The sequence below is a fragment of the Phyllostomus discolor genome, chromosome 1 (genome assembly GCF_004126475.2).
Source record: "Phyllostomus discolor isolate MPI-MPIP mPhyDis1 chromosome 1, mPhyDis1.pri.v3, whole genome shotgun sequence".
NCBI classification, from domain to species: Eukaryota; Metazoa; Chordata; class Mammalia; order Chiroptera; family Phyllostomidae; genus Phyllostomus; species Phyllostomus discolor.
In genome coordinates this window covers 152,050,174-152,172,069 of record NC_040903.2, presented here as the reverse complement: position 1 = coordinate 152,172,069, position 121,896 = coordinate 152,050,174, and the positions used below count along the sequence as shown (strand labels likewise).

General features: G+C 38.7%; 1 pseudogene; it reads right to left on the bottom strand.

Annotated features, from left to right (window-relative positions):
- Positions 1–5,860: 5,860 nt before the first annotated feature.
- Positions 5,861–84,126, bottom strand: LOC114492236 (annotated as a pseudogene).
- Positions 84,127–121,896: the final 37,770 nt, after the last annotated feature.

Sequence of the window (121,896 nt, the reverse complement as noted above, 5' to 3'; positions counted from 1 at the left end):
CCTGGGGAGGAGAAAGAAAGTTGTTTCATGGGCAGCTCAGTAAGTATCCCAGGGCTGGGCAGAGTACAAGGACTTATAAAATAAAAGAGGAAGGGCTTTTTGATTCGTGTCTGGCTCCCCTAAACCCTGAGCAATCTGTTCCTGTTTAAAACAAAAAGCAAAACATGTTTCCTCAAACTGGTTTAAGAGAATAGTGATGACTAAGGCAGTGTATTTATTTTAGCTGTCGCAGGAGTCACGGCTTCCTAGATTAAAGAAAATTCTTCTGTATTTTTGAAAATACTGTGGTTCCCTTCCTAAGAACGCTTGAAAATAATTTTTTTTTTGTTATTTTGGACATTAAACTATCAAGGGGGAAGTTCTCAATTCTGAAACTTTTCCTTGTTCATAAAGATTGGAAGTTTGTTGAGAAGAGAATAGGTCTACATAAATGGTTGAGTAAGGCTAAAAAAGTTAATAAGGGACAAAAAGAAATTATATTTATTCAATCAGTGAATAATTATTAAGTACCTATTACATACCACACAAACGGTGAATATAATTCTGGGTTAAAAAAGCTGAACAAGATGTTCCTGACTCTTCATGTTTCTTAACATAGGGGGCTGCAGATACGTACACGCATTGTCACAGTACATAATGATAAAGACTGTGACAGAAGAACAAGCTGGTATAAGAGAGGACTCAGAGACCCAAAGATGAGCAGAATTTAACCCAATGAACAGAGCTGAAGATGGAAAGAATGTTCTAGGCAGAGGGAACAGCATATTAAGGCTTAGAAATAAAGAATGGAATGGGTTTGAGGAATGAAACTCATTTTGGTGTATCTGGATCACAAATGTGGCAGGAAGAACAGCTGGAGATGAGGCTGGCAGGATACCCATTCTTTCTTTCAGCAGCTTGACGCTGGCAAGGTGTGGATTTAGGACTGAGAGGAAGGTAGAACACCCTGGAAATGTTGGGCCTAAGCCATGTGATCCAACCAAATCTTGCCAAAAGAAATGTGTAACATGTTTCCTTTTTTCCCATTTTGCTGTTGTTTCATGTGTGAATCATTTCCACAGGCAACTCAGGGGATGCTTGATGGAATTAGAGTTAGGTATTCCTCAATTCATTTGCTAAATATCAGATCCTAATCTCCAGTCTCAGTTGCTGGGATGTTGGCATCCTTGGCTGGTGGAACCCACTGTTTAATGCATCAACTAATAGATGGAAGATGAGGGGATCATGACAGGAATGGGTCCTAGACACAAGGGCTTCCCAAGCACTTAGCTGGTGATGAGTAACCATCAATCCTCTTTGACTTGGTTGTATGAATTGAGGTATGAGGAGGCAAATACAAGAAGAATAGATCTATGAATGATGACCTAACTCAAATGCTGACTAGAACCACTGGACAAATGGCCATCGTAATATGTACTACCTTAAAAATGTAGCCATGGGCTTGTTTCCATTAAAAATACAGTTCTGTATTCTTCCTAGAACACTTATGAATAGTCATCTTAAAAATAGTCATGCCATCAGAGAATTAAAAAAACTTCAGAGATGATTTGGTTCAACATCTTTACTCTGGAGATGAAGACTCTGTACCAGACAGGTGAGGTGGTGCACCCAGCCCAGCTCCTGCCTCAGGGCTCGCTGCTCCCTCTGTCTTCTTGTTATTCAGGACTCTGCTGAATTCCCTAATTAGAACAGCTTCTAACCAATTTTTCTTAATATCCTTCCTTGTTTTATTGCACATACATTTTCTCTAGTATTTTATTTTCTTGTTTATTGACTGTTTCTTTCACTAGCATTTAAGTAAGTATTTGTCTTAATCATTGCTGCATCCTCAGCATTTGAAACAGTGCCAGGAACATGAAAGGACTCAATACATAAATTTTTAAAATTTATGAATAAATGAAAAGTAGAACTAGGGTCTGCTAGGTCATTGCCCCTTTCATTACTCTAGTGCTTCTCAGATTTTAATGTGCATAAGAATCACCTGCAGATTTATTAAAATGCAAATTTGATTGAGAATGTTTTGAATTCTGAGATTCTGCATTTGGATGCTTATGACTGAGGTCCATGGACCGAATTTCAAGTACTGTACCGCAGCTGTGCTCCTGAAGCAAAAGTCCAGCTCACTGTTGCCAGGAATATTTTATAGTCTACTTCAATACATATGGTTTAGTTTTATTTTTTCTAAACAAGAAGTAGGGGGTTAAGCTGCATTTTGTCAAGATCTTATTATAAAAATTTTCAAACAAAGAAGTGCTGAATTAACATTTTGAGTTCCTTCAAATATATTCCGATAAGTGGAATCTCTGGGTAAAAGGCAGATCCATTTTTAATTTTTTGAGATATCTCCCTACTGCTTCCCATACTGGCTGCACCAATCCTCATTCCCACCAAGAGTGCAAAAAGGTTTCCCTTTCTCTACAACCTTGCCAGCACATGTTCATTGCAGCATTATGTATCATTGCCAAGATAATGAGTCAGCCCAAGTGTCCATCAGTCGATGAGTGGATAAAACAACTATGGGACATTTACACAATGGAATACTATACAGACATAAAAAGAAGAAAGTTTTACCTGTTGTGACACTATGGATGGATCTACAGAACATTGTGCTAAGTGAAAATAGCCCGTCAGAGAAAGACAAATACCATAGGATTTCACTCATACGTGGAATCTAATGAACAAACTGAAGTAACAAGGAAAATGGGGACAGTCTTATAGATAGAGAACAGGAGGCAGTTAGGGGTTGGAGGGGCCAGGTTATGTGGTGGAGGGATTGAGCAAAAAGGAAAAGGGATTCATGGACATGGAAAACAGTGTGGTGATTGCTGCGGGGAGGGGGATATAAGGGAACTAATGGTAATGGAAAAAATATAGTAAAGACTAAATTAAAAAAACTAACCAATAAAATTAGCTTTTATCATTAAAAAAAGTTGAAAGATTTTTACTGTGAACCTACCGCCTTGACTACACCATTAACATTGTACTACCCTTGCTTTTCACATTTTGATTCAATTATCATCATTACAGCCAACCTCAATCTATATTGTATTTTGATACATCCCAAAGTGAGTTGCAAGCAGCAATGCATTTCTTCCAAAATACTTTTCAGTTGCGTTTAAAAATGTGACTGCCTTTCTGGTTGTTGACCAAACTGCGAAGGCTACTCAGGAGGCCTATTCAGCTGGCCCCATCTGTCACTTTTCCTACCCACATTCTCGTACCCACATTCTGGCCTTTTCTTGACAGAGAACCTGAAGTTAGTGCTCCTGGAAATGTTAGATACATCCCATGTCTTTTGATGGCATCCTGTTATGATTTTAAGCCCAAATCAAGTTTGCCTACGGGGGATAATTTAAATATTCTGCAAAGGACAGAAAAGAAGGAAACAATAATTTATTTTGGCTCCTGGCATTTTTGATAAAACTGTATAAAAGCTGTGAAGTTGAGATATTCCTTTTAGACTAACAGTTTCTTGAGGGCGAGAAGCATTTCTTAATAATCATTATATCCCCAGTGCCCGGTACAGTCTCTAGTACACAATAAATGCTGTGTTTGCTGAAAGGGTGATTGAATAAAGGTATGAACATTCACAATGGAATAGCAACTTCCCTACTTGATCTTTGATTGTCGGTGTCAGCCCCTTCCAGCCCCATCCCTGTCTAGAGCACATTTGCTAACCCTCCATACTATTGATATTTTGGGCCAGACCATTCTTTGTTGTGGGGAGCTGTCCCTTGTATTGTCAGATGCTTAGCAGCATCCCAGGGCTTTATTAGCTACATGCCAATGGCAATCTTTCCAGTCATGCTCATCAGAAATGTCTCCAGACATTGTCAAATGTCACTTGGGGCACAAAACTGCCTGTGTTTGAGAATCACTGAGTTAATAGAAACTGAAACCTCACGACTTGAGGATAGCTCTGCTCAACTTCTGAGCTGATGGGAATCAAGCCTGAATACATATTAAGAGTCAGAAAAACATTTTTATTCCCTAGGATACACGTTGGAATTGAGAAATGGTCCATGGCCTATATGCTTAAAATGCCCTGGCCGAACCCTGAGTGTCCTCCCTAGTTCAGGATTTTCTCCTAGGCCCCATTGTGTGTACTCAGCCTTTATGTCTGGCTTTTGCCTTGGGTTCTGATCTGTACTCTAGTCTACTTGTATTCTGGGATTCAAGCACAGTCTTAACCCCTGATTCTTTGACTGAGGAGCTAGTTCCTTGTCAGCTTTCCCTGTGGGTTGATCTTGCTCACAGCACAAGTGTCATTGTTGCCTGAGTTGCTATTTAAATCTGGAGGTTCTCCATTGCTTCTTGGCCTTTTGGCTGAGATCAAATATAAATCTTCATCATCTTGGGGCTCTCACTGTGCAGCTGCTTTGACTGTGCATTACTGCTGCCTAATGATTCCTGTTGGGATTCTCTGTTCTCAGACAGGTCCATGGATATTGGCACTACCTTGGATCTGGACTTGAGTTTTCTGGATTCCTTGGGATAAGGTAATTGGCACCACTGGCCACCTTCCTTTGGGGCTAGCCCTACTTTTAGCTTAGTTTCCCTTGCCTGAGGACAATCATTTCTGGCCTCTTATCCTTTGTTTACCAGTTCACTCAAAGTTCTGATGGTTGGCCTTGACAGTTAATTTCCTCCGTCCACGTTAATCTCTCCCCTTCATGGACTAAATGTTCAACAACTTGAGGATGAGCTTTCAGCCTGTTTGACTTTTCTGGTCCTGTTAATCAGATTCTCTCGCCCTCAGAGACACTTCTTTTGTCTACTGCTCCTGACTGCAGAGAGCTGCTAAAGAAAGACTCATAATTAAACCCGAAGGGCCTACAAAAATACTTATATTTCCTCCTTGGTCATTGTACGTCAGCTCTGTTTTTGTTCTTCCTCTATTGCTTACCTAACTCCATTCCCTGATGGTTTTTTCAAAATTTCAATATATTTTTCAATATATTTCTTTCTCTATAACCTCCCCCCACCCCCAAGCTTTTGTTCTTTACCATAGCAGAAATGCTGGCAAACTCACCTTTCTTTAGCAAGATTAAGGCTATTTTTCATCTTCACCTTAACATATCCATTTGTTTTTAATCTACATTTGTTTCTTTCTTCCAGGCTCAGCTAAAAAATGCTCTTTCTTTTCTCTAACTTATAAATTGTTCTTTCTGGACTTCCTAACCAGGTTGAGAATCTGTATTTGTTTGACTTAGAATTGTTCCTTTATATACTTGTGGGCAAAGTCCAATTACATCTTGCTTTGCCTCACCCCGAGTTGATAAAATGGAATCCCTTTCCCTTCTACAAACTCTCCTTTTCATTTTGCTGTGAAGGAGGAAAGAAACACAATGTATTATATTTTTTAATCCAGATGCCAGTAATATTTTGGCCTTCTCCCCCCACCCCCCATGATACCCTGGGCATATAGCACACATTTAAATACTAAAATTACTCATCAATGAATAGATTAAAGTAGTGCATGACTCTTGTTCAGCTCTAGTTATCTCCCCCTCTCAGAGAACAACCATATTCCTGGCATAGTTCATTTGTCTGGCTAATTATCTCCATGCCTGATTTACCTTAAAGCTTTTTTTCCCCCTTTAATCAGTCATCAGTTTTTTTTTTTTTTTTGGTACTTATGATTAGAAACTGTTTAGCCCACAAAAGGGCCCTTCTTGTGAAATCAGTTTTCACCAATTAGCTCTTATAAAACAGTTCTTAAGAAATTGGTAGAAACTTTATTTTTGCAGCCACCCCCAGAACATCAGTGTGGGTTTGCTTACAGTGAGCAAATATTCAGCTTCTCAACTGAAGAGGCCTTTTAATTCACAATATTTCCAGTAATTTTTCTTTGAGTGAATCATTCCTGTTTAGCTGCTTGGGCAGGACTCAGTGGTGGAGGGCTGATTTTTCCACATTTCTGGGTGAGCCAGTTAACCCCTCGTGATCCCAATGGTGTTGCACTGGTCCCTGCTGCTCCCCTGATACTCACGACCCTCCATTGCTGCAGTAGAAAATGGACTGAACATGGATTTTGATGTGATATGTGAGATATTTCTAATGTTTTAGGATAGTAATGTGGAATAGCATTAAGTATACTTTACTGAAATTCATGAAATTTTGTGTTTAGTCTTGAATATGACAATAGCTTGAACTGGAATTATCCTTAATCTCCATATCTCAAGTTTATCTTCTCAAAAATGAAGTTTCTTTTAAATTAAACACTTTGTGGTTCCTGTAATGAAGTTCATTTTATGGACTTTTTTTAGTCCCCATTGTTTCATAATTTCACTATGATGGACCTTGCCAAGTTGTTTTCAGGGTGGGCTACAGACCCTACCAATTTGGAGACAGCGGTCTTAGAGTTTTTCATATCATCTGAGCATCAGAATTTTAGATGTGCACACCCAAAATCTTATACCATGAAAGCACATAGAGGTTAGGTCTAGAGAATCTAGTTTGTACAGAAGATAAGATTAAAGGCAGCTTTGGAGAGGCAATATTTGAGAGAAAATTGGCTGCAAATTTTCCTGAATTGAAGAGATGTGAATCCTTAGATGGAAAGTGCATTTCAAGATTCAAGTGGCTTGAATAAAGCTGCCTCAGAGCAGAACTACAGAATATCAAGAATAAAGAGAAAATCTCAAAGACTACCTAATCCTTAAAAAGATTACCAAGAGAATTAGATTGCCACTAGGCTTCTCATCTGCAATCACAGATTTGAGGACATTGAAGGAGTCATCTTCAAAGTTCTGAGGGAAAATAACCCACAACCCACAATCTTATTCCCATAAGTGGGTCTACAAGGGTAAGGGGAGACTAAAGACATTTTCAGACACATGTTCCACCCACACAGCCTTTCTAAAGAGCATAAAGGCAAGAATACTCAGAGGGGGCAGGAGAAGTGTAACAAGTAACAGTGAGCACAGAAGTTGAAAGATGTAGGTAAATTTAAAAAGAGCAGTTGGACCAGTAAAAACAATAATACCATCTTATGTGAAATTATAAGGAACAAAAGCTAGATAACTTTATGGGAGTGGCAAATGTTCATATACTCTAGGGTCATTGTCTTGCTTGTTTGGAGGAGAGAGGCACTAAAAATTTAGACTTTGCTAGGAAAACATATAGCAAAGTACATGTACTTAAGAAAACCACCAGAAGGATAGGAATATCACTTATAGCTTCCACGCCAACATAGAAACACCTATATTCTAACTGAAGACAGAAAAGGAAAGAGAAAACAAGACCACTAGAAACAAACAAAATGAATAAAATAAGTCTAAATATATAAAGAATAATTATTGCTGAACATATATTAAATTATAATCATGGGTTCTATGGAGTTTTGGATTATTCTAGACTTCCTGGAGGGTTGGCAGCGTGAGAGGAGGTGGCAAGGATGTGGAAACAATCTGAAATACCAGGATTATCAGAGCTGGTTTACTCTCATAACCAGTTGTCAGGTCAAAGTTGAAAACTTCCTTTCTTTAATATTATTTACAACATAACTCACACAGATTTCCAGGGTTTGTGTGTGTGTGTGTGTGTGTGTGTGTGTGTGTGTGTGTAGAAACTAGAAAATAGCTTATATAACAACCATTTTCATTTACTACTGAAAAGAAGAAAAAAATACCCCTGCATTGCCTCTACAACACCTAGAACCTGGTGTCTGATTCCACTCCCCAGATGGCATCTTCTAATGGAGCTCATTAAGGACAGCCCATAGGTTAAGACAGCAAATAGTATGCTGCAATTTTAGAGATTGTTTTCTGTGTTTACTGTAATTATAGAGGTATTTAAAACATTTGCATTTTGCCACTGGGAGAAGAAAAAGGATTTGGGGCAATCAGTTGTTATGGACACATCTCGAAGTTAAATTGAACCTCTGTTTAGTTTGCCTGTGGCAAAGTCTGACTTCAAAAAGAGCCTGGGTTTTTGGAAGTTGGATACTTATAAATATTCTACATTCAGTTGCTTAAGTTCCTCAACCAGCCACTGGCCTTCAAAACCCAGGAAATCAATAAATTTTGCTTTGTATTTATGATGAGGCTTAAATTCTCAGTTTAATTATCTAAGTTGTTTGCTTAATTAGCAGCTATCCCCTTCTTTAGGAATTATAGTACATCAAAAACATTTTTTTTAAGCCTGAAATGCTTGAACTTAAATTTACATTTTTGTTCTCAAGTCAAATTCTGGGTCACTCGAGTTATGAGTGTTACTACTGTTAGGAATCCCCCAGTCTAGCTTTCCTTGTGTGGAGGGTGGTGACACTGAGGGTCAAAGAGGAAATGTGACTTTCCCAAGTCCACAGGACTTCATCAGTGACCAAGATTTGGCCTAAAACCTAAATAATGTGTGAGTTGTCTCTTCACAACATGTCCGAAGGAGAGTGACCATTTCACCATTTAGGCACAACAGTTGTTTTATTATTTTAGCTTTTAATAAACACTATTTTAATGGGAACCACATCCTAATACTAAACAAAAAGTATCGGTAAAATTCAGTGAACTAGCTCATTGATTAGTTTTTGTGAAATGTTGGTGCTGCTGTCTACACTGGCCAAATTGTAAGAGAAAAATCATTTAGAATATCTCTGGATTCAGTCAATTCTAAGTAATAATGTATAAAATAGTATTTTGTTATTATTTAAAAATTATAGAATATTTCATACATATACAAAGTTTTGATAAGAATTTAATAGATGCTCTTATTTCTATCACAACATTTAATATATCTTTAATTCAAACTTATGGCTTTTAGTTTTATCTATGTTAATATGTTAATATACATATAAATTATGATGTAAAATAATAGTAGCATTATTTATATAATAGTTGTAGTATTCAATTATATAATTTATTTTTGTATTCCCCAAAGATAATATGTAGTTTTCCCCAATTTATTTTTGCTTTCAGAAGAAGTTAACATCCTTACTCACCCTTCTTAGTATATATAGGAAAATTTTGTCTAGTACATATAACTAGAAGCAGAAGAGCTGGCTCAAAATTTTTTCTCCAGTTTTATCAGATATTGCTCAACGTACCAATTTTTCCTCCCACCAGCACAGGCAAGAGCTCCTGCCTCTACCATCCTCACATATTCTTGGAATTATCAACTTTAAAATATTTATCAGTTTTATGAGAGGGAATTGGTATCTCAGTTTTAATTTACACTTCTTTTGTTACTGCGCTAAGGGATATTTTTATATGTTTTATTACATTTGGCTTTCCTCCTGTATAAATTGTCTGGCCATAGGCTTATTCAATTTTCTACTGAGTTTTTAAAAAAATTAATTTGTCAACATTATTTATATATCCTGGGCACCTGTTTTTTTAATTTGTTATATACATTGCAAGTGCATTTTCCCAGTACATTGTTCAACTTTTTTGGTTTGTTTATGATTTGTTCTTAAATATAGAAGTTTAAAATTTTTATGAAGTCATATATATCAATCTTTTTTCTAATTTTTTAAATTTTATTTTACCATTACAGTTGATAATGTTATTTTATATTAGTTTCAGATATAGAGCATAGTGGTTAGACAATCATATAATTTACAAAGATGTCCCCCTGATATTTCAAGTACCCACCTGGTATCATAGACAGTTATTACAATATTATTGATTCTATTCCTTATAGCTGTACTTTACACCCTATGGCTATTTTGTGACTTCTAATCCATACTTCTTAATCCCTTCATCTTTTTTTTTAATTTTAATTATTGTTCAAGTACAGTTTTCTGCCTTTTACTCCCATCCCAGCCCACCCCCTCAGCCCTCCCCACCTCCCTTCCATTTTTACTCCCCCACTAGTTTATGTCCATGTGTCCTTTATACTTGTTCCTGTAAACCCTTCCTCCTTTCCCTTGAAATTCCCTCCCCTCTCCCCTCTGGTCACTGTCAGCCTGTTCTCTATTTCAGTGTCTTTAGTTATATTTTGCTTGTTTGTTTGTTTTGTTGTTTAGGTTCCTGCTAAAGGTGAGACCATATGGTATTTGTCTTTCACCACCTGGCTTATTTTACTTAGCATAATGCTTTCCAGTTCCATTCATGCTGTTGTAAAAGGTAGGAGCTCCTTCTTTCTTTCTGCTGCATAGAACTCCATTGTGTAAAAGTACCATAGTTTTTTTTTTAATTGTTTTAATCATTGTTCAAGTACAGTTTTCTCCCTTTTACTTCCATTCCAGCCTACCCACCCATCCCTCCCCACTTCCCTCCTATTACCACCCTCCCCCTAGTTTTTGTCCATGTGTCCTTTAAATTTGCTCCTGTAAACCCTACCCATTCTCCCCTGAAATTCCCTCTTCTCTCCCCTTTGGTCACTTTCAGCCTGTCCTGTATTTCAGTGTCTTTGGTTTTATTTGCTTGTTTCTTTGTTTTGTTGTTTAGGTTCCTGTTAAAGGTGAGATCATATGGTATTTGTCTTTCACTGCCTGGCTTGTTTCGCTTAGCATAAAGCTTTCCAGCTCCATCCATGATGTTGCAAAGGGTAGGGACTCCTTTCTTTCTGCTGCATAGAATTCCATTGTGTAAATGTACCATAGTTTTTTGATCCATTCATTTACTGATGGGCACTTAGGTTGCTTCCAGCAATTGGCCGCGATGTAAATTGTGCTGCTATGAACATTGGGGTGCATAGGTTCTTTTGGACTGGTGTTTCAGGGCTCTTAAGATATAATCCTAGAAGTAGAATTGCTGGGTCAAAAGGCAGATCCATTTTTAGTTTTCTGAGAAAATTACATACTGTTTTCCATAGTGGTTGTACCAGTCTGCAATCCCACCAGCAGTGCACTAGGGTTCCCTTTTCTCCACAACCTCTCCAACATTTGTTGTTTGTTGCTCTGTTTATGATGGCCATTCTGACTGGTGTGAAGTGGTATCTCACTGTGGTTTTAATTTGCATCTCTTTGATAGCTAGTGACACTTAGCATCTTTTTATGTGTCTCTAGATCCTATCAATCTTTTTAAAAGGCTTATCCTTTTCTTATCTTATTTGCAAAAACTTTTTTATTTTCTCCAATACTTTCTTCTGAAAGTTAAAACTCTGTTTTGTTTTTCTTATTTAGGTCTTTAATTCATCTGGAAAATAATTTTACACATGATGGAGATAATTCTAATATTACAGTTTTCCATATGGATAAAACATTTTTTCTTGTACTGTTTATTTAATGGTCTATCATTTCACTTTGTCAAATACAGAGTTTCCCTATATATGTGGGTATTTTCCTGGGCTCTCTATTCTGTTCCATTAATCTGTTTATTCATCCCTGCAAATACCACAGTTTAATTATTATAGATTTATAATAAGTCTTGACAGTTAGTGGGACATTATGACTCCTTTGTCTTTTCTTCTTCTATTCAAAATTGTCTTACTCATTTTAGCTTTTTATCATTCCATATAAAATTAAGAATCAGCTTCATAACAATGCTTTTGGAATTTTTTAAAAAAAGATTTTACTTATTTTTAGAGAGAGGGGAGGGAAAGGAGAAAGAGAGGGAGATAAACATTGATGTGTGAAGGAAACATCGGTTGCTTCTCTCATGCCTCCAACCTGGGACTTGGCCTGCAACTCAGGCATGTGCCTTGCCAGGGAATCGAACTGCGATCTTCTGGTTTGCAGGATGATGATCAACCCACTGAACCACAACAGCCAGGGTGCTCTTGCGATTTTGATTACATTGAATTTACAGGTTAACTTGGAGAAAATTACCACTTTTATGATAGTGAATTTTCTTCACAAAATGGTACCTTTTTCATTTATTTAAATCTTTTCTTATGCCCTTGAGATACTAAAATATTCCATATAAGCATCTTAAACATATTTGGTTAGATGTACACTTAGGACTTTTTGTCCCTGCACTGACTGAATAAATTTTTTTAGAATAAAAAGAGCTTATATTTTCTAATTGATTGCTGCTAGCACATGGAAATGTTGCTAATTTTTTTGTATAGTGTATTGTCTATCTAGAGACATGTTTATTAATTCTAAGGATTTTGTTTGCACCTTTCCTATCGCTATATCTACTTTATTTTCTTGTTTTGTTGAACTGTATAGGTAATCCAATAAAATGCTTTTAAAAAGCCAGGAATAATAGGCATTCATATCTTATTTCTTTTTTTATTTGTTTCTTGAAATTTCTTTTTTATTGAATTTATTAGGGTGGCATAGGCTAATAAAATTAATTTCCGACTAGATAGGGATACTTCTGTTGCTTTGTCATTAAGTATTGCTTAATGTCTTTTCAGTAGATGTTATTTATTAGTTTAAGAAACTTCCCTTCAATTCCTAGTTTGTTATATATTTTTTTCATGCAGTGGACTTATTGGAAGCCTCCTAAATTGTTGCAACTATAGATTTAAATTTACCTTTTTTTTTTAAACTAATGGTATGTAGGGAGCATGTTGTAGACTAAAAACATGATAGCTGCTGACTTAGACTTTAGAATCAGGAGAACCTAATTGCTAAAAAGTTTCTGTTTAATAAATGCTCAGAATGTCAGGTCAGTGCGTGTAGGCTTCGGACACAGTAGTTTTGAAGAAACAGGTATATCAGTCTAGTGAAGTCAAAACACCTGGTGGATCATATAGGCTGTGGGCTGATGAAAAGTAGTTGATGCTACTCACAAATATGTGTGTGCAAGACACACATACTTAATACACTGGGATTATAAAAGTCTTCAAAGTTCTTGTACAAATAGCTTGGATTAACTAGTTTGTTTAAATCCCAAAGCTGTGTGGTATTATTACTTCTAAATAGAGGCTAGGCTGCAGCTAGTGAGGAAACCCTCTGCGTGTGCACATGGGCCTTGCTCCAGACTGCTAGGGAAATCATCAGCGTTTCCCACAGCTGCTCTCCTTCATTATGTAGTGGAAACACACATTAAAGCGTCTTTCCAACTCACTGTTCCAGGTGTGTTCCCCACTTCAGAATGCCCACCAAGACGGTCCTTGACATCAAATAAATTCAATTCTACAAACGTTATAGACAGCTTGGTTTGTGAAATGCATTGTGGGTGTCCTCATGTGACATATAAGGATGAAGAATTCTGAAAGACTTTACAACCTGATTGTAGCAGGGAGCCCGTGGAGACTACATTTGAATTTTTTGAGGGTAGAGCACTGCTATTTTGAGGTTGAATTGAGTTTTGGTTTATAAAGCAAGTAGCAGGAATTAGCCTTTAGGGGAACCTTTTTCTTTGTCTTGGGAGTGATTATTTTGCTTTTAGTCATGTAGATTTAAATCATGGACCTCCCTACCTACTCTCTGGGGAGCTCTGAATTCCATGAATTAATGTAAATGTACTTGCTTTCGACTAGATGGTAAGATAATTTTTAAGAATGTAAATTGAATGTACTAGCACAATTGTATACCAGTAGAATTAATAATTTTTTTTCCCTTTGAAATCCAAATGGAGGTTGCCTAATGGACAGAAATGGATTTTTCTTTGAGTATTTGATTGTGCTTGCAAAAAACTGCTAGCTGTTTATGAGTGGTTTCCTTTTTTTTTTTCTGTGCACACAGCTAGACTATATTTCCTAGCTTTCCTTACAATTAGTTGTGATGATGTGATTGGTTCTTGTTAAAAATATGTCACTGGAAGTGATGTGTGGCACTCACAGGGCAAGACTGTAAAGAAGTGGATAGGCTTCCATTGTCTCTTTCTCTGTCTCCTTGGCGGATGCAGTTGATGAAGAGTCTTAAGCATGATAGACCCAGGATGAAAGAAGTCTGGGTACCTGAATTGCCTCTAAATGGAACACTCCCGCAGACATGGAACATTATCTTTAAACATTAAATAAAAAGAAGATAAACTATTTTGTTGAAATTTTTTATCTTTAAAAAAATTATTTTTATTGTTGTTCAACTATAGTTGCCTCCTTCCCTCCCCTGCATTGCTCTCCCCTGCCTTGCCCACCTGCCCCCTACATTCAATCCTCTCCACCCTCCACTCTTGTCCTTGTCCGTGGGTCCTTTATACATATGTTCCTTGAAATTGTTCATCTTACTTGTTATAGCAGGTCATATTATCCAAATAAAATAATGTTCTGGTCTAAGCACTGCTTCACAGCAAACTGGGGACTGGACTTCTGTCACATAAACAGATATGCTCCTCTCTCCACTTGATATGTGAGGACATGTGTGAAAAGGATCTGAAGTTGATATGGCAGAACAACACATGTGCTGAACTATTGATATTTCACACATGGCATTTTTTTGAGACAGAATAATTCAGACATTAGAAGATTTTAGAATATAATCATTGATTAATTTCTTTGGTCTCTGAGGTTGAGACACACGCAGCAGGTGAGGAGTAGAATCTTTCTCAAGGGAATCCATGACTCTACTATCAATCATTCAGGGATAAGAAAGTGAATCATAGATTAGGAAAGCTGGGATTTAGTTAGAACTGGGTTTGTGGGGTGGAAAGATCTGAAGATTTTTATTGGGGGCTGCTGGGCTTGACCACCCAATGGAGCCCTGAGGTTTTAGGTTGAGTTTAGCTTTTTGGGTTCTATGACTGGGTTATTTTTTAAAATTTTATTTTATTATGGGAAGAACACTTAACATGAGATCTACTCTGTCAACAGATTTTTAAGTGTACAATAGAGTATTGCTGCCTGTAGGCATAATGTTGTGCAACTGATCTCCAGAACTCACTCATCTCACATACCTGAAATTTTATACCGTTGATGATCAATTCTCCCTTTTCCCCTCTTCCCAGCCCCTGACAACCACCACTTTACTCTTTATTTATATGAGTCCAACTATTTCAGATACCTTATATAAATGGAACTGTCTGTACCTATCCTCTGTAATTGGCTCATTATACCTAGAATAATGTCCTCAAGTTTTACCCATGTTTCACAGATTGCAGGATTTCCTTCTTCTTTTAAGGCTAAATAACATTCCATTGTATGTCTATACCACATTTTTTAATCCATTCATTCATCAGTGGACATTTAGGTTGGTTTCACTTCTTGACTATTGTGAATAGTGCCATATAAACATGGGAGTGTTAATATCTTTTTGAGATTTTGATTTCAATTCTTGGGATAAACACCCAGAAGTAGGATTGCTGGATTGTACGGCAGTTCTATTTTTATTTTTATTTTTATTTTTATTTTTGAGGAAACTACTGTTTTTAATAGTAGGTGATACCATTTTGCTTTCCCACCAATATTGTAAAAGGGTTATAATTTCTTCACATCCTTGCCAACACTTACTGCCTTTTTAAAAAAATCCTTACTTGAAGATATGCTTTTCTAAAATTAATTTTTCAGAGAGAAAGGAAGGGAGAGAAAGAGAAAGAGAAACACTTATGTGAAAAACATTTATTGGTTGCCTCCTGGAGGTGTCCCAACTAGGGATTGAAATCGCAGCCTAGATATCTGTTCCAGTTGGGAATCAAACCCACAGTCTTTCCGTGTAGGGGACAAGGCTCCAACCAGCTGAGCCACTCATGGGTTGTCTTCCACTTTTTGATAGTAGTCATCCTAACAGGTATGAGGTAGTAACTCATTGTAGTTTTAATTTGCATTTCCCTGATGATTAATGACATTGAGCATTTCTCCCATACCTGTTGGCTATTTGCATAACTTCTTTGCATATGGCTAGATGTTCTAATAGCCACATTGTGTAATAGTTACACCATTCTGTAAACTTTCACTGAAATATTTTTGAAAGTCACAAACTGGCTTCAGGTATAAATATGGAGAATTAAGGAGAGGAATGTCTACTTCCCAAGGTGCCACTGGGGGGCTGGGGATTGGTGGCAGTTCAGCTGCAGTGGATGGGGGTGCTCACTAAAGTGGTGTGTGCACAGGGTCATCCAGAGCAGGGGCAAAGTGTAATGTTAAGAAGGCTGGAGTGGAAGGAAATTGGGGCTCTTTCTTCAGAGGATATGTGAGGCAGTACTCTGAGAACTCTTAGAAATAACTGGGGGAGGCTCTAAGAAGGTTCTTTTCCTAAAATAGGCCAATGGGACCTGTATAATTATCATTTGGATATGAACAGTGTATTTTTATTTTGTAGTCATAGACTGGTGAAAATGTTGAAATATGGATGACATATTTAAGTTTGATATGGTTCATTTTTGCTGTGCGTATCAGGACTTTCTCCTAGTCACACCTATTAATGGGAGTTTAAATAGACAATAATGGACAGTGAGTTTGCCACCATCTCTATCATACAATATATTTTATGGTAAGGTGGCTGTGCAGGCTCAAGTATCAGATTTGACCAGAGACAATTGGCTAACACTGAAGAAAGAGATAAACACAATAGCAAAGCCATTCACTGGAGGAAGTTAAGATACCTACTTGTCCAATATTTACATAATTATTGATTTTAAAAAATTTATTGGTGCCATTTTTGTTTGTCTTCTCTATTTGTCTGCATCTACAGTTTATTTTTTTCCCTTGACTTTGTTGAAATTGGTTGGGATTTTTGTTCTATGTTTAATTGTGTTTCATTTCTATGTTATATATATATATATATGCTCTATTATCTGTTATTTTAGTCATTACTCTTAGAATTTAAAGATGTACATTTAACAAAGTCTAAGGTGAGTGGTTATTTTACCTAACTCCCAAATGATATGAGGATCTTCATATATGTGAACTAAAATTACCCTCCTCTTATCTTACATGTAACTGTGTCTAGTGCCTTAGCTATGTCTATTTTTTTATATTTCATGAAATAGATATTACTTTTTTATACTTTCAATACTAGTTTAGATTTATCATAGGTTTGTTCATTTCTTCAGTTACAATTTTTGGATTTGAGACCATTTATGATCATTTATTTCCTATTAGAATACATCCTTTAGATGTTCATTTAGTAGGATCTTTGGATGGTAAATTTCTTCAGTTTTTGTTTATCTAAATGTTTTTATTTAATTTTCATTCTCAAGAATAGTTTTTCCAGGTATAAAATTCTAAGTTTGAAATTATTTCCTCTCACAATTTTGAAGATATTAATACACTATCTTCTGGCTAAGAAGTTAGTTTTTAGTCTAACTCATGTTACTTTATAAGTAATTAATTAGTTTTTTTCCCCTTTGACTGCTTTTAAGATTTTGTCTTTGCCTACAATTTGTCTTATGTATGGATTTTTTTTCATTTGCTATTCATTGGACTCAAAGAAATTGTATCTTTAATTAATTCTGGAAATTACTCAGACTTCCTGTCTTTCACTTTCATCACCCTTCCATTCCCTTGTATTCTCTTTTTGGAACTTTAATTAGGTATATGTTGGAGCTCCTTGTTATAGCTTTTGAGTTTATTAACGTCTCTTGGTATCTCTGAACTGAATTCTGAGTACTATCTTTGGATATATTTTCCAGAAATAAATCTCTCTTCAGTTATGTCCAAACCACTGTTTAATTTATCTAGGAGACTTTTAAAATTAAAAAAACTGACTTTATTTTCTTAGATTTGCATAAAAATAAAAAATACACTACAGAGAATTCTCATTCATTCTGAATGTAGTTTCTCCTATTAATGACTTACATTGGTATAGTATATTTATTATAATTAATGAACTAATAATGATATACTATTATCAATTAGATATATTATTTGTAGTTCTCTAATTTTTACCTAATGCCCTCTTTCTGTTCTAGGGTGCTATCCAGGGTACCATATCAAATTTAGTTGTCACATTTGCTTAGGTTCCTGTTGACTGTGACGATTGCTTAGACTTTCCTTGTTTGATGGTGACCATAACAGTTTTGAGATGTACTAGTCATGTGTTTTGTAAAATGTCCCTCTATTAAGATTTTTCTGAAGCTTTTCTCCTGACTAGACTGGAGTTATGGGTTTTTGGGAGGATGACACACTACTTCCTCCCAAAGAGCCATTTCTTATCATATAATATCAAGGGTACATACTATCAGTATGACTCATCATTGATGTTGACCTTGATCACCTGGCTGAGGTAATCTTTGACAGATTTACAGTCTTCTCCATTGTAAAGTTACTTGCCATCCAACTCCTTTTTATACTGTCCTCTTTGGAAGAAAGTTGCTATGTGCAGCCCACAACTAAGGAGTTGGTTGTGTCTACCTCCTTGACAATGGAATATGCAATACATTACTTGGAATTTTTCTTTATGGGAGATTTGTTTCTTTTCCCCCATTGACTTATTGATTTAATTACTTATTTATATCAGTATAGACTTGTGGATATTTATTTTATACTTTGAGTTATAGTCCAATGTTACTTAATTTTAGTGCTCCAACTATTTCAACTTCAGCCATTGGAAGTTCTTTCAGTTGACTCCTATGTCCCTGTGTCACTGGGATTTTATTTTTTTGCACCTTTTTACTGTCTGTCAGTACAAGATTCTCTAAGCCCATTTTGTATATTTCCTTAATTCCTAGACTCAAACATTTCTCCAAGGAGGACTTCTAGTTTCTTTTATTGGAGAATGGTATTAAAAAACAAGACATAACTGATCATTAGTGATCACTGAGTTTGAATGACATTTTTTATACTTTAAGTATATCTGTGATTTTTAAAATTGACTTTTACTTTTTTTGGTTTTTGTTTTTTTTCTTTTTTTGGTCATATAAACACAGGTGTTAGTTTTTTTTAGACTCTGGAACATGGCAGCCAGCACACTCTACTGCTCCAGCTGCACCTCACTGGGCTGGAGATTCATCTTGTTCTCATCCTCATCCTCACTCAGTTCCATCTCCTCTAGGTTATCCTGCTGTGTCAGCTTGGCCAGCTCCTCCCAGGATGCAACCCTTCTCAAGAACAAGATCTTTGGGCCTGTGGGGTCTGGCAGCCCTTGCCCTTGCCCCATGCTGCTCAGCCTGCTGCTCCAGAGGCTTCCTGCCATTTATGCCTCTCTGCCCCTGGGCAAGGCGGGCCATGGCGTCCATGGTGCTGCCCACACCTTGAGCATCTACAGGGCCGTGAAGTTGACCTGCATGTTGTACGTGGCCTGAATGCTACAGAAGATCTGCAGCATCTCCTGGATGTTGTCCTTGTATCCATGCTGGACCTCGAAACTTCCACATCTGCTAGAAGGCCCCAGCTGTCCAAGTTTCTAGATCTGAGAGCAGAAGCTGTAGATTGCTTGGGCACAGTTCATCTTTCCCAGTTTACACTCCATGTCCGCAAATCACAAGCACATCCTCTGGGTGTGCTTGTCTGACAATACCTCTAGGGCAATCTGGTAAATGTCAGAGGTATAGGAGACTCCATGGATATCGGCCTCCCTCCCACTTGATGTAATTATCGCATAGGTCCTACTGCTGGGTGGACTCTACCGCTGGAGTGACCACCAGAGACACCACAGTGGAGTTCCTGCTGGGCCAACTCCTCCTCCAACAGTGCATGCAGCAGGTGCAGAGTCTTTGCATGTTTTCCATCAGCACCTGCTCAAAGAGGTCCTGTGTGCGCATGTAGACACGCGCGTTCCAGCTTGCCGCCCTCTAGCGGGCAATGAATTTGGTGAGGTAGGTGTGCATATGTTGGACACATTGGGCCACTTGAGCAGCGAGATGGCGCACTTGTGTGCCTTAAAAGTTTTGAAGTGCTTGTGCTCTTCCAGGAACTTGGCGTAGTTGATGGCAGTTGGGGGGACGGGGTGGGAATCCATAGAAGCAGGAGCAGGATATGGTCATACAAGCGCTGGTGGACTGAAAGGTGCCAAGACTTCTCTTTAGGTTAGCGAGCATGAACCACACCTTCAATGACTTGTACACATGATTCTGCACGGACTCTGAGCCACTGAAGTACTTGGCTGGGCCAGTGGGCAGCGTTGTTGCCTTCGGCAGCAGCCACAGCCCTGGTCATGATTCTTGTGTTGGGGATCCAGCTCATCCTGCTCGCACAACACGCTTGCTAGTCTATCCATCTGCTTAAAGCTCCCCTTGGTGGCCTTCTCCAAGATGATGCAGGCATCATCTAATGGCCCGTCGTCCTCATAAAACTTGGCAAACATGACCTACAGTGCCTGGGGTTTCTTACGTAGTCTCAGAGGGATCCACCGTCTTCACAGACTCAGTGTACACTGTCAGTGATCTCTGGGGGGTGGTTTGGTGCAAGGCCAAAAGCTTGTACCACTTAGCAAGTGGTGCCGGTTTGGCACAGCAAGATACTGTTGAGGAGGAGGGGCTGCTGGCTGATGAGCTGGTCCGAGTGGGCCAGGTCCACGTCATCCTCCTCCTCTGGCTTCAGCTCTGAGGTGATCTCCATCTAATCAGTGATCGTGTTTTCCTCTGACTGTGCATAGCTATTGAATACCTGGGTGAACTTCCACACTGTCATCACCACCGATGGACTCCTCTACACCTCCCCCACCAACCCCCCCTCCCCACACCTGCCCAGCCTTCTCAGATGTAGTAGAGGGTCAGCAAACAGCAAAGCTGCCCCACTGTTGAGCTACAGCTCCTTTTCCATGTTCTGGGAGGTGAGGTAGCAGAGCTCGTGCTACTGGTAGTTGGACTTGTGGGCCTTGGCCAATGAGTGCTCGTTTTTCACTACAGCGCCAGGCACCATGCAGCCTGGTCCAGCCGGTCACTCATTATAAGATACTTTGTGCATTCAAGGCTCAGCTTGAGGAAGTGCCAGTAGCCCCACACAGCTCAGGTGTGAACACAGGAACAGGGGCCAAGTACAAAAGTGCTGTGTGATGGGCAGTATCTGGAGCGCACAGTAGAAAGTGCGGCCAAATGTGTGTACGTGTGTGTGAGACGTGGCCCTGGTCCATTGGGAATTGATGATAATCTAGCCACAGATGTGGTATTTTGTGCATGAACACAAAGGCCCTCTCATGGCAGTAGTTGACATCTTCGCACGGAGAGTCAGTCAAATGGTGTTGCTACACCGGTGTGTTGCGTGGGTCACCGGCCAGCAGTGACCACGGAACGCTGTGGATGGTTCGCCGAAAAACACGCGAGAAACAAACATACACAGAGACAACCAGGTCCTGTGGGGAAGTGGGGACAGAATGGCCACCCCCCCTAGTGGGGAGGGCCCTGATTTACCGTCCATACATGCTTTTATTGGGCTCATTTTGCATAATAATTCAGGTAAAGTACAGTACTTATCAGGGGGAAGTAAGGAACTATAGAAAACAAGGAACTCTGCTGGTCTATTGAGTCAGGGTCAAAGAGCTGTAAGACTTTGAGGAACAAACTTCCTCCTTGGACCCCTCTCATTTAACCGAGAGCATTCTAAACAAAGAAGGTTTCACAGTAATTTACATGTTCTTTCTTAGGCCTGATCACCCAGGGAATCCGCCCCTTTTCAGCACAGAGCTGCACCACCCTGTCAGTGTTCCAGGCTTAGCACGGGAACTAAGGCAATAAGATTTTCTCCCAGACGATGAGAACTCAGGCTATGTCAAAGCCGAGGAGTGAGGGTCCATCACCCCCTTTTGCTGCAGCCCCTAAGTCCTTCTTTTGGGGGCCTCCCAAAGTGATCGTGCCTGCCTTAGGTCGTTCCCCCCCGTGGGGAATCTTACCCGTCTTTGGCTAACCGACCAAGCTTTTTGGGGTTCAGCAGCAGAAGCAGCATTCCTGCCAGGGAGATAAGCTTTTGTCTCCTTGCTGGCTTACGGTTCCAAGGGCGTTCCCTTAGCCTTAGCCTAGGCAGGGGTTTCAGCTTCTGATACCAGTCAGGGCGGTTCCCAACACCGGTGCCTGGTGCACCTTCAGAGAATGGAACTGGAGTTTGTAGCTACTCAACAGCAGCTTCAGCACCTGCTCATACAGGTAATTGAGTCTGGGCTTCCGGCTCCCTGGTTTGAACTGTATGTAGTGGAGCCAGCATTTGACAGAGAACTGGTTCCCCAAGACTTCTTCCTCATCTGCGAGGTTCTGTTCTTCCAAGATGAGGTCTGGTTGCTCTGGCCGAGAGTTGCATCACCACCATCATTTTCCTGGCTTGCGAACTACAGGTTCAGTCGCATTGTGACTTTTAGTTTTTTATAGTCTTTTCTCTTTTTTATATTCCAATTCCTTTCAATTTTTTAAAAACAAATATATCTTTTATGATCCATATCTAATTCCAATGCCTGAAATGGTTGGAGGTCTAGTTTGTGTGTGTGTGTGTGTGTGTGTGTGTGTGTGTGTTTGTTTCTGTGAATTTTGCTCATGGTGGCTTGTTTCCTTATCAGTACATTACATTTAAAAAATTATGTATTAATATCTGTTATTCCTCTTATGCACAGAAACTCTGAGGCTGAGGCTGAGGCTGAGGGTGTATTCTCTCAAAGAAGACTATTAATTGCTTCTACCAAAGAGATGCCTGAGGGGCTCTATGGACCTTATAGCACTTTAAATTATAGTGCTAAGCTTTTAGATTTTAAGTTTCATTATCAAGTGAAAGCTTAATTTCTCCAGGTTGTACATTCTCCAGAGAGATCTTTCTCTTGCAATATCCATATAAATCTATGGTTTTTGAGTCCAGGTTTTATATCAAGGTGTCTTCAGTCTATAATTCTGCTCTCATAGTATTGAAGAGTGTTCCTAGTCCTACTATGTACTGAAGTGATTAGTCATGGAGCTCCCAGCGTAGTGTTAAAGCACAGGCCTTATAGCCAGACTACCTGGATTCCAATTTTGGCTTTCTATTTGCTCAGCTTTATGACCTTAACCACCTTGCACCTTCATTCCCTCATCCACAGAATTGGAGTAATTATAACCTGCTTCATTGGATTAATAAGGGATTGGATACTTAGCACATAGCAAGTCCATTTTGTTGGCATCTGCATATGATATTAGGGCAGCTGGAAAACTTCAGTTCTCCCTTAACTTCCTGGACTTGTGTTTTATGTCTGGCCTCAGCAAATTTCTCTTTGTTGTAGGCTCATATATTCATTTAAAATAGTTGTAACAGTCAGGATTTAGGGTTCAGAGAAGCATAATATAGGTAAGTAGAAAGCAATAGCAAGAGAGACGTTTTTTGTGGTTGTTTTGTAGGGATTTGACCTTAAGCAACTGTACAATAGAAGCTGGTTGAGAAGTTTCTATAATCTTAGATCTTGTCTTTGCTAGGGCTTGAAGTGCACAGGGCAGGCAAGGGAAGAGGGATGTAAAGAGAGAGAGGCTGCAAGAACAACTTGAAACTTGCAAGCACAAGTAAGAGCCTATGAGAATGGACTGAAGACCCTCTTCTTTTGGTAGTATGGGTGTTCTGCAGGTACCAGGGTGCTTTGTCACAGAGCTAAACACACACAGCTGGCCCAGGAGTCAGAGAAGGTGAAGGAAAATATAGGAAGCATCAAGGTAGAGTAGTCAGTATAGTTGTTTCCTCAAGCCTAGGGTAAGCCAGCAGATAAGCAACATGTATGAGTTATAAAATGGTTGATACCTCACTCCCCTCTCCAAATATCTCTTGTGACTTACTCTTAACTGGAATTACACAAGATAGGGAATTATGGGAAATATAGGTCAGCTTAGCCAAGTTGACATTTTACAAAGTCACCACAATAGTATTTTAAATATTTTGTGAGTCACTGCCAGATGTTATGTAGGGGGAGAATTTCAGGATCCCTATATTCACCTTGTTGGTTGATATGGAATTCTTGACTACAAGCTTTGTGAGGACAAGAAAATATCTTTAATTGCTTTCTTTTGCACTCCGATGCCTAGCACATTAACTTTTAAATAGTAGCATCTTAATATATATTGCTGAATAAATGAATGAGTATGATATTCTAGATATCATGGTAAGAGCCAGGGATACAAAACTAAGACATATTCTTTTCTTTCCTCATGGAATGTGGAGTCTACTTAGATAAGACATATAAAGATACATACATTAGAAATATTTATACATATACACAACCTTTGCCAACGTATGGTGAACAATTAAAATTTAGTGTAAAAACAATTTGTTATATTATTAAAATGTGGCTAAAATAATTTTTAATATAAAAATATAGTTTTTTTAAATTTAGGATAGGAAAGACAGATTTAGTAAGAAGTATTATACATTCAAATTAGAAAAAAGGTTTTGGAATGAAAATTTTTGATTCTTCAAATTTCTCATAGAGGAGAATAATAATTGTGGCAGAGTGGCTGGATGGTCACCAAACCTGTTTTCTCTCTCTCTTGTTTTTTTCTGGGCCCACTTGAAGACTACAGTTCCCAACTTTTCTTACAATTAAGCATTGTCATATGTCTAGCAATAGCATGGAAGCATACATGATGTACATCACTTCCAGATCTGGCCGATATGAACCTCCTATATGTGATCTTCCATATACCCTTCTGTAGCTCCGTGTAGATGAGTATGACAACTTCACAAGTTATATGTAGAAGATATCTGGGAAATCATGTACTGCTGACTATGAGACTGAAAGATCCTGAGTGTCTGAGCTATCATTTAGAGGAAAGTTAGCATATAATCAGGAAGACTTGCCACCCATACTAGGTCATTCATTGAGAAAAAGATATAAATTTTTATTGTTGAAGCCACTGACATTTTGGGGTTTTTGAAACAGCAATGCATGTCATTCTACCTAATACAAAGATTTATGATGAGATATAAGAAATGTGGCTGCAGCATATACATAAATGATATATAATATACATATTTTACATATATAATAAGTGGCTATGCTGAGAAATACATTAAAATAAAAAGCAAAGTATATTGCTTGTCATCATATATGATGTTCAAATTAATAGCAAACTTGATTTTCCAATATTTCTCTTCAATAGCCTACCTATTGCATTTAATCTATTTCATGAAACCTTGTATGAATGTGTTACAACAGATTGGAAAACCTCTACAAATGCATTGTTTCCTAAGCCTGTGAAGTTCATTGGATCCAGATTCAGAAAACCAAGAATCTGAAGATGAATGTGTTAATTTGAAATCATGTGTTCTCAGATAATCACTTTTCATTTATTAACCAGAAACCTTCAAAATAATACACACATTAATTCTATTTATAGTGAACTTGGGATAGAGCGAAGAGTTTGCAGTTTCCAACTTTCAGTCTTTCCCACTGTCTGAATTTTTCCAAGGATTTTCATACTTCAAAAATAATACATCATTTATGAATCCTGATATCGAAACCAGGGAAGGACATTATGGTAAATGAAGACTGTAGGCCAATAACTCTTATGACTATAAATGCAAATATCCTAAAAAAATTGTGAGCAAAGCAAGTACAGTAATGTATAAAAAGAATTTACACTATAACCAAGTAGAAGTCATTCCATAAATGCAAGTTGGTATAACATCTGAAAATCAGTTGATGTGATGGTAAACTATTTGAATGGAATAAAGGAGAAAAACCACACTATATGCCCATAGATGAATGGAAAGCATTTGTACCCTGGCTGCTGTGGCTCAGTAGGTTGGAACAATGATACCAACAGGATGCAAATTTGTTACCTGGTCAGACACACACCTAGGTTGCAGGTTTGATCTCTGGTTGGCAAGCATATGGGAGGCAACTAACCCATGTTTCTCTCTCACATCAATGTTTCTCTTTCTCGCTTCCTTCTTCTCTCTCTAAAATCAATAAACATGTTCAAAAAAGAAAAAGAAAAAGCATTTGATAATGTTCATTATCACTTCATGATAAAAACATCTAGCAAATTAAGGAATAGAAGGCATCTGTCTCAACCTGATAAAGGGCATCTAGGAAAAACCCACAGCCAGTATCCTACTTAATGGTGAAAGACTGAATATTTCCCTGTAAGACAAGAATGTCTGCTCTGTCAAGTGTATCTAACATTCCACCAAGTTTTTAGACAGGACATTAGAAAAGAAAAGGGAATAAAAAGGCATCTAAATTAGAAAAGAGAAAGTAGAACTTTCTCTATTTGCAGACAATATAATCTTACATATAGAAAAATTTGAACACTCTTACAACTAATAAATGAACTCAGCAAGATGTCAGGACATAAGATCAATATACAAAAAACAACTGTGTTTCTATACAGTAGCACCGAACAATCAAAAAATGAAATCAAAGAAACAATTTCATTTGTAATAGAATTTAAAATAATAAAATATTCAGGAATATATTTAACAAAGTAGTGTAAAACTTATGCACGGAAAACTGCAAAACATTATTGAAAGAAATTGAAGACCTGGATGAGAAAAAAAGACCTAAACAAATATCAAGATATCCCATGTTTATGGACTGAAAGACTTAATATTGCTAAAATGACAATACTACTCAAAGCAATCTATAGATTCAGTGAAATCCCTATAAAAATCCTAGCTGCTTTCTTTACAGAAATTGACAAGCTGATTCTAACACTCACTTAGAAACATAAATGATCTAGAATAGCCAAAACAATCTTGAAAAAGAACACAGTTGGTGGCCTCACACTTCCTAAATTCAAAAGTTAGTGGATAGCTAGAGTAATTAAGACAGTGTAATACTGGCATAAGGGTAGACATATAGATAAGCAGAATCAAATCTATAAATAACTGTCATATACATAATCAACTGACATTTGGTAGTGTTGTTAAGACAATTCTTTGGGGGGAAAGAATAGTCTTTTCAAACAAATGGTCCTGGGCCAACTGGGTAGAATAAAACTGGCTCCCTATCTCACACCATACACAAAATTAAGTCAACATGGATCAAAAAATTAAATGTAAGAAATAAAACAAACACAAGTAAAAAAATAAAACTTTCATAAAAATATCAAAGAAAAGAAAAACAAATTTTACAAAAAGTCTTAGAAGAAAACATAGGCATAAGTCAGTGTGACTTCGGATTAGGCAACAGTTTCTAGACACAACACCAAAAGCACAAGACACACACACAGACACATGGGGCTTCAGTGAAGTTAAACATTTTGTATTTCAAAGGACACCATCAGGAATTTGAAAATGCAACCAATGGAATGGGAGAAAATACATATAAATTATATATACAATAAGGAACTCGTATCTAGAACATATAAAGGACTCTCACAACTCAATAGTAAAAAGGCAAATCAATTTAAAAATATGTGCAAGATCTGAATAGATACTTCTTCATAGAAAATATACAGATAACTAATAAACATGTGTGAAGATTCTCAGCATCGTCAGCCATCAGTGAAATGCCAATAAAAACTACAATAAGATACAACTTCACACCCACTAAGATGACTATAATAAAAACCAAACAAATACATACTGATGAATTGTGTTGAAGATACGGAATAATTGGGACCCTCTTACATTGCTGGTGGGAATGTAAAATGGTGTAGCTGGCTGGGAAAACAGCCTGGTGGTTTCTTACAAGGTAACAGAGTCACCACATGATACAGCAATTCCATCCCTAGGTACAAACCCAAGAGAAATAAAAACTTATGCTCACATAAAAATGAATGCAGTTGATCTTTGAACAATGCACAGCTGAAAATCTGTGTATAACTTTTGATTCCCAAAAACTATGAATAGCCTCTTATTGACTGAAAGCCTTGTTAATAATGTAAACAGTAGATTAACACATTTTGTATGTTATATATACAGTATTCTTACAATAAGGTAGGCCAGAGAAAAGAAAATGTTAAGAAGATGATAAGGAATGTACATTGATGATATTAATTGAAAAAATTCACATATAAGTGGACCCTCACAGTTAAAACCCATGTTGTTTAAGGGTCATCTATACATGATCTTTTTATCACCATTGTCCACAATAGTCTAAAGGTAGAAGCAGCCCAAATGTCCTTCAAAGAATGAATAGGCAAACAAGATGTGGTAGAGCAATATAATGGAATATTATTCAGCAATTAGAAAGAAATGAGAGGATCCAAGATAGCAGAAGAGTAAGTGGAAGCTACACCAACCTCCTCCTAGGACCAATCTGGAATTACAACTAAATTGTAGAGAAATCATCCAGAATAACCAACTGAAGACTAACTAGAGAGAAGCCTTATAACCATGGACTGACAGAAGAAACCACTTCAGCACAAAAAGACTTCTAGGCAGTGCAGAAGAGGCATGAGAGGTCTGGCTGGGCAACCATGGGCAGCAGTTTTGAAAGGATATTTCAGTAGCCTGGGGGTTCCCTCTGAAAAGTGTGGGGTCTAAGCCCCAAGCTGGGCTTCCCAGCCTACAGCCCTGGAGCTGGAAAGAACATTCAGCTGTGAAAAGCAGCAGTGTTTCTGTCTCCCTGGCACAGAAGAGTCTCTCAAACATGCAAAATTGCATTTGTAGCCACTTACCCTTGGCTCTAGCAGAGGGAGGGCAGAGTGCAGTAGAAATGCTTGAGGAGAGTCTGGGGTTGGTAGCTGTGGGGAGAGAATCCCTGTGCTGAGTCATTCCCCATACTACAGAAGCCATCTTTCTCAGGCTGAGCACTCTGCTTCAAGTGGCAACAACCTGAGGGGAAGCAATAGTCACACCTGCAGTAATTACTCTGCCCCACCCTTTGGTGCTTAAATCCAGCTGCTGATTACAGATCAATAAGATTAATAGCTAATTCGTTTAGCAGCTGATTAGTTTAACAGATAAGGCTGAAAATACAAAGAAGCAGCCAAATGGGAAGACAAAGGGACAGACCCCGAATGAAAGAACAAAAGAATTCTCCAGAAGAATTAATAAAATGGAGGCAGTCAATTTATCAGATAGAGAGTTTAAAGTAATGATTAAAAGGATACTCAACAATCATAGAGTAATGATTACAATGAAAAAAGACATAGAAACCATGACACAGGATGAGTCAGAAATAAAGAATGCAATATCTGAAATAAATAATACAGTGGAAGCAATAAATAGTAGCTAAGATGAAGTAGAAGATCAAATCAGTGTTTTGGAAGACAAGGTAGAAAAATACACCCAGACAGAGCAGCAAAAAGAAAAAAAAAATAAATAAGGAGAGCTTACAGAACATTTTGGGCAACATGAAGTGTAACAACATCTGCATCATGGGAATACCAGAAGGAGAAGAGAGTGAGCAAGGGGTCAAGAATGTATTTGAAGAAATAATGACTAAAAACTTCCCTAATCTGGTCAAGGAAAAAGGCACACATGTCCAGGAAGTTCAGAGAGTCTCAAATAAGTTGGACCCGAAGACAAGATTTAAAGACAAGGAAAGAATCCTAACACCTATGAGAGAACAACAGTTAGTTACCTACAAAAGAGCACCAATTAGACTGGTATCAGCAGAAACATATCAGGCCAGAAGGGAGGAGCATGAAATATTCAAGGTGATGACAAGCAAGGACCTACAACAAAGGATACTGTACCCAGCAAGGTTATCATTTATAATCAAAGGAGAAATAAGGAGCTGCCCAGACCAAAAAAAAAAAAAGCTAAAGGAGTTTGTTAACACCAAACCAGTACTGTACCAAATGTTAAAGGGCTTGCTTTAAGAATAAGAAAAACAGAAAGAAAAAGAAAAACTGAAGAAAATAGTCTAACAATAAAACAGTGCTACATATATATTTATCGATAATCACCTTAAACGTAAACGGTTTAAGTGCTTCCACTGAAAGGCATAGGGTAGCAGAATGGATAAGAAAACAAGACCCATATATGCTGCCTCTAAGAGATGCATCTCAGATCAAAAGATACAGACTAAAAATAAAGGGATGGAAAAAAATATTTCATGCAAATGGTAAAAAAAGAAAGCTGGGATAGCAGTTCTTATATCCAACAAGATAGACTTTAAAACCAAGGCTATAGTAAGAGATAAAGAAGAATACTACATAATTTTAAATGGTATAATTCAACAAGAGGATATAACCCTAGTAAACATTTATACACCCAACATAGGAGCACTTAAATATGTAAAGCAAATCTTGATCGACATAAAGGGAGAGATCCACAGAAATACAGTCATAGTTGGAGATTTTAATATCGCATTGACTTCAATGGATAGATCTTCCAGGCAGAAAATCAACAAAGAGACAGTGGCCTTAAGTGACACACTAGATCAAAAAAATTAACTGATATCTTATGAGCATTTCACCCCAAAGCAGTAGAATATACATACTTTTCAAGTGCACATGGAATGTTTTCTAGGGTAGACCACATGTTAGGACACAAAACAAGTCTCAAAAATTAAAGAGGATTGAAATCATATCAAGCATCTTTTCTGACCACATTGCTATGAAACAAGAAATCAATCAAAAGAAGAACACTGAAAAACATTCAAAGACATGGGAGCTAAATAACATGTTATTAAACAATGAATGGATCAATGAGATCAGGGAAGAAACCAAAAGATACCTTAAAACTAAAGAAAATGAAGACATAATAATCCAAAATCTGTGGGACATTGGGAAAGCAATCCTAAGAGGGAAATTCATAGCATTACAGGTCTATATCAAAAAACAAGATAAAGCTCAAATAAATGATCTAACTTCACACTTAAAGGAACTTGAAAAAGAAAGGACTGAAAAAATAAAATCAGAAATGAAAGAAGAGAAATAACAACTGACACCAAAGAAATACAAAGGATTTTAAGAAAATATTATGAGCAATTATATACCAACAAACTGGACAACCTGGACAAAATGGAAGTTTCCAGAAACACACAGTCTTCCAAAAATAAATCTGATGATCTGAATAGACTGATTATACCTAATAAAATTGAGGCAGTAACCAAAAAATTACCCAAAAACAAAAGTCCTGGAGTAGATGGCTTCACAGAAGATTTTACCAAACATTCCAAGAAGAACTAACACCTCTCCTTCTTAAACTATTTCATAAAATTAAAGAAAGGGGAAGGATCCCAAACTCATTTTATGAGGCCAGTATTATCCTAATTTCAAACACCAGATAAAGACATTACAAAAAAATTATAGGACAATATCCCTGATGAACATAGATGCTAAAATCCTCAACAAAATATTAGCAAACTGTACACAGCAATGCATCAAAAAAGATCATATACCACAATCAAGTGGGATTTATTCTGGGAATATAAGGTTGGTACAACATCCACAAGTCAATAAATGTGATTCACCACATAAACAAAATGAAGGCTAAAACCCATATGATTATGTTAATAAATGCAGAAAAAGCATTTGAGAAAGTTCAGCACCCATTTATGATAAAAACTCTCAGCAAAGTGGGCATAGAGGGAACATACCTAAACATAATAAAGGCCATATGTGACAAACCCACTGCTAGCATCATACTCAATAGGTGAAAACTATGTGTTCCCTTTAGATCAGGAACAAGACAGGTAGGTCTGCTTTTACCTCTCTCAGTCAACATAGTACTGGAATTCCTAACCACAGAAATCACACAAGAAGAAGAAATAAAAGGCATCCAAATTGGAAAGAAGAAGTAAAACTGTCATTATTTACAGATGACATGATATTGTACATAGACAACCCCAAAGGTTCCACCAAGAAACAATTAGAAATGCTTAATGAATTCAGCAAAGTAGTAGGATAAAAAATTAATTTCCAGAAATCAGATACTGGTGTTTTTATGTGCCAGTAATGAACTGACAGAAAGGAAAATTAAGAAAACAATCCCATTCATGATTGCTTCAAAAAGAAGAAAATACCTAGGAATAAACTTAACCAAGGATGTAAAAGACCTGTACTTGGAAAATTATAAGGCACTGAAGAAAGAAACTGAAGAAGATACAAATAAGTGGAAGCACATACCATGTTCATGGATAGGAAGAATTCACATCATTGAAATGTCCATACCACTCAAAGCTATCTACCCACTCAATGCAATTCCTATCAAGATTTCAATGATGTATTTCACAGAACTAGAACAAATATTTCAAAAATTTATATGGGACCACCAAAGGCCCACATCACAACAGTGTTCCTGAGATAGAAGAACAAAGTTGTAGGACTCATGCTACCTTATATCAAACTATGCTACAAGGTCATAATAATCAAAACAACATGGTACTGGCATAAAAACAGACATGTAGACCAATGGAACAGAACAGAAAGGCCAGAAAAGGCCAGAAATAAACCTATACCTTTATAGTTAATTAATATTTGACAGAGGAAGCAGGCATATACAATGGGCTAAAGATAGCTTATTTAATAAATGGTGTTAGGAAAATTGGACAGATACATGCAGAAAAGTGAAACTAGACCACCTTCTTATACCACACACAAGAATAAATTCAAAATGGATCAAAGACTTAAATGTTAGACATAAAACCATAAAAATCTTAGAAGCACAGGCAGCAAAATCTCAGACATTGCTAGTGGTAATATTTTATCAGATATATCTCCCCAGGCAAGGGAAACAAAAGAAAAAATAAACAAATAGGACAACATAAAACTAAAAATCTCTTGCCCAGCAAAGGAAATTATCAACAAAATAAAAAGACAACCCACAGAATGGCAGAACATATTTGCTGATACATCTGATAATGAGTTAATACACAAAATTTATAAAGTAATTACAAAACTCAACACCAAAAAAACCCAACAACCCCTCCAACCCCTTCCCCAACAACTGAATTAAAAAATGGGCAAAGGACCTGAACAGGTTCTTCTCCAAAGAGAACATACTGATGGCCAATAGACATATGAGAAGATGCTCAATGTCACTAATCATCAGAGAAATGCAAATGAAAACCACAATGAGATACCATCTCACACCTTTCAGAATGGCTATCACCAATAAATCAACAAACAAGTGCTGGAGAGGATGTGGAGAAAAGGGAACCCTTTTGCACTATTGGTGGGAGTACAGATTGGTATAGATACTGTAGAAAGCAGTATGGAGATACCTCAAAAATAAAAATGGACCTGCTTTTTGACCCAACAATCCCCCTTCTGGGATTATATGTGAAGGAATCCAAAACACTAATTCAAAAGAACATAAAGACCCCTATGTTCATTGAAGCAATATTTACCATTACCAATATGGTAATATTCCAGTACCATATGGAAGCAGCACAAGCGTCCATCAGTAGATGAGTGGATGAAACAATTATGGGACATTTACACAAGAGACTACCTCTTGGCCATGAAAAAAAGAAAGTTGTACCCTTTGCAACAGCATGGATGGGTCTGGAGAACATTATTCTAAGTGAAATAATCCAGTCAGAGAAAGACAAATACCATATGATTTCATTCATATGTGGAATCTAATAAACAAACTGAACTAACAAGCAAAACAGAGACAGTCTCATAGATGGAGAGCAGATGACAGTAGATGGGATGGCAGGGTAGGGGGATGGAGGGATAGAGCAAAAAGGAAAAAGCTCCCCTGGACATGGACAATAGAGGGGTAGTTGCTGTGGGGAGCGGAGTATAAGGGGACTAAATAGTAATGGAAAAAAATACAATAAAGATTAATTAATTAATTAAAAAACAAAAGAAATGAAGTAGTGATATATGGTATAACATGAATGAACCTCAAAAACATTTGTTAAGTGAAAGAATACATCACAAAAGATCACATATTTCATGATTCCATTTACGTATAGTATCCAGAATAGGCAAATCATTGGAGGTAGCAAGTAGATAAGTGTTTGCCTAGGGTGAGGGCAGTTGAGGGAAAGTGAGCAGTGATTGCAAATGGGTACATGGTTTCCTTTTAAGTGATGTTAGTGTTGGCAAATTGATTGTTAACAATGCTCACATAACTTTTGAATACACTAAAAGCTATTGAATCATACAATTAAAACCGGTAAAATTTGATAGTGTGTGTTGTATCTCGATGTTGTTAGAAAAAATAAAATAACATGTCACCTGTTGTGTTCCAGTTTTTTGTCTCTATCTGGTAAGTAGGAGTTGGCTCCCATAGTTGGTTATTTGCTTCCATTTCCACTCTTCTGTGACTCCACGGCTTTGTAATTACCAGCAGACACCAATATTGTTACACGTGCTGTATTTTTAATGTCTAATGACTTTCAATAGTTCTAAGATAATCTTAAATTAGTTTTGGAAGTTTCTGAGTTATAAATAACAAACCAATGATCATTTCATTTATACACTTACAGAGTAAAAGCCACATCTTTCCTGGCCCGTTTGAAGGGTCACCACTGATACCTATACCTTAAGAGAACTCGGTTTCTATATTATCTTGAGTAAGAAAAACATTATATGTAATAAAAAAATTTCTATCAACTTACATTGTTAAAAACCATCTCTTAGCTGCACTGTCTGGAACAGCACACTTGATACACTGATTAATCAAGCACCAGAGAAGCAAACTGAATCAAAATTTAATGTCCTTTGGAGAAGAGGCAGACAAAAACTTGGCAGACCATATAAATTGAAAGTGTATAGAGCACTGGCAGTGATTAGAACTAAGAGGCTATGATTTGACCCAGGCTTTAAATCATGCTTCTTGAAAAATACTTTAAAAAAAGCAATAAATATTTATGACCATTAAATGACAGAACCAGACAACACAAGCCAAATAAAGTCCCAAGATATAATCAGCTTCCAAGGGTTAAAATGATGATTTTCATCACGTAGCTTGGCTGTTCTGGTATGTAGTGAAGGTAAAAGAAAGCAGGCTCCTCCAGCTGTTTGGGGCTTGATAAGGGTTTATACTAAGAACAGAAATGATAGATGAGTTTCCTAGCACAACTTCTAACAATAGATCTTGCCGGTGGACTTTGGGAACCAATAGCTCTAAGCTGGCTAGTATGACACAAAACAGTAGAAGTGGTTTTAACAAGCCAAAGACACAGGCTCATAACTACTGGAAGTGGCAATGTCAATAGCGAACAAGACTCTGCAGAAAATGTCATCTCTATGCATAAGTAGTGTGAAAGAGCTGACGGTCACCAAAAGCCATTCAGAAAGGCACCACGAACAGGCAACGACACTGACTGTCATGTCCTCTTTGGGTGTGAGGAGGCTTCTATGTAGTTATCTAGACCTACAGCCATCATTAAAAACAAAAGCCACTTCTAAAAACAGAGATAGCTGGAAGGGCAAAACATGAGCAAATTAGTTTAGAAGAAACTTTCTTGAAGTTAGAGGCCAGAAAAAAGTATAGGTTAAAACTGAAGAAGAGAATGCAGAATTTTGGAGTTAGATGGATGGTGATTATCTTAAGATGCTTTGCATTAGTCAGGATAAAATAATGTGTACTGAGACAACAAACCCAGAAGTCTCAGTGGCATAACACAACACAAATTTATTTCTTACTCAGGTAGGCAGACATTTCCTTTACCTGATCATTCAAGGTCTTAAGCTCTTTCTAGATCATGATCATGCCACAGCTTCTAAAGCTGCTGTGACAAGAGACTAAAAAGGTGAAGGGAGCACACCAGCTTCTCTCAGAAGAGACACATGAGTTGTGTTAACATTTCATTGGCCAGACCTAAGGCACCTGATTCCAACTTGACATCAAGGAAACTTGAAAATGTAGTTTTCCTATGAAACATTGAGACAAAACTTAACACTGCTTCCAGGTCACTGCTATGGACCATTTTCCCAATTTTTGCCATATCCAGTTACCCCTTGAGTCTGCTTAAACTGTATTTTAAATCAATTCACTGAAAAATATCTCATTTCCATTAGATAAACTACCAATTAGATTAAGATTTAATTTAAGATGGTTGAAGTACCAATTTATAGATATATACATATTTTAATCTTTATTAAATTTTTTTCCATTACTACTTATTCCCCTTTTTCTCCCCTCCCTCAGCAATCACCACACTGTTGTCCATGTCCCTGAGTCCCTTTTCCTTTTTGCTTAATCCCTCCACCCCCAACCTCTGCTCCCCCAGCTGTCATCCTGCTCTCCATCTATGAGTCTGTCTCTGTTTTGTTTGTTAGTTCAATCTGTTCATTAGATTCCACATAGGAGTGAAATAATATAGTATTTGTCTTTCTCTGACCAGCTTATTTCACTTAGCACAATGTTCTCCAGGTCCATCCATACTGCCACACAGGGTCTTTTTTACATCTAAGTAGTTTCATTGTATAAATGTCCCATAGTTGTTTTATCCACTCATCTGCTGATGGACAGTTGGGCTGCTTCCATATCTTCTTGATTGTAAACAATGCTGCAATGAACATAGGGGTGATTATATTTTCCTAATGTGCATTAAAATAAGTACATACTTATTAGGTATGTTATGGACAATCTAAAGTTGTGTCCCATATCAGCAATGGCAGGTCAAACACTTTAGAAAAAACTCGTCCAAACTTCCCATTTTAAGTTGAGAAAACTGAGGCTCAGAAGGATGACATGTGTTCCCCCAAATCACATGGGAAGTTGAATGGCAAAGCCAAAATTAGAGTCTAGGTTTCTTTTCCACGATACCATGTTTTTGATCCTCTACATTTTGGGGAAAGGATGTGGGCACTAGGAAAACAAACTGAGTCACTGCAGTTGGGAAAATGAAAAAGAACAAAGGCACAATGTACAAATATCTAAAGTAGAAAAAAGAAACCAGGAAGATGAGTTGTGAGCTGCAAGGCAGATGGGGTCTCTTGGAAAACATGACTCCCACACAAATCAGCACATTTGAGTGCATGGCTATCTAAAGGTTCTGAGAGAGTGATTTTCTGAATTACTTAGACTCACTGATAAATAATTCTAAAGGCCTTGAGAACCACCATGAGAATACCACGAAAGTGCGGAGGAACACAGGTGACTGGAGAAGCCACTGGGACAGCAGCTGCATCCTGTGCTTGGAGGCACAGGAAGCATCTGTCCTATAGCTCACTGTCCTCTGGGTGTGGCCACAAACCACAAGGAGCACAATGCAGACAAACACAGGGAAGAGCATCACTTCCAACTGGATCAAAATAAAATACCGAAAAGAGTTGGGTAAAAAATCTTCTTTCTAGAAGATTCCTGCAAGTTCCTTAATACTTTATAAAGCAGCTTTACAAATAAATGTCTGCTTATAAAGAATTACTGTAGAGGAGTTCTGGCCAAGATGGAGGTGTAGGTAGAAACCCTTTGCTACCTTGCACAATCAAAAGGAGAATAACAACCAATCTAAAATCAACAAACAACCAGAAGTGCCAGAAAATCAAACTGCATGGAAATCCAACCACCAAAGAATTAAAGAAACAGTCAACCAGACAAACCAGACCAGTAAGATGGGCCAACAGAGAGAACCCAGGGCAAGGTGGCAGACCGTGCAGGCAGAGCTGGCTGAATGGGAAACTGAGACTCAGAGCTGGACTATGGCAGAGGTTGCCAGCATGGGAGAAACTCGCAGCCTCACACAAGAGTCTGTTGGAAAGTGGGCTAAAGCCAAGCAGGCGAGAGCTGCACTGTTCCCTCTCTGGCCTCTCTCCGACAGGCAGTGCCATAGCACAGCAAGGAGGGTTGCCCTTCCCCAGTGAATACCTAAGGCCCTGCCCCCTTAGAACTTAACAGATATGTGACAAAGAAATACGGCCCAAATGAAAGACCAGAGGAAAACTCCAGAAAGAGAGCCAAGCAATGAGGAGATAGCCAATCTACCTGATGGAGAATTTAAAGCCCTGGTAGTCAAAATGCTCACAGAACTGATTGAGCTTGGTCATAAAATGAAAGAACAAATGAAGGATACCCAAGTGAAATAAAGCAAAATATTCAGGGAACCAACAGTGACAGGAAGGAAACCAGGACTCAAATCAACGATTTGGAACAAAAGGAAGAAATAAACATCCAACTGGATCAGAACAAAGAAACAAGAATCCAAAAAAATGAAGAGAGGCTTAGGAACCTCTGGGACAACTTGAAATGTTCCAATATCCGAATTATAGGGGTGCCAGAAGGAGAAGGACAAGAGCAGGAGATTAAAAACTTATTTGAACTAATAATGAAAGAAAATTTCCCCAATCTGGTGAAAGAAATAGACTCCAGGAAGCCCAGAGACTCCCAAAGAAGTTGGACCCAAAGAGGAACACACCAAGGCATATCATCATGAAGTTATCCAAGATTAAAGATAAACAGAGAATCTTAAAAGCAGCAAGAGGAAAGGAGAGAGTTACCCACAAAGGAGTTTCCATTAGGCTATCAGCTGATTTTTAAAAAGAAACTTTACAGGCAAGAAGGGACTGGAAAGAAGTATTTGAAGTCATGAAAGGCAAGGACCTACATCCAAGATTACTCTATCCTGCAAAGCTATCATTTAGAACAGAAAGGCAGATAAAGTGCTTCCCAGATAAGGTAAAATTAAAGGAGTTCATCATCACCAAGCTCTTATTATATGAAATGTTAAAGGGACTTACCTAAGAAATAGAAAAAGATAAAAACATATGAACAGTAAAGTGACAACAAACTCACAACTATCAACAAATGAACCTAAAAAAAAGAAAAACAACAAAAACAAAAATTAAGCAAACAACCAGAACAGGACCAGAATCAGAGAAATTGACATCACATGGAAGGTTTTCAGTGGGGAGGGGGAGGGAAGGAATGGGGGAAAGTTACAGGGAATAAGAAGCATAATTGGTAGGCATAAAATAGATGGAGAGAGGTCAAAAATGGTACAGGAAACAGAGAATACGAAGAACTTATATGTACAACCCATGGACATGAACTAAGGCGGGGGGAATGCTGAAGGGTTGGGGGTATGTGGAGGGGGGTAAAGGGGGCAAACTTGTAATAGCATAATCAGTAAAAAATACTTTAAAAAAAGAATTACAGTGGACGTCTGGCTGATTTAATTTTACCCATTAGAATCACTGGATTTGGCACCTGAGGAGATTTTAGGGGCCATGTATTATAGTAGTTGCAAATTCTCTTTTGAAATCTGTGAAAATTGGTTCTTCAAAATAAGTCATATGAATAAACTACATAGAACTGACAGAAGCAAAGCACTCTGGTTGGAGGAATGTCTTGGTCAGCTTGGGCTACTGTAACAAAGCACATATACTGCATAGCTTAAACAACAGACATTTAGTTTGCACAGTTCTAGAGGATGGAAATTCTAAGATTAGGGTCTGGCATGGTCAGATTCTGCTGAGGAGTCTCTTGCTGGGCTGCACATGGCTTCTTTTTTGTTCTGTCCTTACCTGGTGGAGAGCAAGCTCTGGTCTCTTCCTCAGCACTAATTTCAACATGAGGCCTGCTTCCTCATGACCTAAACTAAACTTAATTATCTTCCAAAGGCTCCACTTTCAATATCATCACAATGAGGGTTAAGGCTTCAACATGTGAATTTGGGGGACACAAATATTTAGTCTTTAGCAAGAGAAGGGGTTCTAGAGCTTAGCTAGCTTGGCTCTTTAACCATTCTTCTTCTCTGCACCTTCTGGGGACAGTGTAATATGATACCTCTTTATCCAGTTCAAGATCTTCAGTTTTGAAATGCACCAACTATGCCTAGAGGTATTGTGGAGATTTCTGAGGCCACCCAGTGATGCAATGAAAGATCAGTACTGGAATCACAGCCCTTTGGCTCATGTTGGGCCTTTCTGTGACATTATTACTACAGATAGTAAGAGACCATTGTGTTGTGATTTATGGACTTGTGTCTCTAAAGTAAAAAATTTCTTCTTTATAAATAATATCTAGAAATTGTGTACTACCTGAATTGCATTATAAAATGGTTATATCCTAGCCGCTGAAAGCACACAACACAGATAAGTTCTTTTTTTAAAAAGACTTACTGTGGTATAACTGACATAAAATAAACTGGCATAAAATAAAGTTGATGTAAGATGAACATTAAAATTTACATTTGACAAGTTTTGAATTAAGTATGCATTGCAAAATCACGATGACACTCAAGACATGGAACATATTTCTTACACCCAAAAGTGTTCTTGTGCCTTTTACAACCCCCTCTCAACCTCCCCCACACCCTTTCCCCTCCAAGGCAACAACTGTTCTAATTTTTGTCACTATTTTAGTTTATAATACATAAACTTATACAAATGGCATCATGGAGTAGGTACTGTTTTTCTTTTGTAGCTGCTTTCTCTTTGCATAGTAATTTTGAGATTAATCTGCACTGTTGTATGTATGAATGGATCAGTCTCTGTATCGCTGAGAACTCTTTCACCACATTGCTACACCACACTTCGCTTAGCCATTCATCTGTCAGTAGACATTTGAGTTATTTTCAGTTTTTGACTATTACAAATAAACTAGTTCAAACATTTCTGTGCAAGTCTCTCTATGGGCAATTTTCTTGGTTAGAAACCTGGTTTGGCATGGCTGAATTTCAAATTTGATCCAACGCTCCAATACATGTTGGTTTTTCTAAACATTCAAGGCGATATGCTAGGGGGAACCAAAGATGGATCAAACACAGCTTCTTCCCAGAAACAGTGCAGTGCCCACTGAGATAGGTACATATTCACTTAATAGCAGAACATTTTTATGGCTTTTTATACTTAACACACTGCTTTCACACAAATTATTCTAATGGCCTTCATAGTAGCCTAATGAAGACAATAGAGTATGTGTTACTGGTCCATTCTTTAGAGACAACTAGAGCAAAAATAGTGCCCATCATTTGTCTGGAGACTTCCACTACACGGACTCTCTCCTCCATCTTACTGCCTTTATGCAATCAGTCACCAAGTTGTATTGATTCTATCACCTAAATGTTGCTGTAATTTTTGCTTCCCTCACTATTTCCACCATCATTGCTTTTGTTGAAATAAGCTCAATTCTTTTTCGCCCGGGCTATTTCAATAACCTCTTAATTAGTCTCCCTGCCTACAAGTTCTGCCCACTCCAATCTGCCAACAGAATTATCTTTCAAAAACAGAAATGATTATGCTACTCAGCTAAAAAAACATTGCTGGCTTCCCTATCTGTCAAGAAGATTTTCAAAACTTCAGCTTGGCTTAAAGGCATTTTACAAGGCTATCCCAGTCAACCTTCCAAACCTCACCTCTTGAAGCTTATGAACTCTGACCTCTGGTCCTATTCACGCACAGCATATGCCTTAGCCATACTGAATTTATTATACTCTTTCAAGCCTTCATACCTCATCTGATAAACTTCTTATCTTTTAAGATCAAACTGAATATTATGAACACTGAGAAACCTTCATGACCATAATTATTTAAAAAAATTTATTTATTAACTTGAGAGACAGAGAGAAACATTGAGTTGTTTCCACTTATATATGAATTCATTGGTCACTTTTTATATGTCCCCTGACTGGGGATCAAACCCACAACCCTGGTGTACTGGGATGACACTGTAAACAGCTGAGCTACCCTGCCAGGGCAGACCATAGTTGTTTTGTTTGGTTGCTCCTTGCCTAGTGATTCTGGACCTCTTTGCATTTCTATTATATAATTTATCACAATGTAGTATGACAGTTGTGTGGACAGACTGCTTTCTCCTCAGCTGCTATGCTAGAAACCTTCTGGAGCGAAGGGTTTGCATTTCAATCATCTTTGAAAGAATTCTGGAAACTCTAATAGGAATGGAGAGGACCCTTGCTAGAGCTGCAAGATTGGGCAACAGATTGCACAGTTAAATTTAGATTTCAGAAAAATAATGAATGATTTTTTAGTATTAGTGTGTCCCAAATATTGCGTGAGACATATTTATACTAACATTTAAAAAATCTGAGATTCAAGTTTCATTGGCTGTCCTGTGTTTTTCTTTGTTAAATCTGGGAAACTTAACCCCTGTGGACCTAAAACCCAGTTCCCATGCCTGTGGGCAGTACGCACTACCACAGTTGCAGTGTCTAGTGAAAACCAAAGCTGAAATTCTGCCCCACCCTCGTGAAGCTTCCGGTTTAGTAAAGAAGTCACAGAGACTATTTCTAGAATCAACAGTTAATGCTCAAAACTATGCATTTTTGATAAATATGGACATGGTAAACTATATATCTAAGGGTACATTTAAGTACTCATCTTATGGAAGAAAATAAACCCAGTTTTTTTTAGTTGCCTGATGATAAGAATACATTAAAGGGAATCTGGAAATTTTTGTTGAAATGGCTTAGTTGTGCTTTTAATCAAACAACCACAATATTGAGAATAGTGTAACCTTGGTCAAATTGCTTAACTCTTCTGTACTTCCTTTTAAAAAGTGTGCATGGGGAGGGAGGGTGCGGGGCAAGACTGAATTCTCTTGCCTAATGAAATGACTGTCAGGCTAAATGTGTAACTTCATAGTATGCATTCAGATGAGGGCAGAGGCAAAAGTCAGGTCAGGAGCATTACCGAGTTTTCAGTTCTGGTTGCAGAATGAACAGACCTGGAATTGGAGCCAGGCAATAGCAAAAATGATTCCAGATCTGCATGGTAACAATTTAGACTGACTTCCACTCCTGCCTGAAATTTAGCAGCAGAGGAAGTTCTTTATTGGCTGTGGGCCTTCTCCCTGCCTCCCCTACCCCCCTGGTACCTCAGGCTGCTCACTCCCCACATCTGTTTCCAAGCCATAGACCCTAGGGTCACAGCATGGCGCAATAAGCAGCATTAGCAGGCAGCATGAATCAGTGGTAAACCTTTGGTTTTAATTCCTTGCCTCTCCTAGGGAGGAAGTGTGGTCTAGTGGTTAACCCACAAAAAAGGCAACTTGGAGGCAAAAGTCCTGGTCCTATCTGTCCCCCTCTTCTATTCATGTTGGGATGCCTTGCCCTTCAAACATACATTTTTTTAAACTTTTGCTCAACATTGTTTTTTTCCCTGAACAGACTGGATCATGAGACTCACTTGAGAAACTTGTTAAATGATTCCTGAGACCCACCTGAGAAACTCCTGGAAAGTTCTAGGTACCTCTGTTTTTAACAAATACTACAAATAAACATTCATCGTCAGATTCAGCTTACTGTGTGCTGGTTTCACATCACACAGATGACAAGAGAGCATTAAAAGCAACCATAGGAAGAGAACAGAGGTGAAGGGAGCATACCTACCATATGATTTGCTTTTACAAGCTCATGTGAAAAAGGCAAAGGATACGGAATAAAAAGATGCAGATTCTGGTTCCAGCTCTATGTGTCGAGAGCTGTGTGAGCTTGGGCAGGTCACATACCACTCCCGATCACACTTTCAAAATTTTAAAAATAAAAGCGATTAGATCATCTTTTTCAGTTCTGTGATTCAATGAATTATTTCTATGATTTCACAGAAATGCCAAGAAAGATTCAGAACATCTCTTTTCCTGAAAATGACAGTGAGTGCAGTCACAGAGGTGTGGGCTGGCTTGTTTGGGGTTGTGGCCAGACAATGGAAACAAGTGGCAGTGGGAGGTTTGGGGCCACAGCCACAAGGAGGGTTCTCCCCCCAGCTCTGCCCCTCGAGGCTCTGCAGCTGGCCTACTTATGCAAACGCTTTGGCTCCTCTTTCCATTTTAAAAGCATTTCTGACTCGCACAGTCCCCTGAGGAGCAGATTCATCGTTCTGCGGAGAACTTGCACATGCTTTCCTGAAAGGAAGAAAGGAGGGAGGAACAAGAGAGCTTGGATGGATTACTGAGTGGGCTGGGGTTGCCAAAAAAAATGAGTCTCCCCATGTATGATTAACATGTACCCATCACATCGTTAGCTCTGACTATGCCCGGCTGCATCCTTTGTCCCATTTCCTCAATGCCTAGAAGTGTGTTCTCCTTAGTGGACTGGACACCCGCCTACTCACCGTCTCTGGAGGGTTTGGGCATTCTTCCACCCCAGAACAAGTGGGGGGTGAGTTAGGAGGAGGAGGAGTGAGGCTTGGAAGTCACAGATGAGTCATGATTGTAGGAAAAGGATGTCTTACGAAGACGACGCAGAACTAGCTTCCTAGAAACATCATGACAGGTCCCAGAAAGCCCACGTTTGGTTCTAATTATAACATGCCCACGTTTGAGCATTTTCACAGTTTTCCCATGGTAACAACAGGGTTTCTGAGGAAGAGGACTTTGACTCAAATGTGCTCTATACTTCTAATAGTGAGGGCTGGTTGGGCTTATTGAAAAACAGTTCTTTTTGCTGTTTTACAAAGGAGATATTATTGGCTTGCCAATGCCTATTAACCCATCTGTAAACTGGAGTTAAACACACCATGTTACATAAAATGGCCAACATGAGGGATATTTTTAAAATCTGAAAAACCAGAAGCCTCAAATAAGAGAAATTTGTCTCTCTCCCAACTTGAGACAAATGGCAAACTAAAAATAAATAAATAAACAAACAAATAAATAAATAAGGCTTTAAAAAAGCAACTTTGTAAGGATGCTGCAGTGACTTATTTATAGTCCATTGTCTTCCTGATCCTATTAAACAATGACTGCTCTTCCTGGAAACCATCATAAAACACAGCCTGGGTCTTGGAACTATCAAGTTGTGTCCAAGTGTGATTTTAGTATCATATTATTTTCCTTTATTAAAAAAACTTTGCAAATTGCTAATTCTGGACAATTTATTAATGATAACTTTTAATAACATCCAGAGGCTCTTGACCATTTTAGGTAAATGAAAATTTTATTATTGATCCATTCTTTTCCACTTTTCACTAGTTAGTTACCAGAGATGCCAGCCAGATCTTTGGAAGCTGAAAATACAACTTTTTCCTCCTCTAGTAAAACAGGTTCCAGATTGGAGATCAGCTAGATCCAGGAGCAATTGTGAGGAAAGGGGTTTTTCAGGCGATCCTGGGGATGCAGCTAAGACAGTGTGTGTACCTGCTTGGAGCCAGCTTGGGGCTGGTTGGAATTTTTTTTTAACATTCTATAAAAGCTGGCATATGTGGAATTTAGAAAAGGAAGAGAGTACTGTCTATCCGTATTTGCAAGATTATCAAATGAGGATTCACTTTGTAAATCTCAGCAGTTATGAAAGTTGGCGTGGTTTTCAAACCCCACCACAGGAAGTAGGGAAGATCAGAATAGATGTTGGCAAAGTTTTGAAATTTTCCAGAAGTATATGAGATTCTCTTTCTGTTTAATAATGACCTCAGGTTTAGTAACTTCTAAGAAAATGATTAATGCAAAAGATATTCACTTTGCTCAATACCACATCCTAGTTTCTTCAGATAAATTTTTGGAGCTTTATATGATAAATTCAGAAAGCTATTTTAACTTATTTTATGATAAATGAAGTAGTATTGACATACTTTTTCTTTTCCATTTTTAGCACTTTTGCTTGTATTTATAATAAAATATCTTTTACTGAAAACTAGGGCAAAATGTGAAACTAAGAGCAGTAAGGGTTTGAGGAAAGACCCAAACATATTGAGGATAATATAATCATTAATCAAAGTAATCAGTGATATCTGGCAAAGTAAAATATAACAGTAGCTAATTTTTATATTATGTATACAGCTTACTATACGCCAGGCACTAAGTATTTAAAAAAATTACCTGCAATGTAGTTAATTCTCACCACAACCCTTATCCCCATTTTAGATATGACAAAAATGAGGCACAGAGAAGTTACGTAACTTGCCTTAGGTCATCACAGAGTAAGTGGAAAAGCGGGAATACAATTCCAGCAGTCTGTCTGAGTCTGTGTTCTTAATTGCTTTGTGATATTGCCTCTTTGAAAAATGACCAAGGGCCCTTATAGGAAACAAAGTGGAATGGAATGTTTTGAAAAGATTTAAGACTTGAAATGTAGCCACTAAGTCAGTCTTGCACTTTTTACAAAGTAGTCAGTATGAGGAATACGTGGCTCGTGTCAGTAAGAGGGGTCTTTGGTGGGACTGCAGAGGACCTGTCCCTGAAATGCTCCTTGAGTGAGCTGTAAGGGAACACAGGCCACTAGATGAAATGTTCGTCTTCTTTATCAGCTAAATTATGGTGCCTTTGAAGTGTCATAAAATTGTATTTCCTCTCTTCAAGGAACTTATAGTTGATAAAACAAAGGTAATTATTGACATTTGATAAGGCTATATTATAAAATCACTATCTACAGGGTATATTAAGATAAATCAGCTGTAATGTATTTACCTTCCACGTGGTTGCTGCCTGGATGGGGAGTTGGACAACCCCATAGGGGAGATGCCATAGAACTGAAAGATCAGGATGCTGTGAGTAGCAGGAGGGGCTCCTTACCCAGGTACAGAATTCCAGGATGGCTTCTCCAAGGACATGATGCCCAACTTAAACCCTTTATAATTGGTGCTTTCCATTTCCACATCACATCTCACCCTCTCATCTACATTTGAAATGATAAGTACAACTTTAAGGATATGATCTGTCTTACTTCCCAATCATGTCTTCCTTTCCACTAATTTCACTGGCTAAATTCTGGGATCAAACTCAACAGAAAATGGTTAAGAAGCCTTGGACCTGGAGAGATGATTTTCCAGAATGGATTTTTTCCCCATCTGATGCTTCCCATCTGTTTTGAGACTGGGCTGCCTTAGCCTTCTGTGCAGGCGGATCTGTCTGCTACCTGGCCACTTAACCTGAGCTCTCCCCTGGTGTTGAGCTGCCCTCTGTTTTTGCCTTTGTTAGCCTTTTGTTTTCCCACATATTTACGGATCTAATTTCAGCTTCCTTGCTTAGTGCCTGTCTCTCTGCTAACTCTGAGCCTTGATTTATGTTTTGTTTTGGACTTGCTGAACCATATTTAATAACCTCTCTAACCTTAGTATACTTCTGCCTTGGTTCACACATGGCCTTAATGCTTCTTGCTTTGTGCACTCAAATATCCCACTATTTCAAGTAAGACTTAGAGCTTCGTGCTGGATACTCAAGCATAGAGCCCAAAGTAAGATACAGAAATAAGGTAAATGCTACCCCTTAACCAGAGGACATGTTTGGGACAGAAGTATAGTCAAAAATCTTTGACCATTAATGTTGTTACAAATGGACATATAGACTTTTGATGAAAAGGGAATGCCTTAGACTCAGGCAGGGAATTTTACTTGACAATTATGTGCATTCTTTCAGTTTTCAACAAAATTGATGGTGACATGTGAATATGAAAGATGATGTCAGGTTGCTCTCACCAGATGCCCTCAACTCATTGCCAAAACCCGCTGTGAGTTCCATCGTGGGTATGTTGTTCAAAATTTCTCAATGTGCTACCTAAAAGATTTGATTTGGAGACCTGAAGAAGGACCCCAGAGCCAAAGATCAATGAGTGGCAGAGTTAGGAAATTAAATATTGAGGTAGAATCTTTCAGACACACACAATTTCATACTCTGAGCATGTGTTCTGAAAATGCTTTCTGCAAAAGTTTTAAAGGAAATAGACATTGTTGTACAAACAGTCCCCACTTGAAAAGCATGTCCTTGCTGCAAATAACATTTATTTCCTCAAAATAGAAATACCAGAGAGCACTTCCTCAGTGCACCAATTTTCTCAAAGTACGAGCATGCTAAATTGCCTTTTCTTCTTTTCCTGCCTGAACTAGCTTTTTGTAGAGTCTTCTCCATAGTCACTATCTTCCCATCAAACAGCAAGAATATAACCATTATTTTACACTGTATATGGAAAAAGACATGGATAAAAATTGGCATCAGAAGGGCATACTAAGTGGCCTCGACCAGAGTAGCTCAGCTAGTTGGGTGTTGTCCCACAAAATGAAAGATTGCTGGTTTGATTCACGATCAGGGCACATGCGTGGGTTGCAGGTTTGGTTCCCAGCCAGGGTACTTAGGAGAGGCATTCTATGGATGTTGTTTCTGCCTTGCATCAATGTTTCTCTTCTTCTCTTTCTCTCTCCCTTCCCTTCTCTCTATAAATAAATAAATAAATAAAGTTTTTTTTTTTAAAGAAGGGCATACTAAGTGATATGCAATAACAAAAAAAAATAAAATTTGTGTCCTCTTCTGAAACTTTATTGCTTTATGGAATATATAAACATTCGAGAGGGACATTTTTGAAATAGTAGTGTCTTAGGGAGTATATAAACTGAAGCCAGTGGGGCAGTATTTCTCAAACCCTTTTAAAGGATCGTCTATCTTAACATAGGTCAATGGTGCTTACTTAAAATGAAAATTTCTGGTTCTAGCTCAGATTTACCAAATCAAAATCACACCAAGGAAATCTGCATTTTATTTTTTTTATTTTCTTTTTAGATTTTATGTATTTATTTTCAGAGAGGGAAGGGAGGGAGAAAGAGAGAGAGAGAGAAACATCAATGTGCGGTTGCTGGGGGCCATGGCCTTCAACCCAGGCATGTGCCCTGACTGGGAATTGAACCTGCGATGCCTTGGTTCGATGCCCGTGCTCAATCTACTGAGTCATGCCAGCCAGGGCAGATATCTGCATTTTAAACAAATTTTCTGTGTGATTATACGCTGTATATGGAAACCATTACTCTATAATTGTGCTTAAAATAGGCAAGAAACCTGTAATTGTAGTCAAATAAAATCACATCTGACTCCAAGTAAATCAGTTAAAAATCTTATGACTAGTGGACATGTTACAAGGAAGAGAAGGGGATGGCATGGTGCTTACAAAGACTTAAGTGGAAGGGGCTCTCTTTGTGATAGGGAGAAAGGAGGGCGGCCCTCTCATGGTTTCAGTCCCATTGTAGCACTGTGTAGGTGGCCCTTCCTCAGCCTATCTCTTGGAAAAAGAAAGCAAAAGCCATGATAAACAGACCACCTGGGGTCATGGCCCACCAAAGCATGACTTCCTGCTAAAAGATAGGCAAATTTCATATTGAGTCAAATCTACAGCATTTTGTTTTTATCCCCCAAAAGGTTTGTTATATGTTGATGGCAATTGCCATTTAGCCAACCAGAGAAAAACAAGGCAAACAAAACTGTGGTTCCCAACTTTGTGTCCTCTGCACACATTTGAGCTCTAGAATGTTTGGCAAGCCCACTGGGAGGAATTAAAACACTCAGAAGGACCAAGAGCCATGTCCCCAAGCCCTAAAAAGCCTCACAGTTACTTCTATCTTCTCACCTGACTGGCATTAGCACTCAGCCACTCTGTGAGGAGACTCGATGGCTCAGTGCCCTTCCTGAGCTCTCCTCAGGCCGGTCTGGCACCACGCCATCCATGCTTCTTATCTCCACATCCTGCTGTTCACTGTGTCACAAGATGTGTTCAACAAAACAATACCTGACAGATAGCTCTAGAATATCACGTATACTTAGCAAAAGCCAAAAAATAAAATTTCATTTAAAAATGAAAAAATTCCAGCCTCTTAGAATGAAGTACTGATAGATGCCACAACATTGGATGAACCTCAAAAACATGATGTTCAAAGAAGCCAAACATGAAAGATCACATGTTGTATGATTTCACTTTTATGAAATGTTCGTAATAGGCAAATCAATAGAAACAGAGAGTAGGTTAGTGGTTTCCAGAGGCTGGAGGAGGGGGGAATAGGGAGCAACTGCTAATGAGTATGAGGTTTCTTTCTGGGGTAACAAAATTGGTCTAGAATTAGGGAGCTGTGATGCTTGTACCACCTCATGAATATGCTAAAAAACACTGAGTTGTACACTTGAAAGTGGTAAGGGAACTATATCTCAGTGAAGTTGGTCTTGAAAAATAATTTAAAAGTTTTGAGAAGCTGCTGCAAAAATTTTGGTATGTCAATATGCTGAGACAGAGAAGTTAAAATTGAATTAAGCAATGATCAAATGATAAAGTTGATAAAATGCTGAAGTTTTACTTAAACTTAGTTTTCTTTAAAACTTTCCATATACTGGATCTCTTTGATTCTATCTAGCAGACACAATGGATAAGTGACACATTTTTAATATCTGTTTTCACATGGAATACAAATGTGAGAGTGCTTTGATACTAAACAAGATTAAGCTTTTTATGGGATTATAATTCAGAGTGATGATTAATGTTAAATTAGAACTAGTGAGAGGAGTACCAAACTATATCATTAAACATTCATTTTATTTCAAAGTCATTTCACCAGATATATTTTGTTTTCATTAGTGGTTAATTTAATCATATTATTAAAGAGATTTTTAAAAAAGATTCACTGGAAGAGGAAAGTCTGTTCACCAATGTGTTAAACACAGCTCTGGTTTAAACCAGTTTACTTGACCTGCATGCGGCATATGGTTGCTAGCCTACGGCAGAGTCAGGCTTTGAGAAGAGGGTAATGCATTCGTTTCAAAGACTGAATTGCTACAGCCAAGTCATGGAGGTAAGGTATGTTACTTTCACACAGTGTGTATAATCTAGACTGATACTGCTGGTTCTCAACAATTTTTGTCAGGTGCCCTTTAGAGAATATGAAGAGGATATGGGCCCTCCCTCTGAATGGCACAGATCCAGATGCCCACTTGTTTTCCACCAAATTTTCAGGAGGATCACTCTGAAGTCTGTCCATGGACTCTTTGCCCCATGCTGTGAGCTCTATGCCTATGTAAAGAATAGTTTAGTGCACACTAACATTTATTTTGATCAATTCAAACCACTGTCAATTATTCTATATTTTCAGAGAAGCTGATTTTTTTAAATGTACATACACAGTGTGTTGTGTGATGGACACTCACCCTAGTGCTAACTGTGTCAGTTCCTAGACTGGACTCTAACTAGCAATTCTGTTTGGCATATTACAATTACTTAGAGGAAGCTGGATTGTGTGGGATTATCAAGTATTTGATCCCCTCTTTCTGATGAAACAGGAAGTTCCCCTTAATAAGTGACCTCCAGTGTTCTTTCTGCTTATCCTTTAATGAGCAGCTCTACAAATTAACCTTCAAGTAGAATCTGAGACATTTTAAAAATATGGGTGCTTCACTACTCTAGGGTTCACCCAGCCCCAACATATTGCACAGAACCAGAGATTCAGGCAAGCACCGAGCTTTGGTCTGACTTCTCCACAAAGAGGCCTCAATGTTTTCACTTTGTTGACCATAAGTGATATATTTAGTTATCCAGAGGGTAGTCAATCTGCCAGAGAAAATATCCTGGAGAAAATGAACCACGCAATTATGTTGGGCTGACCCAGGATTCAGTGTGGATGGACCTTGTTTTAAAACAGATTCCTAACTCAGTCAAAAAGTCTCATGTCTAATGTGTTTTCCTGGGGAGAAACTTTCAAGGAGGCAATGTAAAAACTAACAGACTTGATGAAGGGGTGTGCAGCCATCTGGCTTGCTCACAAAGCAGAGATGCTCTTTTTATCAGAATTATTTTCAGATTTTTATATGGGGGAGGAGTTGGCCATCTTGAACACCATGTCAGTATTAACCCTCTCCTTAAACAATTCTATTCAGAATTCTCCTAATAAGGATACTGGCAAAATGTTTTCCTTCTGAAAGAGGGAGCAGGGGTCTGATGAAATCCAGTAGCCAGTGTCTAGGGTGGGGGCAGGCACTTATCAGTGGGATTTCCCTTGTGGCTACCAAGCGTTAGGAACAATGAATCCCCATGACTGGCTGCCTGGGGATGCCCTAGCCTCAGAATGTGCTATCCATTCTGATGGAAATTAGAGTTAGGATCTATTAAGGTGACTCTGGGTCTCTTTCTAGAATTGACTTATTTTGTCTTTGAAGCTAAAAGCCTCTTTGTTCTTCCCATCCCCCCAGCTGAGGCAGGTGAAGGAGACATTCAAGGGGTCACATAACTTGCCTGTTGCAGAACTGAAGAGAGAACACAACAGTGATGTTCTTACTTTTTTTTGTTGTAATCATGCATACTGCTCGCTTCCTCTGATTTTGAATATTTAACATCTACTGAGAACAGCTTGCCTGTAGGTTTCTTTTAGGGACAAAAAAAAGTGGAGGTGGTGGTGGTGGAAAGCTGAGTTTATTTTTCTTGCCTTTATTTTTTTTTCTGGGACTCTTCTACATGCACTCATTCTTATTTTGAGCCAAATGGAAGGACAGGTTTCTTTTTATTTCCTGCCTGATTGGAAAAAGTTTCCAGAGTTGACTCCTGGCAGGAATGCCCTAGTATCTTGGGAAGGGCCTCTCTAAACTGGCAACATTCTCTCCAGTGACCAAGAGAGCAAATTAAAGGCAGCAGCTACCAGCCACTATTATAAGCACCAGCAGTTTCCCCTTCCACGTAAAGGACAAAAATCAGAAGAAAAAGGCTAGGTCCAAATTGTGTTGGAAAACTGACTTCAGAGGAGAAATGAAAAGAGTATAAAACACTGAGGGTGGACTTTTCTTTTTCTACCTTCTTAGTCTATGTTGGGCTGTACGTGATAAATCAGTGGGGTGCTTACTTAAAATTTTTTTTTTTATTTTGGAGAGAGAGACATTGATTTGTTGTTTTACTTATTTATGACAGAGACACATCAATTTGTTGTTCCACTTATTGATGCATTTATTGGTTGGTTCTTGTATGTGCCCTGACCAAAGATCAGACCCAAAACCTTGGCATATGGGTTTGATGCTCTAACCAACTCAGCTACCCAGCCAGGGCCGGTGGCTACATTTTAAAGGGCTTCCTTTGAGTCCTCCTGTGGTTCAGACAGCCTTGTTGGTACAGTAGATATATTAAATTCTAATTCTTCTTTTTAAAAGGAGAATAACACTAATATAATTTTAAAGTATTGTGGTCTTCAGTTCCAAGGCCAAATGAAGAGAGAAAAACAAAGCATAAGTTATTTCTGAATTTCTGGAATTAATTCAAACTGATAGCTTTGCATAAATGTTCGTTTACTCAAATATAAGCTGAAATTTTTATCTTCAAAATTATTCCCAGAAAAAGGAAGTCACTTTCAATACATAACCTATGCAGTTTTTTTGTTGTTTTTTTTTGGTGCTCTTTCAGTATCTGAATTTAGAACAACAAACTATTGTTAGGGGAAGGTGCATTGGTGTGAAATGATCTATGTTAATGTCTCTTCTGGATGCTTGAGGAGGTCATTTACCAGAACTGGTTAAAAAAAAGGAAAAGAAATTTATCACTGAATCTGTGATTAGTTTTTGAAGTGATTAGCCTTGAGATGCAAGTGTTAGATATTTTTTTCAGCAGGCCTTTTAGAGAACACATCAAGTGCAACTCAGCAAGTGACATACCAGGGAGATCACAGAGATACACCTACAGGAACTGAAAGTGCTATGCAAATGGGCATTGGGGACATTTGTAGTGACAGTATTGTACATGGATCTAAACAGTGTTAGCTCTTGTCGTGGGAATGTAGAATCAGCATAGAGAATAGAGTCAACAATATTGTCATAACGACCATGTATGGCGTCAGATGGGTAGCAGGCTTACTCAGGTGATCACTTCCTAAGGTATATAAATGTATAATCATAATGTTGTACACCTGAAACTAATATAATATTGTATGCCAACTGTAACTGAAACATCAAAATATACAAAAAACAAAAAGCCCCTATGATTTATGGTATCCATTTAGTAATCCCTACTAAATTGTCTGTGTATTAAAAAAAAGTGTTAGTTCTCAAACAATGGCAAAGGTAGTGAGGATGATGTGTTGAAAAAGCTTGGACTGGTCACAAAATGACATGGTTGAGGAATAACATTGTTTTCTGAAGTGTTAGTAGAGAAATATATTTAAAAATTAACGTATTACTTTATACATGATTTTAAATATGTGTATACAACTAAGTAGTAAATTAAACATTTTCAATAAAGATGTGACTAATTTCCACATCCCAAAAGTATGTGTCTTCATGGCCAAAAGGGTTGTCATATACTTAGGCATATATGGCAGGTAAATAGATCACAGAGCTACACATCCTTAGGAGACCATGTGGTCTAGGGAAAGGGCTTTCTCATTTTACAGATGAAGTGACTGAATTAAGTTATTAGCTTAAGGTCACACAGTTAGTTGGTGACCGGTGATTAGAAATGAGACCCTTTCTATCACAACATTATGATTGGTCTTTTCTTCAGAAACCTACCAAATCCTGGCAAACAGAGAAGAAAGATTAAGAAGAATGGTTCCAAAGTCTCACTGTGAGGGAGAGACTTTTACCCACGAGAAGCTGCTGCCTTCCCCCTAGACACACATACACACCCTGGAGTCCCTTCATCCCAGGCAGATGCTACCAATTACTGATCTCCCTTTGTGAGTCTGAATCCCAGCAACTAGAATTGGCTATCGTGGAAAATTTATAAAAGTTGCTTGCTCCAGTGGACTATAAGTTTACTCCCTTGGGAAATCCCAGGTATTATTACTGTTGTTGTTGTTGCTATTATTATTATTATTAATATAAAAAAATGCGCTGGTCTTCCCCCACTCTGCAGGCCAAAGATTAATATTTCCTAAAGCCACTTGTGGGACAGTTCTACAGTGAATAATAAGACAATGTCAAAACCACAGCACTGGGCCCTTGGGTTATAAAGTCTATGACCTGCATTCACAGCAGGTGGGAAATGCATTATAAGCTACCTGGGGAGGGTGGGCTCAAATGAATATGAGAGTCATCCCAAAAGGAAACTAGTCATTCCCTGGGGATCTGGTGTGGTTAGATTCTGATCAGACTAACAATCAATGTGAAAGTTCTGGAGCCCTGCTCACGTGGAGTACTCTGACTTTTTGCCAGAGTGACTAAAGAGGTCAAAGGACTCCTCATTGCAAGTTTTCTCCTGCTAATGCCAATCTTTTGCTACTACTCAAAGGGCTGAGAGTGGGAAATAGTTTAGGGATTCAGGGTAGGAGTCCAGTGCTGAATGAAGGGGAACAAGCCTGGTCTCCTGGTATTATGAGAACATGTACACAGAGGGCGATAGGGCATGAGCTGAGTCCTTGAGGGAGAGTAAGTGTTGGGTTTAGGTGGGAGTTTTGAGAGGTAGTGGCCATTATTACTGACTTGAGATAGAAGAAAGCACTTCAAGGATCAGGGAGGTGGTCAAATGGAAATTGTTTTCAGTCAAAAGTGCTCATTCTACAGTTGCCTTGACTTTAAAAAGACAATTTTTTTCTTCTCCAGTTCTCCTTTTAGTATGTTCCCCTTACATAAAGGGAGCACTTTTATCAGTTTGTACATATGTCTTTCTATTCTCAGGTAAATCATACACCTTATAATGCCATTTTAAAAAGATTTTATTTATTTATTTTTAGAGAGAGGGGAAGGGAGAAAGAAAGAGAAACATCCATTGGTTGCCTCCTGCACAGCCTGAGCTAGGAACCTGGCCTGCAATCCGGGCCTGTGCTCTGATCTGGAATTGAACCCGGAACCTTTTGGTTTGCAGTCAGGCCTCATAGCTCCAGTTTGTATAAACAAGGTCTCTTTCTTTAATTATGTTTAGTTCAAAGCACTAGCTTCTGTGATCAATGCCAGTCTTGAAGTTATCATTTCCAAAACCAGTATACTCGTGTATTTGAAATTTTATAATCTTATCAATAAAGAGAAGAGTTTTGAGGCAATGTAAGTTTGGAATGAGTCATCTCATTACAGTCACTCAAGTCAGTATCTCTTCCTCCCCTTTTCTATTTTGTCTCATATCATGGCTTTTGATATTGAAAAAAACAAATCACATTCAATCAAACAAGCAACTAGATTCCTAAAAGTTTTACAGCTCTCCACCAAAACATGAAAGTTAAGCTTAAGCAAAAACTATGCAAGTATTCATCGTGGTTGAATATATTTCTAGTATCTCTGGTTGTAGTTCTATTTCAAGTGAAAAGAACTATTTGCTGACGTGAAGTGCACCTGCTGGGAATTCTAGACACCTGAATTCTTACTCTATTTCTGATTCACTGAATTCGTAGGTAAGTTGCCAAACTTATTCTCTTCCACTCTTTATATTTTAAAAAGGTTGTCAAATTATTATTCTCTTCTATCACTGAGTGAGAAATATGGTGTTAGTGACTATGAAATACTTTTCTAATGTTTCTTTAGAGGTGGACAAATGCAATGAAAACTTGTGGAAAGTCTCAATAGCATTGCTAAAAGCATTGGATTTATATTGGTTTGTCCTAGAATTAGCATCCATGGTGAAGATCATGGTGGAGAGGTCACATGGTTTCTGTTCTGTTTATTTGCTTCCTTTTCATCTGCTAGCTATTTTAAATGTAACTACGGTGGTCTCTGGATATCTTTAGGCTTTTTATACCTATCAGATTGCCAAAAATGTTCAAAGCAGGCATTATGGAGCATGGCCTGGAATTGGTGGGGAGGTAGGCTGAGGGACACAGCCAGGGCCATTGATGGCTGCTTCATGAGACCCAGGGCACTTGATTTTCATGGGTCAGAACTCGAATGTAGGGCGACTGAACAAGAGATGTAGAACTGAAGTATCCTGAGTTAATGGTTCCTTATGTTTCTTGTGCTGAACTTAAAAGTAGCACCTGATGTTTACTTCCCCAAGAAGACCTGTACACAAATGTTCATAATAACATTTACTCAGAATAGCCCCCAACTGGAGACAGCTCAAATATCCTTCAAAAGCTGGATAAATAAATAAATGGTGGTATGTCCATGCAATAGAATACTGTAGCAGCAACAGAAAGGAATGAACGGCTTTCTTTAATAAAAACAGGTTGATGATCTTTACAAATAGAACTTTTGCATTAGTTTCCTATTGTTGCATAACAAATTAATATGAACACAGCAGCTTAAAACAATACTCACTTATTAACTTACAGTTCTGGAGGTCACAAGGCCAAGCCTGGGCATGACTGGCTTCTCTGCTCAGATTCTTAGAAGGCTGAAATCAAGGTTCTGGCCAGGCCGTGTTCTTCTCCGGGGGCCCTGGGGAAGAATTTGCTTCTCAGCTCATTCAGATTGTTGGCTAAATCCTGTTCCTTATAGTTGTAGGAGTGAGATCCCTATTTACTTGCTGACTGCGCCCCAGGGGCCAGTCTCAGTTTCTAGAGGCTTTCCTTTCATGCTTCCAATCTCTTTCTGTCAGAAGAATTGAGTCCCTTTACTGGGCTCACCTGATTAGCTCAGGCGTGCTAAGGATAATCTCCTTAAATGAAGAGCGACTGATTTGTGACTTTAATTACATGTGCAATATTTTTTCACTTCAGCACCTGAATTAGTGTTTGATCAGATACCTGCGAGAAGATGCGTGCAACTCCAGGGCCTGGGAATCTTGAGGGACAGCTTAGAATTCTGTTTATCAAGACTCAACTTCACCCTTTTGTTTGCTCTGACCAAACATAGAGCATGTGAAGAAAACTCCCGTAAAGGAGTAGATCTGGACCACTGAGGGCCCTCACTTAAACTAGGGCACTAGCGGTACTGGGAGGGTTTGGTTGTCCATTTGGTCTCACCTTTGGCGAAGGAGAGGAAATTCTGTAAGAAGTAGTACCTATGTACATCTATCTGACTAGGGGATAAAAGGGACCATAATACCAAAAAAGTTAATTTTAAAAATAATTTCCAAATGTCCTCTAATGAGCACACACTATTCTTGTAATCAGATACAAAATGTTACTTTTTAAAAGTAAAGCATATGTTATATAACAATTTTCATAGTTGTCCCTCATGGATTCATCACCCTTGATTTTATCTAAGCCATTGATAAGACCCCCTTTTTTCCCTTAAAGGTGATTAATAAAAAAAGTTTGTAAACTACATTTTTAAATTTTAACATAAACTATGTTATCATGTAAAATGGAATATTGTATTGACTTATACCTATCATCACCTATTTTATTAAACATAAGAACGTCAGTGAGAAAATTTGCACTCCTTTTCTCTGCTGAGCTATTAATTGGAGGCTTTTGTGAAATGGAAATGGGCGCTGTTTTTCATTATCCCACTATCATTTGTAAAGCACTGTAGAATGTATATGTATTATCTTGTTGCACTGAACAATTTCACTTTACATTTGAGACTCAGAAATGATGCCACCTGCTCCAAACTACAAAGTGCGGTGGAGGCAGAAACGAGGTTAGAGTTTATCCCGGTGTTGTGACATGGTCTTCTCACTTTACCTCTGTCTTAGGATAGAGGACAAAACTAAGCAGAACTAGCATATATTTATCTTGAGTTAAGAAATCCAGGCCAAACAACTTGAGAGCCCATACTCTCTTATCATGGAAAATGAGCGTTGATCAAGCTATACATGAAATAGATGAGAAAATTTCCTTCCTTTTGTATTTTGTCATATTGAAGAGCCTCTATTTAAAGGATGATAGAAAAGAGCTACTTATAATGTTCAGTAAATGTGTTCATTTTCAAATATGTACAGGTCAGTACTGGTAAAGATTCATAAACCTCTTTTACTTGTCTTCAAAAGCACCTCAGTTCCTTGAGGTGCGGGGGATAGTGCATTCTTCTGCCATTTTACCCCAATAACCCATGCCCTGCCAAGCCAACCACATCTGCTTTGTCTATTTTGGCCATGATGTCAAGATCCTTAAAACTGAATGTCTTGGTTTGGGACTGTGCCTAGTGGTGAAATCCTATACAGTTTTGTTTCTTTTGTTTGCAGTTTGTTTGTGGTCTTTTCCAGCAGAGGTGCTGGAGCTGACTAGGGGAAGTTACATCAGATCCAGGGTTTTCTTGATTAGATCATTATAGGCTCCAAAATAAACTGCCCCTTCTGAAGTACAGCTAAATGTTGGCACAGTCAGTAGTCATTCTTCCTCAACCCCTTGAAGGAAAAGGACTGAAATCTTCAGCAACTTTTATTGCCAGAGGGCACACGTGGTAGGAATTAAGTTAAGCCATCCTTTAATTTATATAAATAATCAAGAAATGGCAATTGACTTTGTTCATAGACCAATTTAAATCTATTAACATATGTAAACTTTGTAAAACAAAAGTACATCTGCTTCATGGATGTCCTGTCAGCATCCTTCCAGTTTCAAACCCATGTCGGATTTTGTTCCCTGGACTGGAGACAAGCATGATCAAAAGTAGTTGGTCTGGAAGTTTAGAATAATCGAACAGGTAATGACGTTTTCCTGAAAAACTCCATTCACCACAGTTAAGTTCAAGGAAGTGGAAATTACTTTAACTTGGAATAGCTCATTAAATTAACTCTCCAATTATAGAGGCCTCTGTAATGTGATTCTTAATTAAAGCTGGTGATTAATTCATGGCACTGATAGGGGAATGCTTTCGAGTGAAGTCCCACACATGTGCAATGGTACTCGTGTAAGACCATGCTGATGAAGATTTCTGGACAAAGTGGTTACTATATTTGACAACAAATAAAGTGACCTCTGATCTTGATTCTCTGCCAAAATCTCAAGGAAAGTTTTTTTTTTAGAAGTCTGCAACTAGAACACTGACGGAAAAATCAAAAGTAACAAATCTTACATTCTGTGTGAAGAAAATTGTCCTGGGTAAATTCTATCTAATATTATGAACATAATTTTCAGGTACCTAGTCTTTAAGATCTAAAGTCCATCCTCTGGATTAAGTTCCTTGCAAAAGAAGAATTAGTTATTAACTAGTAAATATTTATATTTTTATTATGATTATTAACTAATAGAAATTGAGAACTTGCCTTATTTGGACTTACTTAGTCTTATTTAAAAGTTATCTTATTTAATCTTCATACCAATTCTTTTATGTAGGTACTAATACTATCTCATTTAATAATTAAACAACTAAGTTTCTGAAAGTTTGAATATCTTGTCCAAGGACACAGTTTACAAAAGGATGGTGTACAATTTGAACCAACCTTTCTTTCACTTCAAAGCTGTGATGTTTTCACTTGCGGTATTAGCTTCACCTCTTTTCAACTGTAGACTTTTGTTTAAAATTTTTTTATTGATTTTAAAGAGAGAGAGGAAGGAAGAGAGAAAGAGTAGGGTAGAGAGAAAGAGTAGAGGGGAGAGAGGCAGAGAGAGAGAGAGAGGGAGAGAGAGAGAGAGAGATTGATTTGTTGTCCCACTTATTTATGCATTCATTCATTGATTCTTGTATGTGGTGTGACCAGGGATTGAACCCATAACCTTGGTGTATCAGAATGATTCTCTGACCATTTGAGTTACTCAGCCAGGACTTAGCTATAGACTTTTCAGATAAAATCTTTTATTAAAAGTGACATTCTTGAATGATTACCTCTGTCAGCTCCTAGCAAGAAACAGATGACATACCCAAATTAGGATGATTCCAGGAGAGTTTATTCACAAAGGGACTGTTTATAAAGGTATGTATGGCAGGCGGAGGGAGGGTAGAGTTAGGGGAACCACAAGATGTAGCGCAGCATCTGAGCCTAGTAGCAATGGATGAAGTGTTAGTGCACCCAGATCTGAAAGGGTAAGTGTAAGTTACTGAGCCAGAGAAAACAATAAAGTTGTGCAGAGACGGTCATCTGGAGACACACATTGATCCTGAGTAGGGGGACATATCCAACCTAAGGCCACCTCACAGAAGGGGAGCAGGGGAATTACCCACACTGATCTTGCTTTTCCCCCACCTTTGATCTTCTGCCAAGGCTCTTGGCCAAACCCAACAGGAAGCCAGAGGGCCCAGGAATCTTGTTGATGTGGTCCTTATAGATCGGCCTAGCAAGGCACAGAGGAGAGCGGGAAGAATGGAGAGGGGAATCTGGAAGGACAAATAGAAGGTATCCAGTAAGACACATACAAAACTGCACTGACATTAATTACAGATGGCTGGCTTTTGCTGTGAATAAACATACAAGTTAGATACACAGTTTTTGTTAGGATGTGAGGAAAGTTACTGTTGATTGGCTTTCTTGGACCTATATCTGGCTATGGTATGGTATCTGGACTGATTTTGGGCCACTGTATCCGTTACTGCCAATGAGAGACATGCGCTCCTAGAGCATGTCTTCGGCAAGGGCCGTAACACTCGGTCACCTCCAGGATTAGGGTTTCTTCTTACAACCCTTTGAAAAATGCAGCTTTCTTGACTAGTCACTATGGAAACACCTGCTTGCTCTCAGCATTCCCAGAAAAAAGACAGGTATCCACCCATTTAGAGAGTTGCTAAGAGAGTTTGATACAAAGGATTTCTTAGTATTTTTCAAAACAAACAACAATCGCCCCCCCACCCAAGAAAACTAAAAGAAGAAAATGGAAGAATGAATATTGAGCTGTGAACATGGAATGGGCTTGGAAAGTTCCTGGGTGGGAAACAGCTATCCAGGGTTGCCGGGGAGAACAAGGGAAAAATAAAAGACACAAAACTTGTTAGCACTCAGCAGGATGGTGTATCCAGATTATGGGCATGCCATCTATTTACAATATTCATATAATACAATGTTTTTGCCACCAAATAGCCAAAATAATTTCTGCAAACTTAAATCGACTGTGTTTTAGTTTATTTAAATGTACAATGTTCCAGTTTGAATTGTTTCCTCTCGTATCCCTCTCCTCTTTTGAATAATGGGCATTGTCCCTGTGCTAAGTAATACTCCGAACTCTTATGCAGGTACCATCTTTAGAGTATTTGCTGTCCCAGAGGACCTTTTACCCCACACTTACCTTTCCTCTTTCTAAAAGTTCACTACCACTTCCATTAGAGCTATAAATGTATCTGTATGCTCCTTTATTTTTTTTAACATTCGGCCATGTAGATCTAAAAGTCTTTTGTATAGTACTGGCCAGGTAGCTCCATTGGTTAGAGCATCATCCTGACATACCAAAGTTGGGAGTTTGATCCCTGGTCAGGGCACATACAAGACTCAACCAATGAAAACATAAATAAGTGGAACAACACGTTGATGTCTCTCTTTCTCTCTCTCATTCCCCCTCTCTCCAAAATCAATTAAAAATTTTGAAAATCTTTTGTATAAAGTGTTCAGAAAACTGATGTTACAGAATCTGCTCCTTCATCTGCTAATTTCTTCAGGAGAAGTTAATTGTTGTGCTCAGAAGTTCCACTGTAAAGGAGAAAGAATAGTTTTGTTAGGTATAATTCCCAGTCTATGGATGGAACTTAGGAGGCAGTGTAATGACTCACACTACCTATAAATCAAGTCCAAGATGCAGCTAGGACCATGACCTGGATGGAGTCTCAGTACAGTGTTTCTTATTATTATCCATGTATTTATTTGCATAGTTTTTACCTAAAATGTGGAATTGATGACAACTTTATTATAGTTTACTTGTATGAACCTTTCATTTTTTCAAATTTCATTCTCCATTCCCATGCCTTGTGTTTCTGTTGATCTCACTTGGATTTCCTTCATTCTCAATGGCTTTCCAAATTCTATGAAATTTAAGTACTACTTTCTTAGTGAGGCCTGCTCTCACTCTAGACAAAGGGCATTATTCTTAATTTTGAATGCCTGCAGTGGTTAGCTATATCACTCCCTTCCACTTATTCAGATATAACACTAAATTAGGGCTTTATCACATTTCTAAAAGTTTGTATTAATTTTTTAAAAAATTTGTCAATGTATCAGTTTTTGTCTTTCAACTTGTGTATAAGCTCCCTTTGAGCTAAGAATATATGTTATACTTTTTGTATCTCTTACTATCCACAAGTATATACTCATGCTGAGAGAATACTGGACAAATAAATTAATCAAGTATGGCGGAAAGAAAAGAGAGGCACATGTAGTCAACATGGGGATGGAACACATGAATCATTTCCCCAAACACCACTAAAATGACAGTAAAGAAATGACAGAGGTTTAAATTTTCCATCCAACAGAGAAAAGAGGTGTGAAGTGTGAAATAGATGTCATCCAGGTTTGGAAGACATTATGACTTAGTAAGGGGGAGGCAAAAAGTAAATGCCTGCAGGAAGTAGGATAAAAGAAAAGAAAGGGATTTCTGCTGAGGAATTTGAGAAAAACAGTATTTGCAGGCAAGCTCCTCTGGAAGTGGATGTGGGTAGAAATCTATAAAAGAAGCATTAGATTAAGAAATTTCAGGAAAAAAATCCCTAGGAAGATGGAAGAAATTTCACTGTGAAATATGCAAAGAAGAAGGAAATTGTTTGCAAATTAAAAATATGAGGGTAGAACTAAAAACGTTCAAAATAAGGACTGAGAGGTAAAGTTGAAGAAATCTCCCAGAGAAGGAAGTGAAAGAAATGAGTGGGAAAACATAAAACTATTAGAGGTTCTGTCCAGGAGATCCAGCCTCAACCAAAATAAATTTCACAAAGAGAGAATGAAGAAAATGAAGAGAAAGGAATTATCAAAGAAATAATACAAAAGAACTTTCCAGAACTGAAGGATATAAAGCTGTAGATTGAAAGGGTCCACCAGCTGCCTAGAACAGAAAATGTAAAACACCCTAAACCAAGCCACGTCACTGTAACGTTTCAAAGTTAAAGTGAAAAATCGAGACTTTCCAGTGAAAGCAAATGAACCTTCCCTGCCACATGCACACACATACCCAACCAAACAAAACTACAACCTACAAATGACTGGGAATTAGAATAACAAACTTCTCAAAAACATTGAAAGCTAGAAAGCAATGTTACAATCTTTCAAATTTCTGCATAAAAGTTATTTCCAGACTAGGTTACTTTACCAAACAATCAGCCAAGTGTGCAGGTAGAAAGAAGACTTCTTAGACATGAATATGTCATTTACTTCTCATGTAACCCTTCTGAGCAACTTACTGAAAGATGTGTTCTATCAAAAAGAGGGAATAAAACCTAGAAGACAAAGACATAGGTTTCAGATACACAGAACTCAACACAGAACAAAAAATAAAGAACATTTTCACAATGATGGTGATGGAGAGTCCCAGGATGACCATTGTACAGTAGGCCTAGAGAGAAAATGGCCCAGATTGGAGCAAAAGAGGAGAGAGCTTTAGAAGGGGGTGGACTCTTGGGGAAGAGGGAGAAAAAAAATTATGGATTATCTTATGTGCTTTGATTATATTGAGAGGAGTTTTATAACTGTCAGAGAGTTGGGCATCGATTACTGAAAAGTGCACAGAGAACAAAAATAGCGATGATTATTCACTCTAAGAAAAACAAAAATTTTACAAGGAAGAAAATGTGATCAAAGTACATTCCATGTCTTATGTGTGAATGGTATTTATATAATTATAATAATGTAGGCACTACAGATTGATTTAATAAAAAATTCAATATTGGTAGGATAGAAAATTCATGTGCTTGGTAAGGGGTTTATAAAAGAGAGTTAAATTTTATCTTCTTCAGTAGGAAGCCAATAGATCATATATAAAAGAAGAAAATTAAGAATTAACCACGGAAGAGAATTATTCAGAAATATGAAGAAGCAGAAGAAATAGTTCAATGGGTAGAAAGTGGTTGCCTCTGAGGAGAGGAAGATGACTAATATTTTTCACTATAATATTTTAAAGACTTTTACTACAATTTGGCTTTTTCTATGACCTGATGCACATACATGTATTCTTGATAACATTTTAATTTTTAATAAAAAATTTAAGAAGAAAAACACAGAGGAATAGCAGTGCGGGGAATATACGCAGGTAGAGGTGTGTAATGAAGTAGGAAAGAAGCCAGAGGCTGTCTGGCAGATGACTGAAAGCAGAGGATGAATTTCCTCTCCTCCCAGTGTATTTTGGCAAATTCAAGTTCATAGCTTTGTGCCAGTTCATCTGGATCAGTCTCTGGTAGAAAATGCAGCATAGGGAAGAATAGAACAGGGAGTGTCAATGGAAGGGGGAAGTTCTTACTGGCTGGGGGGATTTTCATAAAGGCTATGGTAAGTAGGTAGGGTTGTGGGTAAAAGGCATCTCTGGGAACATGATAACTGTTGAATGCTGCTATGAATCAGATTACATGATGGGTGTTTGGCAAAAATATATATGATAATGATGATAACAGTCTGTTACTTACAAACCATGTAGTAAAAATCAGCCTCCTGCTCATTACTGAGAGTTGTTAAATTCTCACAAAGGCCCCTGAATACAATTAGAAGCTATGACAGTTTTTCATCTTACTGATTTTGCTTTACTACCCTTCAAAGTACTAAAATTCTGTGTTATTTTTTCTCAATCTGAAAAACTTCATCAGAACATCTCAGTTGCAGTTGAGATGGGATTGCAATTTGAATGGCATATCTCTGGCAAATCGTGTTCAGTTTTCATATTTAAATTAATCTCATTTTTTAGAACTTGAGTTCTTCTCTTAAGCAATTCTGGGATATAATCAGTTTATACACACACACACACACACAATTGTACACACACACACACACACATACACACACAAAACTAGGCCCATCCAGAAAAAATCCAGCCATTGTTAGTATGAGAATGGTTTGTATGATGTTGATGTAACCTGGCAGCCAGGGAGAGTGGACTGGAATGCACATGCATGAACAATGATGACTTCACTGTACTAGTCAGTGGGGGCAGTAGACAGCGATGAGTGAGCATGTGCATTGTGTGTTCCTTGCATTCAAAATGACTGGGTGAGTGGAGCAACAAATCTGCATCAAATTTTGCACTAAGCTTGAACATTCCTCCATTGAAACTATTTGGATGGTTCAGAAGGCTTTCAGGGATGATGCAATGAATGATTGGCAGCTTCATCATAACATGTCTGCTCATGCATCATGTCTTGTGCAGAGTTTTTTGGCGAAACATCAAATCACCCAGGTGACTCAGCCCCCCTACAGCCCAGATTTGATGCCCTGTGACTTCTGGCTTTTCCAAAAACTAAAATCACCTTTGAAAGGGAAGAGATTTCAGACCATCAGTGAGATTCAGGAAAATACAATGGGCTGTATTGCAATTGAGCTGATGGCAATTGAGAGAACTGTGTGAGTTTCCAAGGTGCCTACTTTGGAGGGGCATCATTGTCCTACATAAAACGTTATTTGTATCTTGTATCTTCTTCAATAAATGTCTCTATTTTTCATAGTACATGGCTGGATACCTTCTGGACAGACCTCATATATTATATTTATATAAATATATACACAAAGGGACAAAGAAACAAAGAGAGTCAAAATTGGCTATTATTTATTGGTGTGATATTGATGACCTGCCTTCTAAAGAAAATAGTTCTTTGAGGAAAATATCTGCAGCCAGTTATACAGGGCTTGTTGGTATAAGATTCTTAATCAGGCATTGTAACTTGGATAACAAAGCAGAATCAGAAACTCTGAGTTCTACCCTACTATTAAGTTGTTAAAAATTTGGAGAAGTCTCTTGTCCTTTCTTGCTTAAAATTTTTCATTAAGGATGAAGTTGTTGATGTTGAATCTTGTTTATATCATATGCTGATTGTAAAAGAACAATGATAAATATAAAAATACTTGAGAGATCATGGGGAAAATTACAATTCAATTGAAGGAAATTTTATAGCCTTGTGTAAAAATTCCTGAAAAATTTCAGACTTCTTTCTCCCTCTTTTTTTTTGCACTTTTGACTGAACTCAGGAAGAGAAGGTAAACATGTATTTTTTGCTCATCTTCTTTGTTCTAGGAATTTGTACTCAATCCATTATATTCATTACAGTTGAACATATAAACAAAATACCTTTTTGTTGGTAATAACAGCATTTCTTTGAGTAAGGGGCCATTTGTAAAATAATGTTTCTAATAGTAAAATCTCTGATCAACTATTCTAAATATCTTTAATTGCAAAGTAGGATATATGCAAGAAAAAAAGTATAGTTGGCACAGTGGATATAACACTTCCTAATTTATTACTAAACTTTAAAAATAGGAACCCATTTTCCTTTTAGAGCGGAAATTTGTGCTGGTGGAGACAAGAAATATCTGCTGTTGTATCTGATTGATCTGGCCTGGTTCAAAAGCCACACTCAGCAGTTCTAATGGGAAAGGGCACGAATCTACAGTATGACTGGTGTGCTGAGCATCTGCTTTTTGATAGCGTTGATGGTGGTCACAGCTCATTGATTTCCAGCAGAGGAAATGAGTTAGCAGGCTTCAGGATGCTCTCTTTCTATGTTTAAAGCTCTTATACTATCACTTCTGCATGAATTCTCAGAGCAGAGCTTAATAAGGCCATGTGCATTGTTATTGGGATTATTTTGAACGCACACTGGAATCTAAGTGACACTAAAAATGCCCAATTTATCAGGACATGTTTGAATGCCCTGGAAACTAATCTTGTTAGTGAACATAAGATAAATTCACTCACTTTTGATATCCCAAATTCTTTTAGAGATTCCCGTAATTGGCACCCAAATAGCTTGAAAGAGTGAATGGCGCTACCAATATGCAAGCCACTTACCCAGGAATCCTAATCTCTAGAGTCCCCAAAATACCAATGACAAAATCAAGTAAGATGCAGACTTGCTAGATCTCTGGCCTGAATGAATATTCCCCCCAAAAGCACCTCACAGACCAGACCGCCCTTCTCTTCAAGTAGTTATTGTAAGAATAGATGTTAACATCCCGGAAGAATTAGCATGGTACAGCTGGAAGGGGCCTTAGAGATTGGCAGATTGGCAGAGGGGAAGGAGACTTAGGCAGCTGTAGTGAATCATGCAAGGCTACACATTACTTCTTAGGGGTGTCACCTGAATTTCCTGAACCCTCCAAGTCCACTGACTTTTTGAGTACAGGAAAAATTAATTTTGTTAGTATGTATGTATTTTCCCCTAAGAAAGAACATCAAATAATATTTTATTTTATAAGTTCTCATAGTAGTGAAAACAAACTAAGGAGAGAAAGAATTCCCAAAGGTTTGGCCTAATGTTTTTTCCATTTGTCAATTTGTTGACCTTTAGATTTAAAAATATTTTTCAGTGAGAGGGATAACTAGTATCTTCCCAGCCCCCTCAGGGAGTGGAGCCCCAGAAACCATGTTCATACGATAAGACTCTGTCCTTATACATCTGCATTGATTCAATCAGAAAGAGAGAGTTCACCTATGTTGGACCAATCTGGTTGTTCCCTGGGAGTTTGCAATGGAGCTTTTGGTCTGTTTCTGCTGATTGAGAAGTTGTCTTGTAACTTGTGCATAGAGGAGCAGATGAAGTGCTTCCGCTGAGAGATAAGATGAAGGAAAATCCTTAGAGAAAGGCAGAGAGGAGAAACCATAAGGGGAGGGAGAGGGGAAAAGAGAAAAAATGAGGGAGGAATAGAGGAACGGGGTGGGGGGTGGAGAGAAATAGGTAGCTATTACTGCCTTAGTTTCTTAGAATTTTCTGGTGTCCTACTCTAGTCCTTATAGGGCTTTTTCTTCCCACCCTTGGGATCCATGAGATGACCTAATAATAACCCCTCTTTTAATTGAGGTGGTTCGACAGACTTCTGTTATTTGCAACCAATGTGACTTGTGTAAAACCAAAACTGCTTTAAGATATTTGTTAAATTCCTATTAGATAGCTCAAGGTTATAGTTTTTGAGTGCCAGAATTTTAATTGAATTCCACTCTGAGGCTTTGGTCAACATTTGAGCTTCTAATAAATGACTGCAGCTTTTCTTGGTGAAATGGCAGCAGATCCATCCTCTCGATCTCAGGCTGGAATTTTAATGGCTGGAATCATTAGCATTCAACTTCTCTGTAGTGACTCTTAGAAAAAATGTGATTGGACTTTTAGACTGTTATCTTTTCACCCTAAGGAAGAGTATTTAGTCTGGGTTTAAATGATCCCAGTCAAACTGTGCTAAACCAAAACATTTGTTTAGTACTATCTTTGTAGTTCACTTGCAGGAGTAGTGCCTACATTTGTAATAATGATATCATTTCCAGTTTTTGTGATAGTAAAGGTATTTGGAGATTGATTTAGGTGATGATGGGTAGACCAAGATTGAGAGTGAAGTTTAATATTGATAGTGAAGTTACAGGAGTTTCAGAAATGGATTTTTTTTTCTCTGACTGGTGTGGCTCATTTGGTTGGACATTGTCCCACAAAGCAAAAGGTCACCAGTTCAATTCCCAATTAGGACACATGCCTGGGTTGCAGGTTCGCTCCCTGGTTGGAGTTGGTACAAGAGGCAACCGATTGATGTTTCTCTCTCACATCGATGTTTCTTTTCTTCTCTTTCTCCCTCCATTCCCCTCTCTCTAAAAAAATAAATAAATGAAATTTTAAAGAAAAAAGGAAATGGGCATTTTTGAAGTGTTGTAGGGAAAGAAAAGTGACCATTCAAAATGGAAGCCAAGCATTTGTGATGGTTTGGACTGTAAAAAATATTTGTGGGTGAATATTTCCTTGTTTTGTGACTACTGTCATTATATTTTCCATGTTGGTTTCCAAGATTTCCATCAGAAAAACAGAGCTGCCTATTCTAGGTCAGGTAAACTATGTCCTGTCCGCAGGGGCAAAATAAAGGTTGTTGGTTCTTAGCATTCCAGACTTAAAATATCAGTCTGTGGAGAGAAGCTTATGGAAGCTAGCATTCCTCTGGGTTTCAAGAGTCAATACCATTAAAAAATGAGGAGGTGATAGAACGCATAGTTTCCTTCCTTTGCCTTATTAGGCAGGACTGGCCTAATAAGTGGAATTTCAAGTGATTCTCTGGGAAGGTTATGCAAGATTTTAGCAAATCTTTAGCAAAGTTTTGAGCAGGGGAGAAAGCCCAATGTTTAGGTGAGCTATGCACTCATGGCTATGACGTATTTGGGAGAAACACCGGAAGGCTCCCTTATTCCAAATACCTTCTCCACCAGCAACACATCTGTAGTTCCATAATTAGAGATTTAGTTTTGGCTTAAGGAATTGCCCCATTAATTAAAAAAAAAGAAAAAGAAATGTCCCATGAATGCATAAATAGCCCTGAGAAGTTAACTATGAAATTAGTGACTTCCAAAAGAAGTCACTCATGTACCGTAAATAGGAATTGGGGGCTCTTTCAAACCACATGCTTCATTCTCATTAAAATTCTGAGATAGTCCCTCTCCCCTCCCTTTTCTTCACATTATTCCATGTGCCATAATTCCCAGGTGTTGTGTGGGTTGGGGGCAATAAGATTGAGAAGTGCTGATGTAACCCATGGTGTGACTTTCTGGAATTGCCTTCCTCAGTTATAACTAAATGAGAGTAGAATATTAAAGCTAAACATTTGAATGGGAAAGGGAAGAAGAAGGTAAAATTTTTATGCTGGAAGGAGCAATTTGGAAGGAATAATTTTGAAGATATTTTATGGTGGGCAGGCATGGGTGTGTGCTGCAGTATAGTTCCTGAGCTATCAGTTTTGAGGACACAGATGAGCAGGTTCAAGTTTCTCCCAGAAGTGGGAGGATGGGAGACGCTTAGAAAGAGGAGAGTAGAAACATCAGAAGATAAGTTAAGGGTCCTTAACAATTTTGCCTGGGGCTCTTCCTGCTTCTGGGCGAATGGAAAGGACAGCATAGTACAGTGCTGCCACAGATTGGTTCAGTGTTTCAACAGTCACTTCATGGCTTCTAAGCTAATGGAGACTAACAACCAGTTCTCCACAGGGATTCTTAATTCCAAATGATCATCAGAATCCACTGCGAAACCTTAAAAATACAAAGGTACAATAAAAAGGAATTCTGATGGTGAACAAAAGTATAAAGAACCATAAATATAAAAAGAAATGCCTCCCTCATCTCTCCCATCTCCAAATATCTTGATCTCTAGATGTAAATATTGTTTATAGTTCTTCCAGCACAGAGAAGATAGATAGATGATACTTTTTACTACATAAATGATATTATGTTCTCCATACTATTCTGCATCTTAGCAATCAGTAAATAGAGATCTACTTTTCCTTTGAATATCTCATAGCCTAAACTGGAAAAAACCCCTATGGCTTTATCATTTTATGCTGAAAATGTATGGGAGAGATACAGGCATATGACATTGATTCTCTCACTTTATCTGAAGGGCTTGTTAAAAGAAAGATTGCTGGTCACATCCCCTCTACCCCACCAATGTTTTTTATTCAGAAATTTATCAATGGAGAAATTTTTGATAAGGAATATACCTTTTTATTTTATGTGGGCTTTTAGAAAGGTACCACTGTGATGATTTATAAACAAAATGAAACTGCTCTGGGCAATTACAAGTATTCATTTTCCCATGATGGAACACAGGAACAAATGTGGTCCTTCCAGTATCTTTCTTTTTTCTTTTCTTTCTTTTTTTTTTTTACAGTTGGTTCTAAGCAAGGGCAAATTTAATTTACTGAATGGTAAGGAAATGGATGAGGAGTCTTTACACTTCCTCCTTGTATGCGCTCCCAACCGTGTTCTGAGTCCTTTTGCAGTCTCTGGAGTAGTTTCTCCACGTACTAGCATTTTTCTGCTTGCCTTCTTTTACCTATCCTCCCCCTCACTACCAACATCTTCCTTGTTCTTACTTGAATAGTTGAGCCCTTGAGTCCACCAAGAAATGGAGTGAGATAAGCTGTTAGAGAGAGTGCTTTATAGGCTGTTTCAGCCCAGAGGGATTAAACAGGATGACCTCACTGGAAAAGAAACCACACTTAATAGCTTTAAATGGGATGGCTCTTCACTGGGTCACCCTGAACCACTGCACACACCTCTTGTTTCAAGTGAGTGTGGTGGTTTGGGCCAGAATGGGTTGTCAGTGAGATAGTTTAAATGCCTTTGTCTTTCAAAGATGAACCAACACCTTATAATGTAAGCAGAAGGAGGAAGTATGTAATAGGTCGTCTGATGTTCGGTCCCAGTCACTGGATCCCATGGCCTGGACATCTGGGAAACTGACATTCTTTCTGGGCTTCTCTCAGCTAGAGAAATGAGAAATTTGTGGAACACAGTTCTTCTGAAAAGAGATTTCATCCACGTTTTAACTACGTTCATCCTGAATTAGGGATGTCAGCTGGATACAGTATAAAGAACTACAAAGATCATGTTCTTTAACTCAGACCAGATCTTCACTTCCAACTTTACTCTCAGGGCTGTTGGGCTTGAATAGTTACACAAGAACTTATCATAGTACTTGGAACATAGAAATACTAAATACATCTTAATTTTTTGTTAGCTTTTACCCTGAAATGCAAGTGCCTCTGTTAATAGCCAACCTAAAGAACTCTGGGACATGTCCCAAAATCTGTGGTCCAAATTTTCACTAAACCAAGGCTTCAGGCAGTTTTCCCTAAATCTTTGATTCTATGAGTGAGACTGACTTTCAATAGCTCTCTCTTTGTCTCCTAAAGGGGAAATGGGTTTTGCCAACATTAGGAAGTCTTCAGTATTAATAGTCATTGCTTAGAGTTCTTTCCCCCTGGCCAAATCGCTGACTCAATACTTCTTGTTTTAGAAAAAGGAAGTAGCTGACAAGCACCTGTTAATGAGACTAAAGTAACATAGCATGTGCGTATGTGTGTGTGACAGAGAGCAAAATTCCACCCTTGAAGTGGGTATGAGAAACATCATATAGAAAAATGAGGCTCACTGTGTATCTACCTTGCTAACATGTTTAACTTTTATTTTGCTTTAAATATGTTTTTTTTTCTTCTGCCTTTAAGAAGCACTTGTTAAAGTTACTGTAACAAAAGATTTATTTTCCATAGGTTTCTTGATAATTAAACTATTAAACTTGATTAGGCGTCAATTTAGCTGTGATGTACAGCAGCATGACGTCGAGTTCTATATTGAAGAGACGGGGAAAGAATGCTGGGAGATGAGTGAGTGGTGTGTTTCACTTCAGCTCTGAACCTGTTTCTGCACACAGCCTTTTCTAACCCAGCAGGGCAAGCCCTGCGGCTGTGAAGGAAGGCTCCAAACAAGGTAGGTTTCTTCACTCATTTATTCACTTAATCAAGCACATAATTAAAACACCTCTGTTGGATGCCTGCTGTGTGCCAGACTTGGTGCTGGAAGTTGGGGAGATAATCTAGAGAAAACCAGACAGAAAGAGGTAGAACAGCATAAATTCTACATTCGAGGTAAGAACAGAGAACTGTAGAAATGGAGGAAGCAGTGACTAATTGCTTGTGGTCAAGAAAGGCTTCAACCAGAGGAACTGACTCCAGACCATGTTAAAACAGCACATCTTGTGGTATGACATCAACCAGTTCCTATATTCTGATCTTGACTGAGACACAACTTTTGCATCTGATCATTTCCTTTGCTTGGTCAGTCCACCTGCAGACTACATTCTATTCATCTGTATATTCCTAAAATCTGGACCAGGATTATGTGTTTGGCACATAACAGGACCCTAGCCAATGTCAAGCTGAAATGACTATGGTTCATGTCTTTGGTAAGCTTCCAGTCTTATTCCTTGATGTATAGAATAGACCTTGCTTTTTGCATTTAATCTGACATTAATCCTCAGTGTTAACATTAATAGTAAATTATTTGTTGGAGTTTTTTGTTTCCCACTTCTAGTCAGAGTCCTGTCCATAACCAGTCAGCCCCGGGCTCCTGCTTCTCTGTTGTCTCCTCCTGAGGCCTGGCACATGGCTGCAGCCCCCTTGTGGCCCTGGGTCTGTGGCTTTATGCTTTAAGATGCCCACTTGATCTTTGTGCACCCTTTTAATTTCCAGGGATTCTCAGACTACTTCTAATCAGATAATCTAATGATTTACTCCAAGGCGATGGTCCAAAAACATCCTGAATTCTAGGGCCCTGGGCTTCTAATCCTTTATGGTGGGAAATTGCCTAGGGAAGTTTCAAGGAGCATGGAAGCCGATCACATTGCTTTATGAGCTAATCCCTCAAATAGCTCTAGGCAAAAACATGGATGCTCTTTCTGAATCCATCTAGCCTAAGAATAGGACTCTATTTAAATAATACCAAAGTTAAAGGCATATGCCAGGGTAAAGAGGATTAAGTTCCCAGAAAGAGAAAAAAGAAATTATTATATTGAGGGATTACTGACTACACACAGTTTATTATGCACTGTGCTGCTTTCTGATCTTCTGCCTCCTTTAATCCTGGCTGAATAAGACTAACAGTTTCCACAGGATATATATTTGATAGGAGACATTTCTCAGTAGGTTCAAAAGTTCAATATAAAAGCCCAGTCCAGTCCATTCTTCCTGAACATTCCACATGTTTACCATTCTTTCTGAAGTCTTCTTTTCTGTCCACTACAACATAAGTTCCTTGAGGCAAAGCCTGGTTCATTGCTATATTCTCAGCATCTAGGAAAAAATTAGGTGTACATAGGTGCTCAGTAATTCTTGTGGACTGTGTTTGCCTGCCTGGTTGCTGACCTTGGAAATCTGAAACTCCTAATTTATTTCTTCAAAGATAACTCATTTTAGATTAAGAGGATGATGATGTGATAGTAGTGGCGATGATGAGGATAGCTAGCATTTACTAAGTTAAAGTAGTTTACTAATTTCTTGCAGCAGTGTAAAAAGGAACGGCCTCCGATGAGCTGTGAATCTTGGTTTCTACAGCTTGTCTGGTGTGCTCCTACAGTGACTGTGGACTCGACTGTGTGATTTACCTTGCCTAGAAGGATGTCGGCAAACATGATGCAAGCTGGAGCTTGAGAAAGCAAGTATGCACTGAGCCTTGACCTCTTGGAACACTGCTGCTGGTAAACAAGCCCACGCTAATGTCATTTAAGATGAAATAGTGTATGGAGAGAGAGAGAGTGGTGTTTGGAAAGGGGCCACCCCAGCCAATCTGGTTCATCCGGTTATCTCACCTGAGTCCCCAGACTGTGAGCAAGGCCATTCAGGATCAGCCAATCCCAGCCAAAGTTTCTGCTGACTGCAGACTCAGCTGCCATGTGGAGAGGAAAAACTCCCTGGATGACCCCGGCCCGAATTGTCAATCTGTAGAATCACGATCAAATAAACAAACTTTAAACCCCTAAGTCTTAAGAGTGGCTGGCTATATAACAATAAGTAACTGACACAGTTACTATGAAACACTGAGATAATGTAGTGTCTCATTTCATTCAAGGGAAAACATTACAGCGTATGCTGTTATTATCTCCACCTTACAGATAAAGAATCTGACAGTTAGGTTCAATAACTAGCCCAAGCTGACATAGCTAGTCATGATGAAGCAAAGATGAAAACCTAAGTCTGCTTGATACTTGAGTCTAGTTCTTAACCACTCCTCTATATTGCTTTAGTAATGACCTTTGTCACTCTGGTCACATCTAAGGTCTGTCTCCTCCTGCTTCTTTGAAAACACCTATCCTATACTTCAATGGTCCCCAGCCTTTTTGGCACCAAGGACCAGTTGTGTGGAAGACAATTTTTCCATGGACCAGGTAGTGGTGGGGATGATTTTGGGATGATTCAAGTGCAGTACAGTCAAGCTCACCTCCTGCTGTGCAGTCCTGTTCCTAAAAGGCCTGGAAGGTACCAGTCGGCAGCCCCTGCTGTACTTGGCTCCTTATGGGACTTTTGTCTGCTACAACAAAAGATTATCAATCTTTGATACTTGACTTTTTTTTATATATATAACAAAGATAAAGTGTTTGGAAAGTTTATCTTAGGAATGATCCCAGGATATTGTCAGGCAGTACAGAGTTTAGTCTTCTATTACTTTTGCTATATTTCTTCTTTTGTTGTTTTTAGTAGTTATACAATATCACTAATTACCAGAGGCAAATGGAATATTGAGAAACAAATGAAATTATGCCAATATAAGTGACAGATTCTATAACTTAGCACAGTATTTAATATTTCTGTCTTAATGTTTTCAATGTGCTGAGCATTACTGACAAATTGTAGTCTAAAAAATCCCTGCAGTCTTGCAGCATGGTCTTTTTAATTTTTGGCGTTTGTTGGTTTTTGCTATCAGCTTCTTGGAGGAAGTAAAGATGCTGGGATTATTCATCTTTCTAAAATGCACGAGGGGTAGGCTAACATTCTAGAAGTACAAGAATTTTCATTTTGAAAACTAGGAAGTTGTTTCAAGGTCTGTGTAGCTTCTTTATCAGGGAGGCACACAAGCTTTTTCCAAGATGATTACTAATTTTTGAAATTAGAAACTTCATTACCTAAGAGATTTTAGCAAATAAGTTTAGTACTTAATTTCGAATTCAGAGATCTGTCTGGGATGGAACCGAAGCCATCATTCCCAAAACTGTGGAGGCGATAGACATCTTTGCAAAACTATCTCTCAGTAGAGAGCTATAGATCCATAGAAGCAGACTAGTGCTTGAAAGTTATTACTTGGGAACTTTAATGTGGGACAGGCAAGGTTTCTGGAAGCCATTGGGAGAGCTGTTGGGTTTTGGCAATGACTATTAAGAAGAAATAATCATATATGTACTTGTTTCCATCTAATATATTATATTACAAGGCTGTAGGGAGTGAGTTTTTATAGCTTTGGAAATGTTAACATGTGACATGGGTGTTGTTAGATCTGTTTCAGTCTTATAATCTCAGAAATTGTGGGGACATTAGAAGTTATCTCACTCAGCCTGGTTCCTAAGCTTTAGTTTTTCCCATAGACTTCTGGCCATTGAGCTACTCTTTAAACATTTCTGTTTGGGAAGAATCACCACTTGATAGGCTAGTCCATTCCATTTTGGGAGCTCCTTTGTTGTTACATATCTACTCCATCTAATAAACATATATTGCTTATATCTGCTCTTTTCTTCCATATGGGGAGTCTTTTATCCTTACCATTTTAGACATCAGCCTCTGGACTTAAAACACAGAAACACAGAAACACAGTATTTCAGAAGTAATCTCAACTGTGCTAATAGAAAATAGGCTAGATTATGACTCTATAATCAACAACCCTGAAATCTCAGTAGCACATTCCATGTGGTCATTTCGGGTTGCAAGCCTGGGACCCCCTTTTGTCATTGTTGTCCTGGCTTTGGCACCCATGCAGACAGGGCAGCCACCACACACTGGTTGTTGGTCACAGTGGCAGGAAGAACAGGACACGTGGCAGAGCTTATACTAGCTCTTCTGCCTGAGGCTTGCCCTCTCTGAACAAGGAAGAAACACATCTTAGTCCTGTTCACATTTCTTTGGCCAAAGCGAATCACATGACCAGGGCTGAATTTAACAGGACAGGAAAAACATTTTCTGTGTGTATGTGGTGGGGGGTGGGGGAAGGGGCTGAGAGAGAGAAAGAGAGGGAGAATAGAGATATTTATGAATGGCTCTATCACAGAATACAACTAATCTTGATAAACACAGTCAAAGATTCATTCTTTTATTTTTGTAAGCCATTGAAAATGTTGGTTTATATATTCACACTGTTGTGACACATTTGTTGGCATGAGTTACTGTACCAGTATAAATTCCTAGTAGGATACTAAACAATGGATTCTGTGAAACTACTTGAGGTAGAATTTTACATTTATCATTGCTAATTTCAGCATGGTGCTTACCTCCCTGGTAGGTATCCTTTCTAACTTGCCATCAGTACAACCAGCAAGTCTCTGATGTTTCCAGTTAAATTAGAATAAAAATGTTAAAAAGGGAAGCTTTGATTGTGGAACCTTGTGATTGATCACTAGTCATGTTACCCTTTGAACAGGTCAATATCAAATAATTAATTAATATTCTTTTGGAATGATTGCTTAGCTGTTTGTACCCAAACAGCTGCTTGTGTTCCCCTAAATGCATTTTAAAGGGCCCTAATCCAGCTCATATTTTCTGTCTTAAAGAAAAGATGGCAGTTTCATTTTGATGTTGCAGAGAAAGACACACGATGACACTTAACATGGATGATTTGATATAAAGTGGGTTTGCTGTTTTTTTTTTTTTAATCCCTTGGAATTGTTAGTGGTGTAGCAACATATACCCATAAATGCTTCCAGAAATATATAAGAAAAGCAACTTAGATGTTAAGTAAAACCTGTAGTTTGAATCCTGTTAGAAAGGACCTCTAATAAGAAGGCAAATTTTTCAGGTAAAATATCTTAAAAGAATCAGAGATTCATGTGACCTTTAGACAACCCCTGTGAGAAGTAGGACTGACATACTGTACCTTGCAGTTTGGGTGTCAGGGAATCAGTAGCACCTTAAAAATAACTGCAACAGGATAAAGAATGATAAAAAATAAATAGACACTGTTAACAAAATAGTTTATTAAGGAAGGAAGTAAAATGAAGTACACTGAACCAGTCATGTGCAGAATAAATATAGAAAAGCACATTTCCAGAAACACACTAGGAAAAGCCCAACCCAAAATATATTGAAAAGAATCCAAGGATAGAAATAACAGCTAAGTGGCCTGAGATATTATCTATTGTTCAGAGGAAGAACCTCACAGAGAAGAATAAATGTTGAAAAATAGAACTAAATACTAAGTGGGGGAAGAAACTACTTTGACCAAAATATGTATATATAGTAGGAGATCAGGCTCTTCAAATGCTAAAGTGGTATGAGAAGGCCAATTCTGCTTTTTAAGGATTTATTTGGAGGAATTTTTGGAGTGTGTTACAGAAAGAATTATCAGTTTTTGCTACAGTTGACATAAACAGACAATTTAAGTTTAAAAAACAACTGTTTGAGTAAGCCCTGAATTCTTCTGTTTTGGGGTAAAGGTACAGATACTCTTTGAGATCCACATTGAAAAAATTGAGTAACTGTTTATGTAATATTTCAGATAGACATAGGCAGCAAATCTTTTCTGGAAAGGACCAGATAGTAAATATTTAGGCTTTGTGAGCCATGTGGTCTCTGTTGCAGCGACTCAGCTCTGTCATGAGAGCCTCAAGGCAGCCACAGACAATACACAAATGCATGAGTATGGCTGGGTTCCAATAAAACGTTATTTACAAAAACAGGTAGGAAGTGGCACTTGGCCCATGGACTATAATGCCCAATCCCTGCTTTGGACCATAGTTTCTTGCAGAAGGCAAAATAACTGTTCGTCCAAGGTAAATAGTCCTTACTGTCAATCCTACTAACCTAATAGTATTGATTGGTCCTCACTGAAACAAGTGAGCTGGTTACTTACATAAAGTAAAATATCTATTGTGAGTTATGCTGGCTTTTCTCAGAGAAGGCTTCCACGTCCTAGATATGTGAATTAACAATTTAATTATTGGAGGTTTAAAAAGTCTACCTTAAGATGACTGTAAGGCAATAATGCAATTAAAAGGAAAAAATGCTAATTTTCTATTGTGCACCTTTCAGAAACACAATTACATTATGAATAAAGATGCACGGGTATTTTCATCTTTTCTGTGTCCATACCAGGCTCCATGGTCCCGTGTTTGCCAATGCTAATTTGGGTGCTGGTTTTGAGTGAAAGTGAACCAATACATATCTTACACATTGGTACTAAAGGGTAGCCAACTGATCTTAGCGACAGGAAGTGTTTGTTTTTAGACTGTAACATTATCTCCAAAAGATGGAGAACAGATAAATTAGATTTGCTATTTAAGTTGACTAGACACTGTATCCTGTAATTTCCTTTGACCACTAGAATTCTGTAGAAAGTTTGATATTTTAAAACACTTCAAAAAATTCCCTGCAAAGGATTATTTCATTTCACTATTGTCTTTTCTACACAAATATCTTTTTAAAGAATTAGCAATAGTTTTATTAATTGAAGGAGAAAAACATGTAATTAATTAACAGCAAAAACATTATTCCTATTGAGAAATAGTTTCATCGTTTTTATTTTACACATATTTCATCACCAGATGCATATGTGTGATAAACCAATGAGTTTTGAAAGGACAAATAATTAAAAATGGATTAAAAGGCCATGTAACTAAAAACTAAAACACTTGAAAAATAAGAGAATATATAATATTCCCTAAGACAACTGCTTCCCTCTTTTGTTCCTGCTTATGGATTCCCTGGTTTTTCTGAATGCAGTGATGTGAGGTGCATCTTTGTCTCCTGGCACCTGCCACTTTGAGGTCATGTTTAGGTGCACCTTCAGGAGGCAAGGAAAGGCAAAAGGAAGTACCCAGTAGCTACTGATTTGATGTCTTTTAGAGTAGACACAATGTATACATTCTATAAGATCATTATTACTTAAGAAGAGCCAGTTTTCCATAAGATAGAATCTTAGGTCTCATACACTGCTAAAACCATGCCAGGAGAAAAGCTGGAAAATATGAGCTCTTTCTACAGGGAGGAATGTTTGGCAAATTGTGTTTGATAGGGTAAAAATTCCAAGAGCAGGAGATAGTACGAGTTACAAATGGGCCTGATGCCATCCCCTCCCCCCTCCCCTGTCTATCTTGTGTCTTCAACTTCTTCCTCTGAGCTGAATTTCTCCTCTTAATCTACAAACATATTCAGGCCTCTCCTACCTGGGAAATTACCCTCCCTTGATACTGAAATCCAACTTAAGCTATTATCTATCCTCCTGTCTTTTCTGTTTTCCTCCCTGGTAAGCTTCTAAGTAGGGAAGTCTTTACTCAGCCTCTACCATTTTACCTCTCACCTCATTGCATCTGTCTCTCATCCTGTACCCTGGGGATTTTTTCTGCAGTTGCCAAGTCAGGTGGGCCCTTTCGGTGGCCTCTTCTGTTAACATACAGACAGGTACTGCCTCCTTTATCAGATTTATCCCATGGGCAGACCCGGTTAGTTACTTGCATGTCTATCTCTTTCACAATGTAGAATGTATATCCTGGTAGGGCTGAGATGATATTTAATCCTAAACCTTAAAATAATCCCTGTTCTTGGGTCACACAGGTACTTAAGGAGTGTTTGTTGAACAAATAGATTTTCCCCATTGTATTGCAAATGATTTTCCAGGACTGTGGGAGTAACATGGCTTTTATATCGACTTGTATTACTGTTGGTTTGTTTAAATAATGTGGCCTGTCTTTCCACATGGTTTAGGTTTGAGGGACTCATTTCCTGTTTCTTTTAAATGGTTCCTTGCTCTGAAACCATTTTGTTCTGAACCACCCCTCCACCCCATCCAAGTCCAGTCCCCCTCTCAGAGGAGGTCTCAAGCCTTCGGGAGAACTCCCAGTCAGGTCTGGTGGTGCCCAACGCTGCCGCGGCGTTTGCTTTGCCACGCGGGTGGCTCCCTGCTTGAAGGGAGGCAGCAGCTACAAGAAAACCCAGGGGAACCCAAATGTGTCCTCCACATTCAGGCAACCGGGGCTGGCTTGAGGGCGACGATGGCCGGGAACTGCTGCAAGAGCAGCTGCCACACAGCTTTCCCAGCCAGCGTTCTCATCAGATGGGTCCTCTGCTCTTCTGAAGGTTTTTTAGATTATTATAAAGCAATATAACCATGTTCTAAAATTCTGGAAGATTAAAAGGGAAAAATTGTGCCTATTAACTTCACACATGAATTCTTTTTAATGCAGTCTTCCACTGTCCTTTTCGTAATCACTTTAAAAAATATGGTTGCCATTGTAGTGCCTGCTTTCTTCACTTACTAAATCAAAACCACTCTTTTCTGTTGCTATATAGTCCTGTAGTCACTATTTTAAACCAAGCCATTATGTTTTTTCAAATGGGGGAATTTTGAAAAAGGTTCTCAGAGAATTTGGTTCTACTGTTGCCCATGATGCCAATGGACCAGGGGATTCCTGTGATGGCAGGTCATCAGGCAAGTAGAGGTAAAGGCTGCCACATGGGTCCAATTGCTTTTCTGGAGTAAAACTCACATAATTTTACCGAGAGATTTCAGCATCAGGAGTTCATTATACATGCAGACAGAGATTTTAGGTACCAGAATATTGACTTTAGTGTTATTTTTTATATTTATGATATTGACAAATTCATAACACTCTAAAATGCCCAATAGCCCTGGCCAGGTACTGGGTAACTCAGTTGGTTAGAGTGTTGTCCCAATACACCAAAATTGTGGGTCTGACCTCTGGTCAGGGCACATAGTGAAGCAACAAATGAATGCATAAATAAGTGGGACAACAAATCTCTCTCTCTCTCAAATCAATCAATAAAAATTAAAATACCAGCAATAGGGGAATGACCAGATAAAAATAGAATAGAATAATTCGAAACTGAATATAAGCAGAAGTCAAAGAGAGGAGTTAGATATGCATTTCTGTGTAGGTCAGTCGATCAACAAGGTATGTGTCTAATTAACTCCAGATGAGGTTTGAATTGTTCGGAGAACAAAGGCAAGTTCATTTGCAATGACTTGAGGAATGTCGAGGAGAGGTTAGGAATCATGTTCATAAGACACAGCTGAGTAAATCTGTTGTGGGAGCGAATGAGAATGTCTGATGCGCTCTGTCACTACCGTGTCTTTCCTATCAGTTCAGTGGTCCACAAAACCTGTGTTGGCTCTTAATTGCATATTTTCTGCTCCTCCCACAATGACCTCCAAAGAGGAGCATTTTGATTATGTTTTTTGTCTTCCTCTTATGGGAAGGTGGAATCCCTGAGAAGCAGGAGGACACCTTTGCAGGCTGGTGCAGACAGAAGCTATTGCTGAACCTTGTCAAAACATGACTCCTGCGATTACAGCTGCATTAAAACTGCTCTAAAGCCTCATGGACTAGCTATAAATTTAGAAGTCACAACAACTGGTATTTGCTATCCTAAGGAATAGGAGGAGCAGTTGTCTACTGAATGGGGTGGTAGTCAGTAGAGCTGGTCACCATGCATTTTCAGTCCCCTGCATTCCCCGAGAGTGGGCACATGGTAGACTGGGCACATGTCCTTCCTGGCTGTATTACAGTCGGGGTGTGAGATAGGAGGGAGTGTATTAGTGCTGGCTGATGAGTTATAAGGAAAAGTGATGTGTGTTACTTCTAGGCTGAGCATTTCATTATCAGTCAAATTACCCCCCAATTCTTTCTGGGACAACCTTGCCATGACAACTGGCAAGGTTTGAAATAGCAGATCCTTCCCCAGTGAGAAGACGTGGAACAGAACTTCCAGCTAACTTGCGATGGATATGTAGAGTGAGTGAGAAATAAATCTATGTTTTTACAAGTAAGATTTTTAAAAACCATAGTGTAGCGTAGCCTACATGAATTGATACAAATGCTTACTGTAGGACAACTACTTTAGTGAACATTTACTTGGATAATCTCATTTAATCTTCACAACAAGCCAATGAGGTAGATACTCTTCTTTTCACCAGTTTAGAGATGAGGTTTATAGGGCTGAAATATTTCCCAAAGTCTCCTATCTTGGAAATGGCAGATTCAAATCTGCACCCAAGTTTTGTTTGACAGAGCAACTGAGACACTGTTGTAGTTCATCAGGCGTCGCACGCCCCCCCCCCCCCCCCCCCCCCCCCGCCCAAAAAAGAATCTCTCAAGGCAGCTAGAAATAGGTGGTGACTCTTAACTCACACTATTTTGGATTCTGAAAGGGGAGTTTCAGTGTTCAATTAGTCCTCAGAAGGGCCCTCTTTCTTTCCAGGCCAGACAGGATGAAGCAGATTCTCCCTCTATTCAGCCATGCCATTGTGGCCTCTTTCAGAAGCACAAAGAGCTATGTCTGGCTGAAGCAACCCTGGCTCCCAACTCCTCTGTGCCCAGGGCGTGTTCCCATGTGTTCATACATGAAGTTTCAGTAAAGCCTAGTGTGAAAGACACCAGGCCTAGGTGGCAGACTGCCTGGCTTGGTCACTTCACATTCATGTGATCTTGATAAACTTAAAGGTACCTTCTGTGCCTTGATTTCCATTCTATAAAATGGGAGATTAATATAGTAAACCCCGTAAGTTATTGTGAGGATTCAATAAGGTAATGCATGTCAAGCGCTGAGAACAGTGCCTGGTATGTGGCAAGCACTCTCTCTCCTTTATCTCTTTATACACTGATTCATTTGTACCTTTACAAATAACCACTGCAAAGTAAGCCTATCTCTATTTTAAGGTTCTGGAGTTTTCTTCCAGCAAGAGGAAAAGAGTCTTAAAGTGGTGAGTGGCCAGTTTTTTTTTTTTAATTTTTTTCACCACATCAAGGATGCAATACTTGACTTTGAGAAGAGAGGTCAGCAATGTTCCAAATGCAGGACGTAAAAGAAACAAGGAGGATTCTTTGTGAAAATATTTTAAGATACTCTTCTAATCCTCATGTCAAATCTGGGTTCTCAATCTTTTCTCCACTAATTGAAAGGGAGGCCCTTTCTGATACACACACACACACACACACACACACACGACATAAAATATATTTTTGAACAATATTTTTTCTTCGAATTTTTATGTGTATGTGTCAAACATTATTTTTAAGTTCATTTTGAAAGTTTGCTTGAGGACAACTGTTAAGATGCCCTAAAATGAACTAGCTTCCTTCTGAGGGTGGGCGAGTCATTTCCCCTCTCGGATCTTATCTGTTTCTTATCTGTAAAATGAATGGATTAGGGTTGATAAGTTTTCCTATATTTGGTGTTCTTTGATTCTGCCATTCCCTGTTTAATCCGCCCCCCAGGAATGTGGGTCTGGAGCTTGTTTCTGCTTTAGATTGTGAAGTAGGAATCAAGCCCCAGCTCCTGGCAGCTGTCTGCGAGTTAAGGAAGAGTGAAGCTGCAACCCTTCTTTTGACGTGAGAGCTCTCTGCAGCATTAACCAGTTGTTGGTCTAGTGTGAGCGGCAAAGGAACTATATGCTTGAAGGCTGAGAACAGGGATGGAGAACAAGACCATTTTCTTTTCTGTGCTTCTTTTTCCCAGGAGTGAGATGGGGGAGGAAAAACAGTGGTCTTTGTTGTGAAGTCCCAAGCTTCAACCTAGAGGAATGCTGAAGTCCTGAAAAAAAAGTTACGGAGAAGGCTTGCAATTATGTACTTAGTCACAAGAGGGTAAGAACTTTCAAGGCACTGGGTTGAAGAGACACAAAAGTCAGGAAGTGACCCTTTCGACGGGATTTCGGAGGCCGAGGAGAAACAAAGTCCTCTCACAACTTGGGAGCTTGGGCCGTACCATCCCGAGGGGCAGGGGTGGGGAGCCGGGGACAGGGCCGTGGAAACTGACATCTTCGTTCTTAAGCAGCCGTGAATAAACTGAGGATTTCCCGCTGAAAAGACTCAGTGTCCGCAGATCCCCCGCTCAGAAATGAAGGAGGGTTTCAGGCGGTCCTCTAGGTCGGTCCTGTTGAGAAAAGAGCCCGGGTCGCCCCGGCCAGAGCCGGCCTCCTGAATCGGGCCCTGTGCGCGCCTGCCCGGGCCGCGCGCCCGGGTCTGCAGGATGGCGTGCCGGGGCCAGCCCATCTGCGGCTGCGAGCGGCCGGGAGGAAGCCGGCCCTGGGGATGAATGGCGCTTTGTTCGCCGGCAGCCGCGGCTGTCCTCGGCAGGCCCGGCCCGCACAAGGGAGGCTGTATGCGAGAGGAATGGAAATGAGCCTCCGGCCCTCCCCAAGGAGCCCCATCCCCTTGCCTTCGCAGTGCGCAGGAATGCTGGCAAGCCGGAAAGGAGCCCTCGCTGGGAACGCCGCTCTCGCAGCTCTGAAACCCCATTGAGAAGAGCCCTTTGATGCAATTAAAGCGCATTTCTTCGCAGGCCTGGGAGGAGGGAAGCCCCGTCAAGCTTTTCTCTGTCTCAGAGCGTGTGTGTGCACCTTTGTGGGGAGGGTTACTTAGAGAGCAGGCAGGAACTTGAGCTCCCTCTCTCGCAGACGTTCTGTAACATCATAAAAGCCTACCCCTAAACAGATTGGTTTTCACCGTGGGTGGAACCCAATTTGGACAAAATCCAGGCTGACCTGCAGGCCTTGCTGCTTTGAAAGGCTCTTTGGTACGGCTTACACCACCTGCCCTGCTGTAAAGGTTTAGGCGGACAAGAAACTGCATTTGGAGGAGGAAGTTGTTTCTGAGGTCACTGCTCCTCATTTTCCATGTTCTCAGAGGTGGTGTGGGCCATGTCTCAGGTCCAGAAATGGTCACAGCCAGAGCTGTAAAAATGATGTAACCAGCAAATGTTGAAGGACTAGGATGGGACAGCTATTTTAATTTCAGACGATTCTCTAAGATTTCCCTACTTCCTCCACCGGTGCAACTGTGTGTCCTCCCCCTACCAAACCCCACATATTCTCTCTGACCTTAATATTTTCATCTCTTAAAATGAATATTAAAAGGCCAGAGAATTCATATCATAAAGGTCTGGGTGCCTGTGGAATTCTTTCTAAATTGGAAGTGAGCAACTTACCTACTGGCACATATGGAAGATGTATGGGAATGGAACTCCAGTCAATGTTTATATAAGATTGTATGAGTGCCTGTTTTGTTGACTTTGTAACACATTTCCAGCATTGGTAGTCTGTCTCGATGCACTGGAATATGCCTTCTTGTGAACACAAACTTGTCTTTCTTATTCAGGTATCCCCTGTGCCCTGAGCAGTCTCTCACCATCATAAAATGGACAACAAATATGTACAACAAATGAATAAAACCAGGAATGTAGGGAATTAAGACTGACTTAACAGCTGTTTTTTTTTGTCATTTATAAATCTAAATAAGAAATAGGGGGAGCTAGGTGGATATTGGGGAACTTTGGCTAGGCAGAAGTTCAAGAGAAGTTTGAATAGTAGGAAACCATTTTTGAGAGCACACATGTGCTACAGCGTTTCCTGAAATGACCCAAGGCATAGTGGGGCACTCAGGTGGAGGAGTCATTCTTTCCGAGCAAGTGGACCAGTAACAGTGGCAGGTGTGAATCATGTTTTATATTTCCAAGGAGTGTGAGTCCATCCTTCCATCATCCTTCAAATGTCCCATGGAAGCAGGCAGTAACAGTAATGGCCATGCTTAATGGACATCGTTGTTTCTTATATGTTGATCTAAATATGTCTCCATGGTTCTTGTTATTTTGGGCCTTGTTTAGACGTCCAACTTGAGTGTTTTCCTCTGAGGCATTGAATACATGAATATTTTCCAATTCAATAAAAACCAGTACACTTTTGCATTCCAATGAGGAAGCTCATAAATATGAGATAATAGAGGACATCCTACTTCAAATACATCTCCAGGTATCTACAAGAAAAATCACTTAAGTGACATTGTCACAAAAAAATAGAGCTCTTCTCATATACCTCCAGTCCCATTACTGCCCCCTAACCCCAACATGCACACAATGATTAGGTGGTGAGCTAAAGAAAGTCCATTTAAAAGATGAGATCCCATAACCTGGCTGGTGTGGCTCACTTGGTTGGAGCATCATCCCATAAACCAAAAGGCTGCAGGTTCAATTCCCAGTCAGGGCACCTGCCTGGGTTGTAGGTTCAGTCCTCAAAGATTCTGTGTTTCTGTGTTTAATACTAGGGAACTCTGCAGTTTAGATAGTGACCAGACCCTGGATCCCACAGGACATATTAAAACTAGCTCATCTAATTTGATAAAATCAGATTACCTATGTTATATACTGCTCCATTTTTGGAAGATTTAAATTATTAGCTCAAGTTCTCTCTCTCTCTCTCTCTCTCTCTCTCTCTGTCCAGTCACTAGAAAAATGAGAAGATCTCTTCTTTATTTACCAGTTGGCCCATGGCCTTTCTAGCCAGGGCTCTCAACAAGTTAGGGTGGAGACTTCTATTTGTCCTGTCGTTTGGGCAATAAAAATGGAGGGGATGCCTCATTCAGCCAGTCTTTGGCTCCTAAAACACCACAAAGAAAAGCTATTTACTTACTCTCTGGACTACTAAGTGCCAGGGTGGCCCATGTTGACTCAAATCTGAGTCCTTACAGCTAGGTGGGGCAGCATGGAGCTGTTAGTCATGTGAGGTTGCCAGGGCAACTTAGTCTTCTGAGCTGGGAGGCTTCAAGTATAAAGAAAAGACTGCAGGGCACGTTACAACTTATAGGCATGTGTTCAATAACATGTCATCTTTTGGTAATGGGACTTTTATTTTTATTTTATTTTGTGGGATTGAAAGATCAGAAGACGGAAATTAGCTAGGGAGGATAAAGAAAAGGAAAAATGAAGGGGGGTGCTCTTCTGTTCCTTGTGTGGGCAATGGTTAAACAAGGAGAACATCTGGTCCTGGAGTGGGTCTCTGCAGCGCTGCTTTTAATTACCCCATCATTTGGTCTCCTACTAAATTAGTGACTGTGGGAGCAGCTCGAATCTCCAAACTGACAGGCCTGGAGAGCTCAACTTAGCCTGCCACATACTCAGAGGGGAAACACAGAGCTTCCGGTTTCATATTTAAACCAGGGATTGACTCATAATTGTAGCTGTCAGGAGGGTGATGGAGACATTATGTAATCTGGTTCTTATGGTGATGTGTGTTTAAGGTTTCTGCTCTGTAAATTCCAGAGGAAATTTTGTGCCCATTGAGGGAGAGCTCGCTGGTTGCTCTGTGGTGTGCCCTGCAGGATAATGACAGTGCTATTAAAGGTCCCTAAGTCTGCCTGAATCCAAACATGAATGAGTTTCCCCCTGAAAGGCCCTCCTGTTTTTCCATAGACTTTTAAATGTGGATGAGGTTAGGCGAAATCTGGTGAACTTTGAAGAGGCAGTGTGTTGACCCAGAAGGGAAATTTAATAATGACAAGCCATTCAGGTCGACACGTGTTTTTTTCTGGACCACATAGTTCCCCTTACTCATTCCCATCATTTCTAGCCCCAGAGATTTGGAAGAGGACACCAGTTGCTCCTAGAAACAAAGTGCTGGGGCGGTGGATCATTTGTTCCATTTTCATTCTGCTTGTTCCTTGCCTCTCGCAGGTCTCTGTGGACCGCTATAAATGTGCAGGGCAGCCAGCGGAGGCTGGAGACAGACCCAGTGTTTGCTGCCACGGGAAAGGAAGTCAGATGAGGCTGTTTAATTTTAACCTTAAAAGAATGTATTTTCAACAGTTTTGCTAGAGGAAGATTTGTTTTTCATTGTATTTTTTTCTCTGAACCAAATAAGTTTTAGTTACATGATAAGAAGGCTTTGTGGATAGAGAATAGTATTCATAGTAGAATAATAGTAAAGACTAAATAAAAACCTAAAAGGTGAATTGTTAGTGGGTTGGTTTGTTCTGGGGAGTAATGGTGGTGTGGAAGGGGGAGGACTGAAACCCTCCAGAGCTCCCTGGCTGCTGCTGGTCTGGCTGGCTCTCTGCTTCTATACCTTCCTGTCCTGTCTAAGGAAGTAGTTCTAGCTAAAATTAAGAACTAAGTGTATGAAAATGTATGATTAATTAAATGCTAGATATCAGCATTTATATATTAGGTTGGCCAAAAATTTGTTTAGTTTTTTTCTGTACGATGGCTCTAGTAGCACTTAGTTGTCTTTAACTTCATTTAGAACAATTTTGTTAGACTGTATTGTGACAGCTGTCATATCAGTGTGCATCTAAAAAAGAACTTATCAAAACTGGTGAATGTGTAGCCATTTTAATAATGAAGATGGAAGAAAATACACAACATTTTTAGCAGATTATGCTTTATTATTTTAAGAACAGTAAAAATGCAACTGCAACACTAAAAAAATTTGTGCAGTTTGTGAAAAATTTGTGAAGAAGGTGCTGGGACTGATTGAATGTGTCAGAAGTGGTTTGTGAAATTTTGTGCTGGATATTTCTCTCTGGATGATGTTCCACAGTTGAGTAGACCAGTTGAAGTTGATAGCAATCAAATCAAGATATTAATTGAGAACAATCAATGTTATGACATGCTGGAGATAGCCAAATTAATAAAGTCATTGGTGAAAATGAAAAATGGGTCTTTTTTTGTATTTTTTTAATTTTATTTTAATCATTGTTCAAGTACAGTTTTCTCCCTTTTACTCCCAATCCAGCCCACCCACACAACCCTCCCCACTTCCCTCCCATTACCACCCTTCCCCTAGCTTTTGTCCATGTGTCATTTAAATTTGTTTCCGTAAACCCTTCCCATTGTCCCCTGAAATTCCCTCTTCTCTCCCCTGTGGTCACTGTCAGCCTGTCCTCTATTTCAGTGAAAAATGGGTCTTTTATTTTACAGAAACTACTATATGGACTTTTTGGTCAATCCAATATCCTGATGAAGGGGGCAATCAGTTTCTGTTATAATCTGTTTTTTCCTAAAAAAAATCAACAATTACAATAATTGGATATTTTCCCATTGGTCTTTGGAAAATGTTGTTAAGAGTGGGTAATTTGTACTTTCAGGAAGAAAGTGGAGTTGTTTTAATTAAAAATAATATAATAATAAAATTAAATAATATATATTAAGTCAATATATTAAAATAATGTATTCTGGTATTTTTACACATACAAATGTATGTCTAGAGGAACAATTAAACATTGTCCCTATCCTTCCACAATCTCATGCTGTGTAATCTTTAAGAAACAGTGCCAGTCTAATGACTTGATTTCCTCTCTCCCATGAGAATGAAGTTTCATGTGAGTATTACACAGTCACCACAGCGTGGGACATTATCTTATGACTGTTGGATGATGCAGGGATGGATAATTTCATGAGCTGTCTTGCTTCTAAGTGTACTCATTTTCCTAGTCATTGAAATGAAAAGACTTGATGTGGCTCCTGTTGAGATACTTTCAGAGGCAACCGTCCTTGTAATGAATTCTCCATCAGAAAATTAAGGTACTGATTTGCCTGTTTTTATTTCTCCTGTACTGGAAACTACAGATGAGCTAGAGATTCCTCTTCTAATCAAGGGCCATCAGTTTATAAAAAACAATAACGGAAGACAACGAAACAATATGGGCTTGGAGCTTGAACAGACCAAGCTGAGCATTGGATCTAGTCAGCAATAGGGCTTTTCTATTCCTTGACTTCTCTAGCCAAACGCAGGCATTCATCATGGGGGATGAGCGACCAGTCTAAAGGAATAATTGCTAGAATTAATCAACTACATGTGATTACAAGGAGTGAATAAATATTTACTACATGACACTTCACTAGGATTGAAAATGGTTAAATGTAAATTAGTTGAGATTTGCTTTTCCTCAAACTTTGTAAACTGTAGTTAACACATGTGTCTCGAGTTGCCTCAGAATTCTTTGAGAACTTCAATTGTTTGTACATACGAGGGGAACCCCCCAAAATTGGACTTTATTTATAAAATTTGTGTACTTATTCTTACATATTTAAACTTCAGTCACCTTCAGAGTACTATCCATTTGATGCAATACACCTATTGAGATTTTTTTCTACTGCTCAAAACAGTTTTTGAATGTGTCAATTCTGATACCTTTTAGTGCTTCTGCCGGTTTTTTGTTTCACCTCTTCCACATTGGCAAAATGTTCCCTTTGAGGACTTTTTTCATCCTGGAAAACAAACAAAAAAAGTCATTCAGGGCACCAGATAAGGTGAATAGGGAGGGTGGGGCATGGGGGTCATGCTGTTTTTGGTCAAAAACTGCTGAACCCTTAGTGCGTTGGGGGCAGGTAGGCTTGTAAATTCCCCATCATGAAATGGACAAGTGTGTTGGAAGAGTGTTCAGAAAAATTTACTGAAGCCAAACACAGCCTCTCACAACAATGCCACCTGGTACACTGATACAGATGGGTTCCTAGAACACTCAGCTAGCGGGGAAAGCCTGTACAAAATGGTGCCTACCCTCCAGAAGATTATTCTGGTGTTTTTGGGTCCCCCCTTATAAATTACAAATTCCTTATCAAGACTTTCAAGGCCTACCTCAATCTGGCTTCAATTACCCTTCTAACTTTATTTCCTAATACTCCCAACCTACCCTTCTCACCTTATATCCCACCTCCTCACCTCACATTCCCTATGATCCAGGGAATTGAAACAACTCTGTTTTCATAGCTGCTGTCTTTAGATGCTATCTTCAAGTTCTAGCTCCACAAAGCCTTCCTTTATTATCCCTAACAAGAAGTAATTATCTCTAACTGAACTCCCATAGAACTTGATTTATAATTTCTCTCATGGCATGTAAAGGTACATAGATTTATCTTCATGCCTCACCCATTTATTTCTTATAAGTTCCTTGAGGTCAGAATCTATACTTGATTCATGTTGTGTCCAAGAGTGCTCAGCACTCTGCTTGCCCATGATAGAAATTCCACAAATGTTTGTAGAAGGAATGAATAAATTATAGCTATGACATTCAAAATAGTTAAATTTCTCTTGGAGTCTGTACAAGAGAGAACTTCAATTTTTTTTTTTTTTGTAAAATAAGATAAGATGTTGACTCCTTTCACACATGGCCCTCTTGTTTCTTCCTTAAATGGATTGAGTCAGTGTCCCCCTGCCACCTTCAGAAACTAGGAAAGCTCAGAACCTAGTGGCTGGACATGGAAAACCATGGCAGGCAATTGTTCTGGTGCTCACAGGGATGAGGGTAAGGACCAGGTAGGTAAGTTTTCTTGCTAGGCTAGCAGCAGATCTGTGGTATTGTGTTTTTAATTTTTAACAGAACTGCCACCAGGTCTACTGTTGATGGTCTTTTGTCACCTCACCTTTCCTTTCTTTCCTGGATGACTTGTCAACTCTGGCCAGCTACTTTAACTTAAACGGGGCTCTGAAATAAAGGGCTAAGTCAGCAGATATAGATTCCAGAGTTGGCTCCACCACTAGCTGCATAGTTTTAGGGAAATATAAAGAATTCATTTCCTCAACTGTATAGTGTAGACGAACAGCATTGTTTTGAAAATTCAGCATATTTTTTCACAGCGTTGTTCTGAAAATTCAGAGGAAAAGTTTATAAGAAACAATATTGAAACTACAAAGTGTTTTATATTTGTAAGGGCTTATCATACAAATTAATAATATTAGAGGCTTTCTTTTGGGATACTTATTAAACCACTATTTTCAATTGAACCCTTGTTAGTTAATATATCTAAGTTACGTAAAGTAGAGGCATTTGGAATTTTGACTCTGCCATTCACTAGCTTTGTGACTCCAGATAAGTTAGCTCCCTTTATCCAAGCTTCAGTTTTCTTAATTGCAAATGAATATCTAGCTCAGATGATAGTGAAAATTATTAGCGTGGTAGCCTTGTAATATGTCAACCTGGCTGGATTGAAATTTGTTTCCTAGAAATCCCTTCCCTAAATGTGTCTGGTTTGGAAGGGCCATGAGAGACATGTTTGCAATAGATTTGGAAGTTAAAAGCAAAACAGCAACCGTTTTGTGTTTTATGCTTGGAAAGTTAGGGAAAGTACTCTTGTAGCTTGCACTGACAGATGTGGTGGCTACCTGTTGGTTTACATCCTTGGCACAGGACACCATCCCTGGGGTCCTCCTCTAAGTTCTCTGACTTGAGGCACACATACATTTAGTTCTGTGACGAAGGGTCCTGGACACCAACATCATCAAAGTTAGACACAGCTACAACTGACACTGCAGTTTGCAGTCTGCCCCCGTCCTTGTTGGATTCCGGATTGTACTCACTCAACCCTTCTTTGTATATTTTCTTCCTGATGACCTGCCCTGTGTACTTCAAGTGTCAGCCTCAGACAAAAGACTTATAGAGACAGCTTAGCCAGTCCCACCATTCTGTAGGGTCCATAATATCCACTCCCCTCCACCACCAAAACACACACACACACACACACACACACACACACACACAACAGTGCTCTCGTCATCATTATCAATATTGTCATTGAGATGTCAGAGAATTAGGCAGGATTGTCTAAAAGCTTTATTCATTCCTTAGAGCATCCCAAAGTCCTCTCTAAGATTTCTCCAAATTCCTATAGAGTTTACATTTTCATGGTCACTTTTGGCTTACCAAACCCTTCTTAATCTGCACAAAAGACTTATTCATACAAAGCGCTTGTGAGTAATAACTGTCTTTACTAAAGACTTCATTGTCATGGGCAGATGGAAGAGTTCATGTAGCAAGAAAACAAATAATTTTCCATTGAATTTCATGCACCCTGTTTGTAAAATGTGTCTCTATCATCTCCTCCTTAGAGAACGTGCCTTCCTCCCTCACCCTACAAATCTCTAGCCATACCACAGCTCCTTGGCCTTCTCCCTCTTTCTTCTCCCTTTTCTCCTCTGCCTCATTTTCCTGCCAATCTCCTCACCCTCTGGTTTTCAAGCACAGATCAACTTAACTGGCTCTTCTTCTTTTGCCTAGATTATTGTAGATATATATCCATGCCTTAGAATCTCACCTTCTATTGCCAACATCTATTTTTCCAAAAGAAATGCTATTTCAGTTGTTAAGAAATATGTATTTTAGCCCTGACGGGTGTGGCTATTGACTGGGTGTGGTCTTGCATTGCTGGTTTGGTTCTCAGTTGGGGCCCATGTGAGAGGCAGCTGATGGATGTTTCTCTGTCGTGTTGGTCATTTCTCTCCCTCTTTTTCTCCCTCCCTCCTCTCTCTCTAAAAATAAATAAATAAAATCTTTAAAGAAAAGAAGAGAAATAAGTATTTTACCTGGTTATAACAGTAACAAAAGCAGGAAACATATATTTAGCACTTACCGTGATCCAAGCTCCAAGAGCTCTTTATATTTTAGCCAGTTTCCACAACACTCTGGGGCAGTGGTCTGGCATGAATCTCATTTTAACAATGTTGAAATAAGTTTGCAGAAATAATTAAAAAAATAAGAACAATTAAAAAACCTAATATTTATCGAGTTCTTGTATGTCAGGCACATATTTTTTATTTTTGTGTTAACTTGGTACAACTCTACAAGTTAAGTGTAACTATCACCATTTTACAGATAAGGAAATTGATACACAAAAAACTTAGGAAATTTGCTCAAGTTTTCACAATAAATAAGGAGTAGAGTTGTGAACGGAAGCCAGACTGTTTGAAACTGAATCTAAGGATACTGTTTGAGAAGGAAAGAAAAGTTTTCTGATACAGTTAGTCTCCTAACTCATCCTTGTGAAAAGTTTCTTGGCTAACCTAGTATTTCAACCCATCCCTCACATTTTATACCCTTCATCCCTGTTTCATTTTTTCTCCTTAGCACCTAATGCTATCTAACATGTTATAAGTTTTATATAGTTATCATTTTTATTTTTCTGTCCCCACCACTGGAATGTAAGCTCTGTGAGGGCAGGGTTGTCTTCATCTGTTTTGTTCTCTGTCACATCTCTAGGGCCCACCAGAGTGTCTTGCATATAGTAGGTGCTCAACAAGTAGTTATTGAATAGATGAATGAATGGGTCTGCTTACAGAGAAGTCAAGGCCTTCTAATTAGATACTGGAGACACTTAAGGAGCTAAACCCTTTTGGAGAGAATGTGAAAAGGTTGTAAAATGCTGGGTTCTAGGTATGATCAAACTTATTGAGGAAGGGGGAGACTGTCCTCCCCTCAGTTCCTTCCCTCTCTCTCGTCTCCCCTCCTCTCCCAAGTACAAACATTTAACCGTCTTCATCCCGTTTAACTGCTTACTTATGAGCCTGCTCTCCAACACTGAAGGGTATTATTTGACTTGCCAGTTCACTTTCTCCATTTATCAATTGGAGATAATTGTACTTCTAACAACTTCAGAAGGATTTGGAAGAGATCAATGAGATGACAGAAATAAAGTAAGGCATTGATTCTTAGGAGGGCTCTGCCTGTAGAAACACATGTGAACATTCAAATAAAATACTTTCATCAGTCACCTCTCCATAATCTGAGGCTTTTACCTCTAGGAAGTAACTTATTAACATGTGTAAGCCCGATGACTTGTGGCATGCTGCTATATTTGACCTCAAAAAATTTATTTAATAATTACTAGAAATTACCTTTCATATAAATGCAGAAATTTTTTAAATGAGGAAGTTAATTTTTTAATGATTTTTAAAATTTATTTTTCAGTTACAGTTCACATATAATATATATTCATTTCAGGTATACATCATAGTGATTACACATTTATATAACTTATAAAATGATTGCCATCTGACACCATACACGGTTATTACAATATTATTTTCTACATTCCCTATGCTGTACAATACCTGTGACTATTTTTTTGTAACTGGAAGAAATTATTTTTCAATTTGGTTTTCTATTTAGGTTGTTTAAATGTATTAAAGTAATGTCTTGAATTAACTGAAAGGATAACATTCATTCATTAATTCAACAAATATTGTTGAACATCTATTGTGCTAGACACTGCTGAAGTGTGCAAAACAGCTAATACTAGATAAAAACAGACAAAAAACGTGTTTCTTTGCTGTACTGTTCTCAGAATGATGTTTCTAGAGGTTTCCTATTGTATTAGTGTGGTAAGGCTGCCATGGCAAACTACCACAGACTGGGTGGCTTGAACAAATTCTGGAGGCCAGCTCTGAGATTTCTAGATCTGAGGTGGTTTCGTTTGAGCTTTCTCTCCATTGCATGTAAATGGCCTCTGTGTCTTCACATTTCCTGCTGCCTACACCTGTCTGTGTCCAAATTTTCTCTCCTTATGAGGACACTATGATGACGGATTGAAGCCTATCTGAATGACCTCATCTTCATGTAATTACTTCTTTAAAACCTCTGTCTCCAGATATCGCCACATTCTGAGTTACTGGGAGTTAGGACTTCAGCGTGAATTTTGGGGGACAGAGTTCAGCCCATAACAATATTCTAAAGTATTGCTGATCTCTTTAGGTCTCAGTTTACTTGTTTAAAAATAGTAATAAAACCTGCTTTCCATACCTGTTATAAACATATATTGATATGTTTATTAATAATAAATTAATAATAAATAATAGTAAACGTTATTGATATGTTTTCTTTCTTTATGCATACTGCAGTTAGGTAGAAATATAGCTAGTTTTTGGACTGGCAATTGCAGCTGGGTGTAAATAAATTTACTTTCCGGAGTGACACTAATATTATCAAAGGTCACAGATGGACCAAGATTTGCTCAGAACTACACAAAACCACCTATGTAGGCAGGAAAACTGTTTTCTAAGATTTTATCATTTTTGGAAAATGGATATCAAACAGCTGAGTATTACCAAATGGGACCACCAGAATTATTGGGCTAGACTAAACTTTAAACCAGACTTGATTAAAAGTTAATCTATCTCTGGCTAATTTATCTCTGGCTAAGCAATGTCTAGAAGCTGGGAAGACAAGGCACAAATGAAATAAAGGAGTTAAACTTGTGCTCTTCCCCAATCATTGTCATCATCCCCGTCATCTCTGTCATATCATTTTTACCATGTCACATTGAGTGTTTTTACCACCTTATTCTTCAATGCTTCTGTCTTCTTCTCAACAAGTTTGTGAGCTCTTTATGGTTAGGAAATATGTCTGGCACTGTTTGTCCATGTCCTTTTGTGCCTTGCATAGTGCTGGGTGCAGAGCTGTGCTTGGTAAGCACTAGTTGGCCCACTGTGTTGACTCCCAGTCCTGGTTGCTGAGTGCATCGACCCGAGGAGTGGTGATGGAAGGAGGATAGTAGGGAAGGGATGGTTGGCAGCCATAACACAGCCAAGAGTGGACACCCAGCTGGTAATGGTACTCTTGGCCTTGATCACATTGTTGGTAGAAGTCTGATGAGGGAAAATGGAGAGAGATGACTTTGCAACGTCATGAAATATCTTCAGAGCAGGCATTTCACAGTTTAATGGAATATAGACTTGATACAAGTTGAAAAGGAGCCAATTATTAGTTGCTTCTCAGCTTTAAGTCACATATTGCCATAGAAAATGTAAATGATTTGGTGGTGGGGAGTGGGTAGGGAGAGGAGTGGAATCAAAACAGAGACTTTCTACTGAATTTCTTTTGACAATAGTTATAGTAAAGCATTTTGGCTAGCAAAAAGATTAATTTGTTTTCAAAATTAAAAAAAAAGTAACATGTGGAAAATATTATGTTGATGCATGTTTTGCTGAACAGATGGTGACAGTCCGCAAACTTCCCAAGGATTTCTCACACGGGATGAAGAGGAAGCCTTTTAATTCTACCAAGTAGACGAGAGTCACTGAATCTCTATGATTTTGTTTGTCTCCTCTTATAGAAATGCTCTCTTTTATAACCAAATTTTCCTTCCCAATAATTTTTAATAAATTTCTTTAATCTGTGATATCCAATTAGCATCAAAATGTAAATGTTTATTTTTTTTGCTTGTCTAATGTTTCTTAGCAGGAAACCCCTTGTCTTTGTATTAATCCATGTTCATGATCTTCATTCTGAGTCTCTGAAAGCACATCAGATGTGACATGGGTTGGCCAGTTATTCAAATCTTCATTTTAGAGGTGGGGAAACCAAGGGCTGAAAGTTTCCGTGGCCCTCATTAACATTTCATCATAAGTCACAGCTGAAGTAAACATTAGAAATCAATTTATTGGCTCTCCAATCATTGACCTTTCACTATTCTTTAGAAACCATGATTCTTATCCTACTTGGGCCTATTTTATTTGTGTATTTTCTTGTATGTGCTGTCCTTTTAGAAGAGTCTAAAAACATAGGGAAGAGATTTGCCTCTAGTCTCTCACTCCTCTACCCCCACTGTTTGGTTTCTTTTGAAACAAACCACAGCTTCAAGTGGAACCTCCCAGAGGTTTTTTAAAGATGAGTCGGACACACAGCTGGAGACAGAATGGTGGTTATTAACCAAGTACTTCCTTATGTCACAAGTCATTTTTCCATCAGGAGAATGAAATGAGGAGAAAAACAGTTGATTTATTGAATCCTTAAGATAAGGTAGATCCTTTGCACAGGTCATCTCGTTTAATCCTCACTACAACCCTGTGAGGTTACTATTATTCTTAGGAAAGAACTTTGCAGTTCAGGAAAATATGGTTTAGAGAGTTTTAGTGATTTTCCAAAGCTATACAGGAAGGAGGGATGAAGCTAGAATTTATACCAAAGGATTCTGATTTCAGAGACCATGAACTTAGCAACAATGCTATACCTTCTCATGGGAAATCCCACACACTTCTTAAAGTGCATTTAAGAGGTTTAAATGATGATGCTAATATTTTGAGCATATTTAGCCATTTATCTTCTGCCCCAGATAATAAATCATGGGACCCAAGGAAATACTACATTTGGAAACATGCTTGGCAGTTGTTTAAATTACTTAAAAAGGGGTTATAACATCACACTGTAAAGCACTTGGTTTTTCCTTGGTAGGTGGGTCTACATATAAGTTGAGACTTTAAAGTTGCTTTAGTCTTAAGGCATGTTGTTCTTTATGTTGAGCAATTAGTAAAGAAAACTGCCCTTTTTCTGTCCAGTGTTCCTGTCTCGGGAAAGGCAGGATAGCAAATTCTGGATCCTGAGGGTGTGAGCAGACGAGATGCCCTTTCTGCAGTACAAGTCTCGTGCACTTCATGTTCTACCATTGAGTGAGTCAGAGACTAATTATTACCCCAACCTTTCTCACCTCTAAATTTTAAATTCTGAAGCACAGAGGCACTGCAACCTGTATCAAATTCCACTAAATTGCTGACTTGTCCTAGTAACTTCTTTTGACTTTCCTGTACTGTTCAGAAGGGAAGGGGAATTGGATAAAATGCAGGAACTTTACTGAAGATTTCTGTTGTTTTTATATAGCATTTGATGTTTCTATATGGTGAGGGGGCAAGCAGTTCAGAGAGGGCTCCTATGTTGGTTGTCCTCAGTACTGAAAGAAAAAAGCAGGACATTTTAGTCTTTTTTAAGTCTTGATTAAAGTGAGTTTACACTGATTTTTCCATGTAGTTCTACTGTGTGACTTTAAGAAAGTTACTTAATTATATACCAGGTTGCTTTTTTAAAAACTAGGCATTCTATGGAGTATAGAAATTTTAGGGATCAGAGAAGTTTTATGTTTCTTACACATGGTCACCTTATCCAGCACCTAGCAGACCCTTCCCCTTGTCTGCCTGGTAACCCTTCACTCATTTTCTGAAGTCAGCTCAGATATCACCTTTTCTATAAGGTGACTCCTAACTCGTCCAGGCAGTCTTACTTTGTCTCTCTGGTCCCACAGAGTTCATGACTCTTACAGAACTTATTTCATTGTTCAAGTATGGCTTGTCCCCCAGGGCCACCTCACCACACAATGCTAGAGAGCGCCCTCTGCAATTCTGCAACATGGCAGTCCTGCCTCCACCAGCCCGTAGGCACCGTCCAGGCAAAAGATCCCGTCTTTGTGCCCCCGGGACCTGGCATGAGGTCTCCAGAACAATGTCAGTGTTTAATAAGTAGTTAGTGAATGAGGAGCTCAATTTTCCCAGGATTTATCCTTTTTGATCCTTGGATCTTTATCTGTTCTATCACACATAGCTTTTCTTTTTATGCCTTGACATTGTACAGTTTCTACCCTTCCCCCTACCCCCCCCCCCTTTCCTTTTCTTGCTTAATTTAAAAGCTGGGAGTTTAGGGGAGGTCTTAGGGGAGGACCTCAATAGAATATTCATCATCTTTATGCTGATGTGCCAAAATGAGATTTATCCCCTTAACTTTATTCATCCTTGGGTGTGGTTGGCACAGACGGCACTTAATTGGGTTTCTACTCTCTACCTCCCAGAGTAGGATGATTTAAGCTATTTACCCCCTGGCTGGGGAGGAGTGTAAACCATTTACTCTTAAGTGTTCTTGATTTAGAAAGATAGGATTTTGTGATTTACTAGATGGCTGTAAACTGCTTGGCTGTTTAACTCTCTGTCTCAGTTTCCCTATTTCACTTGTCCTGGCTTACTAGTCTATTTCTCTGTGGGCAGCAGTGACAAAAATTGGGGTACCCATAGAGGTTGTAAACTCTGGTCTCGGAGATAACGGTGAGCTGTGGCAGGTGGAAGGAGAGGCAAAGATGGTGTGTACTGGTCTCTATACCTTGAGAGCATGTCTGCTTATTAGCCCCTACACACGGGCCAACCTGAAACCTGTCCCTCATACTACTCAGTTGCCAATAAAAATTAAGTAACTTACATGGGGTCAAATTTTTAGATAATTTACCCATAAGATGGTTGTGTGTTTTTTATCTGTGATTTAAAGACTATGCTTCAAGGATCTTTTCAGCTTCCATGGAGACATGTAAAGACCAAATTGGAGGTTAAATGAGTTTAGACATTGGATGCAGCTCCGGGTTCCATATCCTTGTTTCACCCAGAAAATCTTTACTTTTATCCCATTTGTATTTGGTTTTCCTTGTGAAAATGTGCTTGCAAAACAGGTTTTGCTTCTAGAATAAGGATAAATAGCTGCAACTCTACTATTTTATTCCATTTTTATTCATGTCTATCTCTCATTAAGTGTTCAAGTCATTAGATTGAGTCTAACAGCAGTTTTTACCTAGTTCTGTTTTCGTTAGAGACTTTGAAAATCTATAGCCTTTCTCCTCTTCACCCAGTATTCAAATATATGCTTGCTCTGTAATTTTTCCGGGTCATCTTTAATGGAGAGGTTAATAAAGAAGATAAATAACTCTGAGGCCAACATTTATTTAAGAATTCCTGCCACGGCTGGGTGGCTCAGTTAGTTGGATCATTGTCCTGTACACCAAAAAGGTTTCAGGTCTTATCTCCAGTCAGGATGCCTGTGGGAGGCAGCCAGTTGATATTCTCTCTCTCTCTCTCACTTCCTCTCTCTCTAAAATCAATAAACATATCTTTAGGTGAGAATTAAAAAAATTCCTGAAAAAGGACTATGTGGCCTACAGAGACATGCACTGTTAGATATAAATGTACATGGGCTCTAAGGTACCTACAAGTCTTAATGACACAAACTCTGTACATCTTGGAATTAAAATAAAACACAACTCTAGAGCTGACATACTGCTAGGTATCAGTGGAACTGAATGAAATTGAACTTGTGTGCTTTTGCGTTTGTCTGGAAGAAGAGATTTTGGTTTTGTAAAACAACCCCCTAAGGCAAAATGCTAAATTGACCCTTGACATTGATTGAAAATCCCGAGCCTCAGTCTTTTTTACCTCAGGTAACTGATTGGGTTGTTCATTTTGTTGAAACATTTTGCTTAGCTCCCAAATACCAAATACCATCCACTCATTTGCTTTCATTTCACTCTTACAATTAATAAGTTCACTGACCTCATCCTGACTTGTAACAAACTATAATGAGCTATACTGTCTGTGTGCAGAGCATCCTCCAGAAGGCAACAGGCATGTGGGCATCTCTGGAAATTTCATAGCAAGATAACATAGGGGCTCTGAGTGAGAGAAAATTCAAGAGGGATGTAGATTTGCAGCTTGTTAGCTAAAATGTTACGGGTTATGAATTTTTAAAACTGTAAAAAGTAAGTCAGGAAACTCCCTCCACATTGTAGAATATGTATGAGGTCTGTCCAAAAAGTATTCAGCCATGTGCTATGAAAGACGGAGACATTTATTGAAGAAGATACAAGATACAAAAAACATTGTACATAGTACAATAATGCCCCTTCAAAGCAGACACCTTGGAACCTCACACAGTTCTCTCAATTGCCATTAGCTGTTCTGTCATATTTTCCTAAATCTCATTGCTAGATCTCATCTGAAATCTCTTCCCTTTCAAAGGTGATTTTAGTTTTTGGAAAAGCCAGAAGTCACAGGGTGCCAAATCTGGGCTGTAGGGGGAATGAGTCACCTGGCGATTTGATGTTTTGCCAAAAAACACTGCACGAATGTGATGCATGAGTGAGCATGTTGTCATGAAGAAGCTGCCAATCATCAGTTGCCCATAGCTGCGGTCTTCTGAATCATCTGAATAGTTTCTTCAGAGGAATGTTCAAGCTTAATGCAAAACTTGACACAGATTTGTTGCTCTACTCTCTCATTCATTTTGAATGTAACAATACACATGCTCACTGATCGGTGTCTACCACCCCCGCTGACTAGTACAGTGAAGTCGTCATTGTTCACGCATGCGCATTCCAGTCCACTCTCCTTGTCTGCCAGGTTCTATCAATGTCACACAAACCATTCTCATTATATTAACAATGGTTGTACTTTTTCTGGACAGACTTCCTGTGTGTGTGTAGACCTTGTATATATATACCTCATATGTATATATATTATTTATACCATATATATTATTTAGATCTGGATTAGAAGGGGAAAGAGAAAGAGAGAGAGAGAGAGAGAGTGTGTGTGTGTGTGTGTGTGTGTGTGTGTGTGGAGGATTTAAAGGGGGTTGGGTTAGAAGATAGTGATAACTTTTAAGAGGATTATTTGGAAAATGACTTGCATGTTGATTAATTCTTACCGAAGTATTAGTTGACAGAAAGGCCCAGACAGTGAAATACAATTCAATTTAGTAATTCAAAGTATAGCTGTGAAAGGGAAAGGGGGTCCCAAAAGTCAAAATTCAGACTGAGGAATGTGGAAAAAAAGCAATGTCTTCATTGGCTTTAGGAAATGGGGACAGGGGGGATATTAGGAACTATTAGAAATGTGTGGACACTCAGGTTGTGTGAGCTCCTCTTGGCTCTGGTCTTTTGGGCAACTTTCCTATTTTCCCCCCTTGCATCTCCTTTCCTACCTTGTCTCTCCAACCCTCAGCTCAGTGGTGTTGATGCTTGGAATCTATAGCTCCGTGAAACATAGGCAATATGCCCATGCCATGCTTGTCTTAGAAGGGCAGTCTTTCTCGTGTGCCAGCTTCATTTGCTAAGTTATCCATAATTATTCTTTTAGCACATGTATTTGTATTATAATCACAGAATCTGAATTGTGAAATGGGACCATTCTGAAATGGTGACTTAAGATTGATATTCTTTAAATATTCATTTACATTTATTTAATTGGAATCAGGGAGTCATCTGATCTTTTGTTCATAGACCTTGTGTGTCTCTTTCCCTTCAAACTAGGGGGTGTACATCTATGTGATAAAACACTTAAATGTATTGAAAATTATCTTTCATTTCATAGTTTTGTGCTTCTCATAGCTGGATAGTGTTCTTGCCCTGACAAAAGTTTCAACTTACGTGGAAATAGTTAACAGTTCCTTTACATGTTTACTCTCTTACTCCTTCAATGTTAAAACAGTCCCTGTTTGCAAAAACATTATTCTTTCTTCAGCTTTCTTTTATGATTTTCAAAAACAGATACCTTCTTTGGAGAAAATTTAATAATTTTTGAATTAGATACTGAAATAATTTAATTATTTCTAGTAGATGGCAGTAATCATAAATGATTTGTTTTCAACATTTTAGCTGCAAGAGTGTTTGTGGTGGGCTGAATTCCAAGATGGCCCCCTTGCCTTCGTACCTCTGGAGTTACCCTGGTGATTATGTTACTTTACATGGCGAAAGGGATTTTGAAGATGTAATTAAGGTTATTAATCATTAAGCTATAAAAAGAGAGATTATTGGGGTGAGCCTGAGCTAACCTTTTGCCATTTAAGAGTTTTCTCCAGATGGTAGCAGAAAAGAAGGTAAAAAATTGTAAGCACAAGAGGACTTTGACACATCATTACTGGCTTTAAAGAGGTAAGAAGCCAGATGCAAGGACCAGATATCAGCCTTTAGTTCATGAGTGAGACCCCTAGCCAACAGCCAACAAGAAGACCTCAGACCTGTATTCATAAAGAACTGAATGCTGCCGACTACCTGAATGAACTTGTAAGTGGATTCTTCCTGAGAACCCAACCTTGATTTCAGCCACCTTAGAAATGCAGAGAAACCAATCAAGACCACCTGGACTTCTGACCTCCAGAACTCTGAGATAATAAATGGGTGTTGTGTTAAGCTGCTAAGTTTGTGGTAATTTGTTATGCAGCAATAGAAAACTAATGAAGCTTTTTTGGGGAGTTTTGGTTCAGCCTATAGTAGCACTGTGCAATTTGCGGTTCATGAGAAAAGGTTTATGAGGAAGTTTAATTTAAAAAAATTTTCACTTGAAGCTCCTGCCAACTTTGGTGGGAATAGTGCTATGACAGACACTACTGGTTGACTATCCAAAAATACTACCTTCCCATTTTCTTTGCTAACAGAACCCAATTTTTTTTCAAAAGAGATTCTTTAATTATATGGAATGTAGGCCCAGGTATGGATTGAGCAGTAAGCAGGCTTATGATCTAATTCTGGCCAATGAGATTTAAGTAACAGTCTGCTGGGCCCTGCCTGGTGTGGCTCAGTTGGTTTAGCATTGTCTCACAAAGTAAAAGGTCACTGGTCCAATTCCTGATCAGGGAACATGGCTGCGTTATGGGTTCAGTCTCTGGTCAGTGAGATTATGAGAAGCAACCAATTAATGTTTCTCTTGCACATCAATATTTTTCTCCTCTTTCTCCCTCCTGTCCTGTCTCTCTAAAAATAAATTTTAGAATTAGAGTCTGCTGGGAGGCTTTGAGAAGGACTTTGCTTCTCAATATAAGCAACAGAAACTGAGAAAAAATGTTCTAGGTGACAGTGTTGTTTCCTGCCTTTGAATGTGGTGTGATGATGTCTGTGGCCTTTTTGCAAACATAATGAAGAGGTCAAAAGAATCACAGAGATGCTGTGTCAGGGTCTTGACGTCTTTGAACCAATACCACTACTCATTTATGTTTTCTGGAGGGTGGGCTTCCCCTACCAGGAGAGTGTTCTGGGAACCCATCTGTATCAGTGTACCAGCTGGCATCGTTGTGAGAGGCTGTGTTCAGCTTCAGTGATTTTTTTTTGAAGACTCTTTCAACGTGTTTGCCCATTTCATGATGAGGGATTTACCAGCACACCCACCCACAGCACGCTGAGTCTTCAGCAGTTTTTGACCAAAACCGGCATGACCCCCATGTCCCACCCTCCCTATTCACCTGATCTCACTCCCCAAGCAACTTTTTTGTTTTGTTTCCCTGGATGAAAAAAGTCCTCAAAGGAAACATTTTGCTGATGTGGAGGAAGTGAAACAAAAAATGTCAGAAGCACTGAAAGGCATCAAAATCCATGCATCCAAAAACTGTTTTGAGCAGTGGGAAAACATCTCGATAGGTGTATTGAATCAGGTGGAGAGCACTTTAAAGGTGACTGTAGTTTAAACATGTAAGAAAAAGTGCAAATTTTTTTATAAGTAAATTCCAGGTGTTTTTTGGTCCCCCCTTGTACATCTAGATGTCTTATGTGAGATAAACATTTAAATTTTTTAAAAATAAAATATTTAGAAAATAACCATATTATAAACTATGGTTAACTGAGTTTAATAATTTACAACTGAAATAATATCTAACTGATAGAGAATCTGGGCCCTGAAAGTGGAATGCTGCAAGTAACAGACTTTCAGAGGCAGGTCAGAGTAGGCATTGAGGACCCAATTCTCTTAAGCTGGAAACCTTTGACATGGCAAAACATTTAAATAACTAGTTGCCTGATATATCTCAGAACACAGACCACATGTTGACAGAGGTTGTAGTGGCATGGGAATTGGAAGGAAAAATTCAGGATGTTTATGTGTGTTGGCTTATTTTAGTGGCTGTAAGCAAAGAAGTCCTATTAGGAGATGCATAATTTAAGTTAGATAGCTCATCTCCAAGCAGAGAGGTTCAGGATTGATATCATCCTCTAACTAATTATTTGACCTTGGGCAAGTTTCTCTCTATAATCCAAGATTTTTCTAAGAAAGTTACTCTCTCATGGTAACCTCCAGTCTAAATGTACAGAGTCCCAAAATTTATACTCATGCAGGGTTGGAAAAATGTCTTTGGTACCCCAGTTAAACAAGCACAGGCAAGAAAGCGGCACCCTGAAGGCTGACAAAACTGGAGCTTCCTACCACAAAGACCTGATTATGTGTGTTCAATGCCAGAAGATTTGGAAAAGCACAGGATCTAGCAGCAGGGAGAGAAGAAGTCTTAGTCAAAGATTATGTCTAGACAGAATCTTTCATTGCGGTTACTAATGCAAAGAATTGACCAGAAGCAAATAGACTGAATCAACTAAGTTTTTGAGAGAAACTTTGTTGTTAAAAATAATGCAAGCCTCGCCAACGACTGCATTTAATTGTTGAACCTCAAAGGCAATTCCTAGGTGTCTGAACTTGTACAACACCCAAGGGTAAAATTAGTAAAGGACTTTTTTGTAAATGCTCATCTCAGATATAGTCATTGAAAGTAATGATTAAAGAATATCTTACTAGAAGGAAGAACCAGAGACTACAGAAAAAGGGTGTGTAGGAGAAAGGGTGTGGGTGGAAACTGGATTGCCAAGTAGGTGGACTGTGGCAGACACTGCTAGCTGGTTACCTGAAAGCACTACATGCCCAGGTTTATTCCTTGTTATCAGATCTCTGTACTCTCCTCTCACCCCAACACGCACGCACATCTTGGGCAGTCTTCCCTTGGTTTCAGAGCTAGTGAACTTAGTCCAGAACCTGGTGTAGGTGTGTGATCCAGATCTAGCCAATATAGAAAAAGATGTCTTTTAGAAGTTTCTGGACATAGATGCTGCCACTTCCAAGATATTAAGTTACTAAACTAACATTTGCAAACATTTAAATCTAAATTGGTTATGTGACATAAAATAAATGTGTATTTGTTTAAATCACTGTTAATTTTTGTTTGCTTTTATTTCTTGTAGGCAAATATTTCTAAATGATATAATTATAAACTTACATTTTGGTAGTTATAAAGCAGGAGGTTGACAGGTTATAATGTATGGGCCAAATCCAGCACCTCACCTGTTTTGTAAATACTTGTATTGGAATATAGCCACTCCCATTTGCCTATTTATGTATGGCTGCTTTCACACTACAAAGGCCAGTTGAATAGTTGTAAATGAGACCACATGGCCTGTTGAGCTTAAACCATTTTTCTCAGACTTGTTATGGAAAAAGTTTGCTGACTCCTCATGTAAAGAGTCATAATGTGGATATAAAATGTCATCTATTCCAATACTATTTTTGTATTGTCTTTCCCAAATTTGCAGAGCATATAGATGAGCTGCAACCCTGGTTAAACTTACATATTCCAAGGTCCTGTGCTGAGTTACTGAGTCAGAATCTTCAGTGGAGAAACCTGAGAACCTGCATTGTTAACTATTTCCTTACATGAGTCTTTTGATAAGAGAAATTTGGGAAATACTGTTATAGAGTGATAACCTGGAGCTGCTTAGCGCACCATGCAGTCCGTTTTGTAACTGGTTCTGTTCGCGATTTACTGCAGAAGCCCTGACGTGACCAGGAGATTGAATAAGATTATGTCAGGTCACTAGAGACTGGCTTATGGAGTGAAGCACAATGACTTAGAAGAGTTTGATGTAGTAACAAGGTATCTCATCTCTCTCAAAATGAGATACCTTGGTTGAGGATTTATATTATCCTCTAACTAATTATTTGACCTTGGGCAAGTTTCTCTCTATAGTCCAAGATTCTTAGCTATAAATATGTCAGTAGAATGGAATGTCTCCAAGCTGCTTTTTGGCAATATTTAAGACTCAGAAACTAGAAAGTGCCTAAGAAGAAAACAATAGTAGTTTCTATTGCTTGAAATTCTTTTCTTCTAGATCAGGGTTCCTCAATTCTGGCTGTGCATTAGATTCTGGCTGTGCATTAGACTCACTGTGGGGTTTGTAAACACAGCACTACCAGAGGTCCCATCTAAAGATTCTGATTTCACTAGCCTGGGGCACAGTGTAGCCATTGGGACAAAAGTTTTCCATGTGATTTTATGTGTTCCATCGCAGATGGTATTGCATTCTTTGTCTCCATTTCCTAGGTAAGATTTATATACGTTAGTTTCACCATTCATGAAACACAAATGAGAGGAACAAACAAGTCCAGTAGTTTCCAAGTCCTGGAAGTGAGTCAGGAAGGCTGCATAACCTTCAAAGGGGAGCCTGATAAAAATATAGCTGTGGACGAGTGTGCTCTACCACCAAATTCTGGTGTACTAGCTCCTAGATCCTCCAAATACCGGGCTGGCTTGGCGATCTCTGAAACTTCTTCCAGCTTGGTAGGAGGTGAAGTTTTATGCTTAATTATATGAGAAGTAAGTCACAGTTTTAGGAACATTTCAAAATGCTGTTTGTACAACAAGATTAAAATGTTGTAAAATGGAGGTTATCCCTCATTAGGAATGGGCCTCACTCAGGTGCTATGTGGTTATTTGGTGAAAATAATGCTCACCTGGTTTACCATCTCAGAAAGAGTCATAACTGTGTCTGCATAGTTTAATTATTTGCCCTCAGTAATACTTGAAAATGTTGTTTACTTAGGCTTGTTTATATGAAACTATGAAGTTCCCTTGGAAAAAACCAAATCTGTGCTCTCCAATAATTAGATATGGTTTACTGAATGATATAGTATATGCAGCAATTTGCAAATAAAATAAGGTATGGCCACAATCTGGTCTTGCATTTAGTACTAATCTTTTTATTTTTAATTATTTAAACATTTTTTTCAATTACAGTTTACATTTAATATTATTTTATATTAGTTTCAGGTATATAACACAGCAGTTAGACATTTATCTAATTTATTTTCAAAGTGATTCCCCCATAGGTCTAGGACTCACCTGGCACCATACATAGTTGTTACAATATTGTCGACTATATTCTGTATGCGCTAATGCTCTATTTGACATCCCTGTGTCTATTTTGTGACTGCCAATTTGTGTTTCTTAAATCCTTCATCTTTTTCACTCAGTCTCCTATCCCCCTTCCTATCTGACAACCACCAGTTTCCGTTATGTTTGTTCATGATTTTATTTTTTTTAGATCCCACATACAAATGCAATCATATGGTCTTTATCTGTGTTTGACTTATTTCACTTAGCTTAATACCCTCTTGGTTTGTCTATGTTGTTGCTAATGGTAAGATTTCATTCTTTTTTATGGTCTAGTAGTATTCCATTGTATGTGTGTACTCCATCTTCCCCATACAACTGTCTAATTAATGGGCACTTAGGTTTCTTCCTTATCTTAGCTGTTGTGAATAACACTGCAGTGAGCCTAGGGGTGCACTACTAATCCCTTTAAATGTGGGAATTAAGAATTCATTCACTCATTTATTGTTTTGTTTATTTATTCATTCACTTAACAAATAATTTGAAAGAATCAAATATGGGCCAGGAATTTCTCTAGGTCCTGGGGATACAGCAGTAAACAAGAGTCCCTCCCTCATTGAAGCTTACATTCTACTTAGGGAAATTGTAATAAATAATTACTTAAAGGATCACGTGCTAATTGTTGAGGAAATGAAGGCAAGGTGAGATGGTAGAAAGTGATGGGAGCTGGATAGCAATCCCCTTTTCTAATGGTAACAGGGAAGTTTGCTCTGTTAGGGCAATGTTTTAGCACAGACCTGAAGATAACCAGAGAAAAGTCATGGTGACATTGTAAATAGGGGAAGAGCATTTTATTTTTTAATTTTTTTTTTAAAGATTCTGTTTATTTATTTTTAGAGAGGGAAGGGAGGCAGAGAGAGAGAGAGAAACATCAATGTGTGGTTGCTGGGGGTTATGGCCTGCAACCCAGGCATGTACCCTGGTTGGGAATCAAACCTGCAACACTTTGGTTCACAGCCCATGCTCAATCCACTGAGCTATGCCAGCCAGGGCTGGGGAAGAGCATTTCAGACATAGGAGGCAGCCAGCGCAAAGGTCCTGCAGTGGGAATGTGCCTAGTACAATGTAAGAACAAAGAGCAGGTGGCTCCAACAGCTTGAACGGAGGGAGGCAGGGCGGGCATGTGGGAAAGGACTCAGAGAGTACCAGCGCCTGCTTTTGCAAGCCTCACCAGGCTACTTATAAAGGCATTGTATTCAACTCCAAGGTTTAAGGGTGCATCCAGGATTTGTGGATTTGAAATTTTATAATCCTGGGGGCATTCTATATGTGAGGGAACACAAAATTTGATACAAACCTAAGTAGTTATTTGCAATGAAAAATATCACAAGAAATGATCAATGTTAAACAATGACAAATACCAATGATGGAGATCAGAATACGCCATCCCCAAATATGCCATGCTGGCATAATGATTATTTTGAGCTCAACCCAATGAAAAATAGCAGATGCAAAAAACCCCAAAAAACAAAAACCCAACCAACCAAACAATCAAACAAAAAACCCCCAAAAGTCTCTGTCCTCCTCGCTCTCTTACCACAAAGGGCAACATGACTCTCAAACGCCAGACTCTAACTAGCATAGAGATAGGGAAGAATCTATATAACACACCTCACTAAAACAACCCTTATTTTCTATTCCTTTTCCCTATATTTTTAAGTTCCCAGTTTACCACTCCTAAATGCCACCATCCCATTTGCTTTGTCTTGTTACTTTTCTATAAATTTATTATTTTAGTAAAACTGCCACATAAGCCCCAAGTTCTAACCTCCTCTTTGAATACTCATCACTGAGTTTCTGTGAGTATTGTCTTGCTCCAGTTAATAAACTGTTTTTCTCTTGTTAATCTGTCTTTTGTCTGTTTAATTTCCAGGGCCCCAGGGGCAGAACCTAGGAGGTTTAGAGGAAAAGGGCTCCCCCCACTCTTTACAACACATACACCACAAAATCAGAAAATACACAGTTTTCCTAGCTAACTGTGACACCTCTCTGTATTACTTTTCCCCTTCATATTTTTTGGCTAAAATCTCTTTGATTGCTTCTTTGCACATTATTTTATAATTTAATTTTTCATAGAAAGATAATTCAGTCTCCCTTTGGTCAATATTTATATTTCATTCGTAGTATAAAAAAATCTTCTTTAATTTCACAACTTATTATTGCTAATGCCATGTGTAGTTTTAGGATTATTGTCAAATTTGGGGAAGCTTTTCTCAAATTTCTCTCCTACATAAAGTACAAGCTTTGTAAAGAGTTTTCTGCAGATGGGCTTCTTCTCTGCTGGCCATGCATTTCTGGTGTGATGAAGACAAGTCTTGTCTGTGACCTCTAACCCTGAACTTAAAGTCACAGTGTGTGCTGGTGTGGAGGGTAGCAGAAGTATTCTTTGCAGCCATTCTCACACCAGCAGAAACTCTGCATCGAAATAACTGTGAGTCACAATAACATGAGTTTATCCCATGAGCTCAAACTAAATGCTTCTTTAATTCAACTTCTCAATGAAATCTCAAAGTGCCGGTGTCTCTTCTAACACAACTTGACTCCAAGAGAATTGTGACAGAGGAGAAAATAAAAATATACAGTGTGTTTATGTTTGCAAATTAAGAAAACAAAATGACCACGTGAATATACTGCCAGGTCTCTCCCAGGGGCTTGAAAGGGCCCAGTGTGAGGGGTCCTGAATATGGAGGTTTATTTGCTCCAAGGAAAATCTTCATCTCATGAGATGTGAAGCCATTGGAGGGTTTTGAGCAAAGTAGTAACTCGGCCTAAGTGCTATTGCAAAAGGCCCACTTTGTTGGGAGAGGAGACTATGGAGGAGCACGCCTGGAAGCAGGCGGATCTGTGCAGAGGCTCAATTGCAGGCTGCAGAGGGAAAGTAAAAAAGCAGACATAAATTATGCTGCGAGAGCCAGGAGAGCTGCCTCTATCATCCACAGAGCTATTGATGTGTTTCCTGATAGTGCATGCCTGCTCCTGTCAGACGAGTTTCCTCTCTCAGCTGTTGCTGATTCAGCAATTGTAGAGTTTGCTTAATATTTCCTGATGCTTCAAGTCTTTCAAGTTCAAATTTCTTCAACAACATTTTCATTAGTGTGTTTATTTATGTTCCTGTTTGCTGCTGTACAGATGCCTGAAAGGCTGGCTGAATGATCTTTCTCAAACAACCCGATTTCAGTTTGCAGCACCAATGCAATTGGTTTCTGGGTTGAGAATGACAAGGAAGGACTCTTCCATGGTATTTTTAGAAGCCTGAGAACCTGACAATTTTTCACTTCATTTTATTAAATATTCCTTTGTCCTATGAAGATCTTCAAGGCCTTTAGCATGTAATCATTGTATTCCATCTATTTGGGAGTTAACTTTATGTCTTGCTTTAGAACAGAGGTTGGTAAACCTTTTACGTCAAGGGCCAGATAGTAAATAGTTTAGGCCGTGCAGGCCATATGGTTTCCGTCAGAACTACTCAACAATGCTGCTGCAGCACCACGGCAGCCATAGACAGTTGTGCAAACAAATGGACGTGGCTGTGTTCCAATACAATTCTATTTACACAAATAGGCTGTGGGGCCAGATTTAGCCTACGGGATGCAGTTTGCTGACGCCAGCTTTAGAATTTTCCTCTAGCTGTTTGATGTTATGTAACCCAAATCTTCGACTTACTTAACCTCTGTGAGTCTAGTGTTTCCATCTTTAAAATAAGGACGCCAATCTATGCTCTGTCTGCCACATAACATTGTCATAAGAGTCAAATGATATGTTGGTTGTAGAGATTTCTTATGAATTTTAAAATAGTATACATCTGTATATTTCCTTCTCTTTTCTATCACCCAAAACACATTTCCCTACTGCCTTGTGGACCAAAAGCACACATATAAATGCTCAATATCATAAAGTGAAATCATGGCTGGCTACTTTGTCTTTACTTCCTTACTCTTGGGCCTTATGTCAAATGCTGGCTTCCTAAAATGTCCCCAGAACTACCTGTGATAGTACAAAACTGGGTTCATTCTCACCAGGATAAGGGAGAACATGGCCTTGATAGTCATGGCCTCTGAAGAGAGAGGGCAAAGATTGGATATTCATTGACATTTTTCAGACCTACCTAGATGAAGGTGGGTCTTTCAAAACAGGGGCTTGGTTGGGGTTGAATAAGAATTACGATATAATAATCTAGGATTGGTGGACATAGCAAGGTGAGGATATTGAAGGGGAGTCTAAGAGTCTTAGGGTGCGTACTATCTTTTGACACTTTTTATTGAAGAATTCATTAGTCTTTCAGAAAGTTACTGAAATGTAAAAAAGTAAAGTTATTTGTAGCTCTTATTTTTTGAGGCGAGTTTCCTGGAACAATCAAGTTATGTTGTTAAACACATTGGAATAATCACGTCTTGTTAATGTAGTCAGTAAGCTCTGTGGGTGCAGATGGTTTTGGTTCTCACTTATAGGACATATTGGAGGCATTTTGTGAAAAGGAAAAGAAGGAAAGGTAAATAGCAAAGTGGGATTTACCGAGAGGAGGACAGAGAATAACTAGTAGAAATGAAGACAGTAGATGCAGAGAAGATAGGAAGAGGTGGTAGGATGTGAAGACTTTCTCCGGCAAAGTTGAAAGAGAATTGTGAAAGCAGGGATAAAATTTTGGGGATCAGAAGTTGAAATACAAACTATACCACTAATGTCAAGAATTGGAAAAGAGCATTTTAAAAACTGTCAAATATAAACTGCTTTAAATTAATTGTTCTAATTCAGTTATATTTTTGTGTGTGAGTTTGTGTCAAGACTGGAAAATCTATGGGACAAGTTTTGAGGAGGTTACTTTTTTTATTTAAAAGACACATTCATGGTAGAAAAATTTGAATATACAGATTAACAACTAGAAGAAATTCAGGTAACTCTTATCAGGAAAAGAAAATTCCAGTGAAATGGACACATGGGAGTCAAAAATAAAGAGATATAGAATAAATGGCTGTCATTATAAGTAAACAAGAATTTCTTCAGGGGAGAAGAATAGAGACAAAGGAGAGTGATAGAAGAGAAAGAGGAAGACCAAGTATAAAACATTTTGGGAAGCTGCTGTTTGGTCTGTGGGAGATGGTCATAGGTCACTGGAGTTTTAGGAAGAATGTGCAGTTTAAATTTTAAGTTTTTAAGATTTTATTGCTATGATATTTTAGAGAGTTTAGGCCAACAACAAAATGAGGCACAGTCCCTGGGGTCGTCCTCACATCTGACATCAACGACAAGTTTGGAGGGTTCAATACACCATCCTCAGGTTTGGAAATTCACTAGAGGGACTCACAGAACTCACTGAATGTTATTATACTCACAGTCTGATTTTTTATAGGAAAAGGATACAGGTTAAAATTGGCCCAGGAAAGAAGTAAATATGGCAGAGTCTAGGAGAATTACTACACACAAGGGGTTTCCATTGTCCTCTGCCTATGGAATGAGGACACACTAATCTGTTGGCATCCATGTGTGATAATATGCATGGGATACTGACAACCAGAGCAGTTCATCTGGGCCTTAATGCCCAGAGTTATTACTGGGCCTCCATTTTATTGGGTCCACATGGTGGAACTGTCTTCAGATCAACTGCATGACCCATAGTCTCCAACCTAAATTACACGGCTGGTCTTGATAGCTCCTCTCCTCCTTCCTCAAAGACTACATGGGAATGACTGGCCCTTGCCTAAATCACAGTTTTAGACTATCCAGTGTGACTCAATGGCTCCAGACAAGACACTCCGATCTGGGGTATCCAAAGATTGCACCTAGAAACTAAGGGCATAGATTAGATGTTTTCTTTGAACAAGACCTAATGATTTACTACACAGAGATAAATTCCTTTCCTCATACCATCTTTCAGCAAATACTTTTTTGCACGAGTGAAAAAATAATTCATTCTGTGTCACTAATCTGATAAAAACACTTTAAACATTTTGGCGTAGATTCTTCTAGATGGATATTAGATAGGTTGGGCATAAACCTGTTAACTCACCTTTTCTTTTCTCTTCCTCAAATTAAAATGTATGATAGCTATTAGTACAAATTAGAAAACATCAGGAAAACTGAATCATTCAGGTTAGGCTAGTTGAGACATTGAACTATATTTTCGGAAAGGTGAGTGATTTGTCCAACACCAATGGAACTAGTGAGACAGAGCTGAAGCAGAATCCCAGGTCTGGGGGCTTTCTCTTGCAATAAAGGGTAACTCAAGAGACTTTCTTTTGGATCCAAAAGATGTTACTTTTTGAAAATGGGACTGCCTTGTTGATGTATGGTAAGATAACCCTAATGGCTTTTTGATTGATTTGGTTTTGCCCAAGAATTTGGGATGATTTCCAGATCCATACATTAAAGTGTGTCTAGAAGACAGCTGCTCAAATGCTTGCATATTTTTCTCATTAGCTGAATTGTATATGCTGCTGAAATATTCAACTTGATTTCATGTTGTTGATAGGAACAGCACAGGATCTAAAACTGAACACTATCTGTATCTTTTGGAAAAATTTCCCACCCATTTGTTGCCTCCTTGTCTTTCTTAGGAAGCTATTAAATTTTATGTTTTTCATATTCAAACCTTAAGCCTAGTTTTCAGCTGCTTTCTCATTACACTCTCTATGGCTCCACTAACTTTGTAAATATTTAATCAACTTCTTTTTCTGTGTGTATTGGTTGGGTTTGGAGGTTGTTGATGGATCCAAATGGTATGAAAAGGACCAGTACTTATTCCTTTGTCATATAAGCCTATGGCTTGTAGGTTACTATAGATTAAATGTTCATCTCCACCCAGATTCATTTGTTGAAACCTAATCCTCAATGTGATGGCATTTGGAGACAGGGACTTTGAAACTAGTACCCTTATGAAAGGAAACCCAGAGAGCTCTTTTGCCCTTCTTCCATGTTCCACCACAGCAAAAAGAGAGTGGTCTGCAAACTAGGAAGCAGGCCTTATCAGACACTGAATGTGCTGGTGCCTTGATCTTGGCTTTCCCAATCTCCAGAATTGTAAGAAATAAAATTGTGTTGTTTATATGCAACTCAGTCTATGAATTTGGCTGAGTGGACTAAGATAGGAGGCTGCACTCATTTTCATTCACAGAAACAGTATCATGCATAGGCCTAGAAGGTGAAAGCTGACTTGGTCTCATGGGCTGATGGAAATGATCTGCTGCAACAAACCATTTCCATTCTATTGCTTGTATTTGTTTTAGCTATGACATGAACAGTAAACAAGTCATGAGGGTTAATTGGAGACCTTTTTTAAAAATGCAAAGTGCAAACATTCCTGAGGGAAACTTTAGTTCCCTAAGGCACCTTGAGTTTGGTTATCTCTTTTGCATTCGTAACTGAAATCAGCTGCAGTGAAGAGATAAAATTCTGATGAAATAAACTTGGAACTTGATGTGGGGTCAGGCCTAGGGTAGGACATCTCAGGTCTTCAGGAATGCAGAGAGAATCGGGAGACCAAGGAGGAGAGTTGGGAGGTGGCGATGGGAAGACCCTTCACTTTTTCAGTAGGTGTCATTCTAAGCTGCAAGCTTAATGTAGCATCAGGATGGAGAATTTACAAAGGGGTGTGCATGTGTCCTCTCTCCTACTGAGAGTAATAATATTGTTAACATTGATAAAGTGACAGAAAGGACCAAACTGAGACAAATCAGGTATGTACATGAGGAAGTACAAGTTCTGATTTTTTTTGTTCTACAAATACATTGAAATGAAAGTTAATCTAGAATATGGAAAATACAAAGAAATTTCAAATGGTGCCATCTCATGGAACGAGTCACTACTGTCAGGTCCTAATATCTGTAGTTTTCTCTTCTACTTTCCCAACATAACCAAACATTTTTGTGGCTCTGCTTTTATATTCTAGACAGTGCTTTCCAATAAAAATATAATGTTAGCTACATGCATTATTTTTAACTGTTCTGGTAGTTGCATTAAAAAAGCAAAAAGAAACAGCAAAAATTAATAATATATTTTACTTAATCTATTATATCTAAAATATTATTTCATCAATAACAAACAATTTACAAAATATTTTACATTTCTTTTTTTTAAGATTTCATTTAATTTTTTTTAGAGAGAGGGGAGGGGAGGAAGAGAGGGAGAGAAACATTAATATGTGGTTGCTTCTTGTGCACCCCCTACTGAGAACTTGGTCTGCAGTCTCGGCATGTGCCTTGACAGGAAATGAAACCAGTGACCCTTTGGCTGGTAGGACAGCAAGCACACTAAGTCACACTAGCCAGGGCTCTTTTTTTTTTGTACTAAGTCTTTGAAACCAGGTGTATATTTTATACTTACAGGACATGTCAGTTTGAACTAAGTCCATTTCAATTGCTCAATAGTCACACGTGTCTAGAACCTCCCGGATTAGACAGTGCACCTCTAGGTGGAAGATATTATAAATACAGGGAAATTGTCTTAAAAATCATGAAAATTTGTTAACAGCTGTTATCAAGAGCGCTTGAATGAAAGGGCATTTGTTATTTACTTAACAAGGATACCAGAGGTAAGTGGTTGTTCAGAGAGTTAAAAATGTCATCAGAGATCTAGGATCTGTCCAGCCTGTTATGTCGTGGGTCTCCCTCAGCACACTGGTTCTGCTTCTTTGTGCTTGTCATCTCATGGTCATAAGGCACCTATACAGCCCTGATGTGAACCCCTAATACCTATAAGGGGACAGAGCAAAAGTCTTTTTCTCTCATCTCTTTGTTATCCAGGAAGAAAAAGATCACACCTAGCAGACCTTCTCTGGCATATCATTGGCTAGATTTGGGTCACATGGTAACTCCTGGCAACAAGGAATCTTGGGAAACTGAAAAGTTATAAAGGCGAAGAGAATGACCATAAGGCTTTGTTATAGAAGATCAATCCTGATATATTTCTGCCTCAGACAAAATCAGGCTCCTCTTACCCTACAAAGGAGAAGGGATGACTACTGGGTAGGCAGCTAGTGGCTTCTGCCAGAGGGGCATTCTCTCAAGAAGAGGGTTCAAAGGTACTGCAAAATCAAAATGGTCTTATAATAGAATAATAATTACATTAATAATTACTCCCAGTTACTGAGTACTCGCATAGCATGTATAAGTGTTGAATGACTTATCCAATTCACACACACACACACACACACACACACACACACATTATGCTGTGTATCTTCTGATAGCCCCTCTAGATCTGCCTTCCATCCTTCTCTAACCTGCTGAGCTGCACAAACTAAATCTGTGGGCTTCCTTGCTGCAGTGGTTGCTAAAAGTGAAATCAGTGCAGAATTATCAGATCTCACCGTGAACTCCCCAGGAGCAGAATCATGTCTCTGTTTTGTTTTATATCCCATAGCACAGTGTTCATCAGTGTTTATTGAATGAATGACTCCTCTTACTCAGCAGTTTATGTCTCCCTTTCAAATCTTGTTTCTAGCCTGTACCACCTTCTGTCTTCAAAGTCTTGTGTGTTACCCCCCTTAAAATTATTGGCTCCATTGCCCATACTGTAGCCTCGGGCACAGGCCCAGGCTCTCACCACGAATCCTCTGCAACTCCTTGCATAGGCTGCCAAGTATTCTTGTTTGGGAGGCGTCATGGCTAGAAACCACAACCAACCAATGATTCAGCAATCTCTTCATTGGCATTTTCTCCCATTCAGGCATATTTAAAGCCATTTGGGAAATAAAACTAGTTTCTCCCACACAGATTTAAAGGCTCCTGGGCCTATCTATGTCTTATGATCTCTCTTAGTCTTATAAACCTTTCTTGCAGTTTGCTAGGCTCTTTCAGTTGGTAAGGAAAAGAGATAAACTCCAGTTTCCTCAATTATTAGTAGTTTATTATATAAGAAAGAAAGAAACTATATCTTAGCCGCCATCCATGTAGATCTCACGGAAAATGGGAGTATTATTCAGGATAAAAAAGTCAGCAGTAGCTCTAATAATCCATCAAAATCTGATGTTACTCGGCAGCAATTGCTATATTTCCTCCCCTTACAAATGGGCAGCCAGTACTCTTGCTCCAGTGCTTGACTATTGTGGTAACTCAGCTGTTTTTTAATATGGTTCCTCTACCACTAATCTCTTTCTGTACTGCCTACCCACAACTTCTGTTTAGTCGTTATAATCTCTACTAACTTAAGGTCTCTGTGCCATTCTGCTATCTACTGAATTGCTCTGAAGTTTCCCTTTAAAATTCCCCAAGAAAGGGTGTATATTTGAAGTGACCTTACAGAATCCTTCCATGGCTAGGGGCCTTCATTGGTTAAAAGCACCATTCCAGACCAGATTACAGATCACTGATAATTAGAGCTATACACTTTGTACCAGGCACCTTTCTCTAGTTCAGTCATCTGTCTTCGGGATGACAAAGTCCTGTGGTAAACAGGAATGAATAATCTGTGTATAAATCAAACAAAATTCTCCAGACCTCAGGCTTAACCTAGCCTATGATGCCCAACTAAAAATAAGTCTGAGCCTTTCATTCCAGATGATTTTAGGAAGTTAGGCATTTATCAACTTCCCCTCTCCCATTTTTTTCTGGTACTATATTACCAATAAGAACTTATTACTAACACGTAATAAGAATAGTTATTAATCCTATGAGCCATTTCTGTTCATTACATTTAATTTTAGTTAGCCCAAACTTGTTTGAGGTCTTTCTCTTTCCATTTTGCGAAAAGTTGTTTAATCCAGGAGTAGCTTCTTTGGGGTTGGGGAAGGTGGCTCTGAAAGGAACATGAGAGTACTTTTTGGGTGATGAAGTTTCATTTATTTTCATCAGGATGTTGGTTTCATGAGTGTGTCTGTTGTCAAGTGTTCCTGAAGTGGACTCTTAGAATCTATATGATAAAATCATAGATAAGAATCTATGGAATTGTTCCTCATTCTGATCAGTTAACAATAACTAAAACAAAGTGGTTGTGTTAATCAGGTTCCCAGCAGGAAATAGATAAATACTCAACTGGGTCATTTTAAGAGAGTTTAATAAAAGACTGATTTACAAAAGGGTCAACAGTGTGTAGTGCCCCAGGTCCGGCATCTGGATCCCCATGACCACTTCTATAATGAATGAGGAGGCAAGGGAAAGGCGCCATCACTAGAATGTGATGTGCCAAATGTGCCAAGTGGAGGCCATTTTGGCAGAAGCTGGGGCTTTGGGTCAAGGGATCCAGCCAGTAAATCTCAACTGATTGGTGATAAATACCTTAATTGAAGACTCCTCCTTCCCTACTTCTGATTTCCTCCTTGAACAAACCCAGCCAGAAGTCTGAGAGTAAGGAAGCCCATAGGTGTTATCTGTACAGCTCAACCCCAGAGTAGACAGCAGCTTAGAGAAGGATGGAGGGCGGAGGTTAGCAAAGGATGGAAGGAAGGATGGAGGCTGCAGATCTAGAAGGGCAATCAGAAGATATACAGCATTATGTTTTCCGTTTTTCCTGCATTTCTTCATTTCGAAAGTGGACAGTTGCTTTTTTTGTGATTCTTTAGAATGTAAAGCAAATAAGGCAAGATTATGACATTTAAAATTTTTACTGAAAGGATGAGAATACAGAGGGGTTTACAATGAAGAGAAAGCAAATTTAAACCTCATAATAGCTTTCCCAGATTCTGAACCCCTTGACCATGCCTTGTGCAGGGCGTTCCTCTCAGTCTTCCTTCCTTTTCAGCCTGAGCCACATCATGTGGAAAGGGCCAGTTTACTCACCCCAGTGGTAAATTCCTTGACTTCCGCTTCCACATCCAAAATCTGATCCTAGTTTTTCAAACTCCCAAAGATAGGGAGCTTCTTCCCCTTCCTTTCCTGCTTCCTTGTGTATGGAAAGATGTTTAATAGTGGAACATTCATTTCATTTGGGGAAACAACTATCCTTACTATAGGTAATGGTCTCTGGCCATGGTACATGTTATCCCAATGAGCTGTGATCAGAGTGGTTGTGTCATCAGGTGCAAAAGTTCTGAATGATGAGGAGTCATGTCAGGGCTGGGAAGAATACCAGTACAGCGAGGCCAGGCCAGACCCTGGAAGAAGGGAACACGCTATCTAGACGTATGCTGGTAGGTGCTAAGGGGCCTCTCAAGAGTCCCGAGTTGGAAAACTTAGGATCAAATTTCATGGTTATCACTTGTCAGCATGTGACATTTGGGCAAGTAAGTTAATTACTCTGAACTATTGATTTATATTTTCCTCCTCTTTTTTTTAAGAAAAGAGATGATGATGTGAAAATGATCATGCAAACATTTTGCAAAACTGTATGGTCCAAATGAACATAAGCACTTCCTGTCTAGTAATGGTTAATCTTCTGCTGTTGCCACAACATTCGCATGTGTAGGACACTCACATCATGTCATGCAGTAAGTTTCAAGGGCAAAAGCAAGCATCGTGGAGGGAAAATATATGCCTAAAGATACTTTGTGAGTGGGCACTTGGTTAGTTGAAAAAGTTCGTTGTGGAGATTTTCATATGAGGCTACCCTCCCTCATCACCCCAAATGGATCATTTTTATTTATTTTTATCTTTAATACACTTTGTTGATTATGCTATTACAGGCGTCCCATTGTTTCCCCTTTGCTGCCTTCTGTCTGGTACTCCCACTCCCTCCAGCAACACTTCCCACCCCTTAGTTCATGTCCATAGGTCGTGCATGTAAGTTCTTTGGCTACTCCATTTCCTGTACTGCTCTTAAAATCCCCCTGTCTATTTTGTACTTACCAATTTGTGCTTTTAATCCCTTTCCCCCACTTCTTCTCCTTCTGCCTCCCATTTGATAACCCTCCAAGTGATCTCCATATCTATGATTCTCTTCCTGTCCTGCTTGTTTGCTTAGTTTGTTTGTTTTTTTATTAAGATTCAGTTGTTGATGTGAATTTGTTCCCATTTTAGTGTTTATAGTTTTGATCTTCTTTTTCTTAAATAAGTCCCTTTAACATTTCATGTAATAATGGCTTGGTGATGATGAACTCCTTCAGCTTTATCTTGTCTGGGAAGCACTTCACCTGCTCTTCCATTTTAAATGATAGCTTTGCTGGATAGAGTAATCTAGGTTGTAGGTCCTTGCTTTTCATCGCTTTGAATACTTCTTGCCAGTCCCTTCTAGCCTGCAAAGTTTCTTTTGATAAATCAGCTGACAGTCTTATGGCAACTCCTGTGTATGTAACTCTCTGCTTTTCTCATGCTTTTTAAAAGATTCTCTCTTTACCTTAAACCTTTGACATTTTAATTATGATGTGTCTTGGTGTGGTCCTCTTTGAGTCCATCTTGTTTGTTTGAGACTCTCTGTGCTTCCTGGACTTGTATGTCTATTTCATTCATTAAATTATGGAAGTTTTCTTTCATTATTTTTTCAAATAAGTTTTCAATTTCTTGCTTTTCCTCTTTTCCTTGTGGCATCCCTATGATGAGGATATTGGTACATTTGCAGATATTCCAGAGGCTTCTTAGACTATCCGTGTTTTTTTTGAAAATCTTTTTCTTGCTATTTTGATTGAATGCT